General features: G+C 39.9%; 8 protein-coding genes, 2 long non-coding RNA genes and 6 other non-coding genes across 24 annotated transcripts in view; 12 read left to right on the forward strand and 4 right to left on the reverse strand.

The window, feature by feature from the left end:
- The first annotated feature begins 21,484 nt into the window (after nt 1-21,484).
- caln2 (calneuron 2) lies at nt 21,485-48,662 on the forward strand. The gene is made up of 6 exons (XM_042431426.1): nt 21,485-21,686; nt 28,025-28,149; nt 33,978-34,121; nt 36,173-36,285; nt 43,707-43,860; nt 47,501-48,662. The coding sequence occupies exons 2-6, from the start codon at nt 28,032-28,034 to the stop codon at nt 47,626-47,628; spliced, it is 657 nt and encodes a 218-aa protein (XP_042287360.1). The 5' UTR covers nt 21,485-21,686; nt 28,025-28,031; the 3' UTR covers nt 47,629-48,662.
- On the reverse strand, nt 33,330-48,686 carry LOC121910278. 2 transcript variants are annotated; one of them, XR_006099631.1, is made up of 4 exons: nt 48,648-48,686; nt 43,692-43,772; nt 40,635-40,722; nt 33,330-33,595 (listed from the first exon to the last, which is right to left on the reverse strand). It is a non-coding gene; the product is annotated as an uncharacterized LOC121910278 (long non-coding RNA). The 2 variants fall into 2 exon arrangements; XR_006099632.1 differs by lacking the exon at nt 48,648-48,686 and having other exon boundaries at nt 43,692-43,799.
- Nucleotides 48,687-51,714: 3,028 nt separating this feature from the next.
- On the reverse strand, nt 51,715-56,012 carry sdf2 (stromal cell-derived factor 2). Of its 3 annotated transcripts, none has more exons than XM_042430731.1 (3): nt 55,934-56,012; nt 53,847-54,043; nt 51,715-53,109 (listed from the first exon to the last, which is right to left on the reverse strand). In XM_042430731.1, the coding sequence occupies exons 1-3, from the start codon at nt 56,010-56,012 to the stop codon at nt 52,810-52,812; spliced, it is 576 nt and encodes a 191-aa protein (XP_042286665.1). In that variant the 3' UTR covers nt 51,715-52,809. The 3 variants fall into 3 exon arrangements, with proteins under 3 accessions (XP_042286665.1, XP_042286666.1, XP_042286663.1); XM_042430732.1 differs by having other exon boundaries at nt 55,900-55,972; XM_042430729.1 differs by lacking the exon at nt 55,934-56,012 and adding an exon at nt 55,408-55,873.
- On the forward strand, nt 55,963-74,606 carry supt6h (SPT6 homolog, histone chaperone and transcription elongation factor). 2 transcript variants are annotated; one of them, XM_042430727.1, is made up of 37 exons: nt 55,963-56,076; nt 57,438-57,548; nt 57,639-57,812; nt 59,998-60,071; nt 60,218-60,398; nt 60,542-60,623; nt 60,829-61,084; nt 61,299-61,400; nt 61,525-61,638; nt 61,762-61,851; nt 62,099-62,241; nt 62,395-62,540; nt 62,684-62,791; nt 62,993-63,273; nt 63,396-63,550; nt 64,069-64,264; nt 64,363-64,502; nt 64,685-64,802; nt 64,922-64,998; nt 65,085-65,220; nt 65,354-65,491; nt 65,903-66,070; nt 66,179-66,306; nt 66,457-66,664; nt 66,973-67,120; nt 67,399-67,541; nt 67,654-67,794; nt 68,004-68,199; nt 68,341-68,486; nt 68,743-68,835; nt 68,971-69,084; nt 69,226-69,350; nt 69,798-69,910; nt 70,004-70,081; nt 70,187-70,365; nt 71,472-71,737; nt 72,553-74,606. In XM_042430727.1, the coding sequence occupies exons 2-37, from the start codon at nt 57,449-57,451 to the stop codon at nt 72,743-72,745; spliced, it is 5,250 nt and encodes a 1,749-aa protein (XP_042286661.1). In that variant the 5' UTR covers nt 55,963-56,076; nt 57,438-57,448; the 3' UTR covers nt 72,746-74,606. The 2 variants fall into 2 exon arrangements, with proteins under 2 accessions (XP_042286661.1, XP_042286662.1); XM_042430728.1 differs by lacking the exon at nt 55,963-56,076 and adding an exon at nt 56,139-56,408.
- Nucleotides 74,607-74,816: 210 nt separating this feature from the next.
- On the reverse strand, nt 74,817-85,506 carry LOC121910878 (ras-related protein Rab-34-like). Of its 2 annotated transcripts, XM_042432258.1 has the most exons (12): nt 85,429-85,506; nt 82,752-82,899; nt 82,223-82,395; nt 81,588-81,679; nt 80,538-80,603; nt 79,915-80,016; nt 77,846-77,910; nt 77,665-77,716; nt 77,496-77,577; nt 77,079-77,169; nt 76,839-76,946; nt 74,817-75,746 (listed from the first exon to the last, which is right to left on the reverse strand). In XM_042432258.1, the coding sequence occupies exons 1-12, from the start codon at nt 85,429-85,431 to the stop codon at nt 75,685-75,687; spliced, it is 1,044 nt and encodes a 347-aa protein (XP_042288192.1). In that variant the 5' UTR covers nt 85,432-85,506; the 3' UTR covers nt 74,817-75,684. The 2 variants fall into 2 exon arrangements, with proteins under 2 accessions (XP_042288192.1, XP_042288194.1); XM_042432260.1 differs by lacking the exon at nt 85,429-85,506 and having other exon boundaries at nt 79,915-80,052; nt 82,752-82,969.
- LOC121910879 lies at nt 84,097-87,863 on the forward strand. Its single transcript, XR_006099748.1, has 9 exons — nt 84,097-84,363; nt 84,909-84,990; nt 85,200-85,245; nt 85,452-85,528; nt 85,725-85,791; nt 85,993-86,071; nt 86,931-86,986; nt 87,196-87,249; nt 87,751-87,863. It is a non-coding gene; the product is annotated as an uncharacterized LOC121910879 (long non-coding RNA).
- Nucleotides 85,043-85,114, forward strand: LOC121910974. Its single transcript, XR_006099774.1, has one exon. It is a non-coding gene; the product is annotated as a small nucleolar RNA SNORD49 (small nucleolar RNA).
- Nucleotides 85,301-85,374, forward strand: LOC121910979. The gene has a single exon (XR_006099779.1). It is a non-coding gene; the product is annotated as a small nucleolar RNA SNORD65 (small nucleolar RNA).
- On the forward strand, nt 85,572-85,646 carry LOC121910975. Its single transcript, XR_006099775.1, has one exon. It is a non-coding gene; the product is annotated as a small nucleolar RNA SNORD49 (small nucleolar RNA).
- Nucleotides 85,835-85,908, forward strand: LOC121910981. The gene has a single exon (XR_006099781.1). It is a non-coding gene; the product is annotated as a small nucleolar RNA SNORD65 (small nucleolar RNA).
- On the forward strand, nt 86,756-86,832 carry LOC121910976. The gene has a single exon (XR_006099776.1). It is a non-coding gene; the product is annotated as a small nucleolar RNA SNORD49 (small nucleolar RNA).
- LOC121910980 lies at nt 87,051-87,124 on the forward strand. The gene has a single exon (XR_006099780.1). It is a non-coding gene; the product is annotated as a small nucleolar RNA SNORD65 (small nucleolar RNA).
- A 7,292-nt stretch (nt 87,864-95,155) lies between the features above and the next one.
- On the forward strand, nt 95,156-104,111 carry LOC121910805 (calpain-1 catalytic subunit-like). 3 transcript variants are annotated; one of them, XM_042432132.1, is made up of 24 exons: nt 95,156-95,340; nt 98,027-98,070; nt 98,672-98,813; nt 98,905-99,166; nt 99,298-99,385; nt 99,495-99,610; nt 99,706-99,839; nt 99,954-100,146; nt 100,227-100,301; nt 100,467-100,552; nt 100,718-100,789; nt 100,888-101,045; nt 101,188-101,351; nt 101,508-101,519; nt 101,657-101,859; nt 101,954-102,035; nt 102,135-102,209; nt 102,322-102,379; nt 102,527-102,582; nt 102,736-102,804; nt 103,006-103,084; nt 103,198-103,311; nt 103,542-103,594; nt 103,921-104,111. In XM_042432132.1, exons 4-24 carry the CDS (start codon nt 98,927-98,929, stop codon nt 103,945-103,947), a joined length of 2,154 nt encoding a protein of 717 aa, XP_042288066.1. In that variant the 5' UTR covers nt 95,156-95,340; nt 98,027-98,070; nt 98,672-98,813; nt 98,905-98,926; the 3' UTR covers nt 103,948-104,111. The 3 variants fall into 3 exon arrangements, with proteins under 3 accessions (XP_042288066.1, XP_042288067.1, XP_042288068.1); XM_042432133.1 differs by having other exon boundaries at nt 95,157-95,250; XM_042432134.1 differs by lacking the exon at nt 95,156-95,340 and adding an exon at nt 95,526-95,904.
- An 897-nt stretch (nt 104,112-105,008) lies between these two features.
- Nucleotides 105,009-109,896, reverse strand: nsrp1 (nuclear speckle splicing regulatory protein 1). The gene is made up of 7 exons (XM_042432135.1): nt 109,805-109,896; nt 108,426-108,516; nt 108,161-108,217; nt 107,914-108,042; nt 107,459-107,666; nt 106,772-106,874; nt 105,009-106,323 (listed from the first exon to the last, which is right to left on the reverse strand). The coding sequence occupies exons 1-7, from the start codon at nt 109,822-109,824 to the stop codon at nt 105,465-105,467; spliced, it is 1,467 nt and encodes a 488-aa protein (XP_042288069.1). The 5' UTR covers nt 109,825-109,896; the 3' UTR covers nt 105,009-105,464.
- Nucleotides 109,897-115,477: 5,581 nt separating this feature from the next.
- ssh2b (slingshot protein phosphatase 2b) lies at nt 115,478-138,322 on the forward strand. Of its 2 annotated transcripts, XM_042431159.1 has the most exons (15): nt 115,478-115,710; nt 120,752-120,795; nt 130,101-130,213; nt 130,417-130,481; nt 130,569-130,690; nt 130,782-130,847; nt 130,993-131,058; nt 131,221-131,415; nt 131,617-131,710; nt 131,900-132,028; nt 132,377-132,423; nt 132,600-132,746; nt 132,904-133,104; nt 133,722-134,766; nt 135,231-138,322. In XM_042431159.1, the coding sequence occupies exons 1-15, from the start codon at nt 115,648-115,650 to the stop codon at nt 136,530-136,532; spliced, it is 3,699 nt and encodes a 1,232-aa protein (XP_042287093.1). In that variant the 5' UTR covers nt 115,478-115,647; the 3' UTR covers nt 136,533-138,322. The 2 variants fall into 2 exon arrangements, with proteins under 2 accessions (XP_042287093.1, XP_042287092.1); XM_042431158.1 differs by lacking the exons at nt 115,478-115,710; nt 120,752-120,795 and adding an exon at nt 127,209-127,615.
- Nucleotides 138,323-140,714: 2,392 nt separating this feature from the next.
- coro6 (coronin 6) overlaps nt 140,715-141,775 on the forward strand; it is a 16,873-nt gene continuing 15,812 nt past the window's right edge. Inside the window, exon 1 of the mRNA XM_042431160.1 lies at nt 140,715-140,915. The gene's annotated coding sequence lies outside the window, so the exon portion shown is untranslated. The remainder of the gene's footprint in view (nt 140,916-141,775) is intronic.

Genomic DNA, 141,775 nt, shown 5'->3' on the forward strand with positions numbered 1-141,775 from the left:
AATGGTGTTTCATGTCAAGGATTAATGACAAATAAAGACTCCCTCATCCTTCTGTGTTCCACACGGTAGCGGCACAGGATTCATTTAACAGATTAATTTGGTGTACTGTGAGAACCACACCACAAAAATATGTGATTGTAGGTTTAATGATGTAAGGTCGTGTCGGATGTTGAGGATGGATGTAAGAATGTGGATGAATGTAGGAAGAGGAGTGGAGTGAAGGGAGGGATGAGGGGATGAATGGGTGTGAAGAGGGATGGATGAATGAACAGAAAGGGAGGGTGAGTCAACAGTACTGAGACAAACAGGAGAGGATGGATTAACGAGGTATGAACTGGCTCGGCAGGTGATCAGGCGGATGAGATGTCACCCTGCTTCACTATTTAATTTAACTGTCATTGTACAACATTTAGTCACACAAATTAAACCACATTTAACAGTAACAAATACAATATGATCAAGTGTAGCTCTTTAACATAAAGTTGCACAAGTCAGTATTTTCTTTATTAAAAAAACAATCAAATAATTATGTGTACTGTGAAATGGGTCGCTCATGGTGATGAATTATCACCTGACTCTGCATTTTCTCCCAGTGGAAGTGCGCTGCATTCACCCAAGGATATAAATTGGATGTCTTATCTCATAATTAGGATTTTTGTGTCTCATTGTTATGACTTACTATCTCATCATTATTTAAAAAAAAAACTCATAATTGCAACATCAGTATCTCATAATTGTCAGAAAAGTATCTTGTAATTATTACAAAAGGTGGTTATCAATCACTATTTGAGAGGATAGAAGCATGATGGTGTTACCTGATTTAATGCCCGATTTACCTCTTTGGTTTGACACACTGGGAGATATCAATGTCACTGAGTAATGTGGATGGTAACATTATTAGTATTTCAGGCATCTTAAGTCCTTGGGATTGTTCAGGCAGAAAGCACTCTCTGACAAGTGAAACTGCGCTGTTCCTTTAGGAGCAGCTAAACCGGTACAGGATGCTTCATAGATCTGAAATGCATCCAAGCTGGCTTTTTGATGTTACACATACTTTATTTAGCTTTATTTTATTTTATTTACTGTATCCTTTAAAACCCCACTGTACATTACTGGCCTGGTACCAAACAGCAGAAAGATAAATCTAGCTGCTGATATGTCAATATTGTGTTTACAGCTTGTTCTACTGCCCTGATGCTTTAATTTAAGTCTGTAGGTTACAATTACATTAAGAGGTCAACCTGGAGGAGCCAATCTGAGCCACTCCATTAGCTCCACCCCTGTGACCAGGGTGTCCAAATTCCTATTGTTTAGTTTAAAAATGTTATTTGGCATGAACAAAGACAATTTGAAGGAGATGACTCAGCAGAGGAAACGGCACACCGCAGAATGATAGATGTTTGCACAGAACAACAAGCTGCTGCTCTGGCCTCTGTTGTTGTCAGAGGCTGACGTGTGTCAAGGATTTTTCCATCGTTTTTGAAACCATAAAATGTGCTGTGAGAGGAAACCATTTGAAACTTGTTTGTTTGGGTTTTTTTTCAATATGACAAAAAAAGTTCTAAAAGTTCTAAAAGTGCTTGTCTACATGTCACACTTTTCAAAAACATGTGAAAATAAAAGAAAAATGTAGATGGTAAAATAAATTCCAGGTTGCAGCTTATCTTTCAATGGATTCAACTGAGAGAGTAAAAGCAAGGGTGTGTGCGTGCATGCCTGCGTGTGTGTGTGTGGGTATGACTTTCAGGGAGACACACATGACTAAAGGCCAGTTAATTGGGGACGGCTTGTGTAACTGGGAACAAAAACCATGTCCCCAACTGGTAAAATGTTGATTTTTGGGTCAGTGGTTAAAGTTAGGGTTAGAGTGTCCAGGAAATAATGTAAGTCCATGTAAATACCCCAAAAGTCTGTGTGTGTATATGTGTGTGCGTGTGTGTGTGTGTGCGTGTGTGTGTGCGTGTTTGTGTGTGTGTGTGTGTGTTTTGGCTGAACCTCCTAAATCCTCAGGCTGTTCATCTTATCATCTGAGATTTGGCAGCTTCTCCCTGTTTGTGCATGTGTATTTAGATATTAAAATATGTGTGTGTGTGTGTGTGTGTGTGTGTGTGTGTGTGTGTGGTGTGTTAATATGTACTGAGAGTCTAACTATGCTAATATGCCTCCTTTTTCTTTCCCACACACACACAACCCTCTCATACACTACCAGTTTCCCCTGCTCCTCTGTTTTGGCCTACTTCCTTCCTGATCATGTGACCAGCTTGCAGCGATGGTGATTAAGTGGGAGAAGCACAGGTCCAACGATGCTGGAGGGCACTACAGGTCCCAGGATACAGAGGGGCACCTCTCTGTTTTCCTTGCCCCCTTGAGATTCCTCCTGTCAGTAATTAGTGAACACCGCCTCTAGTGTATGAGTGTGTGTGTGTGTGTGTGTGTGTGTGTGTGTGTGTGTGTGTATGTGTATGTGTGTGTGTGTGTGTGTGTGTGTGTGTGTGTGTGTGTGTATGTGTGTGTGTGTGTGTGTGAGGTTAATATGTGATTGAGTTTGTGGATTCTGTATTTGCATGCATAAGAGAAAATATTTTGTGACAAGATGTTCCCTGTGTTCAGCTGAAACTTCTAGTTTTTGCTTATTTGTTTGTTAAATACTTAAAGTCTGCTGACAAGAAGGCAACATGCTCCTTCTAGTCACATTAGATCCCACATTACAGATGTATCTCTGTCCTTTCCTTTTATGGCATTTTCTAGATGCTCTCATCCAATTTAAAATGAAGGCTCAGTGTCTTGCTTAAGTGCACTTTAACAGGACTCATGACCTATAAGGAAGTTAGTTAATTTGTGCAGGAACTGAATTGGTGACCTTTGAATCACAGAATACAGCAATCCCTCTACACAACCTCTTCCACATCATCTTTTGACTACACACATCTGAAGCAGGAACACAACTAAGAGCCATCGTCGAGCAGGTTTCCTGGAAAACGTAATCATCATTATTCAACTTCTCATCTGTATTTAACACTTTGAGAAACAGAAAACTTAACAGTGTTATTTGAAGAGCAGCCAGCCAATGATACAGATTTAAACAAATCCTTGCGTTGTGTTGAGTTGTAGGAAACTTGTTGTGTTTCTGTGCTGCCATTTGCCAGGATGGAGCAGGATACGCTTGCCACAAAAGAAAAAACAAGTCATTTTAGCATAAATGATTAGCTTGTCGAGTACACCAATCCATGTTCTACGACCAATTTAGCAATATAAAATGTGTTAATTCTGTTACACTTATGAGCTGCATTTCAACAGTCACCCAGCCATGGAGTCAATTATTTGTGCTGAGTGCTGAGCTGAATGGCCTACCGAGGGCAATTCACTCATGAAGTTTTACAGTGAACAGAGCATCCCTGAGTCTTGAGCCAGTGAAATAATAGGACTTATGGCAAGTTGAACCACATACTGTACAAACTCACTTCACTGGCTCCACACAACCTCCAGCTGAACAAAACCCATGTGATTCATAATGCACTGGTGCGTAGCAAGCTGAGAAGATATAACACGTACAGTAGTTAAAAGAAGTCTCATGAGTTACTGGAAGAATTTCTCCTGTTTTAGCCACCCTATCCACAAATAAGCCACAAATCACACAATTTGAATCACTGAAAAAAAGAGTGAACACAAAAACCAAGTTACTAGCAATCCTCCTCCATCTTTCTGAGTAACTGAGTGTTAATGACATTAGTAACTGTAATGTAGCTTACTCCTGTATTTGAAATTGCAAATCATCACCTAATTAGCAGAAGTTACTACCCAACACTGCCAGGAGCTCACGGATTTACTTCTCCTCATGTCATGTCATACTTGAAAATAGGGTATAGATGATAAATTTAATAACAGATGAATTCCATTTAGTTGCTTCAATTTCAGGGTCTTGGTACTGTGCACGCTCAACGTCATACTGTCATGACTTACTGGGACACTTGAATAGAACAGAGCCATTGTTAATGTTATTGGTAACAACTGTGCTTTTCCTCCTATGACCAGTCAAAATGTCTGCTGTGAAAAAAAGCTTATGTAGGTCAAAAAAATTAAAACTCAGTAGTTGTTTAGAAAAGCATTGATGCCATTATTCAAACGAGTCACACTACACCAAGTGTAATTATGAGTGTGTACTGTGGCACCAGCACTCAGCAGTTTGCTATTGTATAAACAGAAAGGGAGTTGTAACAGTTAGTTAACTAGCTATAGTGAAACAAAAATGATCTAAAGTGAGATTTAAATTATTTTCAGTGGCCTCAATAAAAAATAATTTTTACATTTGTGTATGATTTTAATCCAGTAGTTACATCATGTAAACCTACTGTAAACACAAAGAATAAGCAAACCAATCAGTGCAAAGTTTTGTTTTCTGTTGAATGATTATGAGTGTCTGATTTTTTAAGCCAAAATGCAAAGAGATTGCAAGTCCCCAGGGGAAAGTGAGAGTATCTCTCCGAGTCTACAACAACTGCTGCTGCAAAATGTCTTTTGGAATAATACAACACACTTCTTCTATGAAAAACTAGTATATAGTAGTTTCTGTCATAGGTATAAAGTCAGAACTGGTCATCTGGCAGTACCATGTCCACAAACAAACTGTATGATGAGAACTGTTCTCTAGAGCTTCTTCCATCAGGCATGATGGTGGCGCAAGGTAGCAGCTCAGTAGCTGCTCTCCAGTAACGTGTTACAATGTTTTCCTTCAATTGTGTTTTATCAAGTTTTTAAATTAGCCAAAGTGGGGACACTTTACCATCCGCCATGGGCAAAAGAGAAATCACTGCAGCAGAAGACAGTGGACTATCTCATCAACACGTTGGATATGATCAGATTGGTCTCCCCTCAAATGGGTCTGGTGCTCCATGGAGATTTTAATCTTCTGCCAATTAAGATGTTGAAAAACTTCCATCTAGATATGAAGCAGGTGGTTAAAGAAAACACTTGGGGGAATTCCATCCTTGACTTGATCATAACTAACCTCCACAGCTTTTACAGGCCCCCCACTGCTCTGCCCCACAACTGTCTGATGCTCTCCTCCAATAGTAAATCAGGGGTAAGAAGGGATATGAAATGGAAAGTTAGGCATGAAGGAAAGGAGGCCTTGGCATGGTGCTTGGTGAGTAAAGACTGAACATCTGTCTATGAAGAAAACTGACACCATGGTGGAGATTTTCAACTCCACCATACAAACCACCTTAAATGTCTATGCATTTAAAGAGGAGGAAGATAAGTTCACTTGACAAGCCGTGGATGACAGAACAAATAAAGATCACCATCAGAAAAAGACAAAAAGCCGTCAACAGATGGGATAAAACACTGAAATGGAGGAAGATAAGAAATAAACTGCAAAGACTTATAAAGGCTGCAAAGAAAAACTATCATAAAAATGAAATTCAGCATCTGAAAAATGAAAACCCAAAAGATTGGTTGGATTTCATCAATAAAAGTCTCAGACGGAAGAAAAGATCTGAGAGGAAAATAAAGTTTGATGGTGTGGAACAAAACAATGTAGCCAACGTCCTCATTAGCTACTTTGCAGAGGCCTGAACCACACTACACATGTCCACTCAAAAGACTGTCTTTGACAGCACAATAGACGTTGGGTATGCTGACGACATAGGACTGTCTCGGGCCATTCCCTTTACCAATATTCATAATGACACTAGAAGTCCAGCAGTCTCAGTGGAACTGAGAATCTCAGTTTAACTGAGAATCTGCTTCTCCAGAAACCCACTACAACCTGCTCCTCTGTTTGTGACAGGAAGTCCCCGTCATGACCACCACCAAGTACCTAGGCTTTCACCTGGACTCTGACCTAAGCGGGAACACTCACATTGAACAGGAAGCAAGGACTACGAGGACATTGTTACCATCTATAGGGTTTTTCCATTGGAGCTTTTGGCTGTGCCGAGTCAAACCATGCTGCATTGATTTGTGCTTCCATCGCCAGTTTAAATGCCTCGAGTTGTGCCACGTTGCATCCGAGGTTGTCCATCTCTGGAGTCGGACCAAAGTGTGCCTGACCCACCCGGGTTGCAGTGACGTCTTGCCAACTGCGGCCAACCTGTGACGACTCCCATTCAAACAAGAATGTGTTGTGAGATTCAACTCGTGTCTGAGACCAGACACGAGTTGTTTTTAAGAGCTTCTGTGTGTTCAGCTCTCAGTACGTTTGTAGCTTCTAACTGAATCTCTGTGGTTTGAAGTTTAGCTTCTCTCCTGTGTCCCTGTTTGTACTTTCAGATATCTGAGCCACAACATCCAGTCCATGACTTGCTCCCACAAACAAGAGCAGACAGTACAAACAGACTGCTACGGAACAGCAGCAAAATTTTACACACTTCCAATGCAGAACAAAGAGGCTGAAAGCAGCAACCCTGCCTACAGCAGTCAGACTGTACAATACAGAACTGACTGGAACAAAAGATGGAAAGCTGAAGTCTTTGAGGTCTGTTTTTTGTTTGTTTGTTTGTTTGTGTTGTATATTGTTTTTATGGCATTTTAAAAATGTATGCATGGTGATATAAGTGTATGGTTATATTTGTAAATGTGTATGAATATAAATGTGTGGGTGCCTGTGTGCATAAAGATATATGTATGTTTTAATTTTTATTAATGTAAATTCTTCTATTCAGTTGTTAACTGTAAACATGAATGCTAATAAACTCAAACTCAAACTGCCTGGAATCCACTTGAATCCTAAATAGATGTTACCTTTAGTTATTGTGGTTTTGTTTTTGATTATTTTATGTTATTTTTGAGGATTTCTTTTTGTTTTTATTGTAAGTTTGTATGTATTTTTTATTTTTTACCTTTTTTGAATTCAGACCTTTATAATTTGGCTTTTTTGTTGTTGTCGTTTTTTTTTTTATTAATCAATGTAATTTTAAATTGTTGTTTGTTTTATTGCTGCTATTGTATGGACCCAAGGAAGACTGGCGACCACTTTGTAGAAGCTAATGGGGACCCAAATAAAGAATAAAGTAATGCTGCCCAGTGGAACATACAGGCTGTACTGGGAAGCTGCTTGTGTTAATGTAACGATCTGGATTAAAATGAACCTGAGCTTGGAAACACTAGAAAGCAATAAACATGCTCAATGTCTCTTTCTGGTTCAATAGAGGTGATTATAAAGATCAGTTTTGCTGTACTACAGTTACAGTAATGAGAGGGTTAAAGAGAGAGATGTTCAGGTACTACTCTGATTTTGTTACTCTCCAGTTAGCTGTCATGTTAATGGGGAGCACCTCTCCATATTAAGTACGCCCTTGATCCCTCTGTCCTTCTACTGATGTGGTCCTGAATCACATTATACACACACAAACACACACACACGTGCATGCGCACACGTGTATACGGAGACCCGCACATGCACAAACAACATCACACACATTCGCTTATTTTATATTTTCCAAACACCTCATTCACTCAAACTAAATCCTATCCACACTCTTATCATTTCCTAATTCTTACCCCATTATATCACCAGCTAATGCTCTCTCTTTCATGACAACGCTAATAAGCAGACAAAGACAAAGGACATAAATAAAAAACAGTTTAGACACAATGCTCATTATCTCCATTCATGGCACCAGCGACATTGTAATTGCAGAAAAAACGCTCTTCCTCTTCTTCTTCACATGCTCCATTTACTGTAAGTCTGAACCCTTGAAAAGAACAAGTGATTGATGTCTCTCTCCCCCCATCAATTAATTCATCCAAGCTGTCTTTCATATTCCTCTGCCCCACATAAAAAGAGCCAATGAATATGAAAGAAAAAGAGGTAACATTCAGCAAGAGGGTAGAGACCTGCTGAGTGACACAAACTAGCCTTTAATTGTTCACTAGAACATCTTTCCTCCCACGTGTCTTTGATCCTCCTGTTGCAGAATCAATACCGTGTGGACAGACACACATGAATGCATACTGACAAGCAAGTGCACACACTCACAGTCACAAACAGGGGCACACACACACACATACATGGATATTTGAATGAAATCGATTGGGACTTTCCATTTTCTCATACCAGTGTTTCTAGCTGCTGCAAGGTTTCTCAGTGTTTTGTTTGACTTCCAGGCAGATTGAAAATTCAAGAAAAAGTGTACACTTTAACTTACAAGTGATTCTGTATTCCAGCCCATAACAGACGGACGTGAGCTGTGGCGTGTGTCACTGTATTTGATGTGTGTGTACTGCATCTGTGAGTGTGTGAAGTGCCTTGATGATGTGACACAAAGATGATATCTCTTCTATTCTGCTCCTCTGTTCCTTGATTTTTCCTAATCAGCTCTCCAGGACAGTTGGAGGTCTTTTTGCAGAGCTGATACACGTGAGATGGACAGACATCCTGGCCTCTGATTGGCTGTCCTACATCAAGGTGTGACCCACCTTCTTCATGTGTCAGTCTCCGTCACCAACCGCAGCAGCGGGAAGTCGAGTGCATGTGGAGATTATGTGAGGTTGCTCCTCTCTGCTTTCATGTGCCGATGGGGAGGTGTGACATCTGTTTTCCAAGCAACATTACATTCATGTGCTATTGTGTTGAAAAAAATCTAACTAAAAAACAAATAATAAACAAGATGATGTAACTGGCCAAATAGAATTCAACCATCTTTATTTTTTTTAACCTGTTATCACTGATGGAGACTGACAGAGATGTCGTGCCCATTCTATTATGCCTCCTCAAATATTTGAGATTGGATGGCTTGTGTTTTTAATTAGCCGTAGTAATATAATATATCAACAAAATTGCTTTTCTACATAGTTCTAAATAATTACTTTTTGGCAGTTTGATCATAAGCATAGATACCAAAGCAGATAATTACCGGTAACTACTTGATGTGAACATGAACATATGCATTGTGGGACTGCCCCCTCAAAAAAATAAAAAAATAAAAACAATTAAAAAAAAAAGAAAAAGACTGCATGATGCTCCTGGATACAAAACCTGATTATTCCGCTGTACAGCAAAGGTTGGGTTGACTATGAATTGCATTCAAATTTGTATCTGATTACATGTGAAAGGTGAGCCTGACTGTTTATGAGCATCTGTGCATGTCAATATGCAGAGGGGATGGTACATGTATGTTTGTTTACTCCCAGCAAGCTGTTGACAGATGGTAACATGCAGGAGGTGGCAAAGTTCAGTGGCGGGTTTACTGTATTTCACGATGAACATTATGAGCATCTATCTAATCACACTTGCTGGTCAGACATTATTGTAGCTGAGATGAGACACTGGCAATTGAGGAGGGTCTTGTTTGGTAGGATAGAGACCAATAAAAGTGGTGTTATGAAGGCATTATTATCAGATAGAGTGGTGAGTTTATTATGGGGCATTAAAGTGGCAACAGATGGAGACCTTTGCCCTCTGTTCTAGTTCAAACAAGGGCAAATATCACATACTACCATTGTTTGTTTGTCCCCGGCTTATCCCGATTATTCCCCTCTGAATGTGTGCAAGTGTGTGTGTGCGTGAGAGCTCACACCTGCTTGATGCTGCTGATCTACACTTTACTTATTAGTATTAATGAATCACACACCAACTACATCCCTTTCATTATCTCTGTCTCCTTCAAGTCACTTTGGTTCAAAGAGCCTCACTGGTATTGTTGGTCCGTAAACAAAACATGAAACACAGCAGACGACAGGATGATATTAACACCCAGCATATACTTTGTAACAAATGGTGGCTGCTAAAAGGGGCAATAACATCTTAGCAAGCTCACAGACTGTGGTAGAAAAATGTGGATGTGGTATCAGTGACTTGTTCAGAGTATTTAAGCCTCAAGGTAGATATGTTGAATTGGACAGTGAGGTGTAGCTGAAGTAGAGCAAGTGAACAACATCCACACAGTTTAGTGTAATACCAAGAGACATCTGTCAATCAAGCAAAGACACTCACAGAGATACACCAATCAATGTTTTTATAGTAAAAATGCATCAAATGACAATTTGTAATGTAAAAGTGATCACTTGTAGTGACCAGCTTTTCAGTTCCCCTCATTACCATGGAGCGTTTTAGCATCTTTCAGCTCATTGTGTTGATTTTACAGCTGGTGCACTCTTACAGCTCTCATTGAACAAAAAGTGCTAATAATACAAAGGTTTATATGCAGGTAGCGTTACACAAATTAGCCACTAGCTATTGAACATAGTGGAGCATTTAGCAACTAACGAGACATATATTTCCCTCAGGAGTTGGTGGAAATAAAACAGAGCTCAAAGACAAGTGAATGTTGGACTTATATTTATCAGGAGGATGTAAACATGACTCCAAATGAATGAAAATGTTGCTTTGTGTTTGCTGGATGTGTAAATAAGCAACTGTTTGCTAACACTTACGCTACAACAACTCTATAAAGGAAAAATGTGTGTTTACAACTTGTTCTGCTGCCCCCAACGACTTTTGGAAAATGTCTATTGGCTTTGCATTTTGAGTGAGAAATGGTAGGTTTCTCCATTGATGTCAGTATGACCAGAATTAGTTCACTTAGCGTACTTTCTGGTGTTTCCTGCTTGGTCCTCTCTCCTTGTCAGGGTAGCTAATCTCTCATATACAGTATATTTCATGTTTTTACTTTCTGCTCTGTGTATTCATTTCTGTACAGCTACTCTCTGGACTATCGGAAAACCCCCAAACCATCAATCCGGCACCCTGGCAGCCCCAACGCTGTGGCAATGAAATGTGAACCTATGTTGTGACAAAGCTGACCTCCTTTTCCGTGTCTCTGGGGATCGTGCCAGCAGGAGGTGGGGAGAGAGGATGGGGGAGAAATTGCGCGATACATGGATGACAGGGAAAAGCAACTGTCGACGACGAGCTGAAAATTGCTAGAGGGAGAGGTGAGGTGAGGAAAGGGAGTTCAATGAAATCTAAGGTAGAAACACGGAAATGAGATGAGGAGAGTGTGTTGACCTGCCAAAGGGGCGTGCATGTGAAAGAGAAAAGGAGGTAGGAAAGCGGAGGGAAAAGGGGTAAATCAAGGGAAAGAGAGACTATTGGATCAGGGTGAGTGGGACAGGTTACAGCAGATGGAGGGGTGGGGTAGGGGGGCTCCATCACTCTCTCTCTGGTTTCGTCCTCTTTGTGCCTCTAGTAGGAGTTGATTTACTGCCCACCAGCGAATGAAGATCCCCTCTACGGTCGTCTGCCTCCATCTCCAGTTTAGTGCTCTTTTGCCACTGGGGTGATATTAATACCTGAGGAAACACGGTGTTTCTATTCACCTGCTGCAGCAGCAACTTTATAGGGCACTTCACTGCCAGAGAGGCAGAGCATTACTCACAAAAAAGTGTAGGGTACTATTGTAGTAGCAAAATATTCTCTGCTTTGCAATAGGGACACTCCACAGTGCTGTTATTGTCCTTCAACAGAACTTGGAACAAAACAGCCTTTTGTTGTCTTTTTAAACGGTCCCCTGACTGGTACATTTACTGTGAAACGGTTGATAATGTTTTTATAGAAATTAGTGCTGGTTTCAGCTCCGAGTTTGGTCCAATGAACATATAAAGGTAATATGTTGCCATGGCAATTCCCATGGCAGCTGAGTTAAATATTCCTGTCGCTTGAGTCTGATGAGTTGGCCACACATGAAACGGTGCTTATTTCCATCAGAAAATTATTTTGCATTCAGACTAGGTGTACAAAAGGTGATGTTATGTTATAGAGATTCGGACACACATACCACACACACACACACACACACACACAAACACCCACACACGGTCCTCCTGGCTCCTCATCAAGTGTTTGTTTACTGTAACCTTCTCTGCTCTCTCTGCTCATCCCCTCTGTGCTCCTTCATCATTCCCTCTTTCTCCTTAACTTCACCTTCCTCTTTCCTCTCCTCTCCCTCACCTGTTTCTCTCCACGACCTTTCTTTCACCTCAAATCTACATAAAATCTTTTGCTGCCTCTCTTTCCCGCCTCTCCTTCTCCTCACTATCCCTGCACAACCCCTCCATCCTCTCGTCCCTGTGCTCCTCAGTGGTGTTTCATTTACTTTAATCTAATTTGATGTTATTTAATTTAGGGAGCCGTGACTTGTGATGGCTCAGCAGGGATTCAGGGGTGTAGCTGCACTCTTGTGTGCATGCGTGCCTGATCGCGTGCATGTGTGTACAACCACGCACATGTGCACAGGTCTGCAGTGTGTACACATGCACAGATGTGCCCTTCGGCAGAGCAGAAATGTTTGATTTTTGCAGCCTGAGTTTGTCTCAAAGAAAACAAACTAACTTACAATCATGCCAAGATGGTCATCACTTATTTACACGGCTGACTAAGAGTTGAGAGACATTAGGGAGAACTGGAATGAAAGGATGATGAGGGGTAATGTTCAAACAGCCATAGTGGGGAAGAAATGAGGGGTGCAGGATGAGAAATAGATGAGAAGAGGAAGGGAGAGGAAGAGGAGGAATGACCTTGGGGAGGCCAGATAAATAGACATATTGTGATTTATATGACTTCATGCATTATTGACAAGAGAATTATTAGCTGCAGGGAATGATCTTCATTTGTAATAATCTCCAAACTGTTTTGAGATGCTGCTATAGACACTGGTTATGAAGGCAAAAGTGAACTGCCCATTTAAATTCAACCCAAAGGACCTACTCCAAACTGCAAAGTGTGAGATCAAGTAGAAACTCGTCCATGCATTAATATCTGTGGTATGTATCTGCTGAAATAAGATGCCTCAGGCACAGAGCTGCTTTAACAAAGTTTATTTAACCTGTGACTGTATCTCCAGTCATATACGAGGATATTACAGTAAAAAAAATAATTGATAAAAGTTTAAATTGACTGTAGCAAAAAATCCGTCCTTTTATTTGAATACAGTTCTATATATCACACTGATATAGTACAATAGCGTTGTGTATCTCTGTTCATAATCTATGATTTGCAAGGTTTTTTATTTTGTAAAGCAAATGCAATCCAATATGCCTTTAAGTAAGCAACATGGAAACAGGAAAATATAGGATTTCACTGTAAGAACTTTATGATTTTTTTAATGCTTCCGGTTAGCATTGGATGTTTTTCTCAGTTCTGATGTTCAGTGCTTTTTTGTACACTTCGCCATTGTCTGCTCAGAATTGTTTGTTTACTTTGTAAGTTGTGAAGTTTAAAGCTCAGATGAAATATAATATAATACTGTTAATGTAATCCCTCACACTTTCTCAGAGAGCAGCAGCGATGCCAGCAACATTACCATATCATGAATTAAAAATAATTTAATCGTGTTTTAATTAAACCTCATTTAGGTCTGTTACCAGCATGCGGTAATGTGTGTGTGTAGGTGGATGATGAGGTTTTATTGTGGGTTTTTGTGTGTGACCATGTGCACACAAGTAACTCCAGTGTGAGGAGTTTTTTAAAGGAACCCCTCTCGTACACATGCTTGTAATGCTGCTCAGACAGAGACAGGCCATTGTGCTACTTGTGTCTTACTGCGGGATTTGTATTTACCTTTCTAAATCAAATCAGGTTCGGATGTACGCCTTTTCTATCACTTTTCATACACAAAGCTACACAGAGATTCAGATGTACTCGCACAAAATATGTCCAGTGGAATGTTTTTATTAGTTTGTTCACTGTCAATTCAAACTCTAACCATTTGGAACCAGACAGGATAAAAAGAAAAATGCTGCTGCTGAATCCGAAGGTCTGGAGGGATGATGGACTGGCAGCTGCCTGGCTCAGAAGAGAAAACAGACGAGAACAGCTTAAACCTACCAAGGTGTGAGATTTATTCATGCTGTGTGTGTGTGTGTGTGTGCCTGCTAGGGTTCAGCTGATATAGGATTTCTTGAGGCTGATTCGATATTTTTGTACTGAAGCTTCCTATAACTAATATTTTGTGCATTACATGTGAGCATCTCCATGCATAAATGACAAAATTTCTATCTATTGCCTTCAATTTTGATTTCACAGGGTGGAAAAAGCCTCCTGAAACCCATTAAAAATTAAAAATACTTCTAGGATTTAGCAGCTCCCATTGAATGCTGGGGGAAAACTCTGGGATAAACTGAGGCTTTAAATTTACCAAAAACATTATTAAATAATTAAAAGAGGAAAAGAATGCACGTGTGGATCAGTCACATCCACATTGAATGACACTAACTGACAAGTAGCAGGATGATATATTGGAATACAGTGTTTATAAGTGTGCATTTGTGTGTGTGGTGTTGTATATGTGTATTCCTGTGTGTATTTTAAGATAGACGATGAGTCACACAGTAATCTCTAAATGGAAGCAATGTTACATTTTGAGGTTACATCCATCATGTCTCCAGCTGATACACAGGCGGGTCATCGGGGTAGTCGCACTACACAGTTAACTCGTTAGCAGTTCTACCAGCCTCTCGCTTTGCCTGTCAGTACTCGGAGGTTGGCAGTAATTCCTAATTTTATGGTCTGTGCACAGCAGGGGAGACAAACTATGTTAAAGTTAGCGTGGCTAATGTCATTACAGGCTGTCAAACACTCTTTACTTTAGTTATTTAGCTGACAGCTTACAAATAGTGAGCAGGTAAAGCTTAATTGACTTTCTCTGTGCCTTTGTTGCATAGTGTATACCAATTCTAACTGTTTTTATATGCAGCACAGCACATTCACAGTGGAAAAATTCCTAGATCAAATGACTTACTAATGCAACCTTGCAATCTAAAGTTGCTCCATTTTTGAGTGTGTTGTTGACGGACACCATTTCTCCATAATTCAGTCTGCAAAGGAAATGGAGGAGCTACTTACAGCTGGAAAAAAAGTGAAAAAATGTTGGAGGGTGGTGTGATGGCTCTGCCAAAATAGCTCAGCCTAATACACAGAGTATACTTTATCCTGTTTGTAGATAATATGGAATGGGGACATAGTGTACTGTCAGGATAAAAAACTGCAGTTTAAAAAAAAAAGTTTTAAAGTCAAATCAAAGGTGTATCTGATAATATAATCCTTCTCAGTAATATACTGTGATTACCTTCAGTTACTTTCAGATTACTTTATCATTTCAGAGGCATAAAAACGCAGATAAAAAATGTAACATTAATAGCTGTAAGAAATTTATTTCAGTTTTGCCTACGAGCATAAATTTTATTTTTTGAAATATCTGTTAAACATAGTCTTTAACAACCTTTTCACACCCATCATAACTCATGACCTTTAAGGTAACGTAGCAGTTATGACACATTTATGTTGAATTATGTAATGATCTTACACATTACTAGCAAATCCTGGACAGGATGCGTCTGACCTCGGCCTTAGTGCCGTGGAAAAAATGATGCAAAAAATACATTTTAATGTTCTTTGATTATCTGAGTGGGTTTCACCACAGATTCCCCTTCTTTATTTACTATGGCTGTTTTATTGTCTTAGTTTGATGCTAAATGTCTCTGCTTCATAATATTCATTATCATGTCTAATGCTGGACTCTGCAAGCAGCTGGCCACTCTCCATCTCTCTCTCTCTCTCTCTCTCTCTCATGCATGTGACTGCACACACACTTTCCTCCAAAAGTCTGGATGTTAAATCCAGTCAGTGTTGCATTATTCATGTTGTGTTGCAGACTTAACCTTCCTGGGGGTAACTTTTACGTTTTATCTCCTGGCTTCTTGACGGTATTGTATATTTTACAGGATAAGTATTCATTTGCGTGCGCATGTGTGTGTGTGTGTGAGGAAAATATATGCAGGATGTGTATGTGTATTACAGAGAATGTTTTTTGTACACAGGTTGGTCATGCTTATTGTTTGGTTAGATGACCTTTTTGGAGTTAATGTAGTGATTGAATTATATATGTAAGTATGTATGTCTGGTCCAGAGTTTTTTCTTGATCTCTGTCTCTTGCCCACTCCCACTTTGTCTCTTTGCTCACTCACCAATCATGTACTTGTTCACATGTACATACACACACACGTACACACATGTACACTTATCTGCTGATTGTTTTAGTTTGTCCTCGTCTTCACAATCCTGGGTGCATGAGTGAATGCGAATTAACCTGCTTAAGGATTTTCAAATTTAATTTACAGTGAAGCTGATGGCGCAAAGCTCTGGCTGGCGGGATCCTGTTATTTTCCCCTGTGGAAGGTCATCTTTGCTGCGGGACTTGGAGTAAGAATGGCAGGGATGTGGAGTGGAATGGATGATGACAATATTTAAATGCTAATGAAAATGAGGTTGGATTTGGAGAGTGGTTGAATGTATTATACAGCAGGGTTGTGATCTGAAACCATAATCTGTTTCCTCATGTCCCCGTGGCTGCCAGGTATACTTCATGAGACAGCAGGAAACAAGATCAAGTAATATAAGAAGTATTTGAAGTACCATAAGTCCACATACCTTGTCTTCTACAGCTTTTTACTGCAGTATGGAGACAGAAAGTTGAAGCTGAAGTTACAGTTAGTTTCCCATTATCTCCAATGTGAGTTTTAACATCATAAGACTCAACTCAATCACAAAGTGTGTCGCCCTTGAAGATAATCCTTTCATTTTGATAAATACACCACTCTGAAAGAGGCCATTAAACAGCACATTATCATCACCTTTCCTCTGTTGCTGAAGAAATAAATTGCCATATCTGAACATGAACTTTGAAATGCTAATATTCTTGTTCAGAAGACTGCTGCACTGTGACCTCAACAAAGTCTCTTTCAATCTATGCTTTCATTCTGCCTTGTTCCACTTTATGATCTGCTACTACATATTTTTTTCCTGCCCTTTTTAAAGTGAGTCCTTTAATACTGTTATTTTATTGATTTATTGAATGATTTTGACTTGTCTTGAGTCTTGGGGTGTCCTGGTGACCAGTGGAATATCATAAGTGGAATGTAACAGGTTAAAATCAGGCCCTTTTAGGATCTTTTATCGCATGTCAGCCCCCTTGTATCTCTACTCGAATTTCTTGGCTCTCTCCACTGTCGGAGTGTTGAGTCTGTCACTTCAGGCTATGTTTTAGTCATGGTCTCATTTATGTCGGGACTAAACACACAGGAGGCAGGATAAAGGCATATCTCTATTAGTAAACAATAAATGGTCTGACAGAGCAAACATTACCGAGAAAATAGGACAGCCACTTCTGATTGCCGACATGACTCCCTGTATTGATTTGTTGTGAGGTCAGAGTCCATGTTAGCGTATCCCTGTGGCTCTATTTGATGGTTTAGACTTCCTCCCACGACACCTCTCTTTATATTTGTGAAGCCTGAGGTTTTGCCAATTCTCTCAGGTCACTTGGCAGGATCCGACTGTGAATGTACAATCCATGTAATACTCAGGGTGAAGTGTAATAGTCAGTCAGCAGGGAACTGCAACAGTGAAACAGGACGCTGAAAATAAGTCTTTGATTCAGTGGAGAGGTTTGTATTGAAAGAAACACTCACTCACAAAAAGAGCTTATTTTGTTATTGAAATGTCCCATGTTTGGAGCAGAATGAAAAGAGTATGACTCCCCACTTAAAAAAGCAATAAATTTAGATTTAAGTAATCACCCTGCCAGATACCAGCCTCACAGCTGTCTTCTTCCTCCTGAGAGAAGAGGGCCAAGTGAACATTTAGGACGACAGATGGACTCCTGTAATACGGCGGCCAGTAAATAACAAGGAACTGGATGGGACCCAGTAGTTGACCCATAAGAAAGTTTTGAGTTGTGACATAAACATTTACCAAATTATGTTTTGTAAAATAGTGAGGCAATAGTGGTTGAAAAAGTCTAAGTCTACCTTTTAAACCTTGTTGTAGACAGGTGATAAATTACAGGACGTGTGAAGTGTATTTTCTTGGTTTGTGTCCACTTGTCACCTTTAAAGGAAACAGTCACTGAATGGTTTGATGAGTATTAAAATGAAATCATACGGCCTTCACAATTATCACATCTCAACCCATGTGAACATCTATGAGAGATTTCAGAACAACATTTTGGACAGCGCTCTCTATCATCAAAACACCAAATGAGGGAAGTGAGAAGTGAATTGTAGAATCTACCAAGTAGAGATTTAGCTGTTCTGGTGGCTCATGGTGGATTCTTATTCATCCCCTCTACTGTATGTAGGTCTGTGATTAGGCAAAAATCTAGTCCCTGAATTCATTTTTGATATATTAGAATGGATAAAACCATGACTAAACATTCAGTAAATAAAGGGTTATTTTTTCTTTTACAGTTAAAGAAATATTAATTGAAACAAGCTGTCTTGTCAATAAAGACTTGGACTTTATTGTACCATCCTTGACATTGTGCATGATTTAACGCCCTCCTACTCATAATGTCAAATAAACTAAACCAGAGGTTTTCAAAGTGGGAGGCGGGCCTCCCCAGGGGGGCTTCAAACAGTTTCAGGGGAGGCTCAGTGAATGGAAATAATGACATTAGTTATTACATTAGTTATCAAAAGAATAGCCTAAATGAATATGATTTGGTTACAGAGATAATTCAGAGATACAGTAGTTTTGGGGAATTTTACTGTTTTTTCCACTTTCCCAGAGTCAGAGACCAATAAAAGCCTTAGGACAGACTCTTTCATGTATTTGGTGTAGTTACGTCAAACAGCAATATCAGACTATCTTGGCTCAATTATTGAGTGTCTATGGGATCAAATAACATAATCATGATCTCATAGGCATCCAGGAATTGAGCGAAAACTCCTAAACTAAACTAAACTAAACAACACACTAAATGCATGTTGGTTTTTCCCTTTAATTTTCCATACACAGTGACATGTGATTTGTTATTTCACCTTAAAAATATGAGGAAATGGCTGCTTTAAAATTTTGGGTTAAGAGTCAACAAAATACAAATAGTGCTTCTAACAACCACCAAAAATGATCTTGACTAAATATTGCATGTTGCTTGTCTTCGTTTGGTGGATTTAGATTTGTTAATTTATTGAGCTGCTCAAGTAATTGTTAGAAAAAAAAATAATTGGGCTTCATTTATGCTTTCTTAATTTGAGGAGTCAGTTTTTCACTTGACTTAAGAGCTTGCAGTGATAGTTGCTACTGTTGTGTAAAGATCATGTACAGTGTTGATCTCAGTGTTTTATTATACAAGTGTATGGGGACTGAATTCAATACTAACCTTCATCAGGGTTTGTATTGCTTTTACTGTTGTGAAAAGAAACAACCATGACTTATTTTATCATGTATTAAAGACACGCAGTAAGTTTCCATCATGATTTTTTTTCTTCAAATTACAAGAAAGAGACTTTGGAGAGTTTTAACTCTCAAACAATGCATGCTGGGAAATTGGGAAATATTCTGATCATGTTTCTTTAGAAACTTAGCTTAAGGAGTTGAGTGAATCTCAACAGTATATTCATCTAAGTTATCATTACAAGTCAAAAGACTTGGGTGAATTAACTTGAAATATACATACATATATATATATAATGTTTAACAATGTGCATGTAACTACAATTTACAAATTGAGAAAAGTTTTTGGCTATTTAAAAAGTAAGACAGTGGTCATAAAGTTCTATTTGGGGGTTGAGGTATTGTTATTGTTATAATATAGGGGCTTATTCATCCTCTGTGACATTAATGGATTTATTATAGAATTAGGGGTGAAGTATGAAGGGAAATAGTCTGCAACTCTAACTCAAGACAATCCTCGTGCCTTTGAACAAACTTAAATCTAATTTAAAATTGCATGAGTCTTAGTCATTCATGTGAAGTTGTTTGGAAATGCTGACATGAGGCGCATCACTTCACCTTCACTTGTCCTGCTGTAGCTGGCACTTCAGCACCACGGACAGCTCCAAAACAAACAGCACCACAAACACTCGCACGTGTTCAGACATCCTCCTCTTTGTCTTGATTTCTATGAGGATTAAAGTGTCAATTTAATGATTTTGAATCTCAGATTGGTCTGATTTCCCCATGAACCAGAAGAAAATCTGTTCAAACCCTTTGTTTGCCTCATTAGATATGCCTACAGTGCTGCTATAGAGCACCAGGGTGAAACGTGCATGACTCACTTGTGTTGTCTTTACTTTTCACTGATGCCTCCACTCCCAGCGAGAAACAGCAGTCTATTGACCCATCACACTGTTAAAACCCCCGAGGCACACACATAATGTATTAACCCTTCACAATCAACGGAAGGGGAATAGATTGAGTGGTTAAATAAGTTGCTGTAACCACTTTTAATTATAACAGCGCAGCCGCACGGGAGACACAGTTTTCAACCTCAACGATAAGACTGCAGTTGAGCTGCAGATGGCAGGGGGGGAAGAAGCCTCACATGTTATATAATTAGTATAGGAGATGCAGCCTAAATGTGACAGTTGGGTTTTCTAATCAGAGGCGAAGAGTGAAAAACACAGACAGCCTGATGAGGAGATAACAGGAGAGGAGAGGAGTTATAATGCAGAAAAGAGGTTTGGGTGGAGGATGCCGCCTTGAATCTTGATCCCACGAAGAAGAAGAAAGATAAAAATTTAGGTTGGGTGGTGGGTGGGTGGGGGTGGGGGGGGGGGGGGGGGGGGGGGGGCGCTTTGGATTAGACACACTGCATCATTTAAGTGCTGCGGCTGATGTCATTTCCTAAACACCATAATTGGTCATCAATGACTCTTAAAGCTGTGAAGAATGGCTAAATGAAAAGACACACTTTCCCAAGGGAGAGGTTGTTGCTGCGCTGATCCAATGAAACCTTAATTGCTCGGACCTCACGCCTTTCCTGCCTCTCTCTCTCTCTCTCTCTCTCTCTTTCTCTCTCTCTCTCTCTCTCTCACACACACACACACACACACACACACACACACACACACACACACACACACACACACACACACACAGACAGACACAAACACACACACCTGCGTGGAGTGTAGCTCCGACTGAGCGCCACAGCGTCGCATATTTCCCGCTCACCTATACACACAGTCGCACCTCTGCTGCCGTGGCCCCCATGTGGCCCCTCCCTTACCGGACTGGACCGATAAATGGGTTAACTGTGTCACCGGGAGTAGCCGAGATAAATGCACCGGGAGCGTCGGGAGATCCCTTCCCATCTCTCCGCTGTTTGACCGATCTGCGCTCAAAGCTTTAACCGGGCATCACCCTCTCTGCTCCGCGGTATTGATTCGACAAAGTAGATTGAATTTAGATCAAGATTTATCATTTTACAAGAGGCGACCGGCAAACAGCAGCACCACCGGTTTCCAGACCCGTGGGCGGCTGGGTGGCGTCCGTCTGGGCGAGCTGATAGGACGAAGATTTGGCACTCTACCTACCAACTGCTTCATCCCAACAACACCCCAAATTCTCAAGATATGGCGATGAGAAGTGAGATGTAGAAGACGAATGGGAGGCCATTCATGTGGGTCTGGGCTTCAGCTGAAACGGACAAAATCTTTCTCCTCCTCCTCCACCACCACCACCACCATCATCATCCTCCTCCTCCTCACCTAACCAGTTGATATTTTTTAATAACTATCCAAAAAGTGTGGAGCACATGACACACTGGTGAATCCCCAGGGCAGATCTAACACACAGACTGAATGAGTCCATCTTTGGCTGTCGGACGGACTCCTCAAGAGCACAGGACGGATGCAAACAGGCTAAACACATCTTGGCAATTCACAAAAACACCCTCAGCATCTCCGCCAACGGTGTTTTAGCCGAGCGGGGTGAATCTCACACCGGGGGACCAGTCGTTTCACAGGTAGGTAGGCTATACCCCGACTGCTAATTAGTGTGACACCTCTGTGTTAAAGGTGATAAAGGTGATTACCACGACCGACCGCCCATGCGTCGGTCCCGCTGATGGCCGCAGAGCCGCGCAGGCGACTGCACCTGTTGTAAATATGGGGAGGCGTGCTTGTTGTGCGTGAGCGTGTGCGCGCGTGTAAAGCAAAAAAGAAAAAAAAAACAGACCTACATGTACAGTAGGCTATGTGTTGACAGTCAAGATGAGCTGTGCTGTTTTAATGGCTGACAACCTGACAGCACAATGATGTCTGTGCCTATTTGCATTTAGTATCCGACTATTTCAACTGCTCCTGAAAATCTCTTTCCAGCTGCTTGTGTGCGACGCGCGCGTCAGTGCGCGCTGTGTGGGCTTGATCGGTGTGATTAGGTGATTATAGGTCCATCACACACACGCCATAAGTGTAATTACAGTATAATTGTCTCAATACGCAGCAGGATGTAAAGCACTCCATCACACATCATGCTTTGTGGCTTTATCAACCGCTCTTCTGTTCACTCAGCCTGTAGCAGCTCACATATTGGTTCTGATAAATGGGGACTGGCTGCAGTCTAAAGCCCAATTGTATTCATTCTCATTGCCAGATGCTCTAAAACTCCACGGCCATAAAGCGTGATGGCCAAATCTGTCACCTGCTTCACTCACATTCATCATCTGATATCCCGGGGGAGACCCGCCTGTGGATGGTGACGGATAGAGGGTGTTATAGACGTGATGGAAGGTGGGTGCGAGCATTTTTGGGGAGTAGCGCGCATGAGTATCTGTTTTTTTTTTTTTTTTTTTTTTTTTTTTTTAATCCTCGGACACCCCATTCTCGGTGCAATGAGGGTGACATGTAGCAGCAGCTCGGAGCAGCAGGCGGTGTGAGTCCAGCTGCGCTCCCTCCGCTGCAGATGCGCTCAGCGTGGCAGACCATTACGGGTGTCCAACTCTTTTCCCGTCGGCTGGGACTCTTTTAACATCCAACAAGCGTCGTTTCAGACCACCTGACAGAAGATCGAGGACGCACACGTCCACGTCTGCTCTGCAGGGGCTGATGGTGAACCACCAGAGCTATTACAATTGGAGCTGATGGTGGGGCCGGATAGAGCGTGTTGGATGACCCAGGTTGACCTCCGGCAGAGGTGGCTGTAGGGGACAAGATGCACAGCCCATCCAGCGCCTCTGTTGAGGAAATGTTTTTAGAGTGCAGCCTTGATGGGTAAGAAAGAGACAGCAGAGATCACAGCTGTGTGGTGGCTGCCTATCTTTGCCCAAGGTGACTTCAGTAGGACACTGACAATGTGACATTGAGCAGAGACAGGAAAGCGAACACAGCAAGTTATTTCATTTCCATTATTCATTTCCATTATTGGTTTAGCTATAAATCTAATAAAAAGCCATTTCATTGTTGGTTGCCTGTTGAGGTGACACATGTCCTTCTTTGATGCGTAAAAATTGTCTCCTGTCTATTCTGTTTGGCTTTGTGGTTTACAGCAACTAAGAGATGACAAATCGCAGAGTTGCAGTTTACCTTTATCCAGCACTGCTGCTTCAGCTGATTAACTGTGGTCCCTCATTATTTTTGGCAGGCGGCAGGGGCCTTATCTCCAAAACAAGAGAAGACATGGAGAGCTAACTGACGCTTTAGTGGCTTGAAGTAAAAAGAGAATAATTTGTTGACGTATTTTGAAGTCCACCTGGCCATCTAACAGATCTCAGACACATCAGAGAATCCTTGGATGGCGTTAAATCACACAGTTGTACATGTTTTGATGGTAAATTGGCGGCTGTGAGAGTAGTAACAACCTGTTTTCTTTGATTTGGCGGATAAGGCTTGATTCTGTTAATACTGTTGTCTACTCTGGCTTGTGATGGCAAAGTTATGCGTGTGCTGTTGGAGAAAAAAACACTGTTGTGACCCCTCAGCTCTTTCCTGCCATTCTGCTAATGCATTTCTCTCCATGGGGACCGCGGGAGGTGAGGAAAAAAACATGATTCTCCTTTCTCCCCTTTCCCAGCTTTTGGCTAAATCTCTTTCGCTCCCTCTTTCCCCTCATCTCATCCTCTTCTTTCGTTCAGGCTCAAATCCGTTCTGATCACTTCACTTCAGACTTGAAACTCGGGCTCCCTAGAGTGCAGATGACCCCACAGTTCAAACACTGCCATTCAGCCCACTTTCATTTGCTCCTTTCATCCCACCCCCCATCTCACCTGTCTGCCTGTCTGTGTTTTTGTCTTTTTGCCACTCCTCTTCCTGCACCGAGCCAGTCAATGAGGCTTATCAGATGGAGGTTTTCAGCAAAGCTTGTCCTTGTCAGCTCTCATGTCCGTCTCTGTGACAACAGTCTGTGTTTTCACAAGAAGAAAAATCACAATCCAAAAATATATGGAAGGAAAATAGGAAGTGAGTGATAGGGAGAGAGAGGAAAGAGTTTGATGTATGTGTATGCCTGTCTGCTGGTTTTGCCATGAGTGAGTGGGTGTTTTTGCCAGCGGAACAATTGAGAGCAGATGGACTATTAAAATACATTCTCATATTAATTTCATATCATATGTCTTATTAATTTGTCTACTGATTAAATAATTGCTGGGTCCTGTTTAATTTGGGGAGTTGAAGAATTTAAGGATCTCAGCCTGCTGCTGTAGTTTATTAACAGTCATTAAATGTTCATCATTGTTGTTGTTCATCTTCCCTATTTCTTTTCCCCGTGAATATATTCACTTGTAAATGCACAGCTGATCAATACAGATCAAACTGTATGCATCATAAATCATTCTCCTCTGCTCACTGCCCCCACCTCCACAACAATCTCATCAACCCCACCCAAAGAGGAGAAAATAATTATGGTACACCTCATTTGCATGCATCTTCCCAACAGGTACACACACACAAACTTGTCTTACAGTAATACATACACAGACATGCATGCACTGATGTACCCGCAGAAATCTAAATATGCAATGGAGTTGTTCATTTACAGCTTCTGTGGAAATGCACCCAAAAATAAACCTTTTATGTGTATGCAAAAGTGCATGCATGAATTCTTATTTATTTACTCACTTGAACACATTCACTAATAAATAAATGCACAACAAATCAATAGTACATATCGAGAAACTGCATGCATCATGCTGTAAATGCATAAATGCAAAAAGATATACATGCTTAAATATCCACAGTATCTGCACATATATCATAACACATGAACTTAAAAGCCAGTATCACAAGTAACTTAAGTATATGCACATGTACATGCACACCTGAAAGCCTAATCGTTCATCATTAAAAATAAATGTTGTCAGGTGAAATGTGATGCCAGGATGTAGTTATCTTTTAAAAAAAAGAGATCAAGGTTGAGACAGTTTGTCACCTCCATCTCTCTCAATCGTTGATATTGGTAATTAAACATTTTGTATAAACCATGTTACCTCCTGTGACAAAAGATGTCTTTGTTTCTTCTGGCAAGTGTTTTTGCCCTTCATTTTGGGATATGTATGTGTGACATGACAATTTTTCAGTCAACATTTCAATCATTTCATCTTCGATTGAGAAAAACTGAAGAAAAATGACTATACTGTCATTCCGTGTTGTAAAACAAACCTGAAGCTATTCAAGGTAAAACGCAGTGGGGACACTGCCAATCTTCTCAGTGATGGTTGTATTTATTCATTTAATTAAATTTCAAATCTGTTTAAATCTTAAAATGTATGTGGTAAGATGTCATTGATATTAAATGATACATTGGATACAAATATTACAATTAAGAGATTTTATTCTGTACTTTGCTGGCAATGGCAGACAATAATTAGACACTAATCCAAGAATGAGACCCTGGCGTGTGAGTGTCCCCTATGGGCAGCAAATGCAAACTCCCCCAAATCACTTTAAAGACCAGTGCTGGCATCATAAGTCACCATCAAATCTAGACTCTCCGCTACACTGTCTGTCTGCCACAAAAACTATTTAACTTAACTCAACCCTAGTCTTTGTGCTACTACTTGTGGGGGGGTTCTTATGCACTGCAAACTGCTGGGGCAGAAAAGCAATTGGAAAACCAGCGACCCCTCTGCATCTAGGGACGTGCTCCCGAGACAACTGCTCTACCGATGTTTGCAGCCACACTAAATGTTTACATGACCAATACCCTATTTGGAAAAAGCCATCCAAACCTAACAGGGCATTAATGGGTCAACAGAAATGGCTACCCCAACCAAAACATTGTAATTCAAATGGCCCAACACTTACCTGATTTAGAGTACCTCAACCAAAACAGCCAAAGTAAATTAAACCAAAACAGGGGACAAGTGCTACTCCTCTACTCCCAACCCCACCAAACAAACAATGCTTACCCCAAAACCTGAATTCAGGGAAGAATAAAATATACAATGTCATGTGTGAAACCACTCCACACTTACAACAAAAGGCATGCTACTAAGGCCTACAAAAATGCCATGTAGATACCACAACATACCCAAAGTTTTAAACAAGACAGGCCAACAAATAAACCTACAAAAAGCCAATTTGACTCAAATTTACAAAGGATTAAGTTTACCAAAGAAAAATCCCTCATTTGTCACACTCAGGTTAGGCTTTAACCTTACTAAAAAGTTTGGACGAGCCCTCATTTGTCACGAATTGGCTCAGAGTCAGCGACAAAAAAGAGAATCACACATGAGTTAAGCCTTAAATGACATTTATTGTCGACTTAAGATAAAATATAATAATGGTAGTCAGCTGGGTCAGTAATGAATACAGTGTGTGGATGAGTGAAATGTGTATGATGTGTGCAAACAAAACACAAAACCCTGACCCTAAATCTTAAACCCTAATCTGGCTGGTGGAGGCCTGGGAGGAAGAGAAGACAAAGATGTTGACAAGGAAGCCTGAGGTCTAAACTACCCAGGTGCAGGTAGTTTCTTGACACCCTCTCCAACACTTCCCATCGGCTCCTGAGCCAGGAAGCCAAACCAACCTCACAAGCAGAAAGCAGAGAGAGAGAGACGTCATAGTTTGTATCCTTGTTGGCTGAAACTCATGTCTGCAGAACAGATACATGTTGCCGTGGTGACCTGAGTACCTTTAATGCGCAGGTGGGACAAGAGTAGAACCAGGAGCAGATGGACCGAAGAATACATTTCCTCAGAGCTCTCAAACTATGAGCACACGTACACACACGCACCTCTCTGCACACACAGTGTTTGCTGTCTATCTCTGTCTCATGCACACGTACACACAGCCATCTTCACACCTGGTGTCCTCTACAGATCACCAGAGCAGACTTGCACCTATCCCACGTGTAACCTTTTACGCTATCTTTGTTTCTGCACTCAATCAGTGTCTTTTTTCCTTCCTTGGCTTTGATTCCAAGCTCCACAATGGATTTAAGCCTCAAATAACAAAGAGGAGAGGAGAGGAGAGGAGAGGAGGGGAGAGGAGAGGAGAGGAGAGGAGAGTGGTTGTTTATACTTTGACCATGTTTCCTGTGACAAAGACATCCCTGCTTATCTCTATCTCTCCTGTCAGCAGCGGCCCGCTCACGAAACACACTCTCGGGATCGCTATCTCTTCCTCCCTTTCTATCTTTCTTTTTTCTCTTCATAACCTTGACACAGTTCATTCAGTTCAACACTTACTATTGGCAGGAATATTACATGAAGCATATTGCCAAAGTGTCAAAATATTACAGCGGGAAAACCCTCGGAAGAGTGTCTCTCATGAATCAAAGTAGTAAATCGCTCTGATCATACGACAGCAAGGGCCGTCGCTGATTGATGACCTGTCAAGCCCTGAGGTCTCTTGGTGAGGTGTTTGGTGGCACTGGGGATTGTCTGGTGGGACAGAAAGTCAGTAGATCTGACAGGGGGGGGGGTTAGAAGGAGCGATAGCGAGTGACAAGACTTTAGTGCTTTTCCTCTGTGGACCAAGGAGACCAAACAAAGAGAGAGCAGGGGAAAGAGAGAAAGAGAATGATTGTTTGATACTACCATGTTCCTGATTGTACTCTGATGGTATTTATCAGAACAATAAGAGTGGAATGTATTTTTTTGGTTCCATTGAATTATAATGTGATTACATAATTTGTCACAGTGATTCTGCCACAAGGAGACAGCAGTTTCTCCCAGAAACAAGCATTAGCAGAGTGGAAGGAACAATGTTCCCTGCACTAGAGCTTGTGTTTCTAAAAAGGGCTCCTGCCAGAGTTTCAATACACATGCACGCACTGAGACACCTCTAGCTTTCTCATTTTCACATACACACATGCACATGTTTATTTAGAGTCTGACCACCTGAGTGTGTGTGTGCTCTGCAGGGAGAAGATGCCATTCCACCATGTACGAGCGGGCCTGCTCTATCCAGACAACTACCTGAGCAGCTCCCTGACGGAGGGCAGTGAAGCCTTCCAGCTTACCAGTATCTCCACAGAGGAGCTGGGAGGTGAGTGTGCTGACTGAGAGAGCAGGGATGTGGAGTAGAGTGTGAGGTACTAGCAATTAATGTTTCACTACTGGAACAATGCAGTTACAACGCTTCAATTCTCCCAGGGAAAAGTTTTTCCATTTAGCCATTTTGTCAGCGCTTGACTTGATGCATTGGTTTCGAATTATGGTGCTTAGGAAATAAAATCAGTCACAGGACTCAAAATGAAGCAGTGTCTGAGAGAAATGCAGTGTATATGTATATATATATATATATATATATATATATATATATATATATATATATATATATATATATATATATATATATATATATACATACACACACACACACACACACACACACACACATATATATATATATATGTACACACTGCGTTTCTCTATATATGTATATGTATATATGTATGTATATGACTAGACTAGAATTAGGATCTATTGATATTGGGATCCTCATTCAAATTTTCATTTTCTTGATGAGAATTGATGGCACTGGTGCTCACAAAGGCCTGTTTCATTGACAATTTGAACTGCAATAAAACCAAAAACATCACTATAGTTAATGTAGCCTTTGTTAAACACAAGTATGTTATTTTACATTTATCTTACATGGCCTGAAAGGTTTTTGGTTAAACTACAGTCTTCTAAATTTGATAGATTAAAAAATAACCCATGTGATTTCTTTCTGATACAACACCCTTATAATTAAAGGAAGACAAAGGTTTATTTCAACTTGGGTTTTACTTTTGTAGATCTGGCCATTGGCACTTTTGGATATGACATCATACTCACTGAATCAAGTGCTAAGATCTTGGAACGTGGCAACATCAGTTAAAATCTGGGGCAGCAAGCAGTGTTCAGACAGTCACACAGGTTGTAAACAAACCCTAAGTTAGTCAAATTTATTTTTAAGAGAAAACAAAGGTGAATGGTAAAATTTTAAGCTGATATCAGTTGTAAACATCCATCACAGTTTTTAGATTGACTTCCTTGTTTGACTTTGACTTATCATTCTTGTTATTGTTGTGTGCACTCATGTTTTCCCTGTGCCACAAGGGATTATTAGCTTCATTATGAGGGTGCTTGCTTCCAGGTTTACCTTCAAATAAAGTGGTAGTTTATTTAGCAAAATTGCCAGCATCTTTTCCTGTATTATCATCTCACCACTTCTGTTTGTTGCCCCATTGGACATATTTAAAGTATATTTCCCTGATCTCAGCATTTGCCTTGGTTCCAATGAATTCCAATAAACCCCAGTTTTCCTTTAAGTTCTCATAAATTGACACAGAGAAGTTTTATTTTCAAGCTGTCTGTTTGTAGCTATTTTCAAGCCCAGTTAGTGCCTGTTTTTGGGACAGACTGCAGCCTAATGCATACTGTATGTTGGGTCCTATTTGAGGCTATCCTATCACATAACCTCATAAGTGCTAATTGACCGTCCATACAAAACAAAGACTTTTACGATTCAATAAGTGCATATATTTCTGACATGGGTTGCTTCAGTGAGGAATAAACAGCTAATCTGGTCACTGAGTTAAAACCGAGACTGTAAAAGTGTGTTTCTGACTGAGACCATTTGTTTGTGTTTATACATATGGCCCATTCTAGTTTGCTCGAATGAGCTTTGGTATGAAGTACTTTGTAGCATAAATCTTTTAATCCAGTGTCCCTCATGCGCAACTCGACTCAACCCAGTTCACTGAAACAGTTGCTTTAGGAAAGCGGAGCTGGTACAGCGACTGCACCGTCTCATTATAATCATCAGCCTGTTTGGCTTCTGTGTTTTGTTTGTCAAGGGCAGCGAGAAGGGTAAAGTAGTTTGGACCTATGTAGGGCTATTATATAAATTGAATTTGGACTGTAAGACACCATACATTATGATGAGGCATTATCTAGGCCCTGTCAGCCACAGAGCCACAGAAACCAATGGGATTGTTTGATGTGGACAAAATATCCGTGGTATTTGCTGCCAGCATTTGAAAACTCCTAATCCCACTTCAGAGAGATGCCGAAGGTTCTTCTAGGATCATCTGTTAGCGCCGATAGAAGGCTAGTTAATCACCCCTGTGTTGGATCGCCGCTGTCCTTTTCTCTGGTTTTGAAGCATTTCATCAATCACAGTGAGAACATGTACAGTCCTGGGGGGTTGACTTCGTAATACACAGCCACGCACAGGCAGGCAGGCAGACAGGCAGGGCTGCATGCTCAGACACACAAACACACACACACACACACACACACACACACACACTAGGCATTGCACAGTAATACATCAGAGACCAGCTCATTCGTACCCTATCGAAAATGTACTCTTCACTGTTGAGCTGCATACAAATACATCTCACTTTGTTTTGGGAGGCTGCACAGTCAACCGCATTCCCAATCCCTTGCCTCCGATTCTCACTTTATTTAGTGAGAGAGAGAAAGGGAGGCAGTGGCATGGTGCTTGAGTCTAGTTATCAGCCGTAGGGGATATTTACAGGCTTAGATGGGGGCTGCGACTGAACTTCGGCTCTCTTGCAACTGACAGAGCAAAGACAGGCATAGGAGACAGATCTGAGACGGACTTATTACACAGAGGAAGGAAGGAGCAGCATGTCAGGACGAGAATATTAATGACACACAGACTGAGAGAGACAGAGAGAGATGAACTTCATGTAAAATTCATTGTTTCAGTTAGGAAAAGGATTAGTCTCAGGGAAATCGTGATTTAAATTCCATCGTGCAGCAGGCTATTACTCTTTTCGATTGTGTTTCTCCTGTAAAGATTTGCACAAATGCTGAACGCCAGCTGAAATGACACCCTCGCCCACCCGCAAAGTGTAAAGACCCACAGAAAAATTGAGTGCTCTTCCGTGAAAAGATGTTGAATAAAGACCAGAAAGTCTGTCTTGTCTCTGTGGTCTTTATCCTGTCGATAAATTCGACCACCTCCACCCCAGCCCAAAGCACCGCCTCCCCCCTTCCACTTCCACTCACATGATACCAACTGATTGACAGGTAATTAACCACAGATTGACCAGGGTATTTTGTAAGAAGGTCCTCAGAGGTTTAAGTAATTCTGCTGCACGTTCACTTACAATCTCAAGTTAGAAGGAAGCCTTTTATGTGGGAGAAGAGGGCCGGAAATTCTCTTGGCGATGCTAGTGGTGATTGTGTTTGTGTGGAGGGATTGGGACTGGCCCCTCTGGGATTGTAAAATACAATAAGTATATAAAGATGTAAGAGAGACAAGGAGAGTGAGTGAGGGAGGGAGTGAGGAAGGGAGGGAGGGAGGGAGGGAGAGAGAGGCAGAGCAGGAGATCAGCCTCACCTTGATTTGTCTGAGAGAAAGGCTGCAGCACTTCCCGTTAATGGGAAAACCTGTTATTAGCGCCAGGGAAGCTTCTTTAAATACCATCTACCGACCTGCTAAAATCTGTTACTCATTTATTTCCTCGCATGGGTCAGTCCATCTCACTGACACAATCTGATGGCTCACAGTTACATGCTTTCTATGAGACTGAACACACACACACACACTCACACACACACACACACACACACACACACACACACATTTAATATTGTGTAGGCCTAAGTCTCTATTTTTAAAGCTACAATGTGTTCAAAACAAAAGTCCTCCAACCTAAATGACAATGTAGATAGTGTGTCATTGCCCTCCAAATTAACCCATATGAGCATTTTCTCACCGCACTGATTGTCAGGATGTCACTGTTTGATAATTCCCTGCAGAACTGTTACAAATGACCTTTACAAGACATGAGTCATATGAGCATTTCTGATCTGCCACCACTGGTTAACCCTGCAATAACTGATTTTGGCCACTTTGGGCAGCAGAAACAAAGCTGTGAACACAGCACTGACAAATTATTATTGATAAATTGATAGGGCAAACTAGTTTGCAAAAAGTTGCCTGACCAGACATGGACCAACTTAATTTGGAGCTTTATTTCTGGCCACCTCGCTGATGTAACTCCAATATTTACTCTTCTTTCAGCTCTGCTTTTGGTCTCTACCAACTCCTAAGAGAAATATCTGTCTCTTTAGCTGCTAAATGCTCCACTATGTTTACCAGCTTGTCACTAACTTTTTCTGTTTGCTTTTTGGTCCTGGACAAGTAGTGTAGAGTTGGTTTTGTAAAGCTTTTTCACGGAAAACAGCTGTTTCCCAATAATTATGCTATGAGAATGGTGGGAATGAAACAAAACAGTTGCGGGCTTTAAAACCAAAGCAATGAGAGTTGCTATAAAGCTACATAGATAATTCCTTGATAATTTTTTGCATAAAAATCACTACAATCAACCCCTTTTACATACAAGCAGTCATATGATCCATCGTTAATGTTAAAAATATTCACTATAGGTTAATTATTCATTTAAAGATGCCTCGTGGAGCTTTCTTGTAAACAAAAGTTTACATTCAGTTTTTCTTACTAAACCACATTGTATGTATCCAAACATGTTTAGTACAGTTTCCTCCTGATAAAACATTTGCAAAGCCAATTCTTTTGAATATTTTAAATCATGCATTGTTTACGTCTACATTTGTTAGTTTGCAGTGTTCTTCTTCGCTACCCTTGTAGGTGCATTGTGACACTTCTTTGTGCATTACCGCCACCAACTGTCGATCAGTGGAATAGCCTGAAACCAGCAATTATACAAACAAAATGTGGACCCACTCGTAAAAACAGCTCCATTGTGCTACTAGTGGTTTAAAACTCCACAGGGTACTTTTAAGGCTTGGTTAGGTATAGGCACGAAAAGTACTTGTTTGAGGTTAGGGAATGATTGTAGTTAAAAGAAACCAGTGCTGACTGTTGATAGGAGATGCAAACAGCTTTCTCCCATATCAATGTCACACAGTTTGATGACCCAATCATCCAGCCCGACCTCCTCACTAAGAGGTTTTGCGGTGCTATAACAACATCACGCTCCTTCTGCCTTTGCTCCTAGGAGACAACCGTCATTATTCACATGAGCAGGTCCTTCTTTGGAAAACGTAAACATAGATCATTTTAAGTTTTGAACAAATGACCGAACAAACAAGGACAGTTAAAATTTATAATGTAACAAGCAGTGTAACAATATAGACAAAAGAATAATAACAGACACTCAAGAAAAACAAAGATCAAATGCAAAGAATGTTGAGGAGACAATTTGAAAAAAAAAACCCAAACACATTTTACAGACTAGATGATTACAAGGCAGAAATATTGCACTATAAAAATGAAAAGAAACCTTTCAATGACATTATAAATGTTTCACAGAATAAGTCACAGCATCTCAATTATGATAAAGGTAGATGAATAAGATATGAACACAAACACACACACAGAGGACAGACCAGAGAAGTCCCTCAATCAACTATGTCCCGGCCTTGGGGTTTGTAATGGCAATAAAGAATCAAGATGAACAGATCATCTTCTATGATGAGCTCTCAACCTTTAAGACAAAACAAGGAGAGGAAAATTAATTTAAAAAACAAAGTGGAGATGAAACACATTTCCACATCTTACACCACACCTGGTAACCTTGTCCTGAACTAACCAGAAACCCACACATCAGCAGAGACATGAAACAAATCACGTTTACCTCCACTCAAGGAAAAAAGGATCCAATGCTAACAAAATACATAATATATTGGTTATCTATAGAAATATTTCTGTAAATATAAAATAACCATAATATAAAAGACCATAATCACCTATAAGAGTAAAATGTATAAGTTATTTTTTAAATTTTTTTTGGTCTGATGTCCCCAGAAGAAAGAAAGAAAGGATCAAATCAGTAATGTACAGTAATACAATGTGTCTTTGTCATGCAGAGATCCGTGAGGCGTTTCGTGTTTTGGATCGTGATGGAAATGGTTTCATCTCCAAACAGGAGCTGGGAATGGCCATGCGCTCCCTGGGTTACATGCCCAGTGAAGTGGAGCTGGCCATCATCATGCAGAGACTGGACATGGATGGTGAGGCACTACATAAGGACACACACTTGGGTGCATGCACAGAGCAAGCTTGCAAACACACAAAAGTACAAAAAAAAAAAGATCTTTTCATCAAAGGACAAGTGTGACACACATAATGCATGTGTAATGTTGTTTCTGTATTAAAATATGACATGTTCAACCTTGAAGAAGGTTATTTTCCATCCAAACAAAGCAAGCCATATGAATATTTCTTAGAAATGAATTTTAAAGTGATGTGAATAAAAAAACACTGTTGAATGATGCCAAAAACACAGAACTTAATACCTCTTTCACTTTATTGAGGCCAAATGGGATTGTGAGTTAAAGCTATCTCCAAAATATTCCCTCAAAACTGTCTCTAAACTGCCTTAAGAGCAGCAGGTGATCAATTGTCAGAAAGAAATTCCCCTGGAGACAATACAGAGATAACCCGTTTGCTCCTGCACCTTAAACTCCAGCTCTGCTTCACAGAGAACTACAATTACTCCTAAGCAGTCCCTGCATCACAAACAAGCTAGTCAATCTTTCAACTGGTTCTTATCTGCTGCTCTTGATTCCACAGCTCCTGGTAAATATCAAAGGTCAGAGCTAAAAGCTTTTTGCTTTCGCTTCCATGAGTAGTCTGACCACCTGAGAGCTGCGCTGCCATTTGTTCTGAGGAGAGACACTATCTGTCTAAAAATCCTCCACCTCTGACTTCTATTATCTCTGTGTAATCGCTAATAAAGCTCTGAAAGCAGTCACTGGTACAATTAGTTAATTATTGTCAATTATTATCAGGTTTTAGACAACCAGCACAAGCCTCTCATATTATTCATTTTATGTCATTAAATCAAATTCAATTAAATCCCTCCTTAAGAAATCTTGATCTCTTGATCTCTGGCAATATCTTCTTACCTGTCATTCAGGTTTCAGACAAAATGGTCTTAATATACTGTATAACATATGAAAGGTTAATCCGAAACTGCATTTTTGAGAAACTGCAGTCAGATTTTGGACCAGAGAACATGATACTAATTATACAAGGTAATACTTCATTTTACAGTTCTGTAATTCCCTAGTCTTGTTGGAAAGAATTATGCAATTTGGCACTAATTTCCTTGGAAGAACAGCTCCAGTTAAGTAAATACTGAGAACTTAATTCTCTGTACATGTTAAATTTGGCCTGTAGACAAATTTCACATTTTTGCATGTTCAGCTGGCCTGCCTGACTAAAAGACTAGACAAATGAAGTTCATTTATTGCAAGTGCGCTGCCTCTATTTTCTCTGTCATTTGTACCTAATTACATAATTCGTTCTAGGGGACTTCTTGGAAATTACTCGGAAATTACGAACCACAAGATGATGATGAAGAAGTGTTATCCTACTAACACAACAGCACTGAGACATGTGGAGACTACTATTAATGCTTCTAATATGCTACTTATTATAACAAATAATAAACAGAACATTAGACAGCGCTATAAACTGGTGGTGTTATCAATATTGGCAATAAATAGAATAATAGCTCTGCAGTAACTCAATTTATAAGACATGCAGTCGTAAAGATGTCCAGTGAGTATTAATTCTATGGGACGCAGGCTGTTGATTGCTATCTCTAACAACATGCAGCAGTAGAATACATAATGCAAACACTTGCAAGTTGTGTCTTTAATTTAAATGTTTGCTGAATTGTCACAAAAAAAATAATAAAAATAAACCAATACCATAATTGTTTATGTATACACACACACACAGGCATGCAGTCACACAGGTGCACACACTTTATTTGAAAAGTGAATTAGTTCTGATGATGCATGGCTGTTTGTCATGGATGAGGGTGCTTCCATCTGTTGATCTGTCTCAGGGTGCTTCTCTTTGTTTTGGCAAACAAATAAACTTCTGCATAAAATGTGTTATTTAGCTCCGGTTTGACAGCCTCCCTGTCTGTGTGTCTGATTTTCTATTGTCTCCCTGACTGTCGTGTGTGTGTGTGTGTGTGTGTGTGTGTGTGTGTGTGTGTGTGTGTGTGTGTGTGTGTGTGTGTGTGTGTGTGTGCACGCGCCTGCAGGAGACGGCCAGGTGGACTTCGAGGAGTTTATGACGATACTGGGGCCCAAACTGCTGTCATCCGACAACAGAGAAGGCTTCCTGGGCAACACTATTGACAACATCTTCTGGCAGGTGAGAAACAAAGTTGTCTCCTCCCAGCTGGCAAAGAGTGTGTTTCTCATCACTCAAACTCATTTGATCATTTATCATTTCCATCTATTACGCCTCCTCTCACTTACGCTGCCTCTGACTGTGTGTTTCAGCAGTGAGAGCAAGTCTACATCCTTAAGCACAGCCCTAGTTTCTGCAGAGACTCTAAACAGGCACACAATGAGTGTAAAAACACACACAAACACACACACTTTCAGGCCCCCTACCTGCCTCTTCTGTTCTTTTGAAGAAACAGACACTTTTTTTTCCGACTCTGAGCCTTAAAGGAAAAAGAGACCTGCTGAGAATTAAGCGTGTTTCTTTATGTGGGTTTGTGTATGTTTTTGGATGTGCGGGTGTGTTTATTATTCACAGTGATGCAGAAGGTATTACCATAATAAAGATTGCAGGGATGCGCCTCTGTATGTGGAAAGATATCTGAGCTTGTGTGCTTTCAAGCGTCCACACTGGGCTCAATGGTGATTAAAGCTCCAGCTCATCTACATGTTTTTGAACGTGCTCACTTTGTTTTTGAAAATTGTTGCATTCCAGATAAAAAAAAAATTGCTGCTGTCAGAGTGTTTTTGCCTCTTAGGTAAGACAGGCAACAATAATGAAAAGTGCATAGTTTTGAGTAAGTGTGTGTAAGTGTGTGTGTGTGTGGGGGGGGGGGGGGGGGGGGGGGGCAGCTCTCAGGAAACTGTTCTCTGCTTTCCTTGAGTTAAATGAGAGGAGAAGCATTTAGAGGGTGACTCACTGAAATGAGGAGGTGTGCGTGTTTCAGGTTACAAACACATACTGGGCCACATTTACATAGACATGCTTCATCATAGATAACATTGTGCAATCACTTCAGAAAATAACATTAAAAAAAACCCCAACTATTTATGCCATTCACACGTCATAAAACAATAGAAATTAAAACAAAAAAACCCCCGCAGGACCATTCCTTTCTAAATCAAGTGAAATATGACACCTTTTATAAATGAGACCCATTGCATCTATAAAGGAGAGGAAGACAGACTACAGTGTGCCAGGAAGGGAGGCTGAAAGAGATGAGAGAATAGAGAGGCGAGCTGGACAATATGTGGGGAAGGGGAGGGTTGGGGTGGCGCGGGAAGGATGCCCCACATAAAGATACAGGAATATAAAGGAAAATCACAAAGGAGGAGAGTGGGAGAAAATGAAAGAAGAGGTATAAGCGACACTGATTCATGAAGGTCGCAGACAGTGTGCGTCTCTTGGGTGATTTAAAATGTTCACCTCCCACAAAAGGAGAGACAGACCAAAAGAAAACAGGAAGAAGGGGACAGGAAAATAAGAGATGCAAGAGGAGAGAGGGAGTGGAGCAATGAAAGCAGAGAGCAAAAGACTATAGGAAGAGAGATGAGGAGGATGAAATGGTGGGAGGAAGTGTGTCTCTGAGGACCGTGAGAGCAGCGTTTTGTGTGTGTTGTTGTGTGTGTGTGTGTGTGTCTGTTTATATTTCACAGACCTCAGAGGGAGACGGGCAGAAAGGGAGAGCCATTGTATGGAAAAGAGAGAGATGGAAGAGAAGGTGGGCTATAATGACTCAGTTCAGTATGTTCAGATAATATCCTCGCACTGTGATGTGCGATGTGTATGTATGATTGACTTCATTGGGGAGACTGGAGTTGGTATGTTTTGTGTGTAATTACATTATACCCCACGTGTGTGCATTTGTGTATGTGTTGAATAAATTGCGTGCATCCTTGTTATTGTATCTTGCTTGTTTGACTCGGTGTACCATTGAAATATCTGAGAAACATTGCTGTTTTTCTGTTTATTTTTCACTGAAGCATGGCCCGAGTAAAACCTCTGGGAGATTCAGATATCTGCTTTGAAAAACTCCTGACTCAAGTTATCACATTTCTGCTGACAGTCAGTAAATTAGATTTGAAAAAGGAAGCAACCAGTCTTCCACTGCAAATTAAGCTACAGCGCCTAAAGATAGTCATTTTCAGCTGTGTTAAAAACAACATTTTTTTTTAGCCAATATCATTAGTGTTTAAAGTCTATAAGAAATACTGTATGTTTGTGCAGAGTGAGTGCAGGATAAAAGTCTGCAGAATCTTCTAGCGTGTTAGAATAGCTGAAAAAACGTTGTTCGAATTAAACCAGCCAGTGTTGTCAGTAACCAGCCTTACATTACATTAACTTGACAGATGCTTTTTCATTAAAGTGATTCCTACAAGTCAGGAGCAATTTTGAGGTTCAGTGTCTCGCTTAAGGACGATTCCACATGTTGGAATGAGGGATTGAACCAACCATATGATTAATGTCCAACCTGCTCTACCACTTGAGCTGCTTCCACCCCATTGTCCACCAATTAACAAACCATGTTGAAGCCCATTTACTACAAAACATGCATATTTAAAGAGGGCATAACATACACATTTCCGGGTGTATATTCTTATTCTGGGGCTATACTGGAATATCTTTGCATGATTTGCAGTTCAAAACCTCCTTATTTATCTTACACTGGTCCTTTATGCAGCCCCTCAGTTCAGCCTCTGTCTGAAACAGGCTGTTTTAGCTCCTGTCTCTTTATGTCTCCCAATGTCTCCCAATTAGCTCACTTTGTTCTGATTGGTTAGCTTCCGCCAGCTCCAGAATTTGCTTATTTTTCCCATTTTTTAAACAAAATATAAATTCAAATACTTCCATATATGTTCAAGCCCTAATTGATGTGAATATGTGAGTGGACAACAAGAACAACCAGTGGAACAACCTTAGCAACAACCTTAGCAACAAGCGCTACAGTAGGGACAGCCATTTGTGGGCATGTGTGAACAATCTCATCACAAGGGGGAAGCAAAGGGAACTCTGCAAAGCGTTCAGAGCAGGTTGAAGTCCTGGCTTTTGACTTTCAGGAAGCATTTTTACATATGTTCACCTCAGGTTTTGGACCTTTGACCATGTTGAACATAGACATCTGACATCATAACAGTATAAAAATAAATGAAAATCACAAAAAGCACATTATGTTCCCTTCAAACTAACAACTGGCCATTTTGAAAACCTGCCGTAGTGTTTAGTTGGTTTTTGGGGTTAATTTTAGTAATATAAAAACATGTTAGGGGAAGATAATTGTGATAGTTTAAAGTTGACTGTCAGTAGAAAATGGGACGTCCTGGTTTCCGTCTTTGTATGCCCAATATCAACCTTGACTTTTTGCAGTAATATTCAGTAACACCGACACTCTACGTCCACCCTTGTCACCCACCCTTGAAGCAGTATTTACTCCCACAATTGCAAGAGGTTGCATGCCAGAGCTTTTTTTTTTAAGTGAAGACAGTTTCTCCAGGCAGCCGTTGGTTTCAATTAATTTGCATAAAGTAATAAAGTCAAATGGGTCTCTTGATTGCGTTGTAATCTACTGTATCTAATTGAACATCAGTTCTGCACAAATTTGTGCCGGTAATTACATTACAAGTGTTAAGTCAAAGTTATGTCAAGTTACAAGTTTTTATGAAAGTTTTCTTCTATTAACTTGTAGTCTCGACCACCTGTCAGTATTTTTGTCAATGAAAACAGTAACTGAAAAGAAGGGTGAAGGAAGCAGAATGAGATAGTCAGTGTCAGGCTTAGCGCTGCCATCTACATCTGTTGAGACAGTCTGCAACGCACATACTGATGACCAGTGATGCCAAATGTAGAGTAATTTTTTTTTTAAACGTGTTGAGTCTCTGTTACATAATAACTGCCATTTGGTGGATGGTTTCATCCAAAGTGCAGCACTGTGAGTAATTATTTTAAAAGTGACTGGGACAGAGCCTGTTCAGTTTCAGCGCCTCGACTGTGGAATAGTTTGTGTCAGATTTATTGAATATGATGTTATTTTAAAGAGTCATATAAAAACATATTTTTATTCCATCATATACAGTTGTAACTGATTCTTTTTTGCGCATCTAATTTATCTATTATTCATTTGTGGTTCACTGTAGTCTCTGCTTTCTTTATGAAAAATAACTCACCATACCTGCAGTTTTATGCTATTACAATATGTGTCCTCTATGTGTGTGCATTTGTATACATAGAGGACACATGTGTGCGTCTTTTTGTATACATTTTCCTTTTGGTTAAAGCACTTAAAGAATAAATCTTGAACTTAAAGGCGTCTAACCCTGATAACACTGAAAAACAGGAGAAAAGGAGTACTGAACAAAAGAAAGAAATGCCTGCAGGTTGTTACTCTGGGTGACTTTTTAGAGAAGGGTCAGAGGACAAAGCAGGTGGACGACTGACGAAACAAGCTTGTGCTGTTCGAGGGCAAGCAGGATTAGACTGGAAGGATGGTGTGTAAGCACCTGTTCCTCTGACTGATGCGTCCTGGCTCCTCCAGTATGTCACCGGTCACTGCTCACGATCCCCGGCTGTTTTCCTGTCACACGCACACTCACATGCACCCACACAAACACACGTCACATACTGTAGTTCATTCAGTGAAAGACAAAATGCACTGACAGGCAAACTCCTGAGTTTTCACATCTCCTGTTCATCACTCCGTGTGTGTGTGAGCATGTGTGTGTGTGTGTGTGTCCTTCAGAGACTGGGCAAGGGGAGAAATCACTGTTGGTTGGTAACAGGTTGCAGCTCCACTGTGGCTTTTCCCCCCTCAGACAGACAGACAAGAACATTGTACATTCTCCATGCTCCTGCCCTGAGCTGTCAAGTTGTCCGTCCTGCGGCTGCAGTCCAAGAAGTTTTACCTCCATTTTCCTGCATCTACTCAAGGCAGAGACAGTTTTGGCAAGAAGGGGAGCAGAAATCAGGCAGCTCAGTCCCTTTGCCCGCTGCTGCCACTCCCTGTTTCTCTGCCCTGAAGTGCCAAACAAGGCATGCATGAGTCAGAGCGTGTGAAGATCCAATCTGTAATTTCATTTCACCACATTAATTTGAAGTATAATCACATAGATAATTTAAGAATTTTAAATATAGGCCTGTTTTGCTGCTGTGTCTGCAAACATTACTGATGCAAACAACCTTAAACAGCATCAGAAAATATTGATAACTGGGATTAAGTTGGTGTCTTGTGTCTTAAACATCTATCACATTGGGAGTGAGAGGTTCCAATTCTTAAATTTTGGTGGTGAAGAAGCACTTTTGTTTACATCTAGATATTTTTTTTTCTTTACTCTGTCTAAGGTGCTTATAACTTATGATGCTCTTTTTTGTTGGGTTTTTTTGTGTATAACTGCTCCTCTATCTTTATCTCCTCCAGTACTTGTTTGCTATTTCAAATAGAGTATCTGCTTGTGTGTGTGTGTGTGTGTGTGTGTGTGTGTGTGTGTGTGTGTGTGTGTGTGTGTGTGTGTGTGTGTGTGTGTGTGTGTGTGAAACAGAGATAGAAAAACGAGACAGAGACTGAGCAATTTCCGGAACGTGAATTGTGAATTCTTACTTTATTTATTGCAATATCCCAGGTTTGCTATTAATCTTGTGTATGTTTGTGTTGTACCTGCACCTGTGTTTGTTATGCATGTTTCCATAATTACAGTGTAAATCACCTGGAAAGGTGGCATGAACGGTTAGATTGGAATCAATACACATTTGCCGAGTTTTTTTGGCTACACGTCAATGCACACAGAGGCAGACATGCAATAAATTAATAAAGAACTGATCCAATAATCCTGGTTTTATGCAAACATAAAATATGTGTTTGCATGTATGTGTTTGTGTATTGTATGCATTGGAATATCTTGGTTACGTCCCAGTGATTGCTGTGTTGCAGTGTTGAAATATGACATTACAGAGAACAGCAATCGATAGGGATGGGTATCATTTGAAATGTTTGTGATACTCAGGCTAGAACAGCTCCTTCAACAATACTTTTCTCAATACCTTACTCCGAGAAAGGTTTTTCTAAAAAACCCTTTTTTCATTTAAAACAAGTGTTTGTGTTATATAAACACAAACCTAAATCTGGTTGAGGAATAGTTTGACACTTTGGAAAATATGTTTATTCGCTTTCTTGCCAAACATTAGATGAGAAGATCAATACCACTCTCATATCTATCCGTTAAATATGAATTTACAGCCAGAAGACAGTTAGCTTAGCTTAGCATAAAGACTGGAAGCAGGTGGAAACAGCTAGCCTGGCTTTGTCCAAAGATAATAAAAGTGTGCCTACCAGCACATCTAAAGCTCACTAATTTACATGTTATATCTTGTTTGTTTGTTGTTGAATGTAAAAATTACAGCTTGTGGTTGTCTAATGAGTTGTGTGGTGGAACTATTTCTTGGGTGGGTGCAGTGACTTTGCTGGTTGCTTGGCAACCTCAAGGTGACTATTCATTTAAAGAATAAATAAACTACAAATCTGACCTGGTGTTTGATGTCAAGTTTCAATAACATAAATAATAATGTGTTTTGATTGTCAGTGCCACAACAACATTTCGTTCCGTACCAAAAAAGTCCTAGTAATACAATTTGAAATTAGCTAGATTAGCTTTATTAGCTAGATTTCCTTTGTTACACAAGATCTGTTGCTTTTAGCTTAGAGCATGAGTAAAATTATCGTTTTCTCGCTGAAATGAGCATCTCCTCCTCACTATCACAACTCTTTTATGTCCCTACCAGCATTATCTGCCAGTTCTGTTTTCTCCATCTGTCCCCCCTCTACTTCCTTCGTCTTCAATTTTCTCTGACCTCGCCATACTTTCATCTTACAGTATCTCTCTCTTCCTCTCTCTATCAACCCCCTGTTTTCTTCCTCTTTGCCTCGTCTGCCTCAGTATGTCCATCTGTTGTGCTAAACCAAGCGACTGATTGTATTTGAGGCTGTCAGTGAGGTAAATAATCTAGACACATGCTCGTGGGTTTGAGGATGGTGTGTGCATGTGCATCTATGGATTGGAGGGGGTCAGGGGTCTGTTTTGGAAGGGCTGAAAGGACGTGATGTTTTGGAAGGGAAGAAAGGGAAAAGGACAAAGGCTAAGAATCAAGTCAGTGATTGCTCAGGGCCTCCCAAGTTATTTTAAACACAAGCATGCACACACAACTAAGAATACAATCACCTACAAGAGAGTAAATGCACCAGCGTTTCCATTTTAATTGATGGGTCCATTAAGCGCCATGTGTACGCATACATATATCCACCTATATCAGCATACACAGGTTGCATACTGATTCGGGCACAAAATAGCCCCAGTGATGCATACGCAAACACGTTGCCATTACATTACAACTGACACCTTCCCTACTTACATACTGTACCTGTACATCACACATTGAGGCAGTAACATACAAATCACACATGTCATCATTTCTTGCAGCTTGTACATTTCACACCTCAGTCTTATCTTCTGTATTTATCTGCCCTCATAATGCCAGTTTGTGGATGACTGTGTCGCTGCATTGATCACCTTGTGTCCCTGCAGTTTGACATGCAGCAGCTGTCTCTGGATGAGCTGAAGCAGGTGCTGTTCCATGCCTTCCGGGATCACCTGACAATGAAGGACATAGAGAACATCATCATCACTGAGGAGGAGAGCCTCAATGAAACCTCAGGGAATTGCCCTGAGTATGAGGGAGGTGAGGAAGCTTTTCTCATGGAAACTGTACTGTATTTCATATGTTTTAGGTACTAATTTGAGTTAAGTAAACATAATCAAAACATTAATCCAAGTAACTAAGCGTATACTCAATCAAACTGTTAAAGGAGTCATTTGGGAATACACATACACTTATTTGCTTTCTACAGAGAGTTGAGAGTCAGGGAGCAATTAGCTTAGCTTAGCATAATGACTGGGAGCAGGGGGAGACTAGCCTGTTTCCAGACTTCTGAATTACTGCCTACATCTCTAATTTGTTCAGTAATTCGAATAGGTCTAGTGTTGTGCTCATTGACGGCTGTTTCTGCTAGCTGGAGAAACAACTGACCAAGCAACGCTTAGTTGACAGGATTAAGAATAGGGACGTCATCTTCCTACATAGCTAGAAAGTTATAGCAACATCCATGATAAATAGAGACAAAGAAATTGGAGCAAGCGTGGGCAAGATTGTTGTTGTAAGTTAAATTGACATATTTAGGATTAGTTTGTTTACTGCCCCAAGCAACTACTATTGCAACTTCTGTATCAACTGAAAATCACTTCACTATTGATTAGTATGGCTCATAGACTGTATGGGTGGAAAACATAAATAGATACCCTACACCCTCTCAACAAGAAACTAGCTAAAATGAACATAATGTCAGGTTGAATGAATGAAGTGAAACAACATGGCAGTTAAATCTGTTAGCAGGCTAAGACGAAACAGCTACACATGCCTACAATACCTCTAAAGCTCACTAATCAACATGTTGTAATTTGTTTTTATTACTCCATACACAAATGGAAAGTTACAGTTTTATGGGGAGTTACATGCTGGAACTATTTGTTAGTGACCAGTGGCCGCTGGTTGCTGGCAACGTCACAGTAACAACGACAAGACAACAAATTATTATGTAATTGTGCACAAATTAAACAAACAAGATGCAACTTGTTAATTAGTGAGCTTTTACAGTGAATATTTGAACTTTGGACAGAGGCAGGCTAACTGTTAACTGCTAAGCTACTTAATGGATCGATATGAAGCTGGTATTGATTTTCTCATCTAATTCTCAGTAAAAGAGCGAATAAGTGTACTTCCCAAAATGTCTGTTCCTTTAAAGCTATATTATAGAGAAAAAGACAAAGTCGCAAATCCATTTGACATGAATGGAACAATGGTGTGTATTATAAAATCCCAATTGATGTCACAAGTCAAGGTGTCACCGAAAACTCATTCTGAAGTCTGAAGTGAAAAAGCCAAAGACAAGTGCAGTGTGTAGAGTGTGTTAAAAACCAGTTACCCTTACTCCCATGAACATAAAGTACAAGGAGTTGTAAATGACTTTCTTGGCAAAATTCAAGGTAAAATCCTACATTTTTAATTTGCTGCTATTTTAACATGAATACACACCACAGAGTTTTCATCTCAAAGGTCTCAATGGAAAGGCCAAGAAAGCTGAGGCATATTCAAGAAAACAGATGTAATATTTAAATATTAAAATCTGCTAATGTCGAGGTCACGCATTAGTTTCTTAGACCATAAAGCTCTAGTGCCCAAGTAAAACATTGGGGGTATTTTCTTGAGACACAAGACCAAGTTGCTTTAAGCAGAAGAGAGAAACAAAAGCTCAGCTCTGACTCCCTGTTAGTTTCGGTGCACATCCAGAAATTGCCTTTCCGCTGTGAAACATCCACCGAGTCAGGATAGGACAAAGGTAAAGACAGATCAAATGCGCTAGCAAACTAGGAAAGTCTTAATGAATCCATTGAGTACTGGCCTGCAGTTTCAGGGAGACCTAAAAAGAGACAGCTGGGAGGAAATGAAGAAACTTAGCAGAGAAGGGACAGTGAAGGAGGTGATAAGAGGCTAAAGAAGGGATCAGGCAACTGCTGGGTGGGCATTCTCACAAAGTTTCTTGTGTTGAGGGAAGGGTGGAGTTAGGGAGAGGGAAAAGAACAGTATAAAGACATAGAAAGAGGAGAAGTAGGCAGGAGGAGGATAGAGAGGAGATGAAGAGGTATAGAGCCTCTCACGTAAAGATAAGCTGTATGTCTCCCCACATTTAACCTCGTCAACTTCTTTCTTTCATGCTTGGTTTCTTCCCATCTTCCCTCCTGTCCGGTGGGAAGTCAGCGCCCTTCACAGTACCCTGTTAGATCCATGACTCAGAGCTCTGACTTGATTTATTGATGCGGTACAATATGTGATTGTAACAAACTGAGACAAGAGAACTGACAGAAAGGAAGCTTTTGGTTATTGTTCTTGCTGCAAAGCCTCCTTTCCTCTTTCAATCTTCAGAGATTATGTCTTTGGGGGAAAAAAGGCTCTCAGTACAAACAGATAGGGTCAGATAGCAGCACAAAAAGTTCCACCCTACTCTTCTTATTTCTTTGTAGTAGTTGCCTCAGTTTGTGTCTTTTTATCTAATCATTTTTTTCACATTGTAGATGCCACAATAGGTAGCGACTAGAAATGTTGGCTGCTATTTAATCCAGTTCCCATCTCTGTTTGAGTGAAAAGAGAAAGAGGTCAAATTTCTTAATCACTGTACACCAGTCTGAATATTTTTATGAAGACATAAGAGAAGAGAATGTCTTTAACAAACAGTGTAGTTTGTTAGTTGTTTTAAATAGTTTTACTTAATTTTTTTGATATGAGGATGAAAAATTCACTCTTGTATGTGTGACAAAACAACTCAAGGGTCAACTTAATAGCATTTTCTGAACATTTGATCGCATATCACTCAGAGAATATAAGCGGCTCAGGTGTCATCATGATCTGAGTATGACGCCTCAGATACGTGGTAACAAGTGGTCAAGATCATAACACCTGTCTCAGTTAAAGAATGTTCTTTGGCATCAAATGTAAACTTAAATGGCCTCCTTGGTCTTTCTCCAGCCATCCACTGATGTTTTTTATGCTGTATACTTGACTGAAATGCTGGTGCATGATCATATTGTTCAGTAATTGGATGTACTGACAGGAATGTATCGATTATATAACATTTTTTGGACCTAATGCTTTCATTTAATCACTTAAAGGAATAGTTTGACATTTTGGGAAATACACATATTTGCTGTCTTGCCAGGAGTTAGATGAGAAGATCGATACCACTCTGTCTGTACATTAATTTGCAGCTAGAGACAGCAGCCAGTTAGCTTAGCTTAGCATAACACCTGGAAGCAGGGGGAAAACACCCAGGCTCTGTAAAAATCTGTCACTCAGCACTTCTAAAGGTGTTAAATCTTGCTTGTACATAATGATATATGCAAAAATGTCAATTTATGATTTTAGGGGGGGTTGGGGTGGCTGAACTATTTCTTGGCCAGGTGCAGTGACTTCCTGTAGTATCCCCTGGCTGTATAACATGTTAATTGGTGACCTTTAGAGGTGCTGCTTGGCAGATTTTTTAACCTTTGGACAAAGCTGTTCCCCTGTTTCCAGTCTTTATGCTAAGTCAAGCTGTCTCCCTCTCTCAGTAAGAAAGCGTGTTTCCCAAAATAAACTATTCCTTTAAAGTTATATTGTATTTATTCATTCATGTGTGTTTTATTGTTACACTGGTGTTAATAACTTAATTACCTAACCATACAATTTTCTTTCTTTTCCTTTCTCTTCTCTTCTCTTCCACATCTCTCAGTCCATCCTAAAAAGAAGAATCGACAGACATGCGTCAGGAAAAGCCTGATCTGCGCCTTCGCTATGGCTTTCATCATCAGTGTCATGCTTATCGCGGCCAATCAGATGCTGCGGAACGGCATGGAGTAACCAATTGCACTGTGAGCATGGGAAGTGGACAGAACAGCCATGACCTCACATCTTGTCTTTGCAGCCAAAGCTGGACCAGCCACAACCCAAGCACTTCTCTGAACAATCAGTTGTGTTTTGTTTTTTCATTTAATTTGAACTTATCCTTATAGAAGCAGACGATATGAGTGAAATGAAGAGAGATGTGTTTGTTTTGCATTGAAGATGTCACCATGTAAAGTATCTGGACTTACTGATTATAGAGAAGAACCTGAACTGGAAAATAATTATGTTTTTATATAAATTGTGAGAATAAATAGACGGTTTTATTTTGCCGTTCTCAAGACTAAGAATGCCCTTTAAACTTGATTTTCTAATTACCGAAAATGTTTCTAACATTTATCAGGTGCTTTGAGCCATTCCTGATTTCAAAAGCAAACACTGGTTATTATGGACAACTGCATATTTACCCCAGAGAAGTCGCTCTGAATGTGAACTGAGTGAATGTCGTGCACAGCATTTAAAAGCATTGTAAATCCCTCACATTTCATACAGTCATGAATGAGCATCACACTTTTTGTGAAACGTCACACCCTCGACTCAGTCTGCAAATCTTGGGGCACATGAAGTCTTTACATGTATCTACAAGGAACACAACTCAGTAAGCACTTGAGAATCACCACTGTCCCGCTTAGTCTACTCTTTAGTCTTAGTACTGATTGATTGATTGGTCACTTAGCATTTATGTGGGCGTGTATTAGACAGTGTTGTCCACATAAGCTCAGGCTGTGTGTGAGGAGTAAAATATATGATGGTCAAAAACAAGAGACAGCTATGGTTTTGGTTAAGTTAGGACCGGGCTGATATTTTTTAGCTATGCTTTGGGAGAAAATGTTTCACTTCAGCATCTCATTGTAATACTGCCCAACTGTGGTTAAATATAGACCACACAAAAGCATGCCAGTACATACACTGCCATACCAAACACTACTCTAACTCCAGTTTCCCATTGATTTCACTGTATATATAGCACTACTTACTGTAGCTTGTGTGATGTATAATTCCTCTCAACAGCAGAATGTATAAAGGTTAGAAACTAGTGAGATAAATCAGGGATCTAGAGTAGAGCTGTGACACACTGTTGGTACAGCTGTTCTCTTAGAAAAGGTTGCATTCTAGTGGTTTAAATGAGAACTGCAGCTAAGTGTGTGAACAACCATGTTTACAAGGTGTTCAGAAGTGAAGAGCAACACCGCTGAATTTAATCTTTGCTGTGTGTTGTGTCAATGTCACAAGGGCAGTTTGGTCTGTATTGGTGAACATTTTAAAGGCGGAGACCAAGAACATTTTTTTCCCCACAACCCAAATTGGTTTTGCCGCCTGCACCAGTGTACAGTACAGCTCAGGATTGGTTGTGAAAACTGAAAGTAACTGCTGCAGTACTCGGGGTCGTTTCTGGGGTCATAGCTATGTTTTATGATTCAAACCTGTTAGCACTACAATTTTATAAAGCTCACTGGAATGAAAAAAGTTTGAGAACGACCTTGTAGGAGGTTTACAATCACCCTCCTCTTCTTTTATAATGGAGCCGCTCAAGGTTGAACATCCCAGTGATGACAGAGATTAAATTTGAAGATTAAAATGTTTTTTTTATGTGGATGTAGGGCTGGGCGATAATGAAATGTCATTGTTTATCTAATGTAATTATCATAATGATATATTAATTTCTTGTTATTTTACAAAACACTGTTATCCAAGTGAGCGATTCCAAGCAAAATTTCATTCAAGCTAAGATTATCTGAGATTAAGTTTTTGACACATTTAATGAGCTTTTTCTGATGTAATGCATAACAGTGGAACACATTACATCGCAGTCAACAGTCTGATTATTTTACTAATCAATATCATAAAAATATTTTTATTTACTAATATATTTCAATCAAATCACCCAGCCCTATGTACAGTAGATGCTATCTTGGTGATAGACTTGTGTCTGTTCATTACTACTGATTGCAACACTACATGCCATAATGGCAACAGTGAATTCCTAAAGTGCACGGTGCTCCCCTTGGACATTATAGGATCAGAGACTGATTTGTTCCCATTAATACTTTGGAGCAATTATTTGTTCTCAAGTCTCTCGCCAGGGTGGATGAATACATGATATTTCAATCAAACCAACCGTGTAGGTTTATATGATGTCCAGGTTAGACAAAATATGAAGAAGGCAAGAGGGGAGAGGGCTTTCTTTTCAGATAAAAAATAGCTTTGTAAGATCAAGAATTACAGCAAAAATGTATTATACTGTAAATCAGTATGCATGTTGTTGTTTAGATTTTCATGTCTTTGAAAGGCAGGGAAATCCATTTAATCTTTCTTTGTGGTGGCACAGCCTTGGTTTACATGTAGGTATGTATGTACTACTGTCACATATTTGAATTTCCAATTTATACTGTAATAGCCATTTTTTCTAGTTTCTACCAGCTATTAATCAAATCAGAGTGCAGGAGAGGGCATTTTCATAAATATGCAAATACAAGGTCACATCATCATCATCATCTCTGTTTCATCTCATCTAAGGTAGAGTCTGTAGGCCTCACTGTGGACGGTTAAAATTGACACTGAATACAATATATTGTGTGTTCTAGTCACATTAGGTTTTTATGGTACGTTCTCACTGCCTCATTGTCCTGTATAAACTGCTGTATAATGTAAGCTACACTTCTCCTTGTAAGTCAGTTTATGTCTTTGATTTTCTCAGCACATTCACATTTGACTAATGGACCATGTTTCCACCTTTGTCTATTAGCATCTTGGTCCTTTTGAAACCAGCATAGACCATTTTATCTTAACAACTATCTAATAATTGTGCCACTCAGACATCCTTGCATGGCTGTGTAAGGGGAAACTCGTTTGAAAGACCTTTTATCGACACTTTTGAAGTTTACATGGTTATACTGTACATCTCTGGCAAGACAGAATCAGTTCATGAATTTCATGTTTTTGAAAGTTGCTTTTGAGATTTGTTTTTACCAAAACATGTTTTTACCTTGTAGATTGTATAGAGATAAAAACTAAACACAGATATGTAATACAACCTTGGCATGCTGCTTAGAAAAGGAGAAAGAAAACAGCAATAGTTACCAACTGAATGGATATTTAAAAATGCAAATAGCAAATTTAATCTGTTTAATCTAAAAAAAAAAATATATCCATATATGTTTATGCAATAAAACCTTGTTTTGATAGAAACATAAGGCATCTGTGTTTACTTGTGAAAGATGTTTGTGCCTTGGGATACTTTGGAGTACAAAAAAAACGTCCAAATGTCACCGGTATGAATAGAGTATGAAATTATTACTTGGAAGAACGGTGAAACGTTCTTTAATAATGGACCTAAATTACATATAACTTTTGACTCATACTAAGCTGGTGAGTCACTGACTGTTACTAATAGTAATATAAAGTAGGCTTGTTGCTTTACTTGTTATCATCGTTTCAGTGTCATTTTAAATACCAACTTTAAATATAGAATGACAACATGCAGTGGTTCCACAGAGCGCCCTTCACTACATTTCCCCATGCAGGTGCCAGAGCACACAGAAAGGAGCTGTGAGTCAGAAGAGCAGACTCTTCAAAACCAGAAAACTCACTGCTCTGATATTATCCTCACACAATACACACAGGTCATGGAGCACTGCAAACATAAATGCATTGAGTGGAGAAACCTTGTGACAGATGTGCACACAAAAGTTAACCTCCCGCCATTGAAATCTGCATAAAACTCTATTTCCCTTGATGCAATAAGTAATGGCAAAGGTGCAAGGTTGGGCTTTACAACCTGCTTAACTGAATGATCAAGTAAAAGGGCACATGTAAGAAAGAAATAGCTACTGTCTATATTGTAGTTGAGTATTATTTAGCTTTTATCTCATAATGCATGTCAGTGAGTTATTTATGTAGTAATCAGTAATCAGGAGAGACAGAAAATATGAATTTATCATGCAGAAAGGACCACATGTGAAGAATAGTCAGATCATTTCAACTGTCATGGTGACCAAATGCAAAAATTGAAAATCCAATAAAGAAGTCACACTGATACTGATATGCATAAAAATCTATTTATTATGAGGTATTTATTGCAGTTTTGTTGCTCATATGAACCTCTTGAATAGAGTTAATCCAACATGTAAGCATGCAGAGACAGCATGAATGTAAAACACCTGGAAACTGATCAAACAATGACAACAAGAATCCAGTTCAATGATGTAAATTCAAATAAGGCATGTGGATTTCTGCTTAGTCACGGTTGTAGAAGAACCATGTCTGCTAAAAGGGTGTTTATTCAGGCTAAACAGATCCTCCACATACAAGACTGATTATTCTCTCATGTCAGTTAGAGTAGGAATAATTTATAACAATACTGAATCTGACTTAAAGAAAAAAAAAAGAGAAATTAACACTGTTCCTCCGCTGTCTGAGTATAATATGGCTTACAAATACTGTAAAAACACAATAAAATTCTTGTTTCCAAAAGTTTAAAAGGCTCCACAATGTAAACACCTACTACATTTTAAAACAGGATAAAGGCACACGTGTAACAATGCATTTTCGATTGAGTCCAACAAAACACAAAACTCCCTTGTTGACTTAAATGTACTGATCTGCAAAAACTGTGCTGCCTTCTGTGTTGTAGTGTGACTGCTGATGGAAGTTATTCAACAATAAATAACAGCTGAGAGGAGCACCTCTTCTTAGATGTAAAGTGTCACAGACTATAATAAAGATGAGTCTTTATACAGTCAAACAGCTTTTATAGTAACTTTACTTCTTCTTGTACCTGTCAAGGCAAACTACAGTACTATTCAAGTATTGCAGCTGCTGAAACTTCAAGGATGCGATAGTGTTTCCAAATTAATGTCCACAGATATTTTGTCTGTTAACATTAAATTTAAAACACAATGACTGTTTGAAGTTGATAATGATTGATAAAATGAAGTAGTTGTACTCTGATCCATGATAGACTTTGTCCTCAAAAGATGACAGACAAAGGTTTATGAGAGAAAAATGCGAGAAGAAAAGTGGGGTAAGAGACAGATTTGAAGGCTGCTGGTGCAGATGTAATTTGAGACAGAGGTAGGAAAACAGAGGTAGACAGGGAGGAAAATGGGAAGAGACAGAAGCAGAGAAGAAACGTGAAGCTCAGAACTCTGTGTGTGAGTGACTGTAGTCTCGGCTCCCTGCCGGGCTCTCGCTGGGCTTCATGAAGATGCCCTCCATGGCCTTCCACAGGCTGTGCTGGCTGGGGTTCGACATGGCGTGAACTTCTCTCTGACCATGGATCGGCCGTCCATACTGCTCCCCTGTCACGGCCAGTAATGCGTCAGTGGCCTTGTGACGAAAGTGGACGGCCTCCTCGCGCTTCCATACGGATCCCCCGCACTGAACTGTCCACTCGTCCAGGTGGTCCCCTTCCCCCTCTTCACCGAATGCACTCACCTCCTGTCAACAAGTGAGAAAGAGATTAGAAGACAAGATAGAGAGGAGGGGAGGAGGTGCCTTGCTTTTGTGAAGCAAAAGAGGAACTTCAACACCATTGATGCAACAATCCCGTAAATCAAAATGTCTCATAAAGCAGACGTGTTTGTTGATTTGCAATATTGTCCACAATGATCTAATACACCCCAAGATGTTACAGGAATACCTACCTTAGTATAAACAGTATGGCAAAATGTCTGATAGTTGAGAAATGTCTGTCATCTCATGTTACAAATCGTTCAACCCTGTTACACTTTCGATAGACAGTGTTCATACTTCCTAAAAATTGGAGAGGCTTTTGCTGAACTGAGATTTGTTTCCCAGAGTGTTTGGTATGTCTGTTGAAGTGTAAACGCTGCTGTCAGCTCAGGTCCACTTCTAAATGTTGTTCTGGGTTTCACTTCCAGTATACTCCGGTGCTGTTCCCCTGGAATCTGCACTAAAAGCACTTGGTATTTTACATCTCTGACTACATTGAATTTAATCTTACAGCGTCTGTTACTTGGCAGGGTAGGAGTGAATTATCAGACATATCACAAACATTCTCATAATCAGCTTATTTAAATTAGGCTGGAAATGTCAAAACCATCGTTCAGACTCTAACAACATCCTTTGCCAATCTCTGCAGGGAGCTGTGTGGATAATCCTTCTCATAACACCAAATGTCTCCTCTTTCTCCATATGTTTTTCACACCACCCACCTGATTAGAGGAGAGCGGGGAGGCAAAGTAGTGGCTGTGCAGGTTACGGCCTGTGTTGACATGAGTGAGACGGATTGTCTGCCCACACTTGACTGGGGTACCCCGATGGCACAAGGTGTCACTTGTCCCACGAACACTCCAGTAGCTGTTACTGTCTTCCACTGCAGTCACTCCTGTTACAGATTGCTGCCCGCTACCTGTCACACACACACACACACACAAACACAAACATTGAGCAGAAGACTGTTATAGAGACACTCTAAGTGAACAAACACTGGGGAAAGTAAACAACAAAACTAGGTTTTTGGCTACATAATCTATTCAAATTGATGAAGAAAATTGTCAATCTTCTTGTTTTGATCATGATTTGAGGATGTGAAAAACACTTGAAGAGTTAAGTTAATCAGAGTTGTGTTGGGTTTAACTTTGAACCCAAGGGCTCATGTTGGCAAACAGCAATCTCAACAGCTTGGGTGGTTATCTTTGAAGGCTTGAGTCTGATATTCCTCAGGCATGATATTTATAACAACAAAGCCCCTGAGTATCTCAGTATCTCCAAGACCACCTTTGTAAGGATGGGGGGGCTTCAATACGAGAGCCAATGTGGCTGCCTCATGCTTGCCTAGATTTAATACCATTCATGTTCTTTTACCTTACCTTTGCATAAAAATTGGATATAAACATAATAAAAAAAATAAAAATAATAATAATAATAATAATAATAATAATAATAATAATAATAATAATAATAATAATAATGGTTAAAACATGGCTTGCAGTAAACTTATTAGTGTAAGCATATCATTGTAGTTATAACTTGTTTGAAATTTTTATAATACAGTTTCTGCTGTTTGATTGGAGGGATTTTATTGATTATAATTTAGTTACCTTAAAGGACCACAATCAAAATAACTCTTCGACTTTATATTGTAATAACCTGACATTTTGTAGTTGTGTGTGATTCAATGTTGGATTGGAGTGGATAGTTTTTATTGTCCCCAAGGGACAATTTGCAAACAGTAGTCAACACAACCAATACACATCATAAAAAGAAATAAAAAGACGTAAATATATATAATAAACATACCCTTATGTCGCCCTTATCTTAGTGTCAACTCAACAAGAAATGATAAGTGAAAGATGTATTGGAAGGTAAAGACTAACCATTAAGATTCAGGTTTGAATCTTTGTGAATTTGAAGTGGGTACTTTGTTATCTAGGCTGATAAACAAAAAATGGATATACTTTTTGAAGGAAAACCAGTGGTTTTTCATATAATGTCTATTTGTTTCATCACTTGAGTAGATATTTGCTTTGTAAATATCACCATTTACAATCATCATTGTGAAATTGTACACACAATGGAGTCGACATGAATTATATGTCAGCTTGACACCAACTCAGTTAACCTTTGTGGATAGAAATCAGTCATTTCTAATTTCTCATCGCTCAACACAATTATCATTACAGATCGACGAGGGTAGATGAAGTTAGTGAATAACACGATGCAACTATTTATTAGTGTAAATAATCTGTTAATGACAACAAAAAAACAACTCACCGGACCCGTAGCGTACGTCGTGCGAGTGTAGTCTCACATTGTGCTTTATATTTAACAGTTTAATAACTGACCCGCATGTCACAAAACTCAGCTCCGTACCGGCTGACAGCCCAAATATACAGGATAACAATAATAAAAAGGTGGAAAGTGCAAAGCGTGGCAGAACAGCGCCGTTTAAGTGACCCATTCCTACTACAAAACCGAGCTGCCTCTCTCAGATTTGTATTATTTTTCGCTACGTCAGTAAAGCGGTACAGTATGCCAACGTGAAGCCACACGAACAGTGCCTCTAGCGGCGCGGAGTGGTCACTGCAGGGATCCGACTATGTATTGGTTTATTTTGGGGTTTATTTGGCGTCGCTGTGGTTTATTTCTATTTTTTGTGATAATATGACAGTATCTCTATTAAATATTACCAGTGGCTAAATTGTGCAGTCTTATCTATGTGTTTTGTTATATGTTGTTATGGTAACAACCAGCAGGGGGTGTTACCGCGCTCAAAGAAAAGGATGGAAGTTCCTCTCACTCTCTCGCCGCATCCCGGAATTGTCATCACGCCGCTCATTCTCGGCCATTTTTACAAGTACAACAGCTCCCCGACACATTAAACACAACACAACCCCATTAACACTGTAAATATATACGGACTATACCACCGCAGTGAGACGTGTAAGTCCAATTTCACACGGTCCTTTGCGATCTTATTGTTGCGTTGCTTAGCAAACGGCCGTTAACTGGCGAATACAGTTAGCTGTTGTTGTCGTTGCAGCTAATGCTAAGCTAACGCGCTGTGATAGATGTACGAAAGCTTTGAGTAAGATAACGGTAGACTGCGAAGTTGGCTCATTAGAGGCCTTGGTTTATTTCTGTGATTATGAATTGAGTTCGTTTCTTCTTGTATTGTCTGCTGTTGTATTGTTACGGACACTATTGTTCAGAGAGGCGACGTGAAATTTGAACACCGGCTAACCTGCTAGGTAAAATGCTGCATGCAAGCTAACGTGAGTAACAGCCTAGTCGGTGGTTGACGATAACCAACGTTGGTTATTGTAATTTCCAATATAACATCATGGTGTGTCGCTCATCAGCTAATCTAATGTTAAAGGAGTAATATGGATAATGTAAGCCACCGTTAGCAAGATTAAGTAATCGCCTGTCATCTTTGTCGATGTTGTGTGTGTGCGCATTGCGACATCTTAAGGTGTTGCTTTTTTTTTAAAAAAAAAAAAACACTGTCCTGCCAGGTTATTCTAGTTTTTTTTGTAATTTACTGGCATATAACACCACTGCCAGCGTGTAAAACCATCACCAGGTCGAATACAAATGTGAACAATAAGCGTTGTTAATTATAATTTAATAGGTTTAACGTTGTCTGCCAAGAACAATAAGCATTAACGCTAAACAATTAAGCGAATATGCCAAGAAACGTATTGTTAGCTTTCATTTGTAATGTGTTCACCTCAAATTAAAATATCACTGTAATGATCAAGTTGTTTGAAAAAACAGTATCACGTTGAGTAAATATTATCCATCATAGATGACAGATTGTACATATTCGTACAGACAGGCATGGCAGACCTGGAGTCTGTAAAAACCCATACAACCTTATTTTAAATTCCGGAGGAAACCCAAAAGTTTACAAAGATACAAAATGAGTCCTGTTGAATTCTGTTCAGACATGCACAAAATAATGCACAAGACATCCAGAATATTTCTATTTGATGGAAAGGTGTAGCCATAAAGAAGTCTTGGGTTTGAATATATCACTCATTGTCAACATCTATGGAGAATATATATGTAATACTATCAGTTTGAAATAAGATGATTGTCCAACCTTGAAGCTTCTTAAAGGTTAAATGAAAGGAAACTGGATGTTAAGGGGTGTAATGGCAGTTACAGCACAATGTTATAAAATATATCATGATTTATTGTGTGTTTGGCTTTTATATTTGTGACTAGCCTTTGAGTACAAAGTAATACTCGGCTGATTCTTAGAGAGTTTGCTAACAGCATTGTGCACTCCTCTGCAGGAACTGCAATCATGTCAGACTTCATTGAGAGCGAGGCTGAGGAGTCAGAGGAGGAGTTTGAAGAGAAAGACCTAAAGCCCAAGAAAACCCAGAGGTTTATGGAGGATGACGGTAAGATTTGAATTGTTTGGTTCTGGGTTTGTGTTTCAGAGGTGGGGGTTGTATGATGGTGTGGACCACTCATCTGTCATTTGCCAACAGATGAAGAGGAAGAAGATAACACAGAGGACCAGGATGAGCGAGGCAATTTACGTGGACTGATCGATGATGGAGACGTGGAGGAGGAGGAGGAGGAAGAGGAAGAACCCGAAAAGAATGCAAGTCCAGCGGGCAGTGACTCGGAAGAGGAAGTTAGGCACCGACGTAAAAAGCGCAGTAAGTTCATTTGATGTTTTTAAAGAGTTGCAATCATTATACAGCGTATTGTTGCAGGTTGGACTTAGTTAAAAGAAGTCCTGAACATAAAGGTCATGCTGGCCAGGAACCTTTCTATATCTGTTGCTGCTTTGGCCTGTTGCAGTTCAATCATATGGGGTCACATTCTTCTCTGAGCTCCCATCAGCCCCTCAATGACAAAAAAACATCAACATTGTTAATTGTCTTTGTGAAAGGTCTATTATTACGATACTTGTAAATAATATTGGGGCTTTAGTGTTGAAAAAGCTAAAAACACCACAGAAGTCTCTTACTCTATTGCTGAATGTTACCTGGGTTTGTTGAGTCAAACCCGTCTTGATTGACAGTTTTAGTGCTCTCTTACCTCATCACTTCAATAAATAATATATTCATGTTCGTTTAACTTGGTAAATCAGTATGAGGTAAGCACTGATTTTAACCATTGCATGACACAGGAAGCTATAGTGGTTATAGTGGTTTCTATGAATGAGAGAAAAAAATCTTGCAAACACAGAGGTCATCAGAATTGACAGTGATCAGAAAACTGTGTACTTCTAAGATTCTGTGTACTTGGTTATTTAATGGCCCTTAGAAATGATTGCTTCATGTTGCTTTCTACTCTCAGCCCTTCAGTCGTCTGTAAAAACATGTGCCTGATTTATTCAGAATCTCTTTGTTCAGTCAGTTGCACAACATCATTTTATGTTTTAGCAGTGTTTTCAGTAAATGGCAGATACTGAACGCCTGCTATTTGACTGTCACGACGTTTGCACTGACATAACATTAAAATCCACTATAATATTTGCACTGCATATCAACAACAGTGTACAACAACTGAACATACATGACATGATACAATACATTTCTGAATAATCAGAACAGACCTAAAACAAATTTCTGGCATCTGTTGCGCAGGTAAAATAACTTCTAATCTTCTTCTTCATCTGCTTTCAGCTCCATATATTGTGGAGCCACATGCACCCACATATTGGTTGCATTAACTTACGCAGGTGCTGCTTAATGTTACATTTCTGCTGGTGTTGTGTATGATCTTCCTTCATATTTTTTGCTTTGCCCATCGTATCGGTGCAAAATATGGATTTTAAGTCATCATGGTGTAAAGGTGTGAATCATATCTGAATGGATTTTTTTTTTTCCGCAGCCTTATACTTCAGCATTTGATTTCTTCAACAAACTATCATGTGTATCTTATCGAGGAGAAAATCACTATTTTTATAGTGGTTGAAATGCAGTATATGAAACGTCAGTGAAGTCTTTTGTTGATACTTTGAGTAAGATTTGGAGGCAGATAGAAAATCAACTCTTAACACTGAAGGAAAAAAAACACCTACTGTTAGTATGCTTTTGAATGATAGCTTTCATGGCTGGAAGCCCACTTCTGAAAAAAACATAACATGGCAAAAAAAGGAGAAAAAATAAACTGTGCTGTAAATATGTGTTATGCCACTGTCAGCTGTAATGACCAAAATAAATATTCTACTTACCCTCAGTGAGACACTTGGGCTTTCTTCTGGGAAATGATGAGATCAAGTGGTGGTGGGATGGGTGAGAGGCTGAACCGCAGAATAGCATTTACAGTTTCTTTCAGTTTGTTCCTTCCAGTTGGTTTTGTGACAGTCACAGTGGAAACCCCTGACTCACATAAATAGGTGGTGGTGAAAGGAAACAGAAATTTGATCACCCGTTTTGACAGAGAGGGATATTGACTGGCAGCCAGTATCCAGAATGAAGCAGGGTCAGCTTGTGTGAGCTGAAGCTTCAGGCTGCCGTCTGCTGATAGTTCCATCAGTTCATTTTCCCACACAGTGGATAGAGCCATGTTTCCTGAAGCAGAATCCACAGAGAAAGCTAGCTAGCTAGCTAGCTAACAGCGGCAAAACAGGTAGTTTGTGTCTTCCTGATGATGTGTCGTGATATTCAAACATAAGTGGTCCTTGAAATTATGCATTTTAATTTGACGTTTTTTATTTATGTGAATTCTTGAGCACATTTAGATAGAAAAATAACAAGCTTTGTTAATTAGGAGGAAAAAAAAATAATTTAACCACTTGGCAGTCCCACTGCCTCTGTGGTCTACTGGATGCTGCTATGAGGCCCACCGGTTGAGAATGGCTGCTCTAGCTGACACTTATCCTCTTTGCAGATTATGACGACTACCTGGATGATGATGATCTTGACCTTATTGAGGAAAACTTGGGTGTTAAAGTAAAACGGAGGGTAAGAATCATTTCTCATTACTATCTTCTCTCTAGTTAAGCTTCTCACATTGAGCTCAACTTCCAACGTTTTCATGTTTTCATTTTTGTACTCTTGAAAAATTCTAAGCGAGCAGTGCTGATTCTACATCTGTCAATGTATTACAGAAGAAGAAATATGACCGTGTGAAAACACTGGACGACGATGAAGAAGATGATGATGAGAAGGACTTGATCGCAGATGAGATCTTCCATGCGGATGGAGAGGGCGAGCTGGATGACGGAGAGGCTGCCGATGAGCCTCTCCAGCAAGCAGATGACGACGAAGAAGGAGAGGACGAGGAGTCAGGTACGGCAGGAATGAAGGATGTTTAGATCTGTGTTCGAGTATCTAAAAAAACAGATAAATAAAAGAATAATAATGTAAATTAGTCTCATGCTTGATGTGGTATACAGATGATTAGTTTTAAAATTTGTGCTTTTGTTCCACAGATATAGACGATTTTATTGTGGATGATGATGGTCAACCCATCACTAAAAAGAGGGGCAAGAAATTCTCAGGATACACAGACGCGTGAGTGTCCTGTTTTTACTGGTTTTCACCTTTGTTTTCCTTACTGCCTTAAATGTTCTAGTTGGGATCAAGTATCATCTACATCCATCAATACAAAATACTGATATATTTAGCAAACAACGAGATAAACAACAGATAATGGCAAGCATGAATTAAGAAAATACATAATCTTTGCTACTTCTCATCACTGTTGATCCTCCCACAGAGCCCTCCAAGAGGCCCAGGAGATTTTTGGTGGCGACTTCGACTTTGCTGACTTTGACGCAGATGCCTACGATCAGGGTGAGGAGGAGGAAGAGGACCAGGATGAAGAGGGCTGGGACAGACCCAAGAAACAGACAAAGAGGAGGCAAGGGAGGAAGAGCATCTTTGAGATCTACGAGCCCAGTGAGCTGGAAAGTAGTCACATGACTGACCAAGACAATGAGATCCGCTCCACGGACATGCCCGAGAGATTCCAGGTGTGTGTTTGTTCATCTGTTCCAGTGTTTTGGATGCTTTCACTGTTGTTACATTCTGATATGGGCCATATAGGTTTATAATGATCACTTTTTTTTCCCCATGTTCACCATGTTTATGAATCAGCAGTTAAGTCTTGAAAGCCTCTTATTCTGTGTTTGCCTAGTGTTGTCTTTTTGAGTGAATGTCTTTCTGACTCCTTTCTCCCTCTTTTAGTTACGATCCATCCCTGTTAAACCTGCTGAGGATGATGAGCTGGAAGAGGAGGCAGAGTGGATCTTCAGACATGGCTTCTCCACTCTTACTATCTCCATGCAGGTACGACCTTTGCTGTTCACACTTAGGAAAAATGCACACACAAAGAACTTTCTTGGATTGTTAGTCAGATCTATCTCCTATTTATCACTTTGTGAATCTTCCTTTTTTTCTGTGTCCTAAACAGGAGAGCACAGATTATCTAGACAGAGGGACCACCACAAACTTCAGCAGGAAAGGCCCCAGCACAATTGCCAAGATCAAAGAGGCTCTCAACTTCATGAGGAATCAACAGTTTGAGGTACAGTGAGCTCACCTTACACATATGTATCATCTGTTCCCTCCGTTCAGTGCTAACCTTGTCGGGATACAAAATGTGCTGCTGTTGTAAACAAACCATTTTATCCAATGTTTTTTCTTTCAGGTTCCATTCATAGCTTTCTACAGAAAAGAATATGTGGAGCCAGAGCTAAACATCAATGACCTGTGGAAGGTGTGGCAGTGGGATGAAAAGGTATAGTTGGTGTTGTTTTTTCACAGAAAGCCATCATTGGGAGTCATTATGAAAGGGTGAATCCTTTGGGTTCACAGCTAATCCTATAATAATCACTTCAATAAATTCTTCTATAAGTTCTAAGAAAAATTAAATAAATTCTTCTTCATTGTTTTAAATCATGCAGAATACATTTCTTTCTTCAACCTGGCACCCATATGTTGGTTCTGGTTTTGTGACTTTAACATTTTCATTCTTTACTCACCAGTGGACTCAACTGAAGACCCGGAAGCAGAACCTGACCCGTCTGTTTCAGAAGATGCAGTCCTACCAGTTCGAGCAGATCTCTGCAGACCCTGACAAACCTTTGGCTGATGGCATCCGTCCTCTGGACACCGCTGACATGGAGAGGTACGTCTCTGTGACACCGGAGGGCTGAGACTGAAATGATTACACGTCATCTCTATTTGGTTGTGACTGCTGGGAATAACTGTAGGACATTAACATATAGTAAACAATGCTATACACCTGTCCTATTTAAACCCATTTTCTCATTTTCTGTAGACTGAAAGATGTGCAGACTCTCGAAGAGCTGGGCGATGTGTACAACCACTTTCTGCTCTACTATGGCCGAGACATTCCCAAGATGCAGAATGCTGCGAAGGCCAGCAAGAAGAGGCTCAAGAAGATCAAAGAAGAGACAGAGGATGGTAAGATGGAAGTTACTCAATGGGCGTGCTCTGTAGATGATGATGGATGGATACTCCAGAATTCTTGTGTTGTATTTGAAAAAAGTGTTCGCCCTGTTTAAATGATTTACTACAAGATTAATTCTGATGGGCTCCCCCCCTAGGTGATGAGGAGGAATTGGAGGTGGAAGAAGAAGAAGAACAGAAAGGACCTGACCTGAAGCTGGCATCTCGTAGGGATATGTACAGCATCTGTCAGAGCGTAGGACTTGGTTAGTCTTTTTTTTTTACCCTGCACAACACAACATCAGTGTTTCAGTACCTCTGGTATATATAATGGATATTTACACATCCCAGCTGCATAAGTTATATGGCTTGGACAGAATAACACATCAAGGTCAGGTGGAAAGCAGCCCTGGACAGTAAGTTAACTCTGCACTTTAACTTCTTTATCTTTTTCTTCCTTACTGCAGATGGCTTGGCTAAAAAGTTTGGGTTAACTCCAGAGCAGTTTGGAGAAAATCTGAGAGACAGTTACCAGCGTCACGAGACAGAGCAGTTCCCAGCTGAGCCTGTAGAACTGGCCAAAGATTACGTCTGCAGTCAGTTCAGCACTCCTGAGGCTGTGCTGGAAGGGACCAGGTACATGGTGGCCATGCAGATTGCTCGAGAACCTCTGGTCAGACATGTTCTCCGACAGACCTTTCAAGAGAGGGCCAAGATCAACATCAAGCCTACCAAGAAGGGCAAAAAGGTACGGACACATTTCATTGATGACTTTTGAGAAACAAAAAAATTGAAGATATTTCATCCTAAACAGAAAAGTTTCCTGAACACTGTCCTAAACCTGCTGTGCTATTTGATTACTTCTTGTAGGAGATAGATGAGGCTCATTTTGCCTACTCCTTCAAGTATCTGAAGAACAAGGCTGTAAAAGAGCTGAATGGGGATCAGTTCTTGAAGATGTGTCTGGCAGAGGACGAGGGACTGCTTACCATTGACATCTGTATAGATCTTATCGGGGTCAAAGGGTAAGTACAGTGATGACACTGATGACCAAAACCTAAAATGGAGGAAGATCAGTAGCTTTATGTTGTTCTTCTGCCAGATCTGCATTTGATGAACCTCCGCAATCCAGACTTTGTGATTATATTCAGACATAGGATTAAGACACATGTATCAAGTCAGTTTAAATCAACTAGATGTGGCAAATCATAAATATACAAATATCCCCAAGTCTTATAATTTCTGTTTTGTTGCTCACATCTCTTGGCCAGACCAAGCACAGGATCTGATGTTACTAACTGTTGTGCCATTTTTAGCATCTGTACAGAAACCTAGCTTGGATGTCGGGGGGGAAAGGAGGGTTGAGAAGTAGGATAGGCCCCCTGAGTTTAATTTCTTTAAATTTTAAGACGCTGCTTTTTTTTTTTTTATCCACATCCTTGTCAGCAGTGCATGGAGCTTTTGAATTATGACTCTGGTAATACTAAGGCACTATGTTCTGTCTCTGCTTCTGTCTCTGTGCCTTCCCTCTGCTTCTCTTCAGGTTTGCTGGGGACCAGACATACTTTGATGAGATCAAACAGTTTTACTACAGGGACGAGTTCAGTCACCAGGTGCAAGAGTGGAACAGGCAGCGAACCTTAGCCATAGAGCGAGCCCTCACTCAGTTCCTCTACCCTCAGATGGCCAAAGAGCTCAAGAGCAAACTGATCGCTGAGGCCAAAGAGAGCATTGTCAGGGTAATTTGGCATGAGAATCATTAAACTGTGAACGTTTGTATGTTTTTAACCTTAGAAACCATTATGAACTCTCTGTTGTTCTCAATTTCTTCTTGTAGTCCTGCTGTCGCCGGTTGTATAACTGGCTTAAGGTGGCTCCTTACAGGCCAGATCAGCAGGTTGAGGAAGACGATGATCTGATGGATGAGAGTCAGGGCAAAGGCATTCGGGTGCTTGGTGTTGCCTATGCACCCAGCAGGTATGTGTCCACAGTATTTGCATTTTTTCCCAGATATATCAGTCACTCTTATGTGTTGGAGATATACTGTATGTTTGTTTCCAAAAAGATGTTTGAATTGTAACCATATAAGACTGAGCAATGTTTGTAAGTAAAAAAACTATGTTGTTACATCAGCGTTTCATCAAACTTTGCTCTGACAGAGATACTCCAGTTTTCTGTGCTCTGATCAACGGAGAAGGAGAGGTGGTGGACTTCCTGCGTCTGCCCTACTTCATGAAGAGGAGGAATGCCTTCAGGGAAGATGAGAGAGAGAAGAAGGTACAAGCAAAGAAACAACTGTACTTCTATACAGTTAACTGCTGTTTTTTCTGTTTTAGAAGAACATGTTACTTGATGCATTTTTGAGATGATAACTCATTTGTGTGTGTCATCCTCAGGCCAACGACATCGAAAATCTCAAGAAGTTTCTGTCCAGCAAGAAACCTCATGTGGTAGCTGTAGCTGGGGAAAACAGGTAAATAATTGATTCCTTTCTGTGCTGTAGAGCTTCATGTATACAGGTATAAACTTTCTAATTAAATATTGCCCATGTTTGTGCAGAGATGCGCAAATGATCATGGAGGACATCAAGAGGACTATCAGCGAGCTTGAGCAAGAGTCCTCTCTGCCCGCTGTGGGAGTGGAACTTGTTGACAATGAATTGGCCACACTGTACATGAACAGCAAGAAGTCTGAGGTAAATAATTAATACCTCGCCATACTATCCATACCACATCAGTGGTTTCATTGTTGGACTGTGGCAGAGCAATATATTTTTCAGTCCTCCCACTGCTCACTTTCCCCTGACCCTCTGCTGTCTCTCTGTGCAGGTTGATTATAGGGATTACCCTCCCTTGTTGAGACAGGCAGTGTCAATAGCCAGGAAGATCCAGGATCCCTTGATAGAGTACGCTCAGGTCTGCAGCACTGACGACGACATTCTCTGCCTCAAACTACACCCACTGCAGGTGAGAGATGGAAGAAAATGGTGGAAGTTTGTATTTTCGACGACATCACTTAAAAACTAAATTAATTATTTTTGTTTAATGATAGAATTAGAAATTTTGGTGGATGTGATTTTCGGCGGTTGTATTTTGTATCACAATTTTGGCCACTTCCAGGTTTGGCCAAGGAGTTCTTTTTTGTCCACCACTCAACAATCTATTCATTCTATTCTATTCTGGTCAGATACATTATGTATCAACTAATCAGTGAATATTGAGATGATAATGGGACTCGCGACTTCTCTTCCCTTCTCTTCTGAACAATAACTGCTATTAAAACTAAACTTTGTAGATATCAAGTGAAACATGACGACTGCAGCACAGCTTTGTGAAACCATCGGTGTCTTTTTTTTTTCCCTCTCCGTTCTGTCTCAGGAACATGTGGTGAAGGAGGATCTGCTCTGTGCTCTTTACTGTGAATTCATCAATCGTGTCAATGAAGTCGGAGTGGATGTGAACAAGGCCATCGCCCATCCTCACACTCAGAGCCTGGTCCAGTATGTTTGTGGTTTGGGACCCAGGAAGGGCTCCCACCTGCTCAAGGTTTGTTTTGTTTTGCATTTGTGCTGCAGACATTAAGTGCTCATATCTGAGATTATTGTGTCTGATCTGATGACTTCATAACTGTCATGGTCCTTTTTATTTGTGCAGATTCTGAAGCAGAACAACACTCGTCTGGAAAACCGGACCCAGCTCGTCACAATGTGTCACATGGGGCCCAAGGTTTTTATCAACTGTGCTGGTTTCATCAAGATCGACACTGCATCACTTGGAGACAGGTCTGTACAGAACAGGGTTTTGTACTTAGTCCTTCGTCTTCATGCATAATCATGTTACATTGTTCTCTCTAAGTGTGATCTACCATTTAGCCTTCTGCAAGGTTATTTTTAATCAGCGTCATTATTTCCTCTCTCTAACCCTCCACACAGTACCGACTCCTACATTGAGGTTCTGGATGGGTCTCGTGTCCACCCTGAGACTTACGAGTGGGCTCGCAAGATGGCTGTCGATGCCCTTGAGTATGATGAGTCGGCAGAAGACGCCAACCCAGCCGGAGCTCTGGAGGAGATCTTGGAAAATCCAGAGCGTCTCAAAGATCTGGACCTGGATGCTTTCGCCGAAGAGCTCGAGAGACAGGTCAGTGTGTGTGTGTGTGTGTGTGTGGCTTTGACTGTAGAAATGTGTCATACATTCTGCTGCCAAAATAACAGTCTGAAAAAAATTGTTTGAGTGTGTCGCTCTGGTTTATAATTGGTCAGACTGAGAGGGTTGTTCAGACATCTCGCTTTGCAAGGTGATGACAAATCTTAGTAATTTGGCAGCAGAATACTGTGTACATCCTGACCAAATGAAGCCAAAAGAAACTTAAACCATCTCTCACATCCACTCACCTCTCCCCAGGTTTTATCATAATTTTTGTTTTCTTCTTTGTTTTGTTCCTGTAGGGTTATGGCAACAAGGGAATTACTTTGTATGATATTCGTGCAGAGCTGAGCTGCAGATACAAAGACCTTAGAGTTCCCTACAGAGTCCCCAATACTGAGGAAGTGTTCAACCTGCTCACCAAGGAGACTCCAGAGACCTTTTATATCGGTAAGACACGCTGCACTGAAGCACACACATTTATCTCTTGAATTAAACTTTATCAAAGATCAATAATACATATTGAATTCCTAACTCTCAGCACTTAGCCTAAGCACTTGATATTGTAGTAATAGCACATGACCTTTTAAAAGGACTGATGTTTTTGAAGTACCACTAATTGAATAGAACTGCAGCTCTATATTCTGATGTAGTTTTATTTTTACTTTTACACTGACATGGTTGATGTTTTTAATCCCTTATTTTGCTTTCTTACTGTGCATTTCCAGGTAAGCTGATTACCAGTGTAGTAACTGGTATCGCTCACCGGCGGCCTCAGGGAGAGAGCTACGACCAGGCTATCCGTAACGACTCCACGGGACTGTGGCAGTGTCCCTTCTGCCAGCAGGACAACTTCCCAGAACTCAGTGAGGTACCAGAGACACCTGACTTTTCTTCTTTTGGCACGCAAATATTAGAAAACAGCTGAGAGTCTGATATCAAAATGTTGTCTTTTTTTTCTTGTTTTGTGTCCACTGTAATAGGTGTGGAACCACTTTGACAGCGGTTCGTGTCCCGGTCAGGCTATTGGGGTGCGGTCCAGATTAGATAACGGCGTCCAGGGATTCATTCCCACCAAGTTTCTCAGTGATAAAGTGGTCAAACACCCTGAGGAGAGGGTGAAGGTGAGACATGGTTGTTGTCATCCTTTGATTTGCTTTTCTTTTTCTTTTTTTAATCTTCAAATTTGAATGTTTCCTGGTAGAACCAGTTACACTATCCAAACCCAATAGATATATGATTCATTGTTGCATTTGTGACCTGCCTGTCTTGTTTCTTTCGATTGTGGCACCTGTGTAATACTTGTTTGTTCTTTTTGTCTCTCCTCCTTCAGGTGGGCATGACAGTTCACTGCCGCATTATGAAAATCGACATTGAGAAATTCAGTGTGGACCTCACATGCCGCACCTCAGATTTGATGGACAAAGCCAACGAGTGGAAGCTCCCGAAGGACAGCTACTATGACTTTGACACAGAGTCGGAAGACCAAAAACATGAGGAAGAGCTCAAGAAGAAACAACAGCGGACACGTTAGTATAAGAACAGGATTAATAGTTGTTTGAATCCAAATAGCTTTTTGGGGATTTTTTCCTCTTGATACTTTGTTTTTACTACAACATCACTGTCCTTATTCTGTTTGTCTGCTCTTTGCGTTCTCTCTGTCTCTCCAGCATATATAAAACGTGTGATCGCCCACCCCAACTTCCACAATATCAGTTTCAACCAAGCAGAGAAGATGATGGAGACCCTTGACCAAGGAGACTTGATTATCAGACCCAGCAGCAAGGGAGAGAACCACCTCACCGTCACCTGGAAAGTAAGAAACAGAAAGAGGGCTATAGATGGGCAGTAAAGAGTGAAATTAAAAAAATACAACTGAATGAATGAATGGATGGATACAGAAAAAAGACGCTGGGTAACAAAAGGCAAAACTTAACAGTAGCATGACAGGAGATTAAATATAAACACAATATGAGAGCACTTTAATGTAGATAATGCAGTCACTTAACTTTGACGTACAGAGTTTGTTTGACACAATGTATTCCAGTCTGATTCTGTGTGATGTTTTGTAGGTGGCTGATGGTATCTACCAGCACGTGGATGTGAGAGAAGAAGGCAAAGAGAATGCATTCAGCTTAGGGCACACTCTCTGGATCAATAGTGAAGTAAGCTTTTCCCTCCTCCTCCTCCTCTTTGTTTAGAATTGGCTTCCTAAACAAACTAAGACAAGATGTATTATGAAGCATCAGTTTTGTTGTGGCTGCTGTATGTTCTTAAAGACTGTCTTTCATTCTCTGCAGGAGTTTGAAGATCTGGATGAAATCACTGCTCGGTACATTCAGCCAATGGCGTCATTTGCCCGAGATCTACTGGGACATAAGTACTTTCAGGAGTGTCATGGGGGAAGCAAGGAGGTATATACCGATTTTCTGTCTTTGCATCATTTTATTATTTCAGAGTATTTAGGAGTCTTTGAATAATAATCTTACCACTACCTGTTTTTGCCACTAGTTGCATGTCTCATATTCCCTTTTGTCTTGTTCTGTCTTTAATAGAAAATGGAGGAGTTATTGATCAAGACGAAGAGGGAGAAGCCCACTTTTATTCCTTACTTTATTTCGGCATGTAAGGATCTGCCTGGAAAGTTCATACTGGGCTACCAGCCTCGTGGAAAACCACGGTGAGCAGAAATGTTCTTGTCTCCTCTGATTTCTGCTTACTCGCCGTAATGATGCCACGGGTGGAAAATATTGGAATACACAAGTGGGACTGTTGTCACTGAAAGTATTTGTTCATGTTGGTTTTTCCTCAAATTTACAGTAAACCACAGAAGCAGCAGATGATGCTATTCAGTGGTGTAAATGCTCACAAATGTCAGTGACATATGGTAACATGCAGAGGTCCGTAGCTGCTACAGAAGCTCATATTTGCAAATCTAAATCTGTCTGAGTCATATCAGAGCTGTCATGCCAAATTACTCAACACCACACCATTCTTGTCAACTCTCCCACACAACTGCTCCACTGCCAACACATTTATATCAGATGGTTACTGGTTTGATTGACAGCAAAGTTGACATGCCTGTAGATCTGAATGTCAACATGTCTCTCTCTTTTTTTTTTAACAGCATTGAATATGTGACCATCACCCCAGATGGCTTCCGTTACCGTTCACAGATATTTCCTACAGTGAACGGACTATTCCGCTGGTTTAAGGACCATTACCAAGAGCCCGTTCCAGGTATGAGAACAGTATACCAGTGGGTTATAGCGTATCTTACAACAGCTGAAATATACAGTGGGTGATTTTCTAACATTTTCTCCTCTGTCAAAGGAATCACACCCAGCAACAGTAGCCGAACAAGGACACCTGCATCCCTGAACGCAACCCCGGCCAATATCAACATCGCAGGTCAGTCCCGCTCTCTTCCTTCCACAAACACAAGTCAACATTTTCAGTACAAGTAGAGTTGTAGTACATGTTTTTGTATCTCCTAATATATTCCTTCCTCCCCAGACTTGACACGAGCTGTCAACGCCCTCCCACGCAACATGACCTCTCAGATGTTCAGTGCCATCGCCGCAGTCACAGGCCAGGGCCAGAACCCAAACACCACCCCCGCACAGTGGGGCTCCAGTCAGTACGGCTACGGTGGCAGCACAGGAGGAGGAGGAGGGAGCTCCTCTGCTTATCATGTGAGTGCAGCTTTTAAAATTAAAAACTACTGTGAAAGGAAAGAGGTTGCAGGAAACCTGAAGTTGCTGTTTTGAGTTTAGGAAATGTTTGTGGCTCTTAACAGACCAGAACAGAACATTTGGTTCAGGTCTTTATAAACTGTCAATACCCTGGTGGCATGTCCTGCAGATTCATGAATCTAATATTTTCCGTTTCCCAAAAATTTGGACAGAATTCCAACATGAGACAGGATGTTATTTGTTTTTTATGTTGTTTTTAATGATACGGTTCTTAGTTTTTCTTAAGAAGAAATGTATTTGTTTAGTCGAACAGGCTCACACTTTTTTAAAGCAGTTTTATTCAAAGTTGAATTGACACCATTACAGAAGTTCCCTTACACTTGCACTCATTTATAGTCAGAAATATATAAAATGCTTAAATGATAGGTTCACAGTGTTGAAAGTCTTTCTTAAAATATATAACCAGGTGCCCAAATGAACATTAAAACAGGTTTTGCTCATTGTAAGTACTCATTCTGTTCATATGAAGATCCCCGCCAAATGTGCTTACATTGTAAGTGATGGGGGACAAAAATCCCACCGTCCACGTTTTGAGCAAAAATATGTCTAAATGTTTATCTGAAGATAATATGTGGCTTGAGCAGTGCGAGTGAGTCACATAAAGTGGATATCTTCTAAAGTTACACCTGTTTTTGTGTAAAAATTTCCCTCTTTGTGTCACAATGTTTTCCTGTTGAGCTGCAGTGGAAGGATCATAACAAAAAGAGGGAATTTGGCTCTAAAAAGATTGTAACTTTGAAAGATTTTGACTTGATTTGACTAATTTGGACTGCTGAAGCCACATATTAATTTCAGATAAACTTTTAGATAGGTTTGGAAGGAGGGCTGTGGATTTAGTCTCCCGTCACTTACATTGTAAGTGCATTATGAAAGGATCTTCTAATGGTCAGTATGAACAGGAGGAACGATTACAGTTAAACAAATCGTGTGTCAATGTTCGTTTGGGCACCTGACTGTTATTTAAGTAGTGACAGTGTGACATATAGTGACATGGATTTTCTCCACTCACTGAGCCCAGTTCATGAGCTGTACCTCCACCTCCGCAGGTATTTGCCACACCTCAGCAGCCCATTGCGACGCCCATGATGACACCCAGCTACTCCTACACCACACCAAGCCAGCAGACCCTGGGCACGCCGCAGTACCCGGGCTCCACCCCGCAGTCCTCACATTCTCACGCACACGCCCACCCGCACGGAGGCCACGCGTCACACCACAGCCATCACGGCCACAGCAGTCACCACGGCCACTCCTCTGGCACACCGTCTTCATCCACCTCATCCAGAGGACGGACGCCACAGCAGCAGCCAAAGTAAGTACAGGCTGAATGTGTGTGAGTGTTACAAATTCACATCCTCGTGAAATTCTGTGTTGATAGAGCTTCACTAGCATAGTCATTTAAAGTTTATTTGTACTGTAGTGCCACCTAGAGGTGAAACACCATCAAAAGTCAACACTCAGGGGGGAGGTGTCTACCACATAATTCTTGTCTCTGCCTCACAGTTCATAAGTCATTGGGCAAAACACAAAGTGCTTAATAACTGGGCACAAGGTGGAGCTATTGGTGCCAGGCTTCAGTATGTCATGCACATGCTCAGGGAGAACATGTTTATAATCATTCATTTCATCAAAGACAACAGAATTGTTAAAATGTCATGTAATATTTTTACTGTAGCGCCCCCTGTGGGCCGAATTGCATCAAATGTTACATACTTGTGCAATATGGCTGAATGTACAATATTCCCAAAATTGGTTGCAATTGAATTATGTTTTCACGAGTTATGTAAGTTCGTTCAGGGTCATCTAAATATGGTATGTACCAAGTGTAATAAACATTAATAAAATATGTGCCAAAAGAAGTAACTAAAATATCCAAAATGGCAGAAAAGTTGTATAGATACAAATGGGCGTGGCCTATATCAATTGAGCCTTCAGCTGTGTTGACTGTAGGAAAGTCCACACCTCAACCACTTCAACTGAATGACCATTTTTCCCCCTCTAGATGGTGCTAAACTCACAATCTGCATCATTTTAAAGCTAAGCACCAGTCCGCCATTCAACCTGGCTTCCTTTCATGCGCTGTCCTTTGACTAAAAACACCTCCCTTTCTGTCCTCCTTCCCCGCAGGCCCAGCAGCAGCAACTCCTCCGCAGTGGACTGGGGCAAGATGGCCGAGCAGTGGCTGAAGGAGAAAGAAGCAGAGGGGCGGAAGAAAGCCCAGAGGATGACGCCACGACCATCCCCCAGCCCCATGATCGAGAGCACACCGATGTCCATCGCCGGCGACGCCACACCCCTGCTGGATGAAATGGATCGATAGGACATAGAGGGGGGCGTCGATACAACCCCCCCCTACCCAACTCCATCCTTTGTACTGCTTCTTCATCTGGATAACTCACCCAACCCTCCACCCTTTGTCTCTCCCACAGTCCATCCAGCTGACTCCACTCATACGTTCTCTCTACTTCCTGATATTGTAGCACCAGTTCATCAGTCTGGTATCATGGCTCATCTCAACTCCTTCCTCCCTCTTGTCTCCTCCTGTCTACCCTCTCATCCCAAATGTTTCACCTCCTCACCTCCAGCCGACTCCTCTGGCTGCAAAGTATTTTGTATAGTCAGACTAACACTGTATATGTCACGCAGGAAGTCAGTACAATGAAAAAAAAAACAACAAAAAAAACCTTGAAATATCCGACAGCAGTTAAATATAGGATATGGACCTACACAGACTTTGTCAGACAAGCTGTCCTGCTATCTTTATTTCAGCAATTTGTTTTAGTTTCATCCATGAATGGTTTTGACAGAAGGGCGCAGTTACAGTCTCAAGAACCCACCTCTCCTCCTTTTATGGTTGGTGGGTTTTTGCGAGCTGTTGCCAAAAGAGCGCCTCGCCAAGCCAATCAGGAAATTGAATTTTTGTATGGAATGCGTCAGAATGAATAAAGACTTGTGTTTTTTTTTTCTGTTTGAATCTTAAGCCTCCGCTGTTCACATCCTGTCAAAGCAAACACATCTGTGATTGAACACACACACACACACACACGCTGAGTGTGAGGGATGAGGCTGATTTGAAAAGCAAAATTAATTCAAGGAGAAGCTTTTACGTCAGCTTGAGTTTCTATCACACATGAGTTACTAGTTGTCTGTACCACATGCTGTATTATGATCAGCTGACTATTTTGGCTTCTGTAGATAGTCTCTAATGTATTGTTTGACTCTATCTGGAAATACTGTGTGGACGTTGTGTCCCACAAAGGTAACAGTGGTTGTTTTTGGTTAATTGGTATGAATTCATGCGAGGCTGTGAGTAAGAAGTTAGTCCACATTTTAAAGCAGTTTATTTTAGCAACAAGTTTTCCAGGTGGACGTACCTCGCCGTGTCAAGCAAGCATTCATTGCAGTTTGTCGGAGTGTCATTTTTATAAGTTTACTAAAACTTGTGACATCCAGTTATCATGTTCGCCACCTTGTAAGATGTGATCTCGTACACCGCTGCTGCATTTCAGTCCCAGACAGTATCACTTTCAACTTGTCCAAGATCCAACGGGATGATCAAACACCAAAAAAAAAAAAAAATGCAGTTTTCTTATCAGGACAGGTGTTTTTCTTCACAAAAACAGGATTATGAAGATTAAGATGTTTCAGTGGATGAGTTTTAATTACTTTACAATAAACCGTAACACTATAAGCAGACAATACTATAACAAACTGACTATCCACTGTGTTTATATTCCTAACTCTGTATAATATTCTCAACTGCACGCAGTTATTTCAATAGAATGAATATATTGTTAAAAAGACATCTTTTGTGATTGTCGTGCCCCAGTTTTAGGCCACTCTGCATCCCTCTTGCATTTTTTTTTTTTTTTTTTTTGGTTGTGCCTCTGTGCCACAGTACAAACAAGCAGCGCTGGTATTCAATGGTGTGCTTCATTTTGCAGTGTGCAAAAGTATCATGGTCCCATCATAATATGCATATTGTTATATATAATAATATGGTTTTAGAGTAAACTCACTTGGTTTTACGCCTCTTGCCAGATTAATATATCGCATCTTTCTCAGCAAGACTGTGATTGGTTGTCAGCAGCAGTTGGTGATAAGAGAGAGAAATGATGTCTCTGGCACTGCTGATGACCTTTTCTACCTGTGATCCCTTTAATAAAAGTGTTCATATTAAACCTTTGTTCAGTCTTGTTCATGCTAATTTGGGAAACAAACGTGGACATGTGATGTGTGTGAGTGGGTGGGTGTTTACATTCTTGATTTTCTTCATGGTAGAAATATGATTATCTGGGAACAGAATGTGAAGAATTTTCCCCAACCTTTTCGCTTCATGTTTTACACCACCTTGCTTTCCTGATTTTTACAGGAGGAAAGGGACAACACACTGATCAAAACCAGTTTATTTACAATCCATTATCTATGAGCTATAATAAAAGTATATCTACTTTTAATAGGACAGAAGAGAGAACATATGCAGGCTTATGACGACATCTTAACGAGCGCTCGGCAACACTACATCCTTCTGTCTGACTTTACTGAGCGAGGAAATCAATTGGCTTCAGATGAAAACTCACTGCTCATTTCTGTGCTTGCAAACAATCTCTCCATTTTCGAGATCATGGGAGCCCTTATGTCAGAGGAGAGAGATGCGTTTGTGAGTATGACCGCGGTCATGGGAGCCGGCGTACGCATCACATTAGCAGCACAGAGACACATGACAGGAGACCAGTGAGGAAACCAAAAAAATGCATTAAGTCTGGTTCTGACATTTCATCCAGAAATGGAGAAAAATGTTACTGGAGAGACAGACAGACAGACACATTTATGAAAGCATCAAGCAAGTGCAGTTTAATGGCGGTATGCTGCCAAAAAACAAACAAACAAAAAAAAAAACAGAATAATCTTCCTCTTTTGATAAATGTTTACGTGGCCAAGCATATCACAAAGCTTTATTTGTTGTAGCCGTGGCCAACAGTACAAACATTCCTCAGAGGACACTATTCAGGTCATTCTGCTGACTGACTTCTTGTTGTTTACAACTCAGAATTCAACTCCCGACTTCCCTCTCAGATGATTTGCAGAGTGCCACTAATGCAACACAATGTAGTTTATGAGGTCTATTCATGATACCCGTGTCCACACTGAGCACACTGAGTCCATATTTCAGTTTCATTTTCCTGTCCAGTGTGCTGTTCTGTGTAGCTGTGATGTTGGTGCAGTAAAGTATCCAGATGGTCACTTTGTTCTCTCTCATCAGCAGCAGTTGGGTTTCCTCTTGCTGGGTTTGTGATCGTTCTCTGTGCTGTCTGTGATCCCTGTTTGGAACACACATATTTAAAAAAAAAAAAAAAAAGGGGGAAATGTGAGTTAATGGGAAGGTTTAAATGATAAGGCTGGCAATATTTTATATTTTTACTTATTGTGAACAAATCCCACAAAAACGCCAAAACCAACAATTAACTGATCCTACTAATAAAATAACCTACAATTATAAAAAGACACATAAATAAGCCACAGTGTTGGGTGACATCTTCCTTCGTTATGAGCCATTCAAGCTGCTGTAAATACACTAGAATAGTGGTTCCCACAATAAATCTCAGTGGCCACAAGATGATTAAATGGATAAGAAAGAAAGGTTTTCTTACTTATTTCTTTCCTTTTGAAAAACTGGATACTTTTATATGTTCAGGCCTCTAAAAAAATCCTTCAAGTAAAATAAAAATAATTTTTCAGTTGAGCTGCTCACAATTCCATAACCTGTGATGAGGAGTCAAGTACACATTGCTTAATTTTATGGGGCCAAAAAAGGTTGCAACCACTGCACCAGAGCACAAAATGTGTATCAATCCACATCTGAAAATAGACCCCAGCAAGTGCAGAATTTACATCTGTTTGATTTATTTTAAAGATCTTCAGTAGTAACTGACAGGTTTGCAGTTGAGTACAACAGACAGAGTAGGGAGGTCGGAAAGTGCTGAGAGATGGACTAACATGTTATATATTTTGTTTTTTCATGGGATTTATTGACAAGAAGAATAATAAAAGAGGATAACGCCAGCATTGTCCTCTAAATTCTTTGATTCCAACCTTACGAGGTGTAAGACACGCAAGAGCCATAGAGCTGAGTTCATCTGTGTCATGAGAAAAGCTGAATGCCATGCTTCAACTATATCTGAAGAAAGGTTCGCCTGGGAAAAATCTGCAACCTTTGAGCTTGTATGAGTTCCAGGATAAATGGTTGTCAATCAAAAAACAAGAGTATCATCATTACTGAGAACTTGACATTTGGAGACACAGTCGTTCCCATGAAGAGCTAATTGGTTGGCAAATGAATCAAAGTATAATAATATATAAATGTGATGCCACCCTTTTGAATAATGACACTTTTTTGGAGCGAACCGACTCACTGATAATGTCACCGACATGCCTCGACCCACTTTTCTCCAGCTCAGACAGAACGTTCGCCTCAAAAGTCAGAGAGGCCACACGGAAGAAGAAATCCCTGACACCATCTCCTGCAACGATAAAGACAACAGAGGCAGGAGTTTAACGAGACAAGAAGAGGATAAAAACAGAGCCTGATGAATGTGGGAGTCAGCCAGTGGGAGATGGGGATTTATCTGTGTCAATGTGTGTTTGAATCCCACCTGACTTTGCAGACACGGCCCAGTACTCTGCTTTGATTTCCTCAGAGAGTCTCATGGCTTCCTGCTCAACCTGAGCCAACTGATCAGGAGACTGAGAGAAACAGAGAAAGAGGGAAGTGGGAACAGCAAAGAGGTAGTTTGCGATTAATTTTCTGTCCATCAACCAATCGACTAATCGTTGCAGCTTTAATATAATTAAGGTTATCATAAAGTAAGATATTATATATTTCTGACATTTCTACTGTATTTTTTTATTATTACTGTTAAAATCTCTCCTGCCAAAACTACTTTACAAAAATAGAAACTACATGAAACTAACTTAAAACATAACATTGATTTTTTTTTTTTAAATCTATAACTTCAAATACTTTGGCTGTCACTAATATTTTTGTAATTTTTTTGACAAATTGTACCCACACTGAGGTCCTTCTTGGTACCGACGAGGAACAGTAAAACACTGGATGGGTCATTTTCCTTCATAGCGTCTTCCAGCCACTGCCTACACACACACACACACAAGTTATCATATCACTTCTAATGGCATTTTAATGGTATAATTATTAGATCATAATATAATATTCCTCACCTGGCATGTGCTAAAGAGCTCACACTGCTTAAGTCAAACACCACTATGATAGCTGGAGACAAACAGTATGAACAGAAGTAAAACAAAGAGCATGTGTTTGCTTTGTCACCATTCAGAGAGACAACACTGTTTCAGTCTTTAGTCAAATGTGAGGGGTGTATTAATGCACTGCTCATTTCACCTTGTGCTCCTCTGTAATACGTGGAAGCGATGCACTTGAACCGCTCCTGACCTGCTGTATCCCACCTGAAATAGATCAGATGCAGCTCTTATTATTCTCAGTGGGATATTTGGTGTCAGATCCTTTCATGTTCAAACTAACATGAAGTGTTTTGGTAATGCAATAGACAACATTTTGGGGGTTGAGAATGGAGCCATAAGGAAATAGTAGGACTATAATCTTTTTGAAGGGGTGCTCCAGCTATTTAGTATTTCACACCCAAAGAGTAGGGGACTTGCAAAAGACAGATTTATTATATACCTAGTGCACTATTTAGTGTGTAAATTTATCTACTAATGCCCTCAAATTTTCCAGCAGTGGAACGAAAAAAGTAGTGTCCCCTGGTTGTACTCTACTTTCTAATAACAATCACACAATTTCAATGCAAAAATGACCATTGTGCAACTCTACATCTGTGAACAATGATGCGAAATGATGATGATTTATAAATGTCATTGTCTTGATTTACTGCTCACTATATGATAAACAACTCCATGTCTGTTGGATATAGTGAATGAGTGAACAGTCTATAGCTGACAGCTCTGTGAGGCTGTATTTATGCACAGCAGTGCTTTGAGCTGCTAATATCAGCTTGTTAACATGCTCAGAGTGACAATGCTAACATGCTGATATTTAGCAGGTATAATGTTTACCATGCTCCCTATCTTAATTTAGCATATTAGCATGCTAACATTTAATTAGCACTAAACACAAACTACAGCTCAGGTTGTTGGATTGATGTTGATGTCATCAGTTTTGCAGTTAAACCAAAGTTGGACAAATTATAATTTCAACCTGATGGTGTCAATGAATGAAAGGCCAGGGGATCATCAAGTTAATTAGGACATATCATCTGGGAACCATGAATATCTGTATAAAACTTTGTGCCAATCCATTTTGTAGATATTGAGATATTTCACTGGATAAGTCAAAACTTTGACCTGCTTGTGGCGCTGGATGGAGGGTCATGGGAGTAGGACTTTTGAGTTGCTGAGATATTTCAGTCTGGACCAAAGACTGACACACACTGGCATCCTTAAAGCCACATTGTGGCTAGAAAAAGATTGACAGAGTTGAAGCAGCAGAGATTAAGATATCCTGACTTCGTCTGATAAATCAAGATTATAAAACACTGGATAAGAACAAACTACATTTCCCATAGTGCAACTCAAGCCTCCATTATTAGACCACCCCCTGACCCCTAGTCCTAACCCTAACCGTCTCACTGCTCATGCCTAAACCTAACCAACTGGGTGTGTCATGTAGACACTAAGAGTCCGCAGATAGACTTACTTGTACGTACTGGGTTAAAGATCACGAGATATTGTTACAGTAAATGTCCCGTTTATAGTGCAGGTTTTGTGTCAGATATTTGAAGTCACAAGCCTAACTCAAGAAAATAATCCTGATGACATCATCAGGGGTTATTTTCTCAGACGTTTAGAAAGTTCCTCCAGAGCTACAACAGGCACCATACAGCTGAGTGGTATTACTTACTATGATGTGTATATACAGTATAAAATCAGTGGAGTGCCCCTTTAAAAAAGCTCAACATGGAAAAGAAGAGGAAAGGAAGGAAAGAGTACCAGAAGATAAAACATTGATGATTCACCACTGGAAGAGTAAAGTCACTTTAGAGGTTCACTTTGAGTTCAACTCATTAACTGTCCCATGCTGTCAGTCTCTCTGGGATATTAACCTTAAAATTACATAAGTGTGCACTTTCATCCGCGGCTAAAGCCAACACAGTGAAGGCAAAACGTGTAATTCAAGATCCACTTAACAGTCTAAACATCATCAACTTAATTATGCAGAGGATGTTCAGTAGACTCAGAATTAACAAATCATGCAGTTTCATTTAGATACAGACTGTTCAGATGTCCAAGAATTTTAACTTCATCATGGTATGTGATCAAATGTTGGACCTTGTCAACCCATTTGAGCCCAATTATCTGTTAACACAGTAAGTGAGTTCTGTTGGGCTGAATCAATGAACTGAATGTTTCTCTGACGTAAAGACAAATACTTACAGCTGTAAACTGAAGGGAACACCGAGCACCTCGAAACGCTCCATCTCAAAATCCACCCCTATGGTCGCTTTGTAGTTCTTCTCAAACGCACCCTTGCAGAACCTTACAGGAACCGAGTAAAGAGAGAGAGAAACTATTCTAGGGATGCAAAAAACAATTGTTATTCTCTATTTCTATATCAATTAATCTATCAGCTATTTTTGATTAATTAATTTATTAGTCATTTTGGCTGTAAAATGTTGAAAATGTCAGAAAAGTTTGTGTAAACCAAAGTGATGTCTTAAAGCTGATGATTCTGACTGATCAATACTAAAAACCCCAAACTAATAAATTACTTTTTATCCTACATGATGTATTGATTAGAGAAAAAAGCTTGTAAGTTTGTGTCATTGTAGTCGTCACCTTGAATGACATTTCAGATCTAATGAAGGTATAAACTGACTTAATTTTGCTCATCTTACTCCTGTATCATCCTGGAAGTAACTCACACAAACTCAGTTAAAACTTGAATGAGGATTTGGAAGAAAACTGCAGCTACGACTACAGAGGAAAAGTCAGAGTGAGGACTACTGCTGAACCACATGATCCTGTATTTTATCTGATTATCCACGACTGCTTCTTACCTGCTGATCAGACATGTTTTCCCAACTGCAACATCGCCCACTACGATGACTTTGGCGATATTAAAGCTAGAAACACAACACCAAGTCTGTCAACAATAATTCAAGCATGTAGCATGAAATACACAGCAACATGATCACTGTTGACTAATTTACCGTCTTAATTTTATGTCTCACACGCCTTCTTAAACTTTTTATATTCTTTTATGGCAAATTGTGAATAGAATAGGTAACTTTGAACCTTAAATGCTCCTCAGTCTTCTCTTATGTTGAAGATGAAGGATTTTATTAACTTAACTAATTTAACTAATTTATGTTTGATTTAAACAGCCTGTCCCCTGTTCTACTTAAAGCACAGATGTAGCTCTAACTCTGCTTTATCAATTTAATTCAGTAAATCTAGAGTTTGCATGTGTGTGTGTGTGAGAGAGAGAGGACTTAATACACAAATCTGATTCTCAAAGAAAAAATTACATGTGTGGGAGGTGCTGTCTACTTATTTTTACATGTTGTTACAGATGAGTAATTCATGAACAATAAGGGAGAGAGCTGTTATTGACGGTGGTGATGTCATCAGAGGGTTATCATCCACAAAATGCTCATCAAAGCTGCTTAGAAGAAGAGCAGAAGTGACCCAAGTGGAAGCTGTTGTGGTGGCGAATGTGAGGCCATGAAAAGACCAAAAGATATACTCACTAGAGCACTAATCCACGACTGAAAATAGTCCCTAACAAATGCACTATTTACTCCTGTTTGAGTAATACTTGCTAAAAAAACTACAGTGTCCTGCTGATTTAGGTGATTACTGAGCCTTCTTTAAAAATGAAACTACTTATTTTAATCTACTTATTTTAAAATATAAAGTGTCACTAGCCTTATTCTTTAAATAAACCACCTGATCAATGCAGTGAGATGTGATGGGTGTGGCTGTCAGCTGATATAGAAAACATAGCATGACATTAAAGAGCCCTGCCAGAACTAATTCAATTCATTTTAACACATATCACAGTGAGTGTGTCTTAGCAGGATGGACAGCAGGGAGTGTGATCTTACCTCACTGTGTCTGTCTTTTTTACCTGGCAGACAGCCTTCACCTGTGGGTGGAAGGCATCTTTGATGTGCAGTGCTGCATTTGGACTGAAACACTGTAAAGAAAATGAGACACAGAAAGAAACAAATGGGGGAAAAGTAAAAGGGTATGTATTTCTTCTTGGAATAGGGGTGCCTGGTAAATAAGACAGCCATAGAAAATCCAAAAATGGAGAAGCAGCTACTTCCCCGAACTAAAACCACTACAACCTTCCTCTGGTTCATTATCTAATCATTGCTGTCCAGTGAAAACCTTGTATTTCCACCCTGCTTTCATTTAGACCACAATAACTTTCTAAAGTGTATCTACAAGGCCTCATTTGACAAATTGAGTAGTGAAGCTTTCTTAGCTCACAGAAAAGAATTAAAAAACCTTCAAAAGGAGTGAAAGACATGAAAAGGGCAGAGATTGGAGTTACAAGGTTTGCAGAGGACAGCAACATTTTGAAGGAGTCCCGTTCAGAGAAGCAAAGAGACTCTAAACAACCTCATCAATAGTAACACTGTTAGAAGTAATTGCATTACAGAGCATGTGTGTGTGTGTGTGTGTGTGTGTGTGTGTGTGTGTGTGTGTGTGTGTGTGTGTGTGTTATTCTAACCTTTGGGAGTTGAGTAATAATCCGGTCCTTCTTCACAGGTGGCAACATGCTGCTACTGTGGATCAATACACACACGCATGCACACACACAAGCTGCCAAACACTGCTCATTCACTTTAAGAGGACACACACACACACTTAACTCTTTTTTCACCACTCCTTCAACAAGTTTTCCTGAAATAGAGCAAATATCAAAGAGTTAAAATGTTGATTTCATGTATGAATAATTGTTTGGTTTTCCATCTGACAAACAGGAGCAGACTGAAGTGATGCTCAACATGATGCCGCCCTGACAAACTGTAATTGCCGCCTTGTAAACTGTACACTATTCTGTGTATTTAATAGGTTAGAATACAATAAAAGCAACACTGTAATTTCTCATTTAATTTTTCATTGCTCAGTTTGTAGGTCAAGGTTTGAGGATGGTGTGATGGAATGGACCATCCGCAGAGCAGGAAAAGAGAAAATTAGTTGTAAAACTAAAACGGTCTAAAAATGTAAAAGTGTTTAAATAAGATAAATAACGTTACCTGACACTGCTGAATGGTAAAAAAAAAAAAAAATAGTAATAATAATAATAATGCTGAGTCTTGGTCCGGAGATGATGTGATGTGATATCCAAAGTCTGCCGAGAAAACAAATCCAGAACAAAATGACGCCCACAGCAACGAACTGAGTCTGCAGACAGACAGACACGCAATTAATGAGACTCCGTGTAATTAGTGAGGAGAGGAGAGACAGAGGATGACCTGTCACACAGCGCCATCATGTGGCCGCAGTGAGCGACAAGGTCAATACACAATATGGTAAAAGCTTTGGATAAAAATGTTTGTTTTTTTTTTTTTTTTTTTTATGGTCATGATTGAATTTTAGATAGAAAAGAGACATCTGTGAATTAAAAAAAAACTTGCCCATTATAATCATCACATTAACAGTAAAATCAGTGTTATGGTCTTTAAATTCAAAATATATTATAACTTCTTTAACAGAAAGTTTAAAATTATGTCTATGATGGAAATGAAAAGAGGGAGTGAGTGATTCATTTAAACAGAAAGGAAAACGTGAAACAAAAACATTTTATATTATGTAGGATTTTAAAATGTATTTCTCTCAAGCCTTACTGGATATACAGAATTTATATGGTCATAAACCAAGTTTTATTCTAATTAATATTCTCAATTAAGTGATTCCAAAAGGACTTTCCTCTTGGAGAGATCTTTCTTTATTTTGAATAATTCATCTCAAATATGTTTATTCTTACATTTAGAAGCTGTGATATTTAGACCTCCGATAAATGGTTTGTGGTCTTAACATCTTTATACCCAATAAAGCTTTTTATTAAGTGGGACAGACCATCTGGAATAGCTTTAAAAACAGTAGCAAACTCTCGATATGTGACAGAAAAGTTATAAATCGTCAGAAAATCATTGTAAGTACATGAAAATCAATTATCATTAAACAACTCTGATACAAAACCAATACCACGAAGGTGCCAATTTCTAAAGAATATGGATTTGTTTTGGGACAAAATCATTTCATTGTTCTAAATGTTAATTTATGAGGACTAAAGTTGCGTACAAAACATAACTTCCATGTCAATGTTGCTTGTTGGTGATATTTAGAAAGTTTCAAAGGCAGTTTAGATGGAGAAAAGTCACAAGACAAAACAAAACTTCCTCCTAGTTTGTTAAAAAATGGTGTGTGGTGTAAACTAGCCAATAATCAGAATTTAATAAACAACTTTGAATCCAATTAGTTTTGAATGTGCTTGGTATCTTTTCACACTCCGGTACAGTAGGTGGCGACAGGACGCTCTTACGTCAATTTGTAGCGCACCAAAGAACGAAAAGAAGAAGTGACGTTTCATTTCCGCGACGGTCAGGCTTTATAAACTTTGTCATCGCCCTTCTTCCTTCTTTTGGTTTCCTCTGTCATGGCGTTAAGTCGCCCCGGTCCTCTGCAGAACATATTTAACATGTTAAAGAGTTTTAATAATAGTGCATGATCGTTTAATTGTGAATGTGAACACGTGCTAGTTAAACGTCAGTTTGTATCTTTGGTGAAAACGTGGTTTCACGTTAGCATCTCGTGCTTAGCGGGCCTCAAGCAGCCACGTGGAGTGAAAGATGGAAGACAAACTAAGTAAGTTTATCAGCATTAGAAAATCCCTCCATAATGCACTTACAATGTAAGTGATGGCAGTTAAAATCCACAAGCTTCCTTCTGTGCAAAACTATTTAAAAGTTTATCTGAAGCTAATATGAAGCTTCAGTCGTCCAAATGAGTCAAATCTAGTAGTTATCTTTCAACGTTACAGTATGTTTAGGTGCCAAAGACCCTCTTTTTGTAACTATACTTCTATCGCAGCTCAACGAGGAAACACAGAGGGAATTTGATGCTAAAAAAAGCTGCAAATGTGGCAGATATCCACTTGATATGACGAACTCAGACTGCTGAAGCCTCATATAAGCTTCAGATAATGCATTTTTGCTCAAAATAACATTGAATTTGGTCCATATCACACCGAAAGCATATTTGAACGGGATCTTTTAGTAGCCAGTATGAACAGGAGGAATGACTAGTGAGTAAGAAGTTTTTGCAGTGTTCATATAGGAACCTGACTTGAAAAATTGTGAAACTGTCCTTTAAGTCATTTATGTTAAACCATGAATGTCTTTTTTTCTCAGGTGGTCTTCAGTGTGACAAGTCACTTCTTGAGTCAAACAAATGTCATATTGGAGTCATCGTTGGGTCTTATGTCCCTGGGAGGTGAGTGACTGACGCACACTTGGCTATCTGATGTCGTATTACTGCAGTTTGTGTCAATGATGAAAACTGTGAATAGGAAGTGCCGTCTGATGCGATAACTGACGATGTTTTTCAATCACTGTTCTGAGCCTCCAGAGCTGCATTAGAGTCTCAGCGTGATTCATCTTTACATACTTGTCACTGAAGTTACTTATTTGTTTTTTAAACAGGTGAAGCTGAGCCCAGGCCAGAAGATGGAAAACCCAAAGTGAAGAGGTTGGTTTAATAAGTCTGTTGACTGGAAAAATTTTCCAGTTTCCATTTTTAAATGTAGTGATGAAATCTAAACTGAAATAGCTGGAATTACCGGCAGATTGTTCAGTGGTGACTCTCGGTTTTCTGAATATTAAATGATGCAGTTCTGTCACCTGTCAAAATTGGTGAAACTGGTTAACATACCATAATCTTCTTTTCTTCTGTAGCTGAAAATGTATGTGAGCTGCCTTAAAAGATGACACTGCCAGGAAAATACACCTGCTGGAGGCCTGGAGTCTGACAGGTGAGTTAACGTGCCTCCATCAGCACAGTAATCATGTAGCTCTTCCAGTGATGAAAACCTTGAGTAGGAAGTGCCGTCCGACGCGACAACTGACGATGTCTCATCCACTTTTCTGACTCTTCAAAGCTGTCTCTTGTTTCTAAAGCAGTGTAGTTGCCTTTCTCTACTTATACTTTTGTCTCTTTTTTTCTTTCAGGTTGCCATGCAGGACTGCAAATGCTCCCAAGTACACCAGCTAAATGAAAAGGATTCATTTCATTCAGGTGAATTTGCATTTTCTGTCCTAAAAATAACCGGCTGCTTCTGTCATGATGAAATCTAAACTGAAATAGCTGGAATTACCGGCAGATTGTTCAGTGGTGATAATCGGTTTTCTGAACATAAAATGAGAACAATATCAGTCTCAAATTGACTGGAACTCTGCTAGTATTTCACAACTTTCAATTTTGTTCTGGTTTCTCAAGGTTGGGCTGGTTACTGAAGAAGATTCCTCAGAAAGAAGTGATTCATCTTCTGATGGACTGCAGCTTTGAGATGCTCCTCGTAAGTTTAGAGTTTTAGATACACCATTCTTTAAAGGTGCAATGTGTAAGAATTGGCCATGTGATCCAAACAAATGGGGAGCAGCATTTCCCCCCCCCCCCCCCCCCAGGATGGGCTGGGGCTAGCTGGTTAGCATGCTAACTTCAGTAGATACCTTTGCTACACAATACATAGATGTCTTTGACATAACATCAAAACTGTCATTTCTTAACATTCTGTTGATATTTTTAGTTCACTTTTGAATGTTTTAAACTAAAATTATGGCGAATTCTTACACTGGGCCTTTTTTTTTTTTTTTTTAAGTCAAAAGCTTCTCTACAAGCTCACCTTTTGTACAGTGAAAACACTTTAGTACTGTGTTGATTAAACACCTCAACACACTTGTTCAGCATTATTAAGCAAACAACACATTAGCAGACTGGTAAAATCCTTATGATGGTGATGATGATCCCATGTAATGACTGATTTGCAGTAAATCAGGAGCTGGTGCAGACCTGACATTAACCACAAAACTGCAGGATCACAGTTCACCCTCTGTTTGTGGCAACCTGCCTCATTTTTCACAGGTGGTTAAATTTTGAGCCACTTCCAACAAATCCTGTAGCTGATAAATCCCAAATGACTTGTCAAAGTGCTTTGACTTTTGTACAATGGTGACTTAATTGAAAAGCTCAGAGTAGCTTTGTCGGTGATGAAAACTGGAGTAGGAAGTGCCGTCCGATGCGACAACTGACGATTGTTTCTGATCCACTTTTCTGAGACTTACAGCCACACATTGTGGAGATGTTTTTTTTTGTTTTGTTTTTTTTTCTATAAGTACAATTACCTACTCAGATTTCCACATTTGTTTTGATTGCAGGTGCAGTTCTGCCAGTGTGATCCTGTCCCTGAAGTCTGAGAAGTAAATTATGACAGGTAATTGTTACACAATAGTAAATGGCTTGTCAGCTTAACTGCCAGCTGTAAATTAGCTCTTTTGTTATGATGAAACCTAAACTGAAATAGCTGGAATTACCGGCAGATTGTTCAGTGGTGACTCTCGGTTTTCTGAACATTAAATGGCAGCAGCACGTTGCACACTTGATGGAAATTATTTTGTCTAACTTTCTTTTTTTGTTCACCAGAATTGGATCCAGTGGCTGCAGTGACTTTGTCAGTATGCCTCAAAGTTTCATGTGGTAAGAAATCTCATTTATTTGTAAGCTGAAAATGACAAAATGAGATAATGTCCTCTTTTTTTTAAGTGGAGGACAAAGCAAATATCTGCACCACAGAAATTTCATTCAGAAAGACTTCAAACTATAGGACATGCATATCCCTTTACTATAGGATGCCCTCTACAGGAGAAACTGGGTCATTGCAGCAGTCCATCATAACGATACAATTAAACTGATGACAGTAAAATGTGGACAGTTGAATATTTCTTTACACAAACTCTAAACTCTTCATTTAGACCTTTTTTATTTAAAAAAAAAAAAAGACAAATGCTTCAATTTTGACAGGGGGATTTGTGGGCAGATTATTTTTTTCCCCCCCTTCCCACCTACTGTCAGGCTCTTTCTGTTGCATGTTAGCTAAACTGATTTTGAATATTGAGTGACACTGTAAATAGTAGTTATTCAACCCAAAGTCCATTTTATGGTTTCAATTTCCAAATCTAATCTGTGTCTCTTCTGCAGGTGCCATGGACTCATGAACACTGTCTGAAGATGGATGTCAACATGTTTGTAGAAAAATGTTTTACACCTTGTAAAAGCTGATTAAATAAAGTCAACACAGTCTTATAAACTAACTTAATGGTTTACTTTTTTTATTGAGCCTCTAATACGCACATCTTTAAAAGCCAATGTAAAGGTGACGCCAATGTACCCATGTAGGAACTAAGAGCCAAAACATCTCTACCGTTAAGTGATCCTTCCCACATTTTGTGCTTTCTGTCAAGGAGACACTACTGACAATAAAACCACCAGTGAGTCTGTTCTGCCACATTCAATAATATTGAATGTCTCATTGTGCCCCTCACTTATTAAATATTGCACTCAGCCTCCTCTACATTATCAAATTAACTTTAAACAACTGCATCAGTGTGTACAGATGTAGTCATGCAGATTGACTTCATTGTTCCTGATGTCTGTCCTTGGTAGACTTAATATTCAATAGATTGGTGATTAACTTTATTACCTATAATGTGGAAAAATGTCTTATTTTACCAATGTAACATTTTGGATGCAACAGATAAGACTGGTCTTAATTTAAATTCTGAATATTTTTTCCAGTAGGGTGTATTTTTCACCTTCACTCCAAACTCATCAAATGTACTGAGTTGAGGCTTGAAGTAATGCGTCTCTATGGCAACTTGACAGTGTACTCTGGTACGACCATGTTTATGTTTCAGATAAGAGAACAGTATGTGTAGGTTATTGACTGCATGTGTTCCCGGCCACTATGATCTCACGTGTCTCCAACAGTGACTCTTTTATTATTTAGTTTTTGTATCTTGTTTTTCCATACCACTTGCTCCGCCCAGTGGGAGTGCTGTTACTTTATTACATTAATTGTGACCTTCATTAAATCCTTATCAAAGGTTGTGGATTGTCAGTAAGAAAAAAAATCGGATTAAGTCTTTCAAAGTTGACAGCATACGCCCTGAAGTGTGTAGATTAAATGTAAGACAAACAAAAACTAGTTCTTCAGGATCCAAGTATTTGCTTTGAAGAAGATAATTGCAATGTCTGTTTATTAGCCGCATGTTTTTTTTTTTTCTCATGCATCTTGCCTTTAGTCACGACTGAGTGAGAACACACCTGCCCTGCAGTCTTAAACATGGAGAATGTTCTGTTCTTTCTTTCAAATCTCTTTATGTAATGGCAACTTCACAACATGGTGAACTTAATGAACCTTAATCTAATTTTAAAAAATCCAGTAAAGGCTCAATATCATAGAGAAATACTAAAAGTTTCAAGAGCCTTTAAGATTAGCCAAACCTTGTAATAAAACAAGTCATCCAAAACACACCCAACAAGTCTATAATGACTACGAGCAGCTCAGAACAATGTCTGGGTCTCAAGTGGGCAGAGAAACTGGGTTTCCACCCTGTATGCAACTCCAAAACTGTGCCACCTGCCACTGTGTTTGACCAATAATAGGCCAGGTCCCGAAGGACTGTGACCCCTGTGAAAATTCACAATCGTGTGAAGCAAACTGTTCTGAAACACACATGTACACTATATATACACTCACTGGCCACTTTATTAGGAACACCTGTTCAATCTAATACAATCCAATACAACAGCTCTGCCACACATTCTACATTTACGAAGCTTATACATTCATAGTTTTTGTTGACATTGTGAGAAAGGTGATAATTCTCCTTTATGTTTACTATTGAGGTCGTCATGGGTGGTGGTGTACTGGTGTGTGTTATATTGAATGGTGTTCCTAATATTTTGTCCACTCTATTAACATACATGAGGAGGGCAAAATATTAGTAACACACTCCAGTACACCACCACCACCCATTATGACCTCAATAATAAACATAAAGTAGAATTATCACCTTTCTGACAATGTCAACAAAAACTGAAAATGTATAAGCTTCATAAATGTAGAATTTATGGCAGAACTGTTTTATTAGATTGCACAGGTGTTCCTAATAAAGTGCTCGATGAGTGTACAGTATAAGATTGTGTTTTACTGTGATGAGGTTGTGCAATAAGAGCTATAAACCATCTTGTTTTGGTATTAACATACGTTACCGTTTCACTGTACATACCTTATCATAACAGATGCTGTATTGTTCTCTGTTGCAGGCCTGAGACTTCTTACCCCTCATTAAACTAGAAGTGAGGATTGATGATGCAGATGCATACATCATACCAACAACTGTAACTAAAGATGCTGTTGTAACATGTACAATATATGCAAAGATTAATTTTGTATGTATGTGTTTTATTTTGACCTTTAAGTCAGCTTGAGGGACTCGTCCTCTGCCAAAAATCTAACGGGTGGATAATCTAAAGGGTGTTGTCATCATTGTCAGTGTCTGTCATTGACGCATGTATAACAATAGTTTAAATAACTTGCTTGATATACCGGTTTGTCACACTGTACTTGGACAGTTGCCAGGCCCTAACTCTTCAGGTAAATCTATAATAGAAAGTGACTGACAGGTGCTGAAAGCTTTGCTCAGAGCCAAGTTTCACAGGTGTCGACTGATCTGAATGTAGTATGAACTACATTCAGATCAATCAAGTTGAGACCTGCTAGTATTTCTACTTTTTCATGTAGTCACTGGTGTTTTTTTATGCTGCAGGTTACTTTGATTTAGATCCGCAATCAGTTGCGGGTGAAAGAAATTATGCCTTTATTACCTGACCGCATCAACAACCTAATCATACTGATCACGCTGTATTGGAACAGTTTACCACTGACATAGTTCAGCATTTGGAAAACCTTTCCCCGTTCAGTTCTCTATCTATAAAAACATCATCTTTTATCTTTGCAGAAAACATTATGAAGCGTTTGTGAGTATACAAAGATACATACATACACCTGCATATCAAATTGTCAGAGGTGACTCTTTTTCCTCTTTTCAGTGTAGGATTGACTCGCTGAGAGCAAAGAGCGTCATGATGAGAAAACTTATTTCACATATTATAATCAAAAGGTGAAATAATAAATCCTTTCACTTTCTAAATGCTGTTGTGTGATTTGAGTCAGTGCTGATTTTATTGCTAAAACGTGTTATAGCTCACATAAGTGCAACTGTCATATCATGATTTCGTTAACTTATTTATGCGACATGAACATGCTGTGTACTCAAATATGGTGGAGCACAGACACCTGAAGGATACACTTAAAGCTTGTGGATACCCTAACTGTACCTTTGTGAGAGCAGCCACAAGATCCAGGAAGAACAACAACCCTGCAGGTGGTGAGGAAAAGAAGAATAAATGCAACTATATTGTCATTTCATACATGTCCTGAGTATCTGAGAAACTCAGGATTTTCAACCACAACTGCATCCCATTAAACAAACACATGGCTCAACACAGGAGGGCCAAGTCCTCAGTGTCAAGACTCAGCAGTTTGCCTTCATCTGAAAGATGAGGAACACTCTTTCAAGGACAACAACATGCATGTTTTGGATACAGAGGACAGATGTTATTAGCTTAGAGTTTTTTCTCATGCACTATTGCACTTTGCACTACGTTTAGTTTTTAGTTTGGTTCATTACATTTATATCAGAGACTGTGTACAAAATATATTAATCTCAATACAAAGAGAAAAGACGCTTTGTACCAGATTTAGCACATACACACACACATACACACACACACACACAGGAATAAATACAAAGCAGAATACAAATACCAGAATATTACACACATATATCCAAAGTTATAAAAAGCAGGTTGTCAAAATGTCAAATTAATGCTGACAAGACTGATTACTTAACATCCTTTTTTTTTTTTAACTTGACGGAAGAAAATGTGCAAATCTATGCAGGTTTTCAGATTGACAGGTGGCTTATTCCAGTCTTTAATGGCTTTGAAAGAAAAAGCAGATTGTGATAAGGCTTATCGCTACATTTTCCCCTTGAGGCAGACCTTCAAGCTCTGCTCATTTGTTCAGAGCGGAGGTGATCAAAAGCTCTTCAACTGTGGAGGAGCAACATTATGGATTATCTTATGTAAACCGACACTTGAATGCAAGCTTTGACTTGTCAAAGCTAAACATTCTATATTTAACAAGTATATCACAGTGATGATACTGTCGTGATTTCCTGTCCAGGACTTTCAGGGCTTATTTATGAAGTAACCTGATTGGTTTTAAGACAGTGTTGTGTGCCTGAGACCAACATGATATGCAGTAATGAAAATAAGAAAAAATCAATTGCATTCAGATATGTTTTGTTTATTCATAAAATACATGGTCACTGTTTTCTCAGTAATCAGAGTGAGACACCTTTTTCCATCGTTAATGACAATTTGCCAGCAACTTGTTCAGTGTCTTTCCTATGTGCATATAAGACTGTGTTGTCTGCACACATCTGTAGTTGCTTACTTCCTGTCTGTCACCTGATTTGTATACAAGTGTTACAATGGCGGTCTTCAGAGTGCTATAGGGAATATGCTTTTGTCCAGTGACTAGTTTATAATATGAGTGATGGGGGTAGTTAAATCATCTTTGTATTTTTTTAAGAAAAACAGCATCAAGTCACTAAGTATCTTTAGCTGTTGAATTAGACAATGATGAAAGGATTTTATTTAACTTTGCCTCATCTGTATATAGCTTCATTAGTTAGTAGAAACACTGGATGCTGGTTTTCTGTAGAATTGCCAGCCAGTTCCAAAATGGAGTTAATAAAATAATCATTAAAAGATATTGTTATTCTTGTTGGATTCTCGATCAACTGAGTCAGCTGAAACTTATTGGCAGTGTCCTTCAACTTCTTTCTGCGTATTTTGTCTAACCAGTTAAGATTCATTCATTCATCCATTAAGAGCACTTCTCTGCCATTACATTTTTTGAGAACATCAGATAAATTACCGAAGAACACGTCCTCTTCAGTTGGTGGTCGATACAGTCGCCTACAATTACATTAAAGGACATCTCATCGGAGAGAGTAATGGAAACTCCAACATATTCCAGAGTATCACTGGGCAAATCAGTTTGTTTACACTGAATGCCTTCTTTAACATAGATCATAACACCACCAGCCATGTTTACAATCTCATCTCTAGATGCTATAACCTGGAACACTTTAAAACACCTGATGGAGTTGTTGGATTGAGCCATGTTTCAGAGAGACACGAATAATCAAGGGTAGAGTCCAACAGTAATTGTTCAAGTGGTTTCATCTCTGACACAATACTCCTTTTATTTAACTGTCCACCAAAATTCCCCTAAGTTTTTACTTTCAGGTCCCAGAGCACTTTCACATGATTTACAGTCTGACATATTTTGGTTATGGTCATGGTGAGTGACATATTTGTTGTTGTGCAGAGTTAATCACAGAGTTACCTTGTGCAGAGTGGGAACGTGTAGGCCTAAGCCCCGCAGTCTTAAACATGGAGGCAACTTCAATATGTGATAAAAATCCAGTGAAGGCACAATGTTCTAGAGAGATACTAACGTTTTCAAGGGTCTTAATATATACTGTGTTATGTCATACTGTACTAGCACAGTTGGATAGTTGCCAGGCCCAAACTTTACATGTAAATCTATAACGGAAAGTGACTGACAGGGGCTTGAAGTTTTGCTAAGAGGCAAGTTTCACAGGTGTTGACTGATCTGAACATAGTGTGAGTTGAGACCTGCATTTATTTCTAGTTTTGATGTGGTCGCTAGTGAGAAAGTAAGCATATACACTTTTTTTTCTGCAACAAGTTAATTTGATTTACATCCACAGTCAGTTGTGGGTGAAAGACGTCCCATTGTTCCAAGTTTTATTGCATGACTGACCACGCTGTACTGGAACAGTTTATCACTGACATAGTTTAGCATTTGCAAAACTTTCTCTATAAGAACATCATCTTTTATCTTTGCAGAAAACATCATGAAACATTTGTGAATACCAAGGCCGTAGGTTTGGTTTTAACCTCAGTAGGGAGCAAAATAATTGCATATGTGTACTTGCTCTTGATCACTCTTTTCTCATTCATAGATGCGCACACACACATACACACATAAAGAGCCTGACTCTGCAAAATGTTTACCTCACTGAATATGCATTTCCTGACTTGCCTGAAACCAGATTAGTATCATGATTTTTTCCTCTGACTACTTCACTATAAATCTGAGGCCAGAATTTAAATAACATATCATAAACACAATAATTGTCACAATAAACTAAATGTATGGAAGCCTGTAGGTAATGTGCAAACCTCACCTGAGATTCTGTCCCTCTTTCAGTTTGTGGATTTGGGCGACACAACTCAAGAGTTTCATGCCACAGTGACGCTCAAACCTTCAAATCTTTAAATCACCTCAAAACCTATTTGTATTATTGTTCATTCAACTCCTGAACTTATGGCTAGATCTTTCACTATGACATCAGAGCAAACCCAGCAACACACTAAGACAGAAACTGGTCCACCTGAAAGACGGCACACCCAAACACAACAAAAGCAACCAAGTGTATGCAGTCTAATGCAGTAATGAATGCACAGACGTGTATATCAACCATTAAACAAACACATGACTTAACACGGGAGAGCCAACTCAGGTCAAGACTCAGCAGTTTACCTATGTTGACCTACCTACCTATGAACATCTTCAAGTGTCTACAAGTCCAGTTGCCCTCCATTCAACTCTCCTTGGGTGTACTGGAGAATTTTATGACATGTTTTTATTTTTATGGACTTCCATTGAAACTTTCATTGGTCCGCACCTCACTGTGTGTGCAAAGATGTTCACTTAAATGACTAAAAATCATTTGAGTTTATGCACTTACAGAGAAGAAAAATAGAGAATGTAAATTTACACGTTTAAGATGTACACACGGTATCACTGATTCCTGTTGCTTTGTGTGAAGTCTACAACACAGATTCTGTTCAGTCAAGCCCATAAATGTTTTTTTTTTAACAAAATAAACAGACAAGCTTGACATGACAGGAGACAATGTCAATGTCAGATGACACTTCTGTAGAGCTCATGATTTATACCAAAAAAAAACTCACCTTTTACAAATAACTCAGCTGAATAACAACTTTCCCCAACTTGTTGTGCAGGCATTGATTATATATGACATGAACATGATATATTTACATACTTAATTAAGGTTTACAACATCCCAAACTCAGAGCCAAAAAAACAATCTTCAAATAAATTATAGTGTAGACTTTCCTTTTTAATTTCATGCCAAATCTCTTCTCACTGTTAATATCTACAGGCTATTTTTATTTAGCTTCTTCACTGTGTCATAATTCAGCACTGGCAAACATTTTTGTAGACCTGCAGGATGATGACAGAAAAGTAGAAATGTTTATATGAGTAGCAGACTTATTAAAATTATATTTATAGTCTCAGTGGAGCAGGGATGTCGCAATACGCTGTGTTACTGCATGCGTTGTATGCATTCCTTGTAAATTGTTGTTATGGTTTCAAATGCCCATTTAAACACAGGTGAAAGCAAAGCTAAACTGACTGTGAGGTGCTGAAAGCTTTGCTTGGAGGTAAATTCTGCTTTCATGAACCGGTTTGATCGTAGCATGAGTTGAGACCTACTGTCATTATTTATTAGTTCTGCTGCTGTGTACTCGCAGGTGAGAAAGTAAACACGATCACCATGTAGATCTTTACTATGACCATGATAACAGCTTATAGCATGCGCATTTATATTCGGTACTTTTCATGAACAGTGTCGGGAAAACGATGTAACACGCTGCTTTGCGAACATCCTGCTGTCCCAGATAGCAATATTTCAATATTCTTGCTTTCTGCTGTGAAATGCTTGATTGATTTTGTGGTCCATGGCTCAGTAATTTTCATGACTAGCATTGATTTAGCTTCTCACGTAAGTGGTAGAGTTGCCAGAAATTGATAACCACAAGTTGTATTTAGTAGAAGAAGCCAACGATTTGAAGTCTTACAGTCAAACGAATGAAGGCTGTTTGATAAATGCAGAGGAAAAACTTTTTTTTTTCTGGATTTATGTTCAGTAATTAATTTTGATTTCTCGTTTTTGGTGAAAAACGTCTACTAAGCCTTTATCTCTGAAACAGCCTGTTTTAGGAATGAAATGTTTGGAATTCATACTTTTACCTTGAGGGTAAAGTTTATCATGTGAAGAATGTCCAGACGTACAGTATGAACCGCCATGTCAGAAGGTGAGTGAAGAAAAAAAAAAGGTTTTGTTGTGTCACTCATGACTTCAGCCTTGTGGGAAAGCATAAAAAAGAGCATAAATAGAGGAACTACTTCATTAGTTTCTACTTAAAAAAATTCTAAATAATACCTCAATACAGCAGTACTGCACAAAGCAAGTTTTATGGGGTTGATCATTCAAAGAAAGAAAGAAAGAAAGAAAGAAAGAAAGAAAGAAAGAAAGGTGCAAAAACAAAAATCTGATGTGATGCATGAAATCTGGGCATTGCGTGTGTAAAAGTATGTAGACATGGGAGTCGCTATGTGATGATGTGCACGATATCTTTCCACATTTTGCACCAGGACACCCAAAAACAAAACAGAAAAATGCTCATTCAATGTCTTTTCTCTGAATGAAAATTATCACATCATCCAATATTTTATGTTCCATCATTATGACTTGTCTGTACATCACAAACATTTCTAAAGACCTTGTCACTTGTGCCATAAAAATACTCGTTTTACAGCCTGGAAAACACTGACAGCACCACCCACTAGAGTTTACCTGCATGTTTGCATTTTGTTTTGTTTTTTGGTTTCTTTTATTTTTACTGCTACAGTGTTCATAAAACTAGAGGAATATTCAAGTAATAATGCAATTACACTGAATTTCTAATTTTATATACCCGACTCTGTTCAGCTGTACTTCATGTTCTGACTCTGTCTTACATAATATGTAATATGAGGTTAGAACTGCAGAACTACATGCAAATTATGAACCACCTGTCTGTCTGCCTGTGATGGATATATCTTGTTTGGACACCATTTGTCCCAAGGGCAACAGTGAGCCTTTGAAAAAAACATGTAAGGAACAGACTGAGAATTATTGTCATGTGTTGAGACTTGTTGATGGAGCACAGATTCCCACAGCTGTGCGCTGTGTGCACATACAACATTTGCATTTAACATCTTCATATTCTTCTTTCATTGTTCTGGTTGCGTTGCTGTTTATTAATCAGTGTAATAAGTGTTTAATGCATGAATTCTGCTACCTAATTCAGTAGTTATTTCACAACCCAAGTCCGAATTGGCATAAAATCATTATTAGGAATATTCAAAGGGGAGCCACGGAGTACCTAAAGGGTGTGTACACGATAAAATCTTACAGCAGCCCTGATATTTAATACTATTAATGGAGCTTTTACTGAGAAAGTTTTGCAGGTTAGTGCCATAGATGTTATGGTTTTGTTTAAAACACTTTGCACCTAATGTACAGGTAGCATTTCATTTCAGTATCCCAAACAGTTTGTATTATTGCATTGTATAAGCCTATTTCTTTTCTTTTATCCATTTTTCACAGGGCTATTTGTGCTTTAAAGGCTATAGGTGTTGCCTGTATTGTGCCCACCCAGTGTACATGTTTTATTTCATCTTGAAGCCTGGTCCTGTGCAGTTGTTTCAGGAGAAGGGTTAAATATGTGATGTGACGCTTTTAATTATTCCAATAATCTTATTATTCTTTAACCACTTGAGCTGAAAATGTCTCAAGACTTGAAGCATTTGATCGCTGATGACTGATCTATTTGACAACTCCTAGCAGTATCACATTGCTTATGCTGTGCATAGTATATGTGGTAATGATGCAGTTGTACAAATTTCACATATTTTAATCAAAAGGTGGTTGAAATAAGCAAGTCTTATTCATTTTTTCTTGCTCTCGTGCAAATATTTTTATTCTTGTTTCAAAAGAATGTTTTAAAAACTTTTTTCTCTCGTAGATCACTGTGTGCGTGACAGTCCTTAAGAACAAATTTTGCCACAGGCAAGTCTCAGTAATCCCAGCAGCATAGTAGAGAGAAAACATAAATTTCCCAAATCTGTAAATGCTGCCGTGTGATTTGAGTTGGTGCTAATTTTATTGCTAAAACAATGTGTTTTAACTCACATAGAAGCTACAAGTGCAACTGTAATATCACGATCTCATTTACTGCAAAGTGAGCCGCATACTAAAGATCACACAGATCACAAGTTCATTTAATAAAGTGTCAAACATCATATTCCTCAATTCATTTTTTTCTTGCTTTCATGCAAATATTTTTATTCTTATTTCAAAAGAATATTTTAAAACATTTTTTTTTCTTGTAGATCGCTGTGTGCGTGACAGTCCTTAAGAACCAATTTTGCCACTGGTAAGTCTCACTGATCCCACCAGCATAAAATAGCCTAGAGAAAAATTCCCCCAATTGTTGTAGGCTAAAGTCACTTTTTAAGAGAAATAGCTCAGTTGAAAACAACTTGTAAAAACAACTGTTGTACATGCACTGAGATATAAACATGCTGTGTACTCAAACATAGTGTTTTGCAGAGTTTCGCAACATGTTTTTTATTTTTATTTTTTTACATTTTTTAAAAAAATTTTTTTTTTATTTAAGCTCACATTGATCTGCACCTCACTGTATGTGCGAAGATGTTCACTTAAAAGACCATGAAATATGAAAAAAAAATCAGTCAAGTTTATATTCTTACAGAGAAGAAAAACAGAAAATATAAATTTACATGTACACATAAAATGTACACACAGTTTCACAGATTCCTGTTGCTCTGTGTGAAGTCTTCAACACAGCTCCTGTTCAGTCAAGCCCATAAATGTCCAGAGCTTTTTATAAAATATGTAGGCAGACTTGACATGACGGGAGACAATGTCAATATCAGGTGACACTTAAGTGGAGCTTGTGATTTATACCAGAAAACCAGTTTTTCCAACCAGAAACCTGTAATTTTAATATTTAGGGGCGGGTCTGACTCCAGACTTATGTAACACGGTGCGAATATAAGTGAGGGACAGTCTGCTGATCGTTGCACAGACCACACTGGGCATCTCCAAGAGACTTCTCTTGTAAGGAAGCAGCAGTTGGTTGCAGCAGTCTCTCAGGTAATTATCTCCATTCATCTCTGAAACATAGATTTTGCATTACAAATTAGATTCAGAATTCTCTTATTTTGTCTTTCTTCTTCTATCCCAGAGATCTGAAACCTCTCATCAACATGTCTGGATCTGGAACTTGCACGTCCATCATCAACTTGCGTTACCAGGATGGCAGTGAGGGAAGCTCATCTAACCCTGCCAAGTACGACAACCAAGACTATGCGCAGCTGAAAGCTAACAGCCTCCGCAGAGGCAGGCTGTTTGTGGACAGAACCTTCCCACCTGACAACCGATCTCTGGGAGACCTGCCTGATATGAGCAGCTGGAGAGAGGACCAAGTGGAATGGCTTCGACCATCAGTAAAATACTTTATATATGCCTATGTTTTTTCCTCCTCATACATATTCTGAAGTTAGATTTTTTTTTCTTATGTTTATGTTTTTACATCTGTGTCTACATCTGTTTTTTTTCCCCTTGTTGTTTTGTCCAGGACATCCTGAAAGCACAAGGCAATGACAGCGAGCCTGTCTTCTGCGTGAGAGGAGCCTCACGGTTTGACTTCGGTCAGGGCAGTGTGGGTAAGCAAGACTTTCTGGCTTACAACTAAAGACAACATATCTTGCTTAGGTGAAATTTTGTACTATGTGGCAGTGTTTGAGAAAAGCATATGTTTTCTTCATTTACCAGGTAACTGCTGGTTTCTGGCTGCAATTTCTGCACTGACATTCCAGAAAGGCCTGATGGTGCAAGTTGTACCCATGGACCAGTCCTTCAAGGACTATGCAGGAATATTTCACTTCAGGGTAAAAAATTAGTACATAATGCTTTCACAATATATCTGCACAATACATTCTGGTCATCGGCTAATTTTAATTGTTACTTGTCCTTTCTCTGTCAGTTCTGGAGGTATGGCAAGTGGGTGGATGTTGTCATTGATGACTACCTGCCAACACTCAACAAGCAGCTGCTCTCTGTGCGCTCCAAAGGTGGAAATGAGTTTTGGGCTCCTCTGATGGAGAAAGCATATGCCAAGTATGTAAACAACTCACTCACCCTCATGTAGAGCAATTTAGTAGGTCACTATAGGTTTTTATAACCAGTTGCATATATAGCATTTGCAAACATCTTTTTTTATGTCTCCTTCAGGGTGTGTGGCTCATACGCAGAAATGAATGCCGGGTTACCATCAGAGGCCTGCAAGGATTTCTGTGGAGGCGTGCACATGACCTACCCACTCAGGCAGATCCATGATTCTTCCCATGATAAGGAGCTGTGGCTCTCACTGAGCAGAGCCACTGGCTGCAAGTCAATGATTTGCTGTGGTACAGCACCGAAAGGGGTAAGAACCAGTTTCTTAGAGGAAAAAAAATAAAAAAAATCAAACTCATTGGAGTAATTTAACTGTTTTATCTTTTACAGGATAGGATTGTGAACACCGTGGCACACACCGGATTGGTGGATTCACATGCTTACTCTGTCACAGCAGTCACTGAGGTAAACTGTAGAACTGCATAAGTTAATGTGCTCATACTTAAGAGCCTTAGGAGTTTAATTTCCAGCTAGATTTTGTCAGCAATAATGTGGTATTGGCTAGAAGTTCCATAATAGAAGCATTACAAGTTTCCTATTTAATTTGTTAATTTATCATTTCATCTTAAGGTGGAGTATTATGGCTCCAAAGTGAAGCTGGTGAGAATCATGAACCCTTGGGGCAGGCAGGAGTGGAACGGAAAATGGAGCGACAAGTATTTGAATTAATCATCCATCCATAAATATATGCATGTTATAGCAATAAAATAGCTTACACTGCAACTGAAGACTTATTATTTTTCTGTGAAGAAAAATAACCAATACTGTTCAGTCTCAATATGTTGAATTGTGACATTCATTTATTTTTTTCTGGTGCCTAGGTCAGATATGTGGAGCAGAATAAGCCCAGACGATCGGGCCAAGTGTACTGACCGCGAGGATGGAGAGTTCTGGTAAATAAGTTATTAAATATACCATGTTTTCTTGTAAAAACACACAGTTGTATTTACAGTAAGGTTCAATGAATGCTGCGCCTGCCTTTGTGTGTCAGGATGGAGTTGGAGGACTTCTGTCAGTACTTCAACATGTTGAGCGTCTGCTGTGAGAACCCTAACTTTTTGGATGGGGACTTCACCTGCCAGTGGAAGTGCATGATTTACGACGGCAGCTGGATATCCGGCAAATCTGCAGGTGGCAACGTCAGCTACTGTGAGTCAAATTCACTCCCTTACCTTTAACTGTAACTGCAGGGACATGTTTTTTGTGTCTTTTTCCTTTATGTATGCAAACACAAAACACCACACCTCTCTGACATGTCATCTACCTTGTTAATGTTTCTCATCGCCTGTAGCCTCCTTTCGGACGAATCCTCAGTTCCGCATCCAGGTGACCAAAATAGACAGGGATGAGGAGAAAGACAACAACATCTTGATTTCTCTGATGCAGAAACCTCGAGAAGAGAATCGCAGAGACGCAAAGCAAAGACATCACCCAATTGGCATTACCGTCTTCAAGGTCTGCACCCTGGATTTTACTTCATTAAATATTTAATGTTCCTTCCACTAAATTAATAGTCATTGTTTTAGACTATTGCTGTGACATGCATTTTTTACTGATTTGAAAACTATATACAGTATAATGACATTTCTCTTCTCATTTCACATCCAACAGGTTCCACCAGGGGTAAGGACATAGAAGAAGAAATATCACACTCTGCCTGTGCACACAAAGCAAATATCACATTTAAATAACCTAAATAATGCAATTTGATGCCCAGGAAACAATTTCATTACATTTAATACAATTCATGTTCTTTTCAGACACCATCAGGACGTCTGGGTCGCTCCTTCTTTGACAAAAACAGGCCTATTAAGCGTAAGCAAATGTACAGCTACGAAAGGGATCTGATTGAGAAGCACAGTCTGGAACTTGGGGAATACGTGATCGTCCCCTCCACCATGAAACCCTACCAGACTGCAGACTTTGTTCTCACCGTCTTCTCCAAGGCCGAAAGTAAAATCACGTAAGGACTTTGATATTCGCCATAAAAGTCCAAAACGGAGACTTTTACTTTGGTGTAGTAGTCTGATTTTTAATATATTCTCTTCCGCTTCCAGTCCCCATCATGGAGGTGATGATGATGATGATGATGATGATGACCATGACCATGACCATGACCATGACGGGGATCTTCCTGAGGTATGGAATGAAAGAATATAGCACTCTTTACCGATATGGTGTGTAATCTATTAACTTTTGTTTTTTAGTAACGACCTGATACATTTTGTTCCCTTAAAGCCGCCATCTGATGACGACGACGATGACACAACCAGGGACCCCACCCGTACCCTGTTCAAACGCTACGCTGACCAGGTGTGGTGTTTTTCTCTGCTTTTCCATCTGTCTTCACTCATCCGTCTGCTTGTCTGTTTGTCTATTTTTCTGATATCGATTGATCAGTTGTTGTTTCTGTGTCTGCTGTCAGAGGGGTCAGCTGACTGCCAGACAGCTCAAGAGGCTCCTGAATGACAACTTCCCTCATGGTGAGTTGATTTATTTCATGTGTGTGCTTTCAAAATATTCAAAATCCTAATCATTTGTTATGAATGGTCACTCAAAATCTTTTGGCAGTTTTACAACCAGTCGAGTTTCTCTGGGGATTTGAGTTTTTCTGTGTCTACTGTTCACAGGAACCTCCTATGGCTTCGGTACGGACACCTGCAGAAGCATGATTGCTATGATGGATGTATCCTACAAAAAATAATGTTTTACCGCGTTTAGATGTTCTTTTTGTCTTACAAATCACCCTATATTGTCATGCCAGAAAGTAAAAACATTCTGATTAGGAGTTTAATTGTTTTTTAATCTATTTTTGATGAGACTTCCTTAACTTACAAAGACTGACCGAAACATGAGGATGGGCTTTGCTGAGTTCTCAAAACTCTGGACCAAGATGGATGAATTCAAGGTAATGCAGCAAAAAGGGCACGATGAAGACATATTTCAAATAATTAATCTCATTTTCTGAGTGTTAGTTATCCAAGACACATTTCAAAATTGTAGACAAAAGCTTGATGTGTCTGTGATGTGCAGTTAATAATTAAAAAAACAACAACATGAAAATCTGACAAACATTTTCTTAGTTTTACATTCATCTTTCTTTTTTCAGAAACTCTTCCATCGCTCAGATTTGAACAGCAGCGGAGCCCTGTCTGACTACGAGGTCCAGAAGGCAATTGAAGCTAAAGGTAACAATATTTATCGGTAACTGAAACCTAAAAATAATCTTTACCGATACAAGATAGGGGAACATACTTCTTATTCTCAATTGTAACCGGAGTTCATCTTGTGTTTGTAACAGGACTGGACATGAATGATTTAACGGTGAGGCTGATGATTTACCGGTACTCAGGCTACTCATACACCACCTTGGAGGACTTCATTACTCTCATGCTGCGCATGGAGAATAGATCGGGTGAGTGATCGCAACCACCAGTTGCACCGCTTTCAAAACCACAAAATTTAGGCTCGTGTTTGTTCAGCAGTGGGGTTAAGTGACAAAATCTGACTTGAAATCCCCAAAATAGTCTCTGAACAAACTCAAACACACATCATAGATTTGAAAAGTTTATAAAGTTTATAGAACATTTAGCTGAAGTGGAATTTGCCTGATTTTGTGATGTTTCTGGGTTGTTTTCCTCACAGATCTTTTCAAGAGCACCTCATCCGATGGAATGATCCACATGACCTGGGAAGAGGTAAGTTGAATCCCAGTTATGGATTTACTCTGCCATCATACAAACAGATGATGTGGGAACCATTTTGTGCAATGCTCCATGTGTTAAAGTTAAAGGTATACTATGCAGGATTTGTGGTTGATGTTTGTAAACACAGCATTCAAAGTTGGCCCCTCCTCCCCAGTTCAACCAGAGATATATAAATAAAGATAAATAAACCACCACACACTTCTGGTGGCTTATAAGTGATGATTGAGAGAGATTATTTTTGTATGCAAAATCCTGCATGGTATAGCTTTAAGATATCAGTGCCTTAAGGATACTAACTGCCTTTTCTTTTGTTTCAGTGGTCCAGCAGCACATTGTACAACTAGACCAGAGTTGACAGCAGAGGAGACACAGAAGAGATTACTGCAATCAAACATTGGTTTTACTAGTAACACAAACCCTGTGAAGCAGTAATACATCTCTGTGATCAAACTGTTGTTTTGGAATAAATGTTGTTAGCTTGTCACTCTGAATAATGAGGTGGGAAAAATCACATATCCAATAATCCTGTGCATGTTTTACCATGAACTGCAAGTGATTGAAGAATAAACATTAATCAACTGAGGAAACTTTGGGCTGGAAATTGTTTTATTAACTCAGCGCTGACTACACCAGAAAAATACAAAACCTCAACAAAGCTGATCAAATGCATCACTGCCTCACATGTCACTCCACATTCATCCATCTTCCCAATTAATTAATAAGATATAATTTCCTGTACACACTCGTTCATGTATGATGATGATGATGAACCAAGGGGCTCAAAACACATATTTATAAATCAGCATTCCTATTTAACAATAATACATCAAAAATCACCCAAAGAATCTATTATTGTCCATGTCTTTCTCTTCTCTCGTCACTAAAGGTCATGAGCACACTCTGCTGTATGAATCTGTCCATTGCAGTGCATGGTGGTGTCAGTGGTTACAGGATAAGGTTGGCTCAGTTATACTCAATAATGTTCTTATTGTCAACAAATCCCATGTAAAGACTAAAATGTATGAATTCTACAAACAGGTTTGGCCAGTGTAGCCAGAGCTTGATATGAACGATTCCTCAGTGCTACAGACGACCACTGTCGTCCAAAAACAATAAAAAACACTTTAACTACTGCTTAATCTGCCAATTATTTTCTCAATTAATCAGATAATCATTTGGTCTATGAAATATCAAAAAGTAGGGAAAATGCCCATCACAATTTTGTAGAGCCCAAGGTGATGTCATCAGATGTATTGTTTTGTCCCAAATCCAAACATATTCAGTATAGCACCATAGTGTAAGACAGCAAATTCTTACATCTGAGGAGTTGGAACCATAAAATGTTTTGCATTTCTGCTTGAAAATGAACTTCAACCATTACAAAATAGAGACCAACAGTTATTAATTTTCTATCAATTTATCAAATAATCAACTAATTGTTGCAGCTCTAATTGAGCATCACTGTCCTTATGCTGAACATGGGCACTAGTTTGCTTCACCATAAATACTCAATAGTGAACTAAAAGTGTATTCATCTGCAGCTGAAAAAAAAATCCCCAACAAGCGCACACTTTAGTCCTGTTTGAAGAACATTTGTTAGAAACTACAGTGTCCAGCTACATGTAAATATATATTTGTGATCTGTTTTTAAAGACACATTTTGAGTAAAAACAAACACACACAGAGTAGAGAAGTCAAAAAGTATTGAGAGATTAACTAACTTGTTAATCTAACTCTAACGTTTTTGTTCGTGGGATTTGCTAACAACAAGACATATAGAATAATGTCAGCCTCATCTTCTAATACACCATGCAGATACGGATGAGTTTCAGGGATGTTTGCATCATGAGCTGGACAGCTCTCAGTCCTCCTCCCTCTCGATATAGGTCTTACAGGTTGAGCGTGCCATCTGTCTGGCCAGGTACCTTTCTCTCGCCGAACTCACAGTCTGATCAGTGCAGCGCTTAGCAAACTTGTTCGCCTTGTCCTCCGTTTCTTCTTTCTCCTCGCCTTCCTTTTCCTTTCTCTGTTCTCCGACTGCTTCCTTCTTTTCTGGATCTTTGTCGTCCCTCTTCAGTTCCTTCTCTGGGTCCATCCTTCTCTCCTCGTCTTCAACTCGATCTTTATCTTTCCGCTTGTCTTCTTCTGGGTTCCTCCTCCTTTCTCTTTCCCCATTCTTATCCCGCTCTCTGTCTTTAGGGCTCCTCTCCCTCTTCCCGTGCCTGTCTTCCCTCTCTGTATTCCCTCTGCCTCTGCCTCTGTCATCTTCTCTGCCTCTGTCTCTGCCTCTGTCATCTTCTCTGTCTCTGTCTCTGCCTCTGTCATCTTCTCTGCCTCTGTCTCTGTCCCTCTCCCTGTCTTTCCTTCTATCTCTGTCGTCTCTTCTTCCTCCATGCCTGTCATCCCTTTCCCTTCCCCTGTTTCTATCTCTGTCCCTCCCTCTAACTCTGTCTCTGTCTTGCTCTCTGTGGCTCTTCTTTTGTCTGTCCCTCTCCCTCTCTCTCTCCTTCTCCCTATCTTCGTCGCTCCCTGATGAAGGCGACCTCTGTCTGTACTGGCGTTTTGAGTGTGTAGAGCCAGCCCCGGGTTTGCTAAATCCAGACTTCTGCTCATGCCCCTCCTCACTGTCACTACAGGAACTCGGGATATTGTCATGGGATGTAGGTGAGGGAACAGGTGAGGTTGTCTCTGTGTCTTTTGAAACCTTTGAGGTTTGAGTTCTGTGAAAGCAAGAACAGAGATACAATTAAAGGCTCAGAATATTTTAGCTTAGAGTGTTAGCAAACCAACATTTTCTTCTTAACACAAACTCTAGCTGACGTTGATGGGAATGTCATTAGTTTTTTTTGTTTGTTTGTTTGCTGCTAGCATGGCTAAAAATATGCTGCGTAGTTACAACTGAAATTTCAATAAATGTTCAAATGATCCAGTATTTCACCAAAAATCAAAGATTAGAGAAAAAGTCCAAAAACTAAAAACAGATTCGTGTATCAGAACTTTGTTTTTTCTTCTTTCTTCTCCCATTAATCATCTCACGACTACTCAGATTTACCTGGGGACCCCTTTGGAGGGGACCAACCCCTAGGTTGGGAACCACTGGACCTAACTAGCTAACTGTATATGAAGTAGTTCAAACGAGTGAGCCAGTGCTGTGTAGTTATGACTGACCTGTTTGCTGAGCGATCTGGTATCGCCTCCTCTCCTACAGTCTGATTCAGCAGGTGTCGGTAGAAGCCACTCAGATCTTTTTGTTTCTTCACATCCAAAGCAGCTAAGAAAAACAAAAATAATTAAAAACAAGGTATTTCTTTTACTGATATTGCCTAGCTATAGTATGCAAAAGGGTTTTGACACCAGAAGAAAAGCAAAAAAAACAAATCAAATTTAAGCTGTATTCATAGATGGTTTGAAATCTGAGTTCAAAATCTTTGGTGGTCCTGAGAGCTCAACACACTGAGACTTAGACAACAAATGCAAATGAGAAAAACATTTTCACAAATATAACAACACGTGCATTTAGGGAAAAAAAAACGCAAAGTGAGGAAAAACAAAAGACTACAGAAACATGCTGCAGATACAGAAAACAGAACCAAATACAGAAATCAGAGGGTAGATGTGAGTGTGTGGTGCTGGATAACTAATGTGAGAGAGACAGACAGACATAGATTGCTTCAATATGAAAACAGGGCTTGCATTGTGTTTTTCTGATTACAGATATTGGTCCTCAGTGTTTAGCCAGTAGTTGTTCCACCCTCCTGCTCCATTATTTGGTTGGGTTTTTTGTTTTTACAGCACCTTTCTGTTTTGGTTGTTTTTTTCTAACTGAAAAAAAAAAATTGTCATAAAGAGTCTAACCTTCCATCTCTGCCTCTCTCTTCTCCCTCTCCTGCTCCTCCTTCTGCTCCAGCAGTTTTTGCTTGTAAGCGGAGGTAACGTAAGCCTCTTTATCAGCAAACTGCTCTCCCTCTGCCTCCCTTTCCTTCTGGATCTTCCTCTCTTCCCGCCGTTCTTGTTCCTTCTTTCGGTCCTCGACTGCTCTCATTAATTGATGGATATACTTTGGCTGTAAAGAGAAAACAGGAAATATAAATGTTCATGAGTAAGTTCTAGCTCACATTTTGCTTTTTCTCCTCCACTAGGATGTCAGAATACAGTATCAGCTAAACAGAATCTTGCTCCAAGACGTTTTAGTAGGATGCACATTGGCTGGTGCAGGCTCTTCAAGGAAAGTCTCTCTAACCATTAGATCACTCTTAAGTCCCAGTGTTGACAAATGCAGCAATACAAGTGTTCATCATAAACAACATTACCCTTTTGTCTGCCCCTCCAAGAACTTTCTTGTTGCTCTCAAGTCTTTGTTTTTGAATGTCATCGTACACAGAGTCGTAGTCATATACAGTGCTGTCTTGTTCCAGGGCCTTTTGCATCTCCAAACGTGTCTTTAGACAGAGAGAGAGAGAGAGAAAGACCAGTGAAAATAGTTCATAACACTAAGTGGACTCAAGTCATATAAAATTTTTTCCAGTAATATAATAGTCATATAATCCCTATTCTCACCTGTTTCATCATCTTCTTCTTGACAGCTTCTCTCTGCAGACTCTCCCCAACTGAAGTCTGAGGAACCAAACATAACAAAACACGTTCAATCTCTTTGGGCAGAAATTTCCTAAAGGCCAACTAACAGCTGGATATGTTTTTTTCCCCTAAATTGTGCTTTTAGCTTGCATAATAGTGAACATAACTGAATCGCATGCAATGGTTGGTGAATGACAAGAGTTAAGTTATACTGTCCTGCTTATATCAAATCCAAAATTACACCCACCTCATCATCAGAGTCATCCCCGAACACTGAGGGTTTCGGCAGGGTTGCTGTCTTTGACGCTCCTTTCCTCTGTGGCAAGATCAGCCCGTACCTGAGGACAATCATGAAACAAGGTCTCTTAAATCCTGTTCAGTACTCTTCACATGTTTATCACTCGCAAAACTTCCACACGTACATATTTATCAAGAGGAGTGGCATCTCTACAGGGTTCTGATATCAAAACTAAAGCAGCCATTCAAATGAACATTAAAATGATCACTGTTCAAGTAGTGTTTTATACTTCATTTTCAGTGGTGTATTTACTCAAGTACTGTACTTAAGTACAATTTTGAAGTACTTGTACTTTACTTGCGTATTTTCCTTTATATATCAACTTCACTACATTTCAGAGGGAAATATTGTACTTTCTACTCCACTACATTTATTTGACAGCTTTAGTTACTTTTCAGATGAAGATTTGACACGATGGATAATATAACAAGCTTTTAAAATACAACACATTGTTAAAGATGAAACCAGTGGTTTCCAAAAAACTGAAAACAGATTTGTGTATCAGAACTTTGTTTTTTCTTCTTTCGCTCTCATTAATCATCCCACGACCCCTCAGATTTATCTGGTGACCCTTTGGAGGGGCCCGACCCTTAGGTTGGGAACCACTGGACTAAACTAGCTAACTGTGTATAAAGTAGTTGAAACTAGCTCCACCTCCAGCAGCTACAACAGTAACATGCTGCTTACACACTGATGCTTCAGTATTAATCATCTAGTGATGTCATATATAATAATATATCAGTCAGAGGGACCAAACCACTACTTTTAATGCAATAGTTAAGGTATATTTTGATGCTAATACCAATATATATGATACCACTTTTACTTAAGTAGGATCTTACATGCAGGACTTATAATGGAATAATTTTACATTGCTGTATTGGTACTTTTACTAAAGTAAAGGATTTCTGAACCTGTCTTTTAAGTGCACTTCCCATTGTACAGTATGTCATGCACCAAAAAACAGAAACGGCTATGTGAAATCGACCACATTAACTGCATTTTGAGTGGCTAACGTTGGCTGTAAATGTTGTCTTAACTCAAAAGGACCATGTACCGGATTTTCTGGTCAAATGAAGAGGAAATTGATAAATATATAGCTTGTATGAGTCTCGTAAACGTGAACTAGCTTCTTTATAACCGAGGTTAGCTTATCGTTAACTAGCTTAGCTGCAGGAGCAGCAACGGGTGAACTATCGCATTTAAAAACAACACCACGGCTGCTACAGTGAATCAGTTTATTTAGCATGTCTATAACTACAACTATAAACCGAACCAAGATATTTAAACACACACATCATAACCATGTTAGCATTTTTGCAACTTACTGTTTTGTAGGGACCGCCATCTTGCTCTGCTGTTTGTGAACGACCACGGCAGATTCGACAAATTATTTTAGTGAGTTCATTCAGTCTTTATTTAACTCCATTCTGTTGTTTTATTTATTTCATGTTTTTATTATTATTTGTGTTCATTCATTTACACCTTTTTTTTATAATGCTGACTATTACATTTGTTTCTATTCGCCGCATATCTGTTTGTCAGTCTGTTGCGAATGTGCGGACTTCAATTTACAAATAGAAGCAACATGACCCTGATGAACAAAATGGGATTCATCACTGATTTTGGCTATTAGAAAATGACAGAAAATGCCGTCGGATCAACACAAAAAACACGAGATTATCATAGATCCCTAAGCCAACTGTAAAAATATATTTAATTGTAGAAGTAGTAGTGGTTTATTACATATTGTCAACCACTAGATGGCGACATTACTCCAGATTGACACTGATGTTTGCTCCAGATAGATTGCATCAATCTCTGACAACAAATTACAGATGTATTAATCCAGCGTTCAGATATGCACACGGAGAAAACGTGGTTGAATCCAGGAAAGTGTCTTGACTTGCAACAGCTTTCTAACGGAGGTCACCTATATCACCATCTATATTGTGAAAGACTTATGAATTTGAATAATTTGAGGATAATCATTTTAAAACAAATGAAATAGTATCCTCAATTTAAAATTCTGGGATAGTTCTAGATAACCGTTATCACTGAATTTTAATGATTTGATCTATTACTGATCAGAATTACTGATTATGAAAAATGTAGATTACATTCTGCAAATAGCTACAGAAAATGCCAAATCTCTATATAACATTTGTAATGAGTGTAAGCAAACGTAACACCATATACATACAATACTCCACTACTGGGATCATTTACTCTTTTTGAACTAAATATAACTATAGTTGAATATTGGACCAAGATCAACTCCAAACTATTTGTGATGTCACAAATCCTGCTCCTCAGCCCACTCCTTAAAATCAGATTTTCAGAGAAACTTTCCATTTTCAGCAGATGAATGAGAAAACAGCCTTCTAGTGTCACACTCTGAACATTAGGCCTTTGTATTATCCAGAATACAAAAGCAATATTACAATTGTTGTTGTGTGAAAACATTGCAGCTCCTGTTTAGGTGATTTTACTGCTCTCAGCTCATGGTCCTGAGTTGAGGAAAACTTCTGAACTCTTGGGCTAATGAATCCCTTTTCTAAATAATGCCAAAAATGAGTTACTGAAAAGTTTTCTAAACACACTTTTTTCACTTGCTGGTAAAATTTAATTCAGTATCAGGGGCTCCCAATTTTTTATTTATTTTTTGCCTATGACCCTGTGATACCAACAAAAAATAAGATACTGTGTGTAGCAGAATGTAGATTTACTTCTTTTTTTTTTTTTACTTTCATACCTCAATCATTTTGTGACCTCATAGGTTAATCTCAAGTTTGGGAACCACTTTCTATATCACCACTATTACCAGAAACCAAAGTGTCAATATTATAAGAAAGGAGGTCAAGACAACAGCAGGCTTACAATATGCAGACGGGTGACAAATTAAAGGAATTACCAACATAAATTGCCTTAGTAAGGTGTTGGGCCACCAGAACAGCTTCAATGTGCCTTGGCATTGACTCTACAGTCTCTGAACTCTTCTATAGGGATGAACACCAATTTCAAAAAGATATTCCCTCATTTGGTGTTTTCATGATGGTGGTGGGGAGTGCTGTCTAACACGTCGGTCCAAAATCTTCCATAGGTGTTCAGCTAGGTTGAGATCTGGTGACAGTGAAGGCCATAACACATGATTCACATAATTTTCATACTCATCAAACCATTCAGTGACCCCTCGTGCCCTATGAATTAGGGCACTGTCATCTCGGAAGAGACCACTCCCATCGGGATAAAAATGTTTCATCATAGGATAAAGGTGATCACTCAGAACAACTTTGTATTGATTTGCAGTGACCCGTCCCTCTAAGTGGACAAGTGGACCCAAAACCATGCCAGCAAAATGCTCCTCAAAGCATAACAGAACCACCGGATCCTCTCATTGTAGGTCAAGCATTCAGACCTGTGCTGGTTTTTCCTTTAATTTGTCACCCATCTGTATCTATTTTCTATTCTACTCCTGTGAACACACATCATATACCAAAGTGCTATAGAGGGTATGATGGATTGATGGTCTCAATAATCAATCTTATTGTTCCCTTTGAATTCTGTGACACTTGTCTGTATACATTTAAATTTTGTTTACTCTTTCTTGCTATTTTTTGCCAAATGCCATATTATTTTGTTGAGAATTCATTCTAAGCATATTTTAGCCCATGCACAGTACATGAAGAATATTTTTTGTTTAACTTGTCAACTTCTATTCTCTGCTTGTCTTGTTTTTATGCTAATTTATTGCTTTGTCCTCACTGTGGGACAGCAGGAAACCTGCTGGAAAACAATTTCTAAACCGAGTCAGACCCACAGCTTGTTGATGTTTTACATTTCTGCGCTGTTTTTCTCGGTAAAAAATAAATACAATGAAATGCAATGAAAAAAATATTATTGAGAATAATTACAATGAGCAGACAGAAGCTCAACACTTTGAGGGAAGTCAGTGACATGAAGGACTTCTTTTAGAGATGAACTGTGATGACAGATACAAGTGAGCCTGCTGTTTTGGGCTGGAGAGGAAACCATGAATGTCAGTCTGTGGCTACTATTGTAGGAGCAAAGAAAATTGCTCTCATTTCATTTTATTTGCTCATGACATTTGTTATTTTCAACACTATCAGCTGCTCTGTTTTCTAAACCAGTGGCAAGTCATTCCCTTAAATCAGATCAGAGAGCACATGGCTCACCTGTGATTAAAGCTGCAGCTTTGAGTTCCTGATGCCTCCCGTTAGTGACCCTAAATCCAAACACCATTATCTCTGTCGTAATCTCCATCTCATCTCCTCTCTGGCCTCACTGCTAATCCCTCTGGTACAAACAGAATGACCAAAGCTGCCTGATGGATGGATGAATGGATGGAGTCGTGACAGAATGAAATCTGGGATGTGTGGATAAATGGGTAGATTGACAGGATGGTTGAAGTGATGAGTACACACTACAGGTGGTAAAGTGAGGACCAAAAATCAGAGAGGACTGACAAAACAAATGCTGGCACTATTGTCTTTCTGGTTTCAATAACTGAGGCACATTCCTCCTATCTTTGTGTAATGATGTAGCAATAAAACACAACAAGTCAACACAGAGAATGTTTTGCATTATTGTGTATTGTTTTAGCCTGAATGTGCTCATTTTATTTTTAATTTAACTCTTTTTAATTGTATTAAAATTAAATTGTAATTGTGTGTTTCTTTTACATTTTGTTTTGATGCCCATTATGTTTTACATAAAGCACTTTGAATTGCCTTGTTGTTGAAATTTGCTATGCAAATATATTTACCTCACCTTGAATCCAGACCTCTGAAATGCCACCCACATCTGTGATTTTTGGCAAGGAGTATCAGGCCAGTATTGTTTATGAGTAAGAGGAAAGGGAAGACCAGGTTGTACAAGCTGTAATGATAGTGGTAGTGCTGGTGCTACACATCTGTGCATACCTGCATGCACCGGTATCTGGGTAGTGTTACGTGTGCTGATGACGCACACTTAAAACTTGAGTGTGTGGATTGTCACAGGCTATGGTTGCTGCTATCCTTGATCTGTACCCTCAGGCAGTGAAGATAACAGTGTAGCAGTACAGGTTCAGACAGGCAGGCCACACATCAGGAGTCATGAAATATCACCTGGCATTTTCCCTTGGTCAGTGCTGCACCCACTTCATTGAAGCTCATATCTGTACACAAAAAGATCACATGACTCCTGGCTGATAACCTATAGGTAGGAGGGGCTCTCTTTTTTCTGAACAGCAGCCTTGAGGGTGAATTCCAATGATTTTACATTTTACATTTTTACTGTTCACAGGTCTTGGGGAGTACTACTGCGTATGTGAAAAAAGTTGTATGTAATCTTTTGTGGATCCAGAGGAAGCTGTGCGAATTGCCTCAAGTGATGTCCATTGGCTGCTACAAACATAATGCACCTGTATCTCTGACCGAACTATCAGTCATCTAGTTGCATTGTGGGCAACTTAGACACCAATTTTGGCAAGCAACAAGAATGCAATCAATATCTGTGATTCTGTTGCATCAATTTTGATCCTTTTTTAATGCTAAATCATTACTCTTTGGTTTAGAATAACTCTTAAAACAACACGTGAAAACAAAATTGTGCACACTGTTGTGCAGTAAACCTACATACAACATACACATAAAGTTTTCTCATATTATTATTTTATGCTTGTTGACACATCTGTTGAGACTAACGCAGGGTCTCAAGACTTGACAAGTCACTTTTGGTACATCCCTGGGCTGAGTACACTATGCATTAAATTTGTTAGTATGTGTAATAATAGTTGGGAAAGACGTGTAATTTATGCAAATAGGCAAATACTTTAGGATTAATAAAGAATCTTGAGATTATTTAAAGGGCACTCACACAAGGGCTGATTTTACACATCGTGTTCAGTTTGCTCATAGGTGGAGTACTATTCAGCCTTATATGCCTCTTCTGAAGTCTGAAGAAAAAAGCCCCTGCTGAGCTCATGAAGATGATCTTGGTTTGGGTTTGAATCTTTCAAATTTTGAATGAAAACCCTGATTTACAAACTGGGGGCATACAGTTTGAAGGCCATGCAGGCCTGGAGAGTCTTAAGATGGTAATCAGTTGCATCATGGGTAATGTTGGATCCAGTGTTTTGAGAGTCTCACCAATAGTAGAGACTACAAGTCAGGAGATTTTGGCCTCTGCTGCATCAATTTTGATCATTTATTTTAAAATGTGTGTCTCACAGGTCCCCAAACTTTAAGTAAGTACAATACTACAGTACCTCTTCAAAACTGGCACCAAAAAGAGTGACCACATCACCCCTGTCCTGGCCGCCATCCTCTGGATATAGGATTGATTTTAAGATTCTTTTATTTGTTTTTAGAGCTCTGAAATGTTTGGCACCAGCCTAGATCTCTGATCTCCTCAGTCCATATTCTACATCCATACCCCTCAAATCATCTGATCAGTTACTTCTCTCTGTTCCCAGTCAAAATCAAAAGGTGACCGAACTTTTTCCATTGCTGCTCCCAGACTGTGGAACAGTTGGCCCCTGACCATCAGATCTTCATCTATCACCACTTTTAAATCCTAGCTAAAGACCCACCTTTATAGAATTGCTTTTGAGTCCCATTCATTTTTTTTATAGCATATTAAAATGTTAATTGTGTCTATTACAATTTACTTATATTTGTTTTGTTTTAATTCAACTGTATTTTTTACTTGTTGTAAGGCACTTTGGTCAACTCCTGTTGTTTTTAAATGTGCTCTATGAATAGCTTACATTTGACTTGACTTACAACATATATTTTCTTAATTGAATTGTTGTGGGCTTTTTGCTAGCCGCTGGAGGTCATAATTAACTCACGTGTTAATATAATTCAGCACTGTCAGTTGCGGTCGGTTTATTGTTGACTGACACTACTCATGACTGCTTTGTTTACGTCCAGCACACAGACGGTTAATCGGGATTGACAAGTTAAGGCTAGTTGCGCATGCGCAGGTGGCGCTGACAGAGGAAGCAGCCGGGGAGTAGTCAAATAGTCTACGATCAGAGAGAAAGACAGAGGAAAACGAGAGAGGACCAACAACCCGAGCTCAGCTGGGGTTCCTGCCCCTCGAAACAAGTATGCTCGTCTCGCCGCTGTCGCTTCCTCTCAGGTGTCCGTTTCCCGGTCGCTGAATGGCGCTGGTTACCGTGCAGCGTTCACCGACCCCCAGCACCAGCTCCAGCCCCTGCGTTTCGGTAAGAGCCGCCTTTATTGAACCCTCCTCCACCACCACCACCGACAACAACAAACCTAAACCTCTTTGCTATCGACGGCTACGTGAAGCTTCATTTCCGCTGTCTTTTTTTCCCTCGGCTGCTGACTGTCATAAAGTGCCTTGCCTTTGTACTCCTGCGCATGCGTGAAATAGAGCAGCTCATCATTGTCAGTTACAGTATCCGAGTCTTAACTCGCCGTTAAGTTAACCGTCTGGGAAAAAAAGGTGTTTGTTGCTGCTGTATGAAAAGACAATACAACGTTGTTAGCTTAAGAGCAACTTTTGCCAGTTTCACCTCCAGTTTTAATTGTTCTCCACTGTTGACATGGTCCTTAGGCACATTTCCGCCAGTTCAAAGGTTCAAGTGGCAGTTAGCTAGCTACTATACACTCAAAATTAGAGAAGCTCCCGACTTTCATTGTTTGCGTGGTGAATATTGGTGGCTTTCCTGCTCCACTATGTGACTCTAGATTATAATGCTGTCTATCTAATGGTTTTTAGTTGCTGGGTTATGTCTTTTAGCTATATAACTTCAAAGAAATATGTCATGCACTTCCGCTCGCAATAAACGCCTTGTGACACGCATGGACACTGGTATTTTACTCTTGCTGTATTGTTGTGGACGTGTGGCTTTCTAGCTTCCTCTCTGCATGCTTATTATAGTTTTCTGTCACCTCCCCAGACTGTATTTCGTTCCTTGTCTGAATGTTTCTTAATCTGTCTGCCTCCTTCTTCCTGTCTATTTCTCCCTGTGTGTGTGTGTGTGTGTGTGTGTGTGTGTGTGTGTGGTGACGGCAGGAGAGTGTGCCCATGCAAAGCAGCAGAGGAGCAGGTGGTTTTCCTGTTGCTGTTGCTCTCTGTTTGCCTTGTTTTCTACAGAAGCAGAAAACTCCATCAGACAAACAATCAGGGAGAGAGTGAGGAAGTAATATGCTTGCACACACACTCTGTTTCCCATTACATCTCTGCTCTTTGTCTGTTTCACACAACTTTATACACTCCCTGTGTACATATGTTATTGGCAGCCTGTTGTTCTTTTCTTCGTCAGAGTTGAGCGGCCAGTGTGATGTTGAACGTTGATGTGCTTTTCTTCCCAGCACTGGTTGAGTAGCCATTGTTACTGTCACTTCTGTTTTGGTAGAATAAATCACCCAAACAATAAAATGCATAGCAGTGGGCGATATAGATAAAATCCTCATAATTGTTTAAATTAGGGTTGCAACTAACAACTATTTTCTCAATTAATCGATTAGTTGTGCGGTCTATGAAATGTCAGAAAATGGTGAAACATTTCGATCACTGATTCCCAAAAACCCAAGATGACGTCCTCAAATGTCTTGTCCGTAACAGTCCACAACCCCTGGAATCAGAGAATTTGGACATTTTAGATTCTGACATCTAAGTATATTGTGATAAATAGCTTTCATGGATGATATAACACACAGTTTAGTGTCTGTTTTGCTGAACAAGTGAATTCATTACCTGATAAATGATACTACTTCATCACATCGTTGCAAAAAATGATATAAAAGTTCAATATTGCTATAAAGCTAATTGATTTGTGGCTATAAATGCTCATGGCAAAATCTTTGACAGATGACAAAGCTTATACTGGCGTAATGCCTAACACAAATCACATTACCTGTTGCCTAAAATGCATCATTGTAAGCGCAGACTTTCACATCCGTTTCCTTGATAGACAGACCCAGGTGAAGATTAGAAATTGTGTTTGAGAATACTTCACTTACTACCCCTAACTGCGTCACAAATAACAAACTGCAGTCAGGTTATTTTTACCAAGAATGTCGGTCCCAAACTGTCTGTGGTAGTTTTGGCCTTGTCCCTGTCTTTCACACCTTTTGTGTTTTTCCGAGCAAAACAGGTTCTGTGAGTAGGCATAATGATAACTGTCTTGCTCTGTGTACGCATACATTTGTTCTGACTGTCTGTCTAGAGTGACGAGTATATGTAACAAGAATTTTTGGATGGTCGACGTTAAGCAATCAATAGGAAGGAGTGCAAGGGTCAAAGCAAAAGGGACTCTGAGCATAGCGACAGTTTCTGTTTGATGAACGGTCATATATGTTAGAGATGTAATAGTGAAACTTAGAGACTTTCATCATGACAGTGGTATAAGCTATAAAAGAAGAGGAAGAAGATAAGTATTAGTGTGATTTAGCAAGGTCAGGCAGGCAGGGGCGGTGAAAGATGTGAACTGTTTTCTTGTGGAAATATGCTTTCAAGTTTGAACCCGCATACATACAGTGATAACGCATTGCACAGACACATGTCTGGTTTCCTGTGTCTTGCTGTCATGTGGTGTGTGTGTGTGTGTGTGTATGTGGAGTCTTGTGCAAAGTTTCTCATGAGATGCCTGCTAGCTGTTTTTTTTTGTTTTTTTTTCCATCATCTTTACTTGAACTGTATGTTGAACCTGTCCGGCCTCATTGTCTCTGCCTCGTAATAAGGGCGTTTGTAGGGAAAACAAACACACATACTGCGCACACTTGGACACATTCATTTAGCCTCACTAGTTTTAACTTGGTGACTCCAGATATTCCCCGCTGTAACTTGTGACTCCCGTCGCAGTACAGACTTGTCCGCAGTTGTGCAGATCCTTGCCCAGTCTGCAAGTTCAGACTGCACATTTCCATAAGCTTTGGAAAAATCTCCTCACATTTCCATATATGCAAAAACCTCTGTGTCTTCTCATCTAAACAAGAGTACACAGTGACATGGAACAACAGCTTTGTCTAATCTGGTGAACTAAGAAAAACTCAATTATTATACATAGTAGTTTACTGTACAAATGGAAGAATACATATTTTTTCAGAGAGATGTCCCCTCACTCATTCTCAGTGTTGCTCTGTGTAAAACTCTTTGTCAAAATACATTATTTCCCAGCATTGGTTGCTAAGCTGGTTGTAATTATAGACTCAGGTATGTAGCACGAAGTAAGGCATTGGATTTTTCTTTCTTTTTTTTTTTTTTACTTTAAAAAAATTGGTTCCAGATACTTTACACGAGGTGTTCAACAATCCACATGATCTATTTTAAATATCTATTGCATGAGTTTTGAGAGCCCGCAGTGGAAACCTGCTTTGAATACTGAGGCTGGGAGAGGGTGAGCACATCACAGATGTAACACTGAACTGGATCTGCAACAGTGTCACAAGACCCAACAGTAAATTCTGGCATTCAGACCCCTCCTTACTTTGCTTCAACAATATCTAGGACAAAACTCACTCTCACAGCAAATTAAATACAGTGTACACAATTTGCATTGGCTGCATCAATCTTAATGGTGTCACAGATAAGAAAAAGGTACTGTGATATGATTTTTCATCCTCATATATGCATATTTTTGTCTGTGCTCATTGTGGCCTATCATCAACCTGTAATCCACGTCTTCCTTTTTATGAAGCTGTTAATGGTTTTGTAATGTTGTTAAGCCTACATACACTGTAAACAAGATAAGCACCACCAGGCATTACAGGATAATTACCAGGTGTTTATCGGCCACTAATCCTTCTGAATCTGCAAGGCTTCGTTTTCCACACTTTGCTGATTAGATATGTTTGGGATTTTCCTCTTCTTCTCTCTCTCTTGTCTCCCCGTTTGTTTTTGTGTGTGAATATGTTATTCTGTGACCGGCCACACCTTAACAACAGACTGAGGTCATTTTCCTGGAGAGTGCACAAATTGAGTTGAAGCTGAACTCTGCTCTCCCTCTTGTCTCTCCGCGCTGCCGCTCTGCTCTCTGCTCATTCAGTACTGAACACTGTGTTGGATGCTATTTGTGCTTTTTAATGTGTTTGTGCCTGTATGTTTGTGTGTGAATATAGAAATACACAATCTACTCTTTTTTTTGTTTGTTTGTTTTAACTCAGCATAGAACATTTAATGTTGCCAAAACATTTCACTATTTTAGATTATCATCTTCCTCATTTGAAGGTGGGCTTTACTATAATAATCATAGCTATATTTATAAAGCACTTTTCTAAAGTAACTTTACAGAGCATCGTCTTGCAAGACCAACATTATGCTTATAATCGCAGTTAGTCTTCATCAATTTTTACCTTCATTACTAATAGTTTTATGCATCACATATACTGTAGTTTCCTCTCTAACAACCCAAAAAACTAAAAATAATTTCTTAGAAAAAAGACTGGTCTATTATCTTTTAACTAGGGCTGCAACTAATGATTATTTTCTTTATAGATTAATCGATTTGTTATTTGCTCCATGAAATGGTGAAAAATGTTGATCCCTTTTCTCAGCGCCCAAGGTGACGTCTTTTAAATGTCCTGTTTCCTCAACAGTCCACGACCCAAATATATTCCATTTTCTGTCATAGAAGACTAAAGAAACCAGAAAATATCATTATATGTGAAGCTTGGATCAGAGACATTTTTTTTCTCTTAAAAAATGACTTTGGAAAGATACTGAACCCCAAATTGCTCCCGATTGCTGTGACATCGGTGTGAGAGTGTGTGAATGCATTAGATTCTTCTCCTGTTGAGCAGGTTGGCACTTTGCATTGCAGCCTCTGCCATCAGTGTATGAATGTGTGTATGAATGGATGAATGTTGGCATGCAGTGTAAAGCGATTTTCGTGGTCAGAAGACTAGAAAGGTGCTATATGTATGTATACAAGTGCAGTCCATTAAAAAAAAATATTCAAAACCATTTAATAATTGGCAATTAATCGACTAATCGTTGCAGCTCTGTTTTGAACAAAAAAATTGTGATGTAAATAGAGTGCTACACAGTTAGGTGATCTAAATTAACTATTAAAATATATTCTAACTAAAATCTCTCAAATAAATCCTGAGAAATTCAAATGTACGTACGATCAATTACTCTAACACATAAACATCAAAATAATGAACATATATGCAATAATTATAAAGATTTTAATGTTAAGTTGTGTCTCTTCCTTCAAGCTCAGTTATTGACCATCCGATGCTGCACTGTACTTCAAAATTATAATGTGTTATTTTCTCATTTTATCTCCTCAGGAGTCCGGTAGTGGGGAGGATGACCGCCGCTCTCAGCCAAGGAGGTAAGATATTGACTCGCTCTGTTTTAAAGCGCCATCATCTTCCCCCTTTCTGAGCTCAGCATTAAAAAAAAAAAAAGAAAAGAAAGAAACTTCCTCTTGTGTCCTCACAAATATTAACCAGAAGTCTGGATCACAGTGGTGTTTACTGGTGGTGATTTAAGAGACTTGCCTTCAATAAGAGCATCTACTGAAGTGTCAGTGAGCAAGATGCCAAATCAGAACAGAGGGCCTGTTCTGTCGCTGCCCCTGACCTCTGACCTGGCTTAGACGAACAAGGCAGAATATTGTCTTTACCTGAAGTAGCACTTGATGATTAATCATTACATGTTTCTGACCCTGCAGGACTTCCTTCCTCTCCTGTTGACAAAGAGCTCTTGTGCTATTGTCGCGTCACAGTCCTGGTCTGTCCCTTGTTGCTTCGGGCGTTGAACTGGAGTTGGGAATCTGGTTCATCCTGTGTCACTTAACCACAAATGCAACTTTTTTTTTTTGTCCACCAGCGAAATCAGAAATTCTCTCCCACTCCCTACTGTGTTTATTTGTTCTAGATACACATGATACCAGTGAACCTTAGCTGCTGTAATACTCGTACTTCCGCCTACGCTTTATTTGTCCCTTTAATAACGGATGAAATCCTGAAATCCTCTCATGTATGAGATAATTAGCTGCGGTTTGCTGGCTGTCCAACAGAGGGCAGCAGGGTCTGTGTGAGTCAGCTCTGTGTATGTGGGTCAGGGGAGCTGCACTGCTGATCCAGGGGCAGATTGTTAGCCACTCCCAAAGTCAGAGTGCCTCTGTGTCTGTCTGGTCATTGGAGCTCTGTGCCATCCGACTGAGAGGGCTGTCTGTATTTGTGCAGCTGGGAGTGAAATCTATATTCACATGCTGAGGCCGTGTGTGTGAACACACAGATAGGAACTGGTCATTTTGATTTAATGTGTTTTGTTAACCGATCATATTTTCAGTGTCTTGTTTTGAAGCCCTACTAGTTTTACGTGGTTATTTGACCACTGTTTACACTCTGTTAGTCATTTTATCTTTTGTATCTAACTGTCCAGATGCCTTCATGCTCCCCTTTCATACTGATATACGCATTTGTCTAAATGTGACACTTTCAATGGCAATCAGGGGTCCTCTGATGCTTTCTTTGTCTGTATTCTGTACCACGAAAATATGGATATATTTTTAGTTTGTATGGACTTTTTTTGTCAGCTGCATGGTGGATTGTTAGATGTTAAGACTGGCAGGTGTCACGTTGGTTGAACTTGCTGTTGATGTGTTTCTAGTCAGTCTTATGTTTTGGATAGTATTGTTTCTAGTCAAGTCTATAAACGGAAAAGGGTCAGGAATCTTGTTTAAATTTAAAATCATGGACGTTTTGTGTTGAGATGAACCGTTCTTGGTATTCAACATATAGATAAAGCCTGGGAGACCATTAAAAATTATGAAATATAGGGAAGTAACAGTGAATTGTACCTTTCTTTCTCTTTTTTTCAGTACAAAGGTATGTTTCTCTTTGTACATCTTAAACTCCAGAAACATATTCAGTAGTATACTTTGGCAGGCACATATGACCTGTTTTTTTTCTTAACAGTTATGTTTTCTTTTTGTTCACTGATTTATGCTAGTTATATAAATTCTGCTTCACACTTAACGCCCAAACTTCATCTGCTAACTCTACTGCATGTTTTGAGTAACTTTCAATATCTGGAACAGGCCACAGAGTTGATAAAAGCCAGATAATTAAGGAAAATGTATCATGAGTCATTTCACATAATGTCAACAGTCTGAACAATCCTGTTAAAAGGAAGAACATTTTGCAACAGATAAAGAGAGCAAATGGAGATATTGCATTTTGTTTTTTAAAGAAATACACTTAATTAAATCAGAACATGAAAAGTTAAATAATCAGACAAATATGTAAGTTAATTTCTCCTCATATAAATCCTCAAGAAGAGGGGTAGAAATTTTAATTTTTTTTTTTTTTTTGGCCTAAAAGACACATATAGACAAATAGAAACGATATGTGGTGTTGACTGGAATGCTAGATAATGTACCAGTAACTCTGATTAAGTGTTGTTTCTAGTCAGTCTTATTGGTTGGATAGTATCTCACTGCCCAAAGCAAAAAACAGCACTATACATTACATGTATAATAAAGGAGCATCACAAGAGAGAAGTACTTGTATCTTGTCCAGTAACTCGGTCGCATATTTCTTGCCGAGCAATCATCTGACTTAATAACTGCCACAATCGCTGATTTCATACATGTACATCATGCATTGGGCTAAAGACAGTCATTAATCAGCATTATGGACAAATACACTGTCTGCTGGTGGTGATGTACCACAGCAAAAGCATGAGAGAGGTCATGATGTAGTGGAGTAAAATGAGTCTGTGTCAGTTATGGTGGTTAGTTTGGGCCAAGATCATTGTAATTAGTTCTCTCAGTGTTGTCTAGTTATCTCAATACAATCCCATGTATTGCTTTTAATTCAAAACTGCAGTGTAGTTTACAAAGAGAGAAGAAGAATTCAATAAAACGATGCCCGTGCACTGAATTAATGCTCCCGAAATCCAAGGAGCAGGTTGACTGCTCTCAGCGTCACTGCTGACGACAACACGGCTGCCTGTCGTGCCGTAGAAGTCAACAGCTGCTGCAGAGCTGATCCCAGACACAGGTAGCGACACTGAGTCAGACTGGAATAATGCTGTAGTGATGCTGCGTGTCTGCGTAAGCAAGGCCCACTGCAGTGCTGCTGATTGAAGCCATTGACATCAGCAGAATAATGACATCAGCCAGAGCAGCAACGTCACTGCAGGATCTACAGAAGGGAAATCAGAGGGAGGAAGAGGAGTTTATTTCTGGTCTTTTATAATCTGTATGGTTCTTTAGTCGGATGAAAACAAATGAGGAATTATTTGTCTGAATGGGAAGGACATTGAAGGAATTACATTAGTAGTCTTTTGTTTTTCTACACATGTACATTTGCCTTACAGCTTACAGTTTGTGTGCCTTTAAGACTCCAAATCAATGTTTTCACTCACTTTGTTGTAATCAAATATGCTGTCTCTTACTACGCCTGGCAGATTGATTTGACTATAAATAATCAGACTTCCTGTTGTATACAAATGCCTACAACACTCAACTGCTGATAGGATAGATGCTAATCAATTGTGTGTGTGTGTGTGTTTCAAATAAATAGCAAATACCAAATACCTGGTCTGCACTGTATTGTATATCTGACGTTGTGATCACTAAGGTGACTCGTCTGTGTGTTTGTATACATGGAGACATAAGAGCAACAGAGTAGTGTCTGGTGTCTGTCTGCATGTAACATCCACATCCTGGCCTTCGCTTGTTGTCACTGGATGGTGTGAGATGGAACTTGAGATACGGGTCCAACAGCACAAACATAAACATGTGTGTTGCTGAGAGTCCATGACCACTACGACTACCTGACCCATGCAGACTGAGCACAGGATTATGGCCCAGGACAAGTTCTAAGCTAGACCTACAACACCTTGACAAAATGAAACAAACATTTCTGTCTCCAGCAGAAACGTGTATGACTAGAGTAGTGCACGTTAGATAGAAGGTGTTGATGTTGTGTTTATCTGAGACCAGTTGAAGAATGATAATAGAGAGGCGGAAGTGGTTTTCAAGGGTCGATGTTGTGAGAAGAGTCAGCCAGACAAAAAGAAAGCAACATCATGAGAAAAAAAAACAAGGTTGTGGTGAGTGTTGAACAGGAAGCTGAGGTGTTGATTCGGTAACTGTCAGATTAAGCAGCTGTTATCAGTCAGTGATGAAAACCTTTGGATGAGTATTTAAGTCTCATAGTATAACATTAATGGACCATTTAATATTTATATCTACACTAAACTCTTGTTCCTCTGCTGAATATCTCTATCTCCTTTTTAATGTTTCCACTTTTCTGCTTGACGCTGTTGTTACATCATCTAGTGTATTTGATATGTTAAACCACTCATGACTCAACAGGCTAATAAATAAACAATTTCCTACTTGTAAAGATCACAGAGCCTGTAACATTATGTTGAGTTAATAAACCCACTTCAGCACTCCATCTTGCTACTGAATCACACCACCTTGCTGCGTGATTAAGCATACACGTGTTAAAAAACATAATAACACACACAGCGCATACTGTGTAAAAACAGCGCTGCAGTTGTTGTTTATCCTGTGATATGAAATGGCAGTCAGGTGGTGGCCACACGTTTACCCTCGGTTTGTAATCTATCCTAAAAATTGAAACCACGAGGGATCAACAAACAAGTCTAAGGTCAAGTTTCTCCTCAGTTCACAAGTTGCCTGATGTCTCCTTTTTGATTTCTCAATCCTTTTTCTGTTGTTGTTGTTGTGCTGTTGTTGAGCTGTTGCTGGAAGAAGATTAGGTGTCAAGTGTCGCTGACTCTGGTGAGATTTTTTCCTAAAGGCAACAGACCCAGAGTTGGTTACACAATGTTGTCACCCTTCCTCCAGCCGCAGGGTTCAGACAACACAAATGTGATCAGTGTGTGGCTCGCACTCCCCAGAGGATACCCCTCCGAGTATGGGTAGTAATTAATGCTTAAGCAGGAGAAGTGTTGTCATGGAAGCTTAGTCACCAGTTTTCCGATGCTGTTGTCACTGTGAGAAAAGAAAATTATCAGTTGGGGGTCGGTGATAGAGACAAAAATGACACTAGACTATAACCACGAGACCCTCTCCTGACAGAAAGGGACTATGTCTTGAATATCTGTTGAGGCAGAGAGAACTGTTTCATGTTGTGTACTGTAGTTGATGTTCATAAAACTGGACTGAAGGAAAACTGAAAGTCAATCTAGTCATTTTCAGCTGGCAGTCTAAAGTTAAGTGTTGAGGGATTTGTTAGTTTAGAGGCTATAGTCATTTGAATCAGGCTAGAAAGCTGTGGTCCACTGAATAAAGACGCAAAAGGAAAATGAATAAGATGAATAAGCTCTGTTGAATAGAGAATACAAGTTCAAGTGGTCAAGACGGGATGGAAAAGAGGAAACTGTCAACTGTGACAACGCTTAATAGGAATCTGACTGATATAATCAACCACAGCGTCTTCAAGCAAAAAGAAAAATCTAAAATAAGGGGGTGTCCTGCTGGCCCAGTGGTTAAGATGCATACCTTATGTTGTGATTGCAACAAACCCAGATAGATCCTGGCTGGGGACCTCTGTTGCATGTCATACACGCATGTCATTTTAAAAGTGGGAGCTCAAGTAAATACCATTAAAATAAACTCAGAAGAAGAAATAAAACATATCATTCCACATTTACTTCCCTCAATGGGTCTCATGTCCTATAGTATAGTGCCTATATTTTGTCTTTTTCATACCTGCTTGAACAATTCAAATGCAGTGTAATGCCATAATGCTGGATCATATATCTGCCTCACATATACGGTATGTAATGAGAGGGGCACGCCGTCAGGACCTGTTGTTGACATGGATGTATAAAGAGAACTGGATACAGCGTCGGAGGCGGGGCCCAGTTCATTTCTGTGAAAGTTGCTCAGTGGCGCATGAAGCCAAAAAAAGCCACATCCTGAAAACATACTGCGCATGCTCTATGGGCCCAATGCACCCATGGAGCTTGCTCACTACAGACTTCTGCCAGCCAAGACGGCTAACTCTCAGTTTAGCCCTCCGGCTAACTTGAATGGGGATAAAATGATTCAATCATGTGGCTTCTCTAGACTTTTGAAATGTTATCAGACTGAACGGCTCAAATTCTGATAGTGAAACGAATCATGTCGTGGGGGTTGTGACGCTCAAAAAAATGTATTTGCTGATTTACAGATGTCTCTATGACATTGTAAGTCTATGGGAAAAAGTGTTTTGGGGCCCAATAGCATCACGAGATGTTTGGCTGCTATGTCAAATTGGCTTCAAAGCCCTCCGCTGTTCCTGTATCCAGTTCTCTTTATACATCCCTGGTTTTTGAGCAACCACTTCCTGTTGCATGGTTTGCAGTAGGCTACACTATCAGGGACTCTGGGGAGTCATTGTGCAAGGAAATCCTCATGAATTTCTGTAACATCTTGAAGATATTGTAAACCAATGTGTCAATAAATCTTGGAAAGATACTGCTATAACCCCAACTAATCCTATAAAAACGTTGTTCTATTATTAATTCATTTATAACTTTTCAAAAGAATTGATTAATTTTGTTTTCTTCTCCCTGTTTAAGCCATCCCGTTGTCAATGGCTGTCATACATTCACCACGGCATTAATTACCTCTCATACAGCCGTAGACACACCGCTGTTTTTCCCGATTGGACCATGTGTGTCTCCTCCCCTCCAGCGGCAGGATTTACCGCAGCCTGCTGCAGATAAATCAAACACTACCACAGAGCAGATGTTACGAAGCACCTGCTCTACATAGCAAGTGCCAAATAACTGCATGTCTGGTCATCTCTGCCGTCCATAAATATCATATTACCGCGTTTTGTTTTGTTTTTTTAAATCTCGTGTTTGGTGTCATGTAGGCGGATATTTACAAAATCCGTTATTTAAGGCAAGACGTAAAAGTGAGTCGTTCCTGTGTTTTTACAACAACCCTGGCACTGCGGAGTGACACCCTCCACACCATAATAGCGACTATATCGATAACTACAGTCCGCTTTTGTGCGCCCTGCCCCCGCCACCGGAGCAGCGATGCCTCCCGGTGTTGTGACCGCGCCACGGAGCTCATCAACCGGCTGCTTCTGCGCCTGCTGCGCGGGGACGATGAGACCTTATTTCACCGAGAACTCAGTGATCTCTCAGGGGGAAATATATCAGCTGTAAGTTCACTGAATGAATACACTGTGCTCAGAGTCTTAGGCTTTCCATGTGAAGTATTTAAGTATTAGTTCAGATGGTGTGATGTCTATTTTGTAATGTGGGCTGCTAGAATCTGGTTTTATTGCACAGCCAGTGGTTTGACAAATTTTTACTGACTTGAAGCTTACTTGGACAATCCTCTTATATCCTGCATTGACACTATTAATGTTCTCAGTTGCCCTGCTCTTCAGTACTCGGTTACAGTAATCTGGTATGACAAAGGCATGTGGTTTTTCCATGATGACTCAATGGGAAGGATATGACAGCACAGCAGCAGCAAAGACGGTGACTGCAGGAAGATGTTTCCTTCCCTTCTGCTTGTGAAATGTGTGCCAGATCCCTTGATTCGTCCGCTCACTTTTTGTTTTAAACGTTGAGCCTTAAATGCACCTTGAGGGGACTCAGCAGAAAGGCACACAGTGTACCTGAGACAGACTGTTCCTGAGGCAGAGGATGTGATTAGTCTTTCTGCCCAGAGTCGTCGAAGAACAAATGACAGGAATGAAACTGGCATTTACTGGTAATTTATTTGACGTGGTTTCTTTACACTTACTGTAACCAACCATCATTTTCACTTGTAAACGACATCTGTGTGTGTCTGTGTGCATTAGTGAGAGAGTGCAAACTCAGCTATCAGCATCCTTCCTCTGTCACTGACTGTTGAGGTCTGAGGATTTGTAGGGTTGGCACATGAAAGTGTTATGATTAAAAAAGGAAAAATTCCAAAATATATGGTATATGGTTTTCACAACTTCTGTCTAGTGTTGTCAGTGTTTCCAGTGTGCACAATCCCCGTCGCTGTTGATCCCCCTGCTGGCCTGGGGAGGGCGTAGAGGCTTTTTCACTTGAAAGGAAAGAGTTAAATTGGGAGATGATTATACTTGCAGACATTCATGCTAAATGCCGCAGACCTAGATTTAGTTTGCAAGAACATGTATAGCCTTTTGATTTCAACATGATGGAAAGTGAGTGAGATAAAACTGTAAAATAAATAAATAAATAAATAAATACATTTTAATGATTGTAACATCTGTGGATGTCACAAATGTCTCTACAATTTTCCAACTTGGGAATGTGACTGGACTTTAAGGCCCATTCTGAAGATGAGGACTGCCTAATTACTGTCGTTCTCACAGCAGAAGATGTCAGAATGGGACTTCCTGTCTCTAATAGACTTTCCTTAGCGTCTTCCTATATTTATCTTCTGCCCTCAGCATTGAGTGACAAATAGAAAGTCAGGGATCGCTGGTTGTGAAACTACATTCACCCCATTCTTATAAAACACAAGGAGGCTTCTTCTTCTTCCACTCAGCTTACTCTCAGGGCCACAAAACTCTTTGTTGAGTATAAGCAATGTGCAACATTGAACATGCTTGCTTGCTATGATTTGCCTTATTTACAACAACTTGAAAATATTCAGTAAATTCCAGAGAAGTGTGAAAATCAAAGGAATGCATCAGGGATCCAAGTCCATCACGTAACTCTATTGTTCAGTGAACAGTAGCGCCAAGTAGCTTAGCTGGAGCTGCCCATTTCATGCCACGTACTTCTTCAGATATGTGTCATAAAGAACTTAAGTCTAAGTCTGAGATAATTAAGTTGTGATAGCTTACTGAGAAGAAAGATAAGAACTGCAGGTAGATCTGTTTGTTTAAGGGAGAGGGCGAGGTTGATGTGGAGAAGATAATAGGTTAGTTAACTGGGTGGAAAAGAAAGTTGTCTTTTTTTTGTCCTCTATAACTCAACATGCCTTTGTGTTTTATGCCTCATGTCATTTTTATGAACAGTTAAGATCATTTAAGCCAGCACATGTTATTGGAACCAGCTGGTGTTCGTTGCAGTCAAGTGTCTTGAGGTTGTGTCTGTCCATTATTGTTTTGTATGAGATGTTTGTACAGGATATCATGTGTATTTTGTAAGAAAACATAAGATTAAATCGCTATTATTGAAACATGTTCCATTTTTAGACCACCAAATCCTTCATATTCAATATTCAGCAGATGTTTTCATGCTGTAGAAAAAAAAAACTACTGCTTCATACGGTTTAGGAGATACACAGAGAGCTGGAGAATCACCAAATGTACAATTTAGTTCTTTAAAAATTGGTTTAGTTGGAATAAATCTGTAGTGTTTTTGACTGTCGGGGAAACTTCTTCAGCAAACAAGACTAGACGAGTCTACAGCCGTGCTCGCGGCTCTGTGAGGCTCATAATGACAAAGCTAGCCGTGCTGATGTTTAGCAAGTATGTTTATCATTTTCACTGTCTTAGTTTAGTGTGTTAGCATGCTAATTAGCAATAAACAAAAAATACAGGTGATGTGAATGGGGGGAAAAAGTCATATTTCAACCTGGACCAAAGTGGTCGACCAACATTGCCATCCCAGGATGAATTGTATTATCGCCCCTTATTTTATTCCATCTTCTCTCTCTGTCTGTCTGTCCAGCATCAGTGAAAGTTTCCTGACAGTTAAAGGAGCTGCTCTCTTCTTACCTCGAGGAAATGGCTCCTCCGCTTCCTCTGCCTCTCGCTTCTCACAGCTGCGCAGCAAACATGCAGGTGAGGTCAAAGTTCTTCCCCAAGCATGTTCAGTATCAAGCATCATCCCACCATCTCACAGTTTTAAATATGTTCTTTTGTTCTTGAAATGTTAATTTAAGCACCTGTAGTAATAATTGGTAAATAGGGTTTCATTAATTTACTTAATTTACAGCTGCAGTTCTTAATACTGATCAGATGATTTATTACTCTCGTCTTACCAGGAGACATCCAGCAGCATCTACAAACCATGTTCACTGTCCTCAGACCAGAGGACAACATCAAACTGGTGGGTACACACAATGACACACACATACAATAATCTTAAGGTTGTCAATCAACTGTCAAGGCACCAATTATGTTTCTCCCGTTCCAGGCGGTCCGTTTGGAGAGCGCCCATGCTCAGGTCACCCGCTACATGGTGGTGGTTTCAACCAACGGTCGCCAGGACACAGAGGAGAGCGTGGTACTGGGTATGGACTTCAGTCCCGTAGACAGGTGAGAGACTAGTATCCAGACGCGTACCTGTGCCTGCCTGTTTTCATATAGTGCATAAAGTTGTAACATGGAGACTTTTTTTCCCTCCCAGCTCATGTTCGGTAGGGCTTGTTTTGCCCTTATGGAGCGACACGTTGATACATCTGGACGGAGATGGGTATGAACATTTCCAACATGTCATGCTTGAATCACAGAGCCAACACACACCAAATGCCAGGCTGCTAAGATGGCTGACAGCATCTTTTTTTTTTTTTTTTTTTTTTTACCTCTCTCCTCTGTTCCCACTCTCTTCTTGCTCTCAGGGGTTTCAGCGTGTCAACTGATAACAGAGTGCATGTATTCAAGCCTGTTTCTGTGCAGGCCATGTGGTGAGTCACACTGTATTAATCACACGACTCGGTAGAAATGGATATACATTCAGTATCTGCCCTTTTATTAATTGCAAGCGTTGGTATCGGTACCTAAAGCATATCCCTGCCATTTATTTGTCTCTCTCCACCTCATCTCATATTCACTCCACTCTCACACAGGTCGGCCCTCCAGTCGCTCCATAAAGCTTGCGAAGTGGCTCGTTGTCACAACTACTTCCCAGGCAGCTTGTTCCTCACCTGGGTCAGCTACTATCAAAGTAGGGTCTCCTCCGACCAGGCACGAATCAACGAGTGGAACGCCATGCAGGATGTGCAGTCACACCGTGCCGATTCACCCGTCCTCTTCTCTGATGTGTAAGGATCCCTTTTTATTTTCTCCCTCTGTTTTTTTTTTTTGTGAGGTGAGTTACTGTCCATGCTACTACATCTACTGAGTTTGTAGTAGGAGGTTTGTTCATATGTCTCCTCCATATGACTGTATGTTAGCAGTAAAGCTTCATGTAAGGAAATCGGCTTATTTCATACATTGTATTTCAATGTCTGATGTTTCTCTAGACCTACCGAAAGAGAACTGACAGAGCGTCAGATCAAAACCAGTTTGAGGGAGATCATGATGCAAAAAGACCTCGAGAATGTCACCTGCAAAGAGGTGAGTGTCTGCTTCAGATGCTGGACTTGAAGGTCCCTCCCAAAGTATAATTGTATACTAATTGTAAACTTGCACGTTCAAGTTCCTTTTTAGTATCGGAATTTAAATGTAATGTGCCTGCGTTTGAGGTTTAAGATTTTCTGTTTTAAGATTTTATCTGTGTGTCTGCTGGCTGAATGTGTTCTGTAGATCCGCACAGAGCTGGAAATGCACATGACATGCAACCTCCGAGAGTTCAAGGAGTTTATCGACAATGAGATGATTGTCATTCTGGGTCAGATGGACAGCCCCACAGAGATCTTTGATCATGTCTTCTTGGTAGGTTGAACCCAGAACATTGAAATCCATAAAATGATTAACTGCTTAGCCGGATCACAAGTTAATTAAAAGAACAGTAGAGAATACAAAGTGTCTCATGAATAATTTATCTCTACTTTTAAGTGAAATGTATGAACACTAGTGATATTAGACTTAATCCATGTCTCAGGAACCTGGCAAAAAATGAGATAGTCTTGTGTAATCCTGAGTTTTTCCCAATTTCAAGGTACTTTGTTCTTGTTTGGTTTGGAGGGCCAGTGGATGTTAGGCTTGTCTTGCCACAGGATTTAAGCATTATGAAACACTCAGTTGAAGGCTCTGAACTAGGATTGCTTTTGTTTCCTACAGGGATCTGAGTGGAATGCATCCAATTTGGAGGAGTTGCAGAAGAGCGGGTAAGGAAGACAACAAAACCCAGAGCAGAAGCTCTATTGAAGTCAATAAAAAATATAATAATAATTTTGTTTTAATGAAATTTAAATCTGATGTGTTAAAATACTCTTCAGTCTGCCATCCACATAAGCTCTGGTTTTCTAATCTCTCCTCTCATTCATGTCTCATTCTCACCCAGGGTTCAGTACATCCTGAATGTAACAAGGGAGATCGATAACTTCTTTCCCGGTGTGTTTGAGTACCACAATATCCGTGTTTACGATGAGGAGGCCACTGACCTGCTTGCCTATTGGAACGACACCTATAAGTTTATATCTAGAGCCAAGTGAGTTTCCTGTTTTTTTTTTTTTCTCTGATCTGCTGATCTTGTTTGGGAAAAGCAGTTAGTTCCTTTGGAAAAACTTGACAGAATCATATTATCTGCCTTAATGTTCACAGTGATGTGAAGGCTGATGTGCATGCTTGAATCATATCTAAACCAGGAAAGCCGGGTCCAAGTGTCTGGTGCACTGTAAAATGGGTATAAGTCGATCTGCAGCCACGGTGATCGCCTACGCCATGAAGGAGTACGGCTGGGATTTGAAAAAAGCCTTTGATTACGTGAAGGAGCGTCGAGCTGTGACCAAACCCAACCCCTCTTTCATGAGACAGCTGGAGGAGTATCAGGGCATACTGCTGGCCAGGTACCCACGCACTCACACCATTATATTACATGTGGATGGGTGGATGTAGCATGATGCTTACACTGCACCCACTGTACGCACTTTGATGTTAACTGAATAAAGCCTAAATCCATCGAAGGTGTGTAAACAGAAACAGGCATATTTAGTTTAACCATTTTAAATTGCTCAAGGATGTGCTCAGGTTTTTTTTTTTCAAAATTCATGTCCTGTTTATACACAATATGCGTATTCATACAGCAAACTAGGATGTTTTCATTTAATTTGGTAATAATTCTATAGACCCTATGGCTGGAAAACTGAGTGAAAGGAGCTTAAAACACTCTGTTGAGCTAAAGGGAACTGCAGAGCTGGTTGTAATTCTCTTCTCCTTTCAAATTACACACTCATTTGATCCATTATTAACATGATGATACGGTTTAGTGCAGCCTTAAAGTGCATTTCATAACATATCTATCAGTGAAATTATATTTTCAACAATATTCTTTTTAAATAACAAACTGCATGTATGTGAATGTTTATGTATATACGTATAAATAAAGAGAAAAGAGGTGATATGAATAGACAATAAAATACTACATTTTTGTTTATCCTCTCCCCTTTGTGACATACTCCTGCAGCAAGCAGAGGCACAACAAACTGTGGCGTTCTCACTCCGATAGCGACCTGTCAGAGCACCATGAGCCACTGTCTAAATCCTACGCCCAACCTCACAGCCTGGGCCGCTCCGACCCCCATAACCAGGCCAGCAGCCCACTCGGTCCCTCTGTGAAAGAGCTGCTGGAATCACTGGGGACTTCATCCAGCACTGGCAAAGCAACACACTCCACTAGCCAGCCTGATACTGGCATCCAGTTCAGCTCCTCATCCTTTGAGGGGGTGGCATCACTATCAGGTGACACTGAAGCTCGAAGCCTCGAGGCTCCCTCTCATTCTGCTGTAGCCCAGATCGACCCCCCTTGTCCTGAGTCCGCAGCTGGCTCTGTGTCTCCGCTATCTCCTCCGCTCTCCAACGGGGTATGTGACTCTGAGGTGCAGCCGTCGTCACCTCCTCTCTCCCAGCCAAGGGCCGCCACTGTGGTGCCTGAGCCTCAAAAGACAGACATGGTGACTGTTGCAGAAAGTGTTTTGCTGGGCCAACCTCACCCACCTCCATCCCTTCACCACCTCCCCCTCTCTCCAGCTCCGTCCCCGACTCCAACCTGCGCGGATGAGGTTATCAAACCACAGGTGTCGTCCTGTTCTCTGCCTGTGATTAAACCGATGCAAGCGTCAGTGCCTGAGCCCATGACAACACAAACACCAAGCACACAACAAGCTGGACCCCAGTGTCTGCCTGCACCAGTGCCTGTCAGAAAACAAGACTGTGACCCACACACGTGTGGCTCGTCTTTGGATGGTTCAGCAGCCCATCCTCCCCTCACTAGTGATTTTAACAGCTACCCCAGTGCCATTCCACAAGACAACAAAGTGTTGTTCGGCCACAGTGCGGATCACATTAACTTTTTCAGTGCCAGGGAAAAGTTCAAGGGAATGACTCAAGATGGTAAGACTCATAGTGCTGCGGTGCAGCAGTCGGCCCAGCTGAAGAGTTGTGGCAAGGAACAGCAACCACTGCCTCAGGAGGTCTCCGCTAGTGAGGGAAAAGAGGAGGAGAAAAGAAAGGTAAGGATGTAGCAAAACTTTCCAGAATGACTGCACACCTATTTCCATTGAAAGCACCAGAAAGATTGTCTCTGTCATCATCTTCTCAGGTTTATGTGACTGGAAGCTTAGACAAGAAATTGTGTTTGCAATGGAGATAAGTGTGCAGATGTTTTGATCTTTTTTAAGGATTTAGCTTGTGTAATACAATCAATACAATGTAATATTGATTATCAAATGATTTCAAAAAAATGTAGGATGTTTGGGAGTTTGTTAAACCCACAGCAGTTACATATGGTTTCCAGTGATTCATTTGTTCCAGTAGTTAAGCTTTTGGGTTACTGAGTTGAAGGGTGCCACCTGGTGGCGTAAAGGTAGAACATCTGAATCAGTTCTATTTAAATGGCTTCTGAATAAAGTGGTGGATGTACTGATAATTTAATTTTAAACTTCGTTATTTTTCTGTCTTTTTCCTTTTTTCTTAGCAAATCCCTGTGCAGGTCACAGGACTGAAGCCTGCAGTGCACACAGAGGCTTCACCTCCTGGCCCTCTCAGCCAACTGGGTCATGAGGGCCCCCAGGACCAGGAAGTGAGGAAGTCAAAGCAGGAAATAGAGGATAGTTGTGTTTTTTCACAGAAGGAAGCTCAGAATGTAAAAGAGGAAGTGAAAAACAAAGAAGACGAGGAGGCGGCTCCTGCTCGTCTCTACAGCGATTGGACAAGGGGCTCTGTGCGGCGTGTGACGCGACAGCTGGAGCAGCGAATGAAACAGGAGCATGACTCTCCATCACCCTCTTCGTCCCCGCCGTCCCACTCCAGCAGCTCTTCCTGCTCTCAGTGGCGTCCATCCGGCGCAACAATGTCACAGGTGTCAGTGGATAGCGCTGTGCAGGAAGACAAAGAGGAGGATGATGGGAAGTTTGGTTCAATGAAGAGGGAGAGTGGTGATGTATTTGAGACGGGGGAACTAGGAAATGATGACGGAAGCACAAAAGAACACAAATTCCAGCCTGCTGATACTCGATCGCTCTCTACCTCTTCTTCTTTCCACCACTCAGCCCACTCTCCCTTTGCCTCTGTGAACTTCCTGTGTTTGGAGGGCGTGACAGAACTGGAGTCGGGCACGGACTGGGACTGCTCCACAGAGGTACCTCATAGTGACATTATCATGAGGGAGACATGGGAGACTTTGTGCGAGCTGGGCGCCTTTCTGCAGCAGGTGAGCGTGGGCGGAGCCCGCAAGGCCAGGTGTGTGGACCAGGTTTTTGGCCTCAGCGCTGGAGCAACACAGAAGCGAGGCAGCAGCACCCAGAAGAGGGTCAGAGAGGTGGAAGCCAGGATCCGCCAGGCGGGGCTGACCCCTCCATCCCTGATGAAGCGCTCAGCATCTCTGGCTAAGCTGGGCTGTCTGGAGCTGCTAGCCAACGACCTGAGTGAGTGGGAGCTCAGCCGCTCCTCTGTGGCTCCGTCCTCAGCAGAACCTCCCATCCATACAGCTAGTGATGAGTCCAAGAAGCAGCGGGTCCACAACTCTCCTTCCTCACCCAGCCAGCAGCCTGAAGTCATCGGGATCGGTGCAGAGAGGCTTTCCGAAGCTGGAGAAACCTCATCAGGAGTCTCTCCATCAAATCAGACTCCGCAGAGCTGTGTACTCCTTAACTCTAGCCAAGACTCTCTGCATTTGCCTGGGCCCACACTTATGACAACAAGGCAGCAATATGGAAGGACTCACCCTCTGAGGCGGCTTAAGAAAAGAACTGTTAGTACCCTTTACCACACCATGTAACCCTCACCATATGTGTGTCTGTCTGTCTGTGTGTGTGTGTGTGTGTGTGTGTGAGAGAGAGAGAGGGATCTTGTGCACCTGTGAGAAAATGGAAATTTACAGCGTATGTTGGATTGATTCAGCAAAACGAACCAATGCCTCTTGCCTTAAAGGATATGTTTATTAGTTTTCTGTATGTTTTTTTTTTTTCCCCTGCAGATCCGCCAAGAGCGTCTGTGAAATCTAATATGAGGCACTTGTCTCAGTGCAAGAACAATTACAAGGCTATGAAGGTTAATTTAAATGATTCAAATTGAAACAAACACTGTGTAGTATAAACACTTGTAACATAAGTCATTCAAAAAGCAACAAAACCAATCATCGAGTTTTATACGAGTAACTTGTTTTAGACGTTGATAAGCCTGAGCCTGTATTTATTCACTCTCTACATCATTGCTGGTTTTTCCATTCTCAACTTGACACATTTACTTGATCGCTGTTGGTGGATTGAATAGTCCAACCTGGTGTTTGGTGGAATGTAGCCTCTGTTTTCCTCCTCTTCATGTCTCTTCACCTCAATGTTTAATAATCGTGCTGGATAGCTGCAAAGGAAATTATTCGGCTGTTTCTTCTGGTACAAGCTGACAGGTAAATGAATCCATTCAACACTCCTGCACCGACGATTACACAAAACAAACATGTACAGATCAAACTTGGGAGTCATTTAGCAGAAATACTGATAATAATGTCAATCAAAGTCAGTTCTGCTGTCTTGAGACTGATGCTAAATGTGGGGTCGTGGTAGCAGCTGCGCATTTAAACACGTGAGAGCTCAGGTGGAATCTCTGACCACACAGGTTAGCGTTTTCAGCGGCTGTTAGGTGTTCAATCGTTACATTTCTGCACATTTGAACTAACTGGCTCACAATGAATCCCAATAGGAAGGCAAATCCAGAACCGGTGACAGAAACATCAGCTAGGTTTATTGCGATTTATTGAAAGAAATTGGAAAGAGAAGAGGGATGCTGTGTTCGTTTGTTTTGTTTTTTTGTTTATTTTTTCAACTACACAATACCTCAATAAGTCTGAACCAAATCTGACCTGCACACAACTGTCATGCTCTGGATTCCTGGAATGTCCGTCTTAATCAGCAACTGTTTCAATTTCACTACTCAATAAACTGAGGTAAACTCATCTCTCTCATGTCTTCTCACAGTTCTGATGCCACTCAAACTAGATGTTTTGTTTTTGTATGTGTTACTGTGTCGGGGAGGAAGGGTTAGGTTGGGGAGTTGGAGTTAAAAGGCAGAGTGTATATTTGTGAGTTTCCTGCTTTGTTCTGTTCTGGGATGTAAAGATCTGTAATGTGAGTTGACATTTTAGGAACTGTACATGTTTTTATATCTGGCTTAAGTCTGTGTGAGAAGTGACTGTAGCACAACTTTACCATGTGGGTGTGTACTTTTTTTTTTTTTTTAAACTGATTATTGTCCCTTTTGTATGCATTTTAGGGGTGTGCCTGTGACTGGCAAGTGAAGCTTCTCTGCAGTCTATCAGAAATGTCTGTACAGGGAGGTCTGTCATACATGCACTTTACTCCCTTTTTAATTTTAATCTGTTTTTTTTTTGTTTTTTTTTTTAAATGTATGGTTGCTACTTTCGGGGAACATGCTTAGGTAGTAAGCGGTTGTTGGGTATGCGTGTGTATTATTGAAATCTTTTTTTTTTCCCTTTTTTATTTTAAACTATCAGTGTAAATATTCTTTTATATTATGTGCTTCAACTGTGACCATTAAAACAATGGAGATTAATGAGTCTGTTTTTGCTGTGTTTGTGTACAGTGATGTGAGGTAGTAACATAACATTGTCAACAATAAGAAGAGGTTGACAATAGTACAATAATGTGTGATTTTCTTCTTCTTCTTCTTCTTCTTTTCTTTTTGAAACATTCTGTCAAAAGTTTGGACACACTTTCCACTTCACTTGATGAGAAAGTGTGTCCAAACTTTTAACAGGTACTGTGCATGTATCAACGTCTAACACATTGTAAAGCATTGTGGGTGTTTTTCATTCTATAAGATGAGTATTTTTCTCTTATATTTTAAGTTTGATGATGTTAAATACTTGGATACTGTAACAAAAAAAGGACATTTAAAATTCAACAGAAGAAAGTCTTTCCAGAATTTAGTGTCCAGGTTGCATAAATCAAACCAAATTGTCAACAGGGAGCTTTTCTTCAGTGAGAGTAGTTTCAATGAACTGTTTGTTGATATTATTGATTGTAAGTAAACTATTGGTAATCATATCTTTGAATTGAGAAAAAACCCCAGCTAGGTATAGTACAGAAAGTTAAAATATATCAAATATGAAAATAGAAAAATTATTAAAACCCTGTTCATATATATATATATATATATATATATATATATATATATATATATATATATATATATATATATATATATATATATATATATATATATATATATATATATATATATCTCAGGATTGATACAGGTATATATTGCATGGTTTTTCATGTGAGAAGTCAGTTCACAGCATATTAAATCCTTGTGTCCAAAAAGCATAGCAATATATTTCAAACTTCACAATAACTGTTTGAAATTGTTGTCCTTTTTGTCATAATAACACCAGTGAAAATGTCTTGAAACACTATTGGAGAAAAAGACATTAGGATATTTTTATCTCCATAGGTGCACAGATGGGGTCAGAATGGCTCTCACTTTTATGAAATGTTATGTTTTGTGATTCTTGCTATGAACATGATACCAGTGCGCAACACTCACTGACAAATACATTTAACAAAGAAAACATTGATTGGAGCCTTTGCACAGTGACACATCGGATATTCGGCTTTCCTCTTTTCCTTTTGGTCAGTCAGTCAGTCATGTAACTGTCTCAGTCAAATTTCCTTCTTCAAGTTAGCCGGGAAATTGGAAAGTCACAGCAACAACTGAAGTCCTGAATGTTATCGCAGAGACTTCCTATGAAACCTGGTGAATACAGTAATTATTTTGCAAGGTCATTCTCTTTTTTTTTTCTTTCTTTTTGTCTTAACAGCAGGATGCAGGGGATATCTGTATGTTTTGTGAGCAACAGTGTTGTGAAGAGCTTGACTGAGTCCAGCTCAACATGCCCTTCAGGTATCCAGGTATGTTTAGTGTGTAATGTCTAAGACTCATGGACTAATAAAACAGACCCATATTGTAATATATCCATCTTCTGCCTTTGGACCAACTAGCACAACAAATTTTATTAAGACATTAGAAGCAGCTGGAAGTGCACAGATCAAAACTATCATTTCCTGTTCTCTGTAGCTGACTTTAACTAGTGTTCCTGCTGCCTGAGACCTTCACTGTTATAGCTACTGATTACCAGTAGAGGCAATATGAAGTTATCCTCAGCAACAGGAGATAGCTTGGGGTCCATCAGTATAGGCTAATTTGGAAAAACAGTCACAATACTCTGATTTTTTAACACCTGAACCCTTCATCTTGGGTCTCTTGAGATGAGCTACTTGCTGTCACTTTGTGAATTGGCCATTATTGAAGTTTCAGATTTGTATGAATTTCTTTGGCAGTTGAACCCACATTTAAGACAATTCAATTAATTTAAACTGAAGGTTTTTTGTATATGCAGTGGCCTACATGTGTATATTGGGGGCAAAATTTGCATTTGTAACAAACAAAACTGTAGCCTATGTCTAAGCACATGAAATATGCTGTCAGCGGTAAGAAAATTGTGAAAAAAACAAACAAACAAACATAAATCATGGCTTTCAATCTTAACTTAAGGGTTAGAAGCTGGTGAACAAAATAAATTTAGATGTCACAAACTTTGGCAATTCAAAAGTTGTTGTTTTTAACATGCTCTTTTATTTCTATCCTGCTTTCTGCAGCATCAGAAGCTCTTTTGCTCAATACAAACTCCAGCCTTGTCTTTAGGAGTTAACAAGGAGCACTTGAAGGCAGCATGAAGTCACCTGTGTACGTTTATTTATCTATTAAAGTCACAATTCCTCTGTTAGAGGCCATCAGTGGTGACCCCCGGGGACGCGCTGGCCCCCTGTCACCGGCGCGCGTCACGTTTCCCTGCACTGACAGAGCCCGTTCCAAAATAGACGGCACCCACCCATACACCCACCCACCCACACCCTCCTCTCTCCCTGCTCTGCCCCGGTACTCTCCCCCTCTCTCTTTCCTTGCCGAGGAGCGTCACGCAGTCGTCCAGTGCGTCTCCTCAGCAAGTCCGAACCGACTCCAGGAAACCCAGTCGCAGGGAATACAATACAAAAAGGAGTAAACCAAAAGAGCAGGCGGTGCAGGCTTTACAACACAATCCGAGAGAGTTGTCCAGGGAAGAGGGGTCTCCCCAAAACCTGAGGTAAGGCTGTCTTGTGGACTGTCTTTCCTAATATGTGTGTCAGTGTCTGTGCTGCAGTGGGGTGAGAGGTGCGTCAGCTTCTTTACTGCACTGCTGGAAGGGAGCGCGCCTTTGGAAAGCCTTGAAAAAAAAGAGTCTATACATTGTGATTGTGCACTTTCCCCCCCAGCGGACGGAACAAATCTTGAGTCATGCATGGCAGCTGTGGGCTACTTTTAAGGAGCACGCTGTACATTACTAACCTCCCCCCCTCCTCCTCCCTCTGCTCCTCACACCTCCTGCGCCCCTGGCACCCTATGTTGCTGTGTTTATGTGTGTTTGTATAGGCTGTGCGCATTGGCTGTTTCAACTTATTCATTAACGATAATGCGCCACAGAGTGCGGTGTCTTCATGCTGGGGCTATTTAGGATCAGGCTCGGAGGGTGGGAGGAGCGGCTGGCCCGGGTGGGACAGTGCAGTTTGTCATGTCTATATTAGGAAAGTGGCAGTGTCATTCTTTCGCTCTGTCTCGACTCTCCAGAGCTGTGCCATGCGCGACAGAAGAGGGCTATCTCATTAACCTGAGGCAGAATTAAAGGAGCACGTCGGAGTTTTTTTGTTTTTTGTTTTTTATCCCCGCATTTAACTTAATTTACTAGTTTTTAGATTGTTGAATAAGCTCTGCTTTGCTCTAAATCTCCCTCCCCTTATTTTTAACTAGGCAGACACTGCTGGTTTCAGCTCATATCAGTGGTAGAAAAATCAACTTGGAAAGGTGGTGGAAGCTTGCTTGAGATACTAAATCAGTCACACTCAACATTAAGATATCTTTATTTTATTTGATCTATCTTCTAAAGTCAGATTTTTCTGAGTTTTCTGA

Source organism: Thunnus maccoyii, chromosome 13 (genome assembly GCF_910596095.1).
Source record: "Thunnus maccoyii chromosome 13, fThuMac1.1, whole genome shotgun sequence".
In the NCBI taxonomy this organism is placed as follows: Eukaryota; Metazoa; Chordata; class Actinopteri; order Scombriformes; family Scombridae; genus Thunnus; species Thunnus maccoyii.

Bases quoted from the DNA above. Each gene is read 5' to 3' on its own strand.
- caln2 (XM_042431426.1), top strand. From the start codon at position 28,032: ATGCCATTCCACCATGTACGAGCGGGCCTGCTCTATCCAGACAACTAC. The intron at 28,150-33,977 runs GTGAGTGTGCTG...TTTGTCATGCAG, and splicing joins CTCCACAGAGGAGCTGGGAG to AGATCCGTGAGGCGTTTCGT. The intron at 43,861-47,500 runs GTGAGGAAGCTT...CACATCTCTCAG, and splicing joins TTGCCCTGAGTATGAGGGAG to TCCATCCTAAAAAGAAGAAT.
- sdf2 (XM_042430729.1), bottom strand. From the start codon at position 55,594: ATGGGTCACTTAAACGGCGCTGTTCTGCCACGCTTTGCACTTTCCACC. The intron at 54,044-55,407 runs GTGAGTTGTTTT...TGTGTGTGACAG, and splicing joins CGACGTACGCTACGGGTCCG to GTAGCGGGCAGCAATCTGTA. The intron at 53,110-53,846 runs GTGGGTGGTGTG...ACTTGTTGACAG, and splicing joins CCCCGCTCTCCTCTAATCAG to GAGGTGAGTGCATTCGGTGA.
- supt6h (XM_042430727.1), top strand. From the start codon at position 57,449: ATGTCAGACTTCATTGAGAGCGAGGCTGAGGAGTCAGAGGAGGAGTTT. The intron at 60,072-60,217 runs GTAAGAATCATT...AATGTATTACAG, and splicing joins GTGTTAAAGTAAAACGGAGG to AAGAAGAAATATGACCGTGT. The intron at 68,487-68,742 runs GTAAGAAACAGA...GATGTTTTGTAG, and splicing joins ACCTCACCGTCACCTGGAAA to GTGGCTGATGGTATCTACCA.
- LOC121910878 (XM_042432258.1), bottom strand. The intron at 82,396-82,751 runs GTAACGTTATTT...GCTCTATTTCAG, and splicing joins TTACCATTCAGCAGTGTCAG to GAAAACTTGTTGAAGGAGTG. The intron at 76,947-77,078 runs GTGGGATTCAAA...TTATCGTTGCAG, and splicing joins GGCCGTGTCTGCAAAGTCAG to GAGATGGTGTCAGGGATTTC.
- LOC121910805 (XM_042432132.1), top strand. From the start codon at position 98,927: ATGTCTGGATCTGGAACTTGCACGTCCATCATCAACTTGCGTTACCAG. The intron at 102,380-102,526 runs GTGAGTTGATTT...TACTGTTCACAG, and splicing joins GAATGACAACTTCCCTCATG to GAACCTCCTATGGCTTCGGT. The intron at 102,805-103,005 runs GTAATGCAGCAA...TTCTTTTTTCAG, and splicing joins CCAAGATGGATGAATTCAAG to AAACTCTTCCATCGCTCAGA.
- nsrp1 (XM_042432135.1), bottom strand. From the start codon at position 109,824: ATGGCGGTCCCTACAAAACA. The intron at 107,667-107,913 runs GTAATGTTGTTT...TTCTCTTTACAG, and splicing joins TTGGAGGGGCAGACAAAAGG to CCAAAGTATATCCATCAATT. The intron at 106,324-106,771 runs GTCAGTCATAAC...TTGCTTTCACAG, and splicing joins CCAGATCGCTCAGCAAACAG to AACTCAAACCTCAAAGGTTT.
- ssh2b (XM_042431158.1), top strand. From the start codon at position 127,488: ATGCCTCCCGGTGTTGTGACCGCGCCACGGAGCTCATCAACCGGCTGC. The intron at 130,214-130,416 runs GTGAGGTCAAAG...TCGTCTTACCAG, and splicing joins GCTGCGCAGCAAACATGCAG to GAGACATCCAGCAGCATCTA. The intron at 131,711-131,899 runs GTGAGTGTCTGC...TGTGTTCTGTAG, and splicing joins AGAATGTCACCTGCAAAGAG to ATCCGCACAGAGCTGGAAAT.